Source organism: Crassostrea angulata, chromosome 9, assembly GCF_025612915.1.
Source record: "Crassostrea angulata isolate pt1a10 chromosome 9, ASM2561291v2, whole genome shotgun sequence".
NCBI lineage: Eukaryota > Metazoa > Mollusca > Bivalvia > Ostreida > Ostreidae > Magallana > Magallana angulata.
In genome coordinates this window covers 8,924,263-9,050,180 of record NC_069119.1, presented here as the reverse complement: position 1 = coordinate 9,050,180, position 125,918 = coordinate 8,924,263, and the positions used below count along the sequence as shown (strand labels likewise).

Here is a 125,918-nt window from a genome sequence, read left to right as displayed (position 1 = left end):
AAAACGATACATATCAATGCAAAAAAACTATTTACAAGTACCCAAGATTGGTGCCAGGTCTTTTCGTTGGTCTTTCTTGAAATGTGACCTCTTTCTTTCTTTCTTTCTTTCTTTCTCTCTCTCTCTCTCTCTCTCTCTCTCTCCAATTATAGCTAGTGAGTACCCAAGTCTATATATGGATATAATTTTCTCATTTACATCTATTTCCCCTTTTATTCATGTATCTAAAGCTTTTTATAAGGAAATATATAAAATTAAATACAATTCACAAAAAATAAGTGCAATTATCAATCCTAAAAATTCATAAACACTACTAATATCTATTCTGCGAAAGCTCTTATTAGCGGTAATCGGTAATAGGTGTAAACAAACAATCTACAAATACATCTACATAAATCGATCGTGCCTCCATATAGATCTAAATAATACAAGATACCAGCGATGCCGTCCTCATGAACAATTTACAATTTCGTATCACACTCAAAATTCACTCAATATTGATTGATATTTAAGTAATACGCTCCTTGGCCATACATATGCCTTCATCAGCAAAGCCCTCCTTGGAAAAAGACAACTATACTGTCAAAAATAAGAAAATATTTTACCTTGCCTCTCTCATTGAAACTTCTCCTTACCATAGCTCTGAAATTACTGACGTCATCAATAGGGCTTCAAAGAAAGGAAAATGATATATTTAGATTTAAGTGCTCAGTTATTTAAAGTGGCTTTATATAATTTTAAAAAATCATACATAATGTAAATTGTTATGTCATTTTAAATATGTGTTATAACAAATTCCAACATGAAAGAATGAATCATCTAAACGCTATGATTTTGCCCCATTTAAACACATAAATTTACCCTTTCAAACAAAAATATTGAATATTTTTGCTTAACGCTCCGATAACTGTCTGTATGAAAACATTTAGAAACAGTTTTGTCATTTTAAACATAGTATCAATTAAATAAAATTATATACTTTAGTGCGAAATCCCGACTTCGCTGTCACGGCTCTATATGGGTCATTATATCGGAGTATAGTAAGATCAAAGACGGGTTAAGGTATTCGATCCATAATAGCCCCAGATTCAATGAATCTGGGATCATAACAAATATGAATGGACTTAATACTTAGTATACTTGGACATAATGTTCATATTTAAGTATCAATATGTAAGAGTGGAATGTGTCCTAATTAATGACATTTCCCTTCTCTTTAAGACTTGCCCCCCTTTGCTTTTTTTCTACAAAAATTAATTCTAGAAAAATCTATACGGTATAAAAATCATTTTCTTTAGTTTTTGTTTTTCTAATGATAAAATACATCTTTCCACCAAAGTATTTATTGATATTCCTAGTATTAATATTTTTATTTTAAAAAACGTGTTTTGTCCCCATAGACCATAATGCAATCCTAATTAATTAATTACTGCTTAGTTAATAATATTTTTGAAAATTTCTCTCGGTAAATCTTTTTATACTCTAAAATGCTTTTAATTAATATCAAAGTATTAAATACATGATTGATATTCAAGGTTGGAAAAATTAGGTCCTATTATGGATCGGATACCTTAATATTCGTAAACATGGTACAGTGTACATTGTACCTCTACCATAGAGAGAAGTACTTTTTTTAACAAAAAATAACAAATGAGGGCAGTGCTTTTCAATTTCTTTCATGGGTGTGAATGATAAATATGACTGTTTTAATTGAATACATTTGAGCAACTTGACTCGATTATAAATGATTGCAATATTGACTTACTTGTCATCAAAATAGTTGTAGACGCACAACTTGTTGCTGTATGATCCGACAAGGAGTACGTCAGTGGCAAGGTCAAAACTAATGCTGCATGGTTCTATATCTTGTGTACTCATCAGTATTTGTGATATGAAATACCCATCATTGTCTATTATGTGTACTGATTGTGCATAAGGATCACACACGAGTATATTGGACTGCGAGTCGGTACAAACCCCACGCGGTGAGAACTCTGAACCTATTGGTCCTGTGTATGAGAACTGATGGCTTCCTCTACAATCTGTTACAACTACAACACTCAAGTCGTTAGAAACCACGATATCCCCATTATTGTTTTCTGTTATAAAGTAAGGTTGATTAAATAAATCCTGTCCTGTCGTGTTTCCTTGTATTGTTTGTGTCGGTTCTCCATTAAAGTTGTATCGGGTTACCTTACCCATATTTGACTCATTGTTTGTCATGCCGACCAGTAGATCTGCAGATTTTTTGGAGCAATACACACATCGTGGTCTCCACAATGAATTTTCTCTTCTCACAAATATTTTTTCTGATTTTCGGTAAGAGGGTGTATAACAATTTATGTTACAAGTTTTGATGTTACAATGCGTATCTATGTAAAATAAGTCATTTTGTTCATTTATCGAGTGTAATCCATAAGCCGTGTGAACTGAATCCATACTTAGATCGTTCAAACGATGTATAATGTCACCCTTTGTGTTTGACAAGATAAGATTGCAATCATCATTGATCCATACCATGAATGGGTTAAAGGATATGTGATAACAACGTTTTATACCTGCCACTGTGAACGAATGTTGAAATTTGAGTGAAGATCTGTTTCGCATATGCGGCTCTTCTTGCTTTGGATTAATGTCATACCACAATAACTTCCGTTCATCAACCATTCTGTAAAACTTGGGCAAGGTATATTGGCTGTGATGATGTCCATGTATTACTTAAAGTGAAATACGAACCAAAATATAATGTTACTGTATAATATTTCTATGAACATGTTTAATAAAATGTATATTAAATTTTAATCACCTAATTTTAATATGCATGGAATATTTATCAGACTTACCCATCGGAAAGTTATTTCTGTCAATGTGTCTGTACACGCATACTGAGTTGTTGTCCTCTGACCCAACCAAAAGAGAGTGAGTTTTGTTATCATAACTTAGGCTGTATGGTTCTTTTATTCCTTGTGGGTTTACAAGTATCTTTGATAGGAACTGACCATCTTTGTCTATCATCTGTACAGAGTTGGTGTTATAATCACACACAAGGATGTGTGAGAGTACATCGGTGCATATTCCACGTGGCATTATTGCTCGTTCAGATGGTGGTCCCGTGTAGGAAAAACGATGCCTTCCTCCATTATCTGTCACAAATACAACATCAAGACGATAGTCCGATATTACGATATCCCCATTATTGTTCTCGGTGATATAGAGAGGTTCTTGAAGTAAATTCTGTTTGCTATTGTCAGGTTGTATAGTTTGTGTTAAATGTCTATCGTGGTTGTATCGGGATACTTTTCCTATCCACGTAGATGTGCTTGTATCGAATCTACACATCCCGACAAGAAGATCTCCAGTCAACGGAGAGCAGTACACACATCGTGGTTTCCATATAGAATCGGTGAAATTTAGAAACGCGGATGCTGTATTTGTGTCATTTGACAACATAGTGATGTCATTATCTTTTGCCAAGAAGATCAGTTCATTTTCACTGTTGACGGTGTGTGATCCACTACTATATAGATCACAATCAATAAAATTATTCACAACAAATTGTGAATTACCTTCTGTGTTAGTCAAAACGAGATTATTTTCATCGTCACTGACCCAAATTCGGTCTAACGCTACACAGGACATGTGATAGCAATGTTTAACACCTTCAACTTTGAAAGATTTCTTTAACACTGGTTTAGACAACATTTTAAAAAATTGTTCACTTTCTATATGACGTTTTTCTTTCTTTGTGATTTTGACTTTACAAAGTACATCCATCACATCATCCATGTCGAATGATTTGTATAATAAAAGCTGGCAGTGTTTTGTTAAACAGGGACTGTCCTGTGTTTTGGGTAGGGGTGTATTCTTCAAATATACGATATATTTCATAGGCGCATCTGATAAATGTTCGTATCTATATTCATAAATTTTCATTTTGGCAAGATATTCTTTCATTTTATTTGTCTTTTCACAGAATTTGTTATGTAACATACTCTTGTATTTGTAGCCAATATAACATAACATAGTGTCAATGACATTTTTTAGTTTTATAGACTTTTTAAATATTTCTGATTGATGGTTGGATATTTCTGTGCCAATTGTTTTGAGATCTGTTTTAATTCTTGCCAGACGAACCTGTCTGTAAAATAGACCCTCGGTTCTTATTATGTGAATAATCTTTTTATGTTGTACTCGCTTCGTTACATTTAAAACTGTTTTATCTGATATTCCATACACTCTCTGGTTTTGAAATTCAACACTTGCAGGAGGGTCATGGCATTTCCCATTAACAATGTCAAGCTGCCTTTCACTGATCTTATTTTCTCGGATGCCAGGATATTTCTCACTGTAAATCATTATCTCATGGTCTATTGTATCAAGATCATATACGTGTTTGTCTGTACACCTGAGACACAATGTGCATGGACATGATGCACAATAGAATTCCGCGTTCCCCAAACATAAACATTGAAGAACTTTGCACTGAGAGCTTGATGTGGCCATGAAGTATGTTGTTTTCAAGTAAACCCGACCTATTCAAACGGAAAGGTAATTGACCATTAATAAAAAATAACATGAAAACTATTTAAAAGACAAAGTACAAATCAAATAAGATATATACATTTATCTGATAAGTTTAAATATAACGACATTTCAGTGTTCAAACAAATTATTTTATTTGAAATGCTTTTAACTTTTTTTTATTTGGCTAATTGTTGTATATTACCATATCTAAAGTCCATAGAATAATAATCAGTGTACAGTTATTTAAGAGGGATATGCGGCCATCTTTTACATTTCAGGATAAGAATGTAAACATTTCTTGAACTGGCTTGTTTCTGTCCAAAAATGTTGCCAAAAGATATAAAAGCACTGAATATGAGATTCTATGGGGTTTTTTGTATGCAAATTATGCATACAAGAACAGGACAATGTCTTTTTAATCACTTAAAATAGCTGTTAATCTGCACAGCTACAGACTTGTTTATAAGATTTAAAAATCTGAATAATATGAAGGGAGTTCATTGGTGTCCTCTCTACAACCTTTAGTTGAGAAAAAGGTTGAATTTTGCACATAAATATTGAAACTTTGCCTCAAAAAAGGCCACCCCATTTTTATCAGTCGGTATGGTATCTATTTTTTGAACAAGAAAATTCCATGCTATACTTATAACTTCCGTGTCTATAGAGGCACATTGACGTTATGTTTTCATCGATAAGAATAAATGCCAATTCAAAACAATCTGGACTGAATGTGAGATACATCTCTATACCAGTTCCAATTGTTTTGTTTTAGTTCTATGAGTATAAATTTAGTTAAACTCTTTTTAGAAGTAGGATTGGGTAAAAAAAATTAATTGCCTTAAAGAAAAAAATACATACATATTTTTCAATGCAAATATAACTCTAATGTACCACTATATACGCAGACAAAAATATATCGTGCAAATTTATGGTTTTTGAGACTCATTTTAAGAGTACCCTCATTTGAGACAAAGTTACGACTTAAATAAGCAAGCTTCGATCTTTTCCTCAACTAATGGTTGTAGAGTGGACACTAATTACTTCCTTTCATATTTTTTAATCTTAAATTTTAATCTGTAGCTGTGCAGTTAAGAGTGATTTGAAAATATAACGTCCTGCACTTATATGCGTAATTTGCATACAAAACAACATGTTAAACGTTATGTTTATTGCTTTTGTATCTTTTGACGACAGTTTAAGCAAGTTTTGGACAAAAAAACAAACCAGTTTAAGAAATGTTTACATTTTTCTTCTCAAATGTAAAAGATGGCCGCACATCCCCCTTAATTAAGAGCTACATATATGTATTAGCAAACGACAACGGACAAAAACAGATAACAGTAGGTCACATGAGTGACTTGGGTGACCTAAAAATGAAAATAGTTGGTTGATTTATTCATCATAATTAAGTCTTTCTTTGCAAAAGGTGGCGGAATCAATTAGTAACATGCACAATTATTATGTTACAGTATGTATGTAGTTAAAACCTCACAGTTGATAAACTAATATAAAATATAGCAAGCGGAATTACCCAAGATAAACGATTTAATAAAGAACAAGATAGGATATTGTATAAGATCTGCCCCCTAAACCTTGAAAAATCAAAAAAAATAAACTAAGAGTTGATACATCTAATAATGCATGTACAATACCTAAAGTTTTCCATCATAGTGAAAATTTGAAAGTTCTTGTCTCATTTGATTCAATTTGGATTGCTACTCTATTTTCTTGAATGAGATTTTGTCTGAAAAACCTGTTCTATGTCACAAAATACTGAAAATTCGATATGAGCAGAAGCAAGAACCGCGATCATACTTTGAGTATAAGAAATGTCAAATATCATGGACTGATGATAAAAATATGAACGTGGTTCTCTGCTCCGCCCATGTATTTATTTTGAAAATAATGACCAAAAAAAAACGATCGGGGAAATATTGAACGAGATTATTCCAGAATGTGTCAGAAATCCTTTTGTAGCGAATTCCTGAGTGTGTTGTTTATTCCTTAAACATAAAATCAATAAAACGAGTAAGAAATCAGTCCGCTAATAAAATAGAAAAAGTTTAACTGTAAATCAATTGTATAATTAAAGCAGTAAGCATTTTGATAGGTTTTTCTTTTACGCTGCCTAGCTTACTTCCGGTGTTAATTTGGCGATCGAAACAAGTTGCGGCTGCTACATACATTACATTTTGTGACGATGAAGCTTTGCGCTATCACTGCAATATGTCGGTAAGTAATTAATTCAGTTATCATTTTTCCTAATTATGAAAATGATGATCAAATATCTGATACTAAAAGCGTTAAACGGAAATATTGTTTACACATTCACTACTAACGTGTTACATTCCTATCAGATGATCATAATACATCTTCATTACGATGTATATCGGTTTGTTTTTTTCAAAATTAATGCTGCAGGCGAATTCCTTTAAGCATATATGCATGTACAAGTACCGGTGAGATGATATTACGGACACTGAAAGTAAATGAAAATAATAACCTGGAATGTATGATATAAAATGCACTACATGCAACAATAGACATATGCTGTCCCATGTTCAGAAATGAGTCACATACATCATTTTTTCACTAGGAATAAACTGTAGATACTACAATATAAACAAAATCACTTCTTACACAATTGCATGAACTTGTCATTACATAATATAGGTTGGGGAGACAGTTACACATATGTAAAAAAGTCTATCTATTTAACTCTATTCATTTTCTTGTCACAATATATATAAACCCGTAAGCATGAAAGTAAACAAGTATGCACTGAACTTCATGTAAATTAACTGACATTTAATCTAGTAAAGGCTCCAATACATATCGTAGATATGAAAAACATGTTTGTTTACTGCACGAAATACACATAGCCCATTCAAATAGTAAAATATACCTTAATGGAATTTTATACAAGTCAAAGTGCATAAGAAAGAAATATACTGCTCATAACTCTATATGTTATATAAAAAATACAAAAATACATAACACTGTGGGGTCTTTATGTCACCAAAAAACTGAAGGAACGTGGTTCCGAGAATTTGTGCATGGCGTTCGTGGAGCGGAGGTACTACTATAAACTCTGAACCGGTTATGTATATATAAATCCGGATTATAACTGAACAAAATAAACAATTCCGGAATGATTCCAGAACACTCCCCACCTAATATTGTCACAATATTACCCTTTATATCAAACATTGTAACAATTTAAGACAAGACAAAATAATACAATTTACATAGAAAGTACATGTGATCAATTTTCAGCCAAAATCAAATGGTGCAGTGACCAGGATAACATCACCATAAAATGTGAAAATGAATGATTGTCATAACATTGATCATCATTTTATGCCTAATTCAATTGTTCTTTACAATGTCACATTAACACTGAATGTGAGAGCAGAGTAAATGTTCAACAATAAACATCTATTCAATGAGGCGAATTAGTTCACTGATAGATCTCATATAAGTACATGGTCTCCCATTCACAATAAGGCGTACGCGGACTTTTCGCACAAGTTCATCAGCACTTGGGATAACTTCCTCCACAAGTCCCACAGGCCACTGACATCGCGCTATATCTTTATCTCTAACGATCACAACATCCCCAGCCTTAAGGTTTGGTGTTTCAGTGGTCCACTTACGGCGAGACTGTAAGGTATGAAGATATTGATCATTCCACTGCTTCCAGAAGAAATCGGAAAGTACTTGTACTTGTTGCCACTGTTCCTTATACAGGTCACGAATGTTAACATTCATACAGGTAGAGAAATGTCCCGATATTTTCTGATTCAATAGTATTGCAGGGCTCAACACAAAAGGCATATCTGGATCGCTTGATATCGTAGTAATCGGTCTAGAGTTCATGATTGCTGTCACTTCGGCCATCAATGTACTAAGAACCTCATGAGAGAGATTCTTTCCCTTTGGTCCTAATAGTAGAGCATGTAAGATACGTCGCGTTACCCTTATCATCTTTCCAACACTCCTCCCATGTGGGAAGAGTGAGGGGCGTTAAAAATCCACTTTATCTTTGACTGGTCTAAGAAGAGCTTTACTGGATCTTGCATCGCGTCTATGTTAAGATCTTCGGTAGCTCCAATGAAATTTGTCCCACGGTCAGATCGCAGTTCACTAACGTTTCCACGGAGGGCAATAAATCTTCGTAATGCATTGATGAATGATGAGCCTACATCCAAATGCAATACCATACATCTCATGCTAAATCAAAGCGAAATTCACTTCCCTGGAAGTCAGTGTTTTTGATGCATAACATTTTGCCATCTTGCAACAATATAGCTCCTCGGTCATTCTTGGAAACATCTACATGTATTTGCAACACTATGTTTTCACTGGGGTCAAAAAAGGATATGTCATGGACTCCATTATTGTGCGAATGGACTTAACCTTGTTTAATGCTTCCTTTTTGGGTGCGTCCCTAGCAAATTTCGTTTTGGCCTCAGGATAATGAAGTAATTTCAGACTTAAGATGGTTGTTTATCATTTTATAACGATTGAATTTGTTATTGACAATTTTATATCGAGATTCTTTTAATTGCATATCTATTTTTTAGTGATTTCAATCAAAAGATATTAAGACACTTTACAAATTTTGACTAAAGTCCAAGTTTGCTTTATGATCCGTGAGCCGGGATGATAAAACCATAATCATGGGAGCAGTTTCCTCTGAGAAACTTTGGTAAATAGATAATCATACATTACACAGTTTTTAGCTCACTGCGATTCGTAGAGGGGGTGTATCGCGCTTATGGTTTTGATTTTTGGGCGGTCAGGCTTAAGAATTTTAACTAAAATTTTGTCACGGCAATAATATACTTCTGTCTGACAAACGGCAAGTTTTTTTTTTGATTCAGGTTTCTGTCTTTCTTTCGGCAACGTTGTAGAATTACACGTAAGTTTTATAGTGTTCTTCTTTAGTCTTTCCATATACAAGAACATCATCAGCTATAGCGATTTAACTTGGTAGGTCATCAAAGCATTCAACACTTTTGCATTGAATCTGTCTTGAGATGAGTTAAGATTAAAAGAAAGTCTAAAAAATATACCGTCCGTAGAAAGTATTGAAAGTGGTCAACATGCTTAACTCTTCTGAGGGTTTAAATGTCCAATTGTCACTCAGAGCTTCTAGCTACGTAACGTTCATTGTTTCAGAGACCTGTGGAAGAACATCATTAAGAGTTCTAATGGGAAAGTGTGAGCAACGAAAAGCTTTGTTTAGGTCTCGTGTGTCTTAACCAAGTAGAAGGGATCTGTTTGGTTTTTTAGCAATAACCAGGGAATTGACCCATTAGATTAGTTCTTTGACCTTTGTAATTACCTTGATCATTTCCATACTATCTACCGCTACCCAAAGTCATTTGCTTATAACTTGCAGAACCCTACTAGATGAGTGATTAACTGGTTGACCAGTTGGGTCAACTTTGATCTTTACTTAACCTGGGAATGTACCTTTGGCCATGAAAATTTCTTGATATTCAGCGGACACTGTATTTTTATTGAAGGATTTGGTAGGTGGGGTCAGGTTTATTGAGTCAACTAGTTTGAAAGGTCCTAGGTTTAAACATGACCAGTAACCCTAGGATAAGCGTTAAGTTGGGGGTTTTTTTGCCTCGTAGATTTGTGAAATTCTGTGTGGACATGTACCCCTTTTGACCATTGCAATCAATATCTAGACTGCAAACACCTGCTGGAACTTAAATGGGGAACCCCCATACCGTAAGAGGTTTGGGGATGGACGAAGATGACATTCCACTTTCACTTGTGAACCTGTGTCCAATTTACAATTCACAGTACTGTTTGACCATGCCATACATTCAATTAAGCAAACGCTCTACTATTCTTGATACTTGTACATTATTTTGCGATACAGTTATTAAAAAATCATCATAGTAATCATCTATATTATCATCTATATCAACATTTTCGAATGATTGAGACATATCACAATATCCATATACACCACCGTATTCATCAACTTCACTAAAACTTTTGCAAAATTCTGAGAAATGATTCCATCTTCAGTATGCGGTACACAAATTATATTTTGCGGACAGTGGACATCTTTGTGACTGGTCAAGACCAAAGTTCTGACATTTATCTGATGTCCGTATACGTTGTCTTATCCCCAATGAGCATCTCTTCCTCTGTGGTAGCAAGGGACATATTTTTGTAAAATATAGAGTTGCTCTACTCAGAAGCTTATGAGTGTTGCTAAAAATCGTGAAATGATATTTAATGACTTTCATTAGGTAAAGAGGTGTCTCTTGTTGAAATTGATATGCAACCTTAGGTTCCTAAGGTTTAGTGCACGAGGATGCGGCTCTGGTTGTTTTGTTGACGTTAAACAGTGAAATTATAAGTTACAGACGGGAAGTAGAATAACACGAAAAGTAGATGGATTGGACATCACCATATACACTATACACCGGTACGTTTCTGACATGTGACGGTGCAACATGCACACGACACGGAAGGTCAACCCTTTGCAGGGAATTAGCTGGAGAGGTATAGGTATAAAACCCCGAAACATTAGCGAAATATAAAAGGGTTGAAATCCCTATAAACCACTGTGCAGACAAATTACACATTCTGACTAGTAATTTCCCTCAGAAATCGGTGATTGGCCTTATAAGGAGGGAATTGAATGTATTTGTGCTGAATAAGAACCGAGGAAATTCTAGTTACACAGTTCTGAAGACACTCATCCCCTGCCTACATTAAATTGTTTAACAAGCATTCTGAGAGTATTGCATAAGCAATACACGCCCCTTACCAGTTGTAGAGATTTGTGAAAACAATGCACTGTTATGCAGAATATCATTTCTTACCGTCTTCTGTACCTCAAATCAACAGACCAACCTGATAACGAACCCGATTGTAATAATACAAAAAACCATGTTGATTAAATTTACAACACAATGCTTGACACTATTTTACAGAACTTATTTGTTTGTTAGAAACAATACAAGAAATGGTCCAAGTAATACACGATATTATTACTGACTACATACTTTCCTCGTTTATTCAATACACACCGAACCCGATAACAAACCCGAACATTTAAAAATTGGATTATAAAAAAAAAAAATTCTCGAAAATATGTCAACCAGTGCCTACAAAAGTGTAATCTTGATCTGTGGTTTGACATTTTGAAGCTGTTCAGCAAATTTCATATTATTCCTCAGACACATAACGAAAAAAGTGTGGAAATCTGAATACGGACAGACATACAGACAGATGGACAGACGGACTGACGGATGCAGAGGAAAGCTATAGTCCCCTCCGGTGGAAACCGGTAGGGGACTAATAAAAATGTCCCCTGCCACCTGTTAGGAATTTCTATTCTTCGGGACGGTATGTTAGTTCTATGGTTGAGAATGTGTTTGCAGCGATGTAGCCAAGAATGATGTCTGCCAGGAGTCACTGCATTAACCTTCTTTGGAATGGTGGAATTATCAGTTCTAGACGTCTTAAACTGCTGCTGTAAGCATTGGAAAACTTTACCAATTTGGATTGCATCTCTATCGTGAGTTGTGCCTCTATTTGACCACCCTCTCTCTTACCTAAGTTGACTTTGTGCCGCATACAAGATAGTCTTTAATCATTTTATCTTCTGCTCTCCAAAATACATGGTCTTTGGGTTCTAGAGGCAAGCAAGTTATGCATTACTCGAAGTGTACTTTGTGTTTCGTTATGAAAAATATACCTCAAAAAGACTTGATTGTGCTTGGGCTCTGCATTCTTGAAATATCCTGAAATGTGCTTCCAGTTATTTACATTTGTCTTCATCGAAGTACAAGTATTGTAAACACTTCGGCCATTTTCTCCTGTCCATGACAAAAATATCAACTGTTTTGTTCCTCCTGTTCTACACGTGCTGTCTGGATTTTTTTTCTAGGCATCGAGTAGGTTTGCATCTGCGGTTGAGAAATACCTGCCAGACCCATTCTTTGATAATTGCCCTGATAAGACTTCTATTCTGACACCATGCTACGGGATGTATGGCCCATAATGTTAATTGTCAAAGATGACTTAATCTATCATAATAATTAATAATTGATTAATTAATTATCAATATCTTTAACCCTAATACATCAAAAAACCACTGTTTATTTTTATATGTATTAGTCATATTATTACGCATGTTTTATTGCAAAACAAAGCGCAAATTTTCATACACTACAGTATTTGTAATAATAATTATAGGTATGTGTTTTCTTCAAATAAGAGTAAAAGCGTCATTCACGATTAAAAATAGCCTACAAAAAGTATCAATCGGATCAATGTACGTCGTATATGGTGTTTTAAAAGTAATAAAAATGTGGAATTTTCAAAATAAAAAAAATAATTACCACGAAAACTAATATCTTCAGCAGTTTTCGCTGACTTTTTTATAATTCAAGGAATCATAATTTGCTGACAGGTTTAAATTACAAATTATAATGTATATGATTATTATATTCATATCAATTACGCAGCTAGTTTCTGATACGTGTAGAGGCTAAGGAATTTTCAAAGGTTATGTCTATGTTTTTACATTTACCATTGAGTTCCATTTATTGGCTATTCTTGGGTTTGTTTATCAAGATGTTCTTTTACATTAAATGGCTTTCCCGTTGTATATAACTATGATATGCTGTCATTACCAACGTATTTTTTAACATTTTAACGTTAACGCTTTTTAAGACAACCTTTTGACTTTCAAAATACAGTATAAAAAAGAGACCCAGGGACTGCAAAGCTCACATACACAGCATATACCAACACCCTAATCAACGCAGCGTAATCATATCAAAGCAACGTAATAAGGTAAAAAAAACAATGTTTAAGTTTGTACTTTTTCAGTGGTTGTTGCGCTATAAGCATTAATGCATAATAATATATAAAACTTTAACTTTGCAGTTCTAAATAGCTTTATAGATTTCTTACTTACACATTACCATACTGATTGTTTGGGGCCATGATATATATCAATAATAAATTATATTTTTTATCATACTTGGAAGATTTCCCACAGTCAGATCCAAAAGGGCTTGCATAGTTACTAGTATTTATCATGTTTTATAGGCCTAACATATAAATTTAATTATGAAGTTTGTTAGGAACACACAGTGTAATATATCTGTCATAAATGTATTAATATATCTTAATGTATTGTAGTTTTACTGCTTAATGAAGGCATTTAGTTTCCAAATTATCTCACTCAACTACCCTCCACTTTATCATTATTACATTTACATGATAAAAAGTTATGTTAGAAATGAGAAAGTGATAATGTCATGTTATAGATATACTATGTACAGTACAATATTTGTGAAAAGAATAATAATAAACTTTACTTAATATTGGCTAAGTGTTTCTGTATGGTCTTACAATACTCTTACAATGAGGCTATTTGACCTTTGCACTATCGCTTTTTGGACAAAGATGCGAGAGTGCGAGGTTGCAAAGGCTACAGTGCGATTGCGCCGATACGCCGATCCGAAGGTGAAAGTGCGAAGTTTTGAAGGCAGAAGAGCGATACTTCTATCGCGCCGTCGCCTTCGCATCTTTGCACTCTCGCCTTCACAACTTCGCATTTCGCCCCTGCCTTTTAATATTTGTGGAACTCTCTATTATTTAAAGATGATTTTAGCAAAAAGACGAACTTTTAAGAATTTAGAATAATTGTATTTGCCGTGGGATATGGTTCCAAGGCATATTCCGTATTATGTGAAATAAATAATATTAAATTTTTAGAATGTTCCCCCTTTTCTCCGTGAACTTAATTATAATATGGATTTGTTTAAGATGCGGGGATGGATTATTTTGATCTAGATCTGTGCCTGAACAAGAAATGTCACATTATGAATTCAAATGTTACAGTGTTTATTGTGTTAATTTAAGGTAAACAAGCAGTTAGTTAGTGACAGAAGTCTGGAAGTTCATGTGTACATTTTATGGTGAAGATGTTGTGTGTAGTATGCTATAGTTAGGCAGAGTCAGCACTAATGTGTAACAAATATGTCACATAACACGGTCAATTATTAATAAATATTTATTGTAAGCATACCAATAATATCTCAATTAAAAGAAAGCGGTCTTTGCATCAAATTATATGATTTTAATCGAGTCTTGCTGAATGCAATAAAAAAAATCGAGTGTGAAAGTGCGAATGCGAGAGTTTGAAGTTGCAAATGCGAAGGAGCGATTAGATGGTAGTACCGCTCCTTTGGTTTCCCTGCTTTGCACTTTCACCTTCGAATTGTAGTTTCTTCACACACTTTTGCTCCTTTTCAATCGAACTTTCACCTTTGTAATTTAGCACTCTCGTCCTCACATCTTCGCATCTTCGCACTTTTGCTTATTTGCCTTCGCAACGAAGAAGATGCGAGAGTACGATGATATTATAGCAAAGTTGCGAAGGAGAATAATTGATAGTAGTGTCACTCCTTCGCCTTTGCACCTTCCCACTTTCGCCATAGCACCTTCGCACTTAGTATCTCCACGCTTCACTTCGCATCTTTGCACTCTCGGTTTTTCGCCTTCGCTCTTTCACCTTCGCATCGGAGTATCTTTGCACTTTCGCTCCTTTGCCATCGCACTTTTTTACCTTTGCAACTTTGCACTTTCGCCTTTGCACCTTTGCGCTTTCGCCTACGCATCTCCGCGCTTCACCGTCGCACATTTGAACTTTTGCTCCTTCGCATTCGCACAATTCCCACTCTCACATCTTCGACCTGAAGGCAAAGGTCGAACCGGCCCTATCGGAACAGCATAGTTATGGAGAATAAGGTGAAAATGTATAAAGTTTATGACAACCGTATTAACAATGACAAAGACAAGTTGCTGTAGTTTAAAAAAGGACTGCAATACGTGGACCATTTGCATGTGTTTCCAACGAAAACGTGAAAGCCTTAAAATTATCACAGATTCCACCGACTCTAGCCCCCTGCTTTTAACCACTAAAATTGTACTTTGTATTAAGTATATGTATAGTTGACTTTTAATCTCAGAATTTAAAGGGTTCATCCTAACTAAATAATTATGCTCTATATTTATGAAGATTTCATGTATAGTATCAGGCATTCGGCGAATTCTACTATTTGTGCACACATTACGCTTCGCACTACTTTGTTAACTTTGCTGTAACAGCTTTGTGTAAATCATTTTCATATTTTGATGCATTTTTCTTGAGATTTAAACTTTTATACAGTAACATAATTATTCAATCATCTATTATATACGGTCAAATAATTATTCAATCATACTTAAATGCTTAAATAATTTTAATCGGGAAGTTCTCGCCTTCTATAAAAGTACACAGGGGCTTAGTTATTGGATAGTGAAGTTCTTAATTATTTGTTCCCGAAGAAAAAATTGATTAAGATTGGTAATCTGAGATGTATTTCTGTGTATTGCATTTAATAAATACACTGAAACCCCCGTTTCAGTCATGTTAAAAAGTGTATTCAATGTACATTAAAAAAAGTAAAGGGACGACACTCGCCATCTTGGATTTATAGGGGGTCCTCGTTTCAAGCTATGTTTTAAACAAGGTTTCAGTGAATTTATTTACTGCAATACACAGAAACACACATAAGATTACCAATTTTAATCAATTTTTTCTTCGGGAACAAATAATTAGGAAATTCACTATCCAACAACCAAGCCCCTGTGCATTTGTATTCGGAAAACAACAAAACATTGCAAATTATGCTACTTGATGCATGTTGTAGTTTCGGCATAACATTACGTTATTTCATAATACTGACAGTTTATATCAAATGCCGATCATTTCTTTAAAAGGAATACTTTGTTTCTGTAATGTTTACCGACAACTGTACAATTACAGCGCCTTTGAACTTATATGTGGACACAGACCACAATTATTTTTCCCTCTTATTCCTTTATAGAAAAATAAATCATATAAAAAATTCCACCGGCTCAAATGAGTTCAAATACAGCATACCTATAGAATGACACTAGTCCAACAACATATCCAAACTACAGGAAAATCAATCGAGAGGGAACTGAGATATGGCCCCTAAAATAACCCCTACCATGAAATATTCACTTTCACTTTGGAATTTGTGTAAACATTAGCCTCTTTACACCCTTTCTATTGCGCCTGTAAAGATAATTTTTCTAAATTTTTTCCTGCCTGTATTTTTTTTCAAACCTTCTTCTTTCCATCCATGCCATAAAAGGAACCAAATTCGGCCATTTAGTACCCCTAGGAATTTTTAAAATAATACATACATTTTTAGAATGGAACAACTTGCGTGGTCAATGAGCACGGGGTAAAAATAGTGGTATGTGACCTAATAATTACACAATTCTTCTTTGATTTTGATGAAACTTGGTAGGTAGATACTTATACCCATAATACACCTCCCTCTGAAATTTGGCGGGAATTGTGTATTCTGAATCAGAGTTATAGGCCTTTGAAATCTGGTCCAGGAAGGCTGAAATAACATGCAAAATCTAGCACATTACACACAATATTCAAATTTCAAGAGCTACATTTAACATTAATTACTTGTCAAAAGTTTCATTAATCTATTACATTCATTAACCTAACATGTCTACATGATGATGCTAATGATGTTTTAATTCTTTTACACCTGGAACTATTTTTTGGAAATTTTTGAAAAAAATATCCCAAATATGGCTAAATTTTTCAGAAAATGCCAAAAAGGAAACATTTAATCACATGCTATGAGCTTGAAAAAATATTTTAAAAATTCTGCATTAAGTTTGCTATAGAAATCAGGTATTTTGATAAATATACAGTGGCTAATCCGTTTACATTAAGCAGATAATCACATAGAACCATTCACACATTTTCAGGAAATGGCACTTGCTGACCAAAGTAGATTAACTCAGAGTACACAGGGCTGATATGGATAGGCATAAAATGCCTTTTGAAACAAAACTAACAATTTAGAAGAATTTAGAATGAATTCTATTTGTCCATTCATTACATATACACTGAATAAATTACTTAAATGTACCCTAATTTATAAGGAGCCTTGGTTCATGAAAACTGTACTTTTAAAACAAAGGGAGAAAAATCTACACATTAAAATCCAAAGTAAGGATTTTTTTACAAACATTAACGAGAAACTTTTTTAGAAATTACAAGTCCATCACCTTCTTTCAGCATTATCTGGTGTGATTAATCTTAAGGAGATCATACCTTTTGTAGCGAGGATTCACCATTCAAAGTCATGGGTTTCTACATACATTGTGCATTTAGAGGTGAAAATGTCTGGTATGTTACCATGAACAATGATGACCAAGACTCAAATTAATGATGAGAGTGCCAAAAAGAGCACGGGTAAAAAATAGTGGTATGTGACCTAATATGCATACGGCATGGAATCCCGATCCCGAAACAGATAAAGCTGTGCTAGCCTGGTTCCCTGAGCTACCCATTACGCACAGGAACCAGGCTAGCTCATGCGCAGGCTGAATGTTCCCCATAGCATCCGGTTTAACCTCGCTTATATATTTTCTGCGTGGACCTCAGGGTCCACGCAAATACAACATACTACGGACTGATCATAATGGGGATTTTGATCGTTAAAAGGAACCATAATACGGACTGATCATAATGGGGATTTTGATCGTTAAAAGGAACCTAACCCTAACCCTAACCCAGAACAATTAGAGAGCGGTGAATGATCAAACTATAAACAAACGTCAACTGGTTTATGCAGTAGAACACTCAAAAATATCATACATATAATACTTTACCAGTAAAACATACACAGAAAGCAATAGAAATTGTCTGCTACGATAACAATGAACAAATGATAACTTACCAGAAGAACATTCTGTGTAAGGTGATTCTTGATCAATAAAAGGTATTTGAGAATCACTCTGTGAATCACTTTGGTTTGAAACATTGTTACTTAAAAGGTGTGTACCCTCATCATGATCTGCAAAACAAAATTATATCCTACCCTTTAGTAGCTTACTACATTAAGACGTATCTTTTAAAACATGACGTCAAAAGATGGCAATTTTAATTAAAGTCCCACTTGTACAATGATAATTATCACAGAAATGAGATACTGATATCGAAATGGGCTCATCTAACGTTGTTGGTACAGGAACAGGTGTAGTGATATGATAACAAATTTAAATTTTACAACTCAATAAACATTAAAGACATAAAGGTCCTTCAAATAGTTTAAATATTATGAATAAGATTTATAAATTTTAATCCATAGAGATGAAGCAAAAGAAATATTTCGACCAAAAGGAATAATTAAACATTTGAAACTCCAAGCATGTCAGACTCTCATACGAAAAAAAACGATGAACGAGTTGGATGGGTTTTCATCAATTGGAACACAATGTTAAAAGTTGTTTTGGTGCAAACAGAGCTGAATTCAATTTTCCTTATAGTATTCTATAATAAATTTGTTGTCCAGTACACCTTTTGGGAGAAAAGGTATGAACAATAATTAAAACATCGATTTTAACTGACATTGATTTATGTATACTGAACAATTTATCTACATTCAAATCAGTTTTTCTCAAATTCAACAAAAGAGGTTAGTATAAATGTAAAGACTTGCACCTTAAGTTATATAAAGTTTTATGGTTTCAAAGAAGAAGTGATAACTATTATTTAAAAGGGGGCAGTTATTCTACTAATATCTCTAGTTCCCACTAATTCTCTTAACAATACTTCCAAAGATGAGACTCAGAGACACTTATTTTGAAGTAGACTGAAGTTCATAACAATATAATGAAGATCTCACAGAATTAAAGCGTTTAATCTTATACCGTAATTGATAAACTTAATATATGGTTATATCACGGGAGTAAAGCCCAACTGAATTCTGGGTTCACTTTCGGATTTATTTTGAATTTACTTTGGGTCGGATTTTTGAAAATGTGTGTCCACTCGGGGTTACCTTTGGTTTAATCAGGGTTTACTTTGGGTTAACTCGGGGTTAGCTTTTTGGGTCCACCAAATGAACTGAAGTGTAAAGCAAACCCGTCTTTTATAAAAACATTTTACTGCCTGTAATTCCTGCCTGCCACTTGAATATTCCAAAAACACATGTACCATCTGCTTTCAAGTGTGTAACACCGAATGGTGTTTACTTTCTGTGTCCATTCTGGGTTTATTTTGGGTTTACTCTTGGTCCGCTCTAGTAAACCCAGAGTAAACCCAGCAAATAAACCCAGTGTTTAGTTTGGGATCACTTTCTGTTAGGTTAGTCTTATCGGTACTGTATATATACAAGCACAACGACTACCGACAGATGGTCTACATGTTGCATTATTATTATTTTGATTTGAATAGCTTCTTAATCTAGAAATGATTCGTTTTGAAAAAAAGTGTTTTTAAACATGTTAGAATTATGATCGTTTCCTGTAGCCCGATTGATGCATTCAAATCAAAAACTGTGCTTTACAATCAGGGACCTTATTCACAAAGCCTCCGTAACGTTACCGCACCCGTAAACGTTGCGGAAACGTTCCGGAATGTTAAATCTGGTATTCACGAAACTACCGTAAATTCCGCACCCGTTAACGTTGCGGAAAAACTCCGTAAAACTTGCGTCTATTTTACGGAAGGTCATGACTATCCGTAAACCTTCCGGAAGTGGGGCACTTGTTTTGATAGTATTTTATTTATTAATTTATTTTTATTTTGTCAATCGCATTTTTGATGTGATATAAAAAAAACATACTGTAATGTTTAATATATTGGGACGTATTTTAAAAACAGCCAGCTGCCTCATCTTTAAACAATCCTTACCGTTTAAATGACATATTAATGAACAATATAGAAAACATTGAGTTTTCAAATTTCACAAGTCTAGAGTTTCCTTCCCGATAATATGGGATTTGTATGTCTTCATTTTCCAAAATTCGCTAATATAACGTCATTTATTACTGTTACGTTATTTGTGACGTCATTTTCAATGCAATGGCGTTTCAGATAATGTTCCAGCCTTCAAATAACAGAGTATCCATTAGAAAAGATAGGGTATTTCGAGATCGGTCACATCCGTTAGATATCTACGATGACGCTGAATTGATTCGACGGTACCGAATGCCAAGACACTGCATACTCGATTTAATAGATACCCTATCAACTGACTTAGAGCCTCCAACGATGAGATCTCACAGCATCCCTGCATCACTACAGATATTTGCAGCGCTCCGCTACTATGCGACAGGCTCGTTTCAGCAGGTATATATAATTATATATATGAACAATACTTATCATAATGTTAGATTAAGTTAAGTTAAGAACATCCAAATATCAACTTAGGACATCTTAAGAGAGAGAGAGAGAGAGAGAGAGAGAGAGAGAGAGAGATGGCCTAATTTTGTCCTCTCTCTAAAATTCTTATTTGCGACAGGGATAAAAATTCAAGTAAAATTCGGCTCATAGAACACAATTCAGATGTACGTCCCACTAAATATCTCCTCACTTGTTTGAAAAAAAAGTTTGCTGTTAATTTCCAGTCAGCTGCAAAAAAAAGGAATTAAGGCCACCTACGTATATATATATATATATATATATATATATATATATATATATATATATATATATATATATATATATATATATATATATATATATATAATCCAATTCAGTTTAGATTTTCATCCCTGAAAAAGAATATGTAAAGAGGGCAGTTAGGAGCAATTTTGGAGACAGTACATTTCGTGCAGTCCGTGATTTTGTTTAAGTTCTGCAGTTTCTCTAGAGCTATGAATTAACTAAAGTTTCCGTAAGAAATGGACTAAAAACAATCAGTAAATCTTCATAATCTGCTGGGAAAAGGACTTCCAATGTTATGATAATACTGAATACTATTCAGCTTTCCCAACTACTTCAGATTAATTTGTTTGTCCTGTAACATAACACGAAATTAAAACTTTGATTGTGCTTTAACAGGTTATCGGAGATATCTCTGGATTGAGTCAACCATCCGTTTCAAGAATTATTCAGAAAACTTCAAAAATTTTATCTCAACGAGCCAATGATTGCATAAAGTTTCCCACCACCCCCGCAGTCCAATTAGCGGTTAAACAAGGCTTCTCCTCAGAGTTTAACATGCCCAACACTTTAGGATGCGTGGATGGGACTTTCATTGCAATAAAGCCGCCAACAGAGAGAGAAGATGCATACGTGTGCAGAAAGGGATACCATGCCATCAACGTCCAGGGTGTGTGCGACAACCGGAAAATACTTACCAACATTATTGTTCAATGGCCAGGCAGCACACACGATGCCTACATTTGGGGTAATAGAAGGTTGAGAGAATGGTTGGAAGGCCAACCTTACATTGGGCATCTCCTGGGGGATCAGGCGTACCCTTTAAAGCAATACCTGATGACACCGCTAAGGAATCCCACACGCAGGCTGACCGTGCCTTCAATGCTGCCCATAAAAAGGCCCGACAGAGGATTGAGGACACATTTGGGCGGTGGAAGAGCAGATGGATGTGCATACACAAATATGGTAAATTTTTCAAACATTAAGTTGCAATGATGCAAATGTACATGAAATTTTATTATATAACTTTATTTCTATTACCAGGTCGATCTTAATGTAACCCCCCCCCCTTTCTCTCCTAATACACATCCTTAACAACTTTGTAGGCGGTCCATTGACTGTAGCACTTCCCACAGCTGTGGACGTGATTACCTCAACTGCAGTACTCCACAACATATGTGAGGAGCAGGGAGTCCCGGTTGAAGTTCTACAGGAGGGCGATGATATTGATGACAGGGTGGACAACGTCGTGCAGGATCGAAGTGGGCAGCAAATCAGAGCCATGATCATCAGAGATAGGTTTTAGGTAAAACAATTCTAAGAAATATCTCTCATGTTGGCATGTATAACTGTATTCGTACTAGTTATTCACTGCCCCCCCCCCCCCCACTCTCTCTCTCTCGATTTGATATTTTTGTTATACTTTTTTCATTATTTAAAAATCCTTTACCCTTTCTTTTGTAGATTTTTAAGAAGATTAAAATCGAATGCAATGGAAACAGTTTTAGTTTAAATAACAACAATTACACAGTGATAATTGCCTGAAGATCTTTCGAAGTGTATTTCATTTACCATGTACGTCTTTTATGTTTTTTTGTTCTAATAAATAATAACATTCAATTTCAAAAATATGTGATCTTTTTCCATTAGACTCAAGAATGAAACTTAATATATTCAATACAGGTAACAAAAGTGAAGCGTTAAAACAATTTGAAGAAGATATAACTTAATATTCTATGGAAAATATCCCTTAAATTTGCATAAATGCTCCGTGGAAGAGCTCATGGTCCATTTGTAGGGTACGACGTTCCTCTGGTTGTTTGTATGCGGTACAGACACCCCTCGTCCGCTCCTCCATCTCCAACCGCCGGCGCTCGATGTATAACCTCTCCCGCTCTATACCAAGTCTCTCTTTCTCGACATCCAACCACTCTCTTTGAATTTTAAATAGTTCTCTTTGCAGCAACAGGCTATAGGAAAAAACTTTATTAGACGTATTTGGTGGAATTATAATGTTATATAAAGCGAATCATTTAAATTCATCCTAAACTCATATTTAAAGAATCAGAAAAAGTTTTTAAAACATAAGCCTAGTGTCCGTTATTTTCTAGATAATAGAATATATCGCGGTTCAAATTCACCTCTCATGTTCCTCATTTTGAAATGGGCGTTGTCTTTTTATTTTCTTTGTAACCGTTAGGGGATCTGACGATGTGCACTCAGTGAAACTCCCTCCTTTGGGTGTGTTTTATGTTACCCCTTGACTACCCTGTCCATCTTGTGAGGGACTCTCTCCAGAGATGGCTTTGCTGGGTGTGTGAAATGCTACAGGAACGCCTTGTCCATCCTGTGAGGAAATCTCTCCAGAGAAGGCTTTGCTGGGTGTCTGAATAGAATTTTTTATTGAAAAAAGTAATGTTCGCACACTGCCAACAATGTTTCAGGGTCACAAAGTTGGCAAAAATTAAACGTGACTTTTTCCCTATACAGGTGAATCTGGGCGCCTGTAAAGTGCGAAACGAAATCGAAACGAAACGAAATGAAACGAAATCGAACGAAACGAAACGAAACCAATCGAAACGAAACGAAACAAAACGAAACGAAACCAAAAATCGAAACGAAACGAAACGGAATTTATACAAAACTAATATCAATATATTTTTGAACCATAAAAGATAAGTACATGTATGTTTCAGATTACCGCTGTAAATTTTTAAGCCGATTATCCGAAATTCCATAACTGATTTACATTCCTATACCTTTTAATGTTTCTAATTTGTTTTATTAAATGAAATTCAGACGGAGAGAGAGAGTGAGAGAGAGAATGAGAGAGAGAGAGCAATTATCTTTCTATCGATTTGAAATATTGTAAAAATGAAACGATCGAATACAATGTGATTTAGAGCATACTGGTTTGGTTACCAGTTTCTAACATGTAATAAGAATTGTTTTAATATGTATAGCATGAATTTGGACGTCGTAATTTCAATAAACAATATTAATTTGCAATTATAAAGATGTTTTTTACCTGTGTATTACCTTAAATCAAACATAATCCCCTCTTACTCTCCCTTTCAAACGCACGCACATTGTGTTTGATTCATTTTTACAATATTTCATATCAATATTTAAAAAAATTCGTGTGGTTGGAATGCCTCCATATATACTGTAAACGTACTATACTATAGGGTGCACGCTATTTGGCGGAATATAATTTTTCAACAAGTTAGCATGGATTTGATTTAGCGCATTTCTGAATTTACCTTTTTATCTACTTATATATTTATCATTTGGCAATGTACTTGATTTTGCGGACGCCGTTTGCCGCCAAAAACGCAAAATATAATACACAGCCAAAGGACTAATGACAGTTTTTTAATACGTTTACAGTATAATAATCTTTATATTGCAAGTTAATTTTGTCAAATTACGACGTTCAAATTCATGCTATACATATTAAAACAATTCTTATTCTTATGTTAGAAACTAGCAACCAACCAGTATGCTCTAAATCACATTGTATTCGATCGTTTCATTTTTACAATATTTCAAATCGATAGAGAGAAAATCGTTGTTAGAATGTCCCCTTCAGTATCATCATCATCATATCTCTATCTCTCTTTCTTTCTTTCTCTCTCTCTCTCTCTCTCCCAAACTTGCATATATACTTTGCTATGTGATGTCGCTGATAAGTTTTTAGTTCCTCTCTCTCTCTCTCTCTCTCTCTCTCTCTCTCTCTCTCTCTCTCTAAACGTCTGAATATCATTCAATGAAACAAATTAGAAACATTCAAAGGTATAGGAATGTACATCAGTTATTTACATAATTATATAAATTTTGCAAATTTCGGATATTCGGCTTAAAAATATACAGCGGCAATCTGAAACATACTTGTAGTTATATCTTATGGTTCAAAAATTTATTTCAATGAATATATTTTCACTTTTATGTAGTCAAGATTGATATTAGTTTTGTTTAAATTCCGTTTCGTTTGGTTTCGATTTTTTGTTTCGTTTGGTTTCGTTTCGTTTCGTTTCGATTGGTTTCGTTTCGTTTCGTTCGATTTCGTTTCGTTTAGTTTCATTTCGAATGTCCTCTTCCATACTGCTAAGCGGCAAAATATCTAGCTTCCCGCTCCCCGTCTTACACCGCTCTTTGTGTACGGCAGATGCCCTTTTCTTGGTCCCCCTCTTCACATCGTCCCATTTCTTTTTCAATTCGTCAACGGTTCTTGTCGAGAAAGATACCGCGTTGACGGCCTCCATCACTTCGAACCACGCTTGCTTCTTCTTCGAGTTATTGATTACATCACTGAATTTTGAATTTATGATGTCCGATCTTTCCTTAACACCTTGAACAAGCAGTTCAATTTCTTTCTCGCTGAATCGCGGCTTCTTCTTTCTATCCTCCATGATCTCGCAGCGTTGTCGTTATAGTGACGTCATTTTCACGTCATGACGTCACAATTTGAACCCTCACGCAAAATACCGAGGTTTTATTTAAAAAAGCATTACTTTATATTTTATGATATTTACACTTTTGTTAAACTTTGAATCATAGTATGTTAAACTCGAGTTTAAAAAAAATAGGAGTTTGAATCAGTTGATTATAATATAACAACAACAAAGTATTCAATATGACATAAAATTATGACAATATGTTTTCATATCCTTTAATAAATCGCCCCCCCCCCCCCCGCCCCGTTTATTATCTAGTAAAACAAATCGTGTAATCATTTATAAAACTTTGACAAAATATTACATAAATTTGTCATATAATTTATGTGAAAAGGCACTAACCATTTAATATTTCTAGTATCGATACATTCACTACTTTATTTCTCATGGGTCACATATAAACGTGAATGTTTTCATGAATAACCCAACATACTCAGCAATTCAGATAAAAAAAAATACTAGAAGGCTTTTCACAATTGTTCAATGCAGGTGCCCGTCGAGTGCGCAAAACTTCCGCAAAATTTCCGTAAATTTCGTTTTGTTTGCGGGACCATAAGATATTGCAAGTCGCAGATTTCCAATGCAAACATAAATTCAAATATACACTGAATGTTGATAATGACTTTTGGTTGCAACAGAGGTATTTAAACTTTTTAAAATGTAGTTACTTAATTAAAGGTAATTAAAAAGAAAATCCTACAAATTATTTTACTATGATTGAGATTTTCTAAATTGTAAAAATATTAGTTATATTTAGTACGTTCAAAATGATATACATTTTTGGTCTTAAATGGCAATGTCGCTAAATGAAAACAAAACATTAGGAATTTAGTGACAATTTTTATTATATTCACGGCCAAATGTCCTTTCTATTCATTTTTGATTCATTTTTAAAATGATAATCCTGAATGAGGATAACATTAAAACATATATGTAGGATTTTCTTTTTAATTACCTTTAATTAAGTAACTCAAAAAGAAGGTCATTGAACTACATTTTAAAAAGTTTAAATACCTCTGTTGCAACCAAAAGTCATTATCAACATTCAGTGTATATTTGAATTTATGTTTGCATTGGAAATCTGCGACTTGCAATATCTTATGGAAATACGGCCTATTCACGGAGTATGAGCACAGGCTCTCTTGACTTTTAAATACGTTTATTATTGCAATATTATATGAAAGGTTCAAATTAAAATAAACAATTTGATATTCAATGTTTACTTATGAAAAAAATCGATAAGTATAACTATTTCTTCATAAAGAAGATTGTTCTGTAAAGTAGCTAGCACAATAGTTATAGTCACGAAGGCGAACTATATAACATATTGATATGGCTGTTCCATGTAAATTATATATAACTGATTAAAAGCGTATACAATTGCTTTAAAGCAACGATACTCAAATTCTTCATACAAATGAACACAAACATAAATGAAAATATAAACATGGAATGCTTACTTTTGGACGTAGTCGGTCTTAATGCACATCAAATCTTTGCAGACAAATCATCGTACCGCTATTACACGCGGTATTCAATTTGTCTGCATAGTCTGGTGTGTTATACGACCGACGATATCCACAAAAAATAAGAATTCAATGCCTAAATGACGCACAGAAAATGGTTTCTCATTATTTTCGGTTGATTTTTTTAACATCGAACAAACGTCATCCTTAATTACATCTGTAAACTGAAATTCAATTGAAGCTATTACATTTTCTTGATTTAAATAGCGGTGCTTTATTTAAAAGGTTTCGTATTTTTGATTTTGTTGGTAATTGAAAAGTTTAATTTTAAAACTCCGATAAACGCCATTGGTATCTTCTAAAACTCGTAAATTCTTTGCTATTTTTTCATACAATTTCAACTACATTCAGGTATGAAACCGGTGTTATCTAAATCATTGTAAACTTACCGACGAAAAACATGTTGAGAAAGCCAATGTCATTACTAAGCAGAAACTTCGTTCATTATGGAGTTTCATCTATAAAAACAAAGTTTGACAACCTTTAAATATTGTATAGGACCATACATGTAGTATACGGTTAGACTGTAAGCACGTTTGACAGATACAATCACTATTGAGTGAAATGTGTGACAACCAATTCTGTAGAAAGACACAATTCCACAGGGTCCATCATTTTCATTAAATTTATGTGATGTTAGAAAAACTTAAGGACTGCAAAACGATATGATGTCATAAAATACTATCAGTGAAGACACGTATACAGTGCACACACAGTACAAGAGTTTGTCAGCATAACAGTTTATAAACTAGTGTAAAACAGACAACAGAATAGATCCAGATATACTTCGCATATTGTCCCTTTTAATTACTTCTGAGAATAAGTGCGAAATAAATATCATTAATAATAAGTAAACAATGTTACCTAGCTAAACTACAAAAAAACATAACAAAGTTATGGAAATATTTTCTTGAAATGTGTTTAGATTTTATACGTTTACATTTAAAATTATTTAAAATTATAAATAAAAGACATCACTTTGTTTAAATACACGTGGCCATTATTACTTGTTTTAAATACTGTGGTTTCATTAATTTTCGTGGTTATCAATTTTCGTGGATTTTCTGAAAACCACAGTTTCAAGGATGCATAATTTCGTGGCCAATGATCCTATCAATACAAAATGTTTTTTTTTTAATTTAATTTCATGGATCAACTTAACAACGATATCCACGAAAATTGGTATTCAACGAATATTGATGAAACCACAGTAAATTAAATATAAGTACATTTTATGAATCTTTCAAATTTGATACACAAACTATTAACGTATTTAAGAAACTATTCACTTCATGATATGACCTATCGATGTGCATTTAGTCTAAACAATGGAGATGAATCTGTCCAAACTTCATTTAATATTTACTTTTAACGAATCACAAATCACGCATTTTTAAACGATAAACAGCTTCTTAAATTTATGTAAATTGCAAAAATATATAAAAAGCATCACACAAATGTAGGTTTCCAAATGATAGATATATGTCAAAACCATTCATTGGAAGAGACAGTTACATTTGATATAAGACGAATTTCGTTTCTGAAACGACTCTTTCAGTCGGTGAGCAATTTTTGAACGCGGTTTATAAGGATAGAAATAAGTAGATGCACGTATGCCATGTAAAATTGTGTACACAATTTGTTGTAAATGACACTAAATGTTTGTCTGCTGCTTTCACATTGAACGCAAAATGATTGTAAGTCATTAAAGTGCATGTGTAGTCCATGTAATTTGAAATAAGATACCTTGTGTTATTACATTAAATATAGGGTAAACGTTACGACATAAACATGTGCCTGTACATGTATATATTATTTCGAGCTTCTTTATAAAAAAAGAAATCTTAAAAAGACGATGTGAAGGGGAAACCCTAAAAATAATGTGGGAACAAAACAGGCCACAAAAAGTGAGATTTTCAGTTTTAGACAGAAGCCTTAAAGAAAGGTATTCAATAGCTCTCAAATAAAAAAAAATGCAATTAAACTTTCAAACTATGAATAAAAGTAAGGTCTTCTTAATGAAATAATACACAGATTTCAATGTACCAGGGGTATATAGTATGATTCGGGGTTTGACTTCAAATAGAAAAATGTTAAAATTGTAATCTACAAAATGTAATATTTTATAATCTAATCAAGTATTTAAAAGACAAGACTAATTTAACAAAAAGTGGTACAAATCATAATACATTTACCAAAAACCTCGAGAGAGTAAGTTTCATGAATACTTAATGTCTTTATGTTTTTATTCTGTGCTGAAACGGCACTCCCTTACCCTGTTGAAATTAACTAAAAAAAGATTTTTTAAAAACGCTTTAAAAAATTATTTACATATTAACATATTATGAACTGCTCCAAAAACCCTAATAATCTCTCCGGCATCTGAAACATATGACTCAACCTTAGCATCCAAGCCTGGGAAGTGCATCACAAAATGATTTATTTATTCAAAATTGGTATAGATTGACCCAATAATTACTGAGATTTATCTTTCAAAAATTACCTGTTCTAAACACTTTAGCAACTCCAAAAACCTTAATATCATCCAGCATCGGAAATCTATGGCTCAGACTCCGCATTCCATTACTATCAAAAGATGCACCAGCCATGCCAGTTTGGTGAATTTTGAACCAGTAACACATTATTAGATATAGTCATCAATTGGACTCCTCCAAAACCTTATACTTCTCGTGCATCTGAAACCTATTGTGCAAATTCAGCATTTAAGCCTGTCAAATGCAGAAGTACCTTAAGATTCACCCCCATGGACGTTTGGTGAAGTTAGAAACAGTAGTGACTGAGATAGGGTCATGAGAGGGCATTAGCTCCAAAAACTTGAACCTCTTCCAGCATCTGAAATTCACGGCCCAGATTCAGAATCCAAGTCTTTCAACTCCATAAGTAGATCCAGTAATAACTTAGTTAAGACAATCCAAGTGCATCTGCTCTATAAATTCTAACCTGTTCCAAAAACCTTCTAGTATCTTCAATTAATTGCCCAGATTCAGCATTTAAGTTTTAAAAGCACAAAAGTAGGTCTAAATGCTACAACCTATAAAGTGTGGTGGGGATATGACATGTACATGTAATAACTAAGATACAGGAGGATCGTCTTCAAAAATAATATTAACGAGATCCAGATATATATATATATATATATATATATATATATATATATATATATATATATATATATATATATATATATATATATATTCTTTCGGTGTTACGGTTTATCTAAAATCCTTTAAAGTGCAACTTACAGATAAAACACTTTTTCTTTTATTATTTTTTATCGAAATGCACATGGCAACGAATAGAAACTTATTCTATGTTTAATAAATAAAACTATAATAACTATTAAAAAGTTTCCAATACCATCTAAAGTAATAATATTCTGACCTTAGCGCACAAATTAAACGCTATTTTTAACACTAACGATTCTACATGATACAAAATTATTCAAAGCTGCATGGTCCGCCTAAGGGCTATTACAGTATCAAATAACTTTCCATACAAACCAATTATCTTCGAAAGTATACCTTTCGCTTATTTACACAAGAAGAATCAGTCTCCTTTAAAGGTTAAAAATATTTAAAGTAAATAAAAATTATTTCTTTAGGGGCATGAAACCCCAAACCGAACTGCATCGTGGAAACGTTTAGGAAATAGAACCGTGTCGTCCCCTGAATGATTTGATTTATTCAACCCGCATGTTAAGCATCCATTGTAAACAAAACAAACTTCAAAAATAGTATTGAAAAATGTAATTATTGTTTGTTTTTTGTTTTTATTTTTTGATTGGCAACATCTCTTAATATATTTAGACTCTATAAAAACAACGTCAAAATCGTAAAACAATGATACCCGCCTCGATGTCAGGGGCGAATGCTTATACGTGTCGAATTAACGCGATACCCTTTTAATGTATATGAATTAGGTAACAAATAAAAAGTATGATTTAATGATGTAAAATTTTAGGTATGACAAAAAACAAGCTATTTTCAGGCAAAAATCGGTGTTATTTTAATCTCAACATAACTAATATAGCTTAGTATACAAATATATTTGTTATGTTTTTATGGTATTAATAGCATAACGTAATGGTTATTCCAATTACGTGTGTTTCATTTATAGCCCTCATTATGCGTAAATACAATGCTTAATGTTTCGCAATGGTGAAATTTTTTTTTTCAAAAACAAAAATAATTATCAATTAAATTGAATTGTAAAATACTCTTTAACCACTCTAACCTTATTTCAATTTTTACATAGAATTGCCGAATTGTGTAATATTGACACCTTACCCTTCAAATGTGTCCTTTAAAATAAAACCAAACAAAGCATTTTTTAAATGGCTGGCTTAGTGTATTCGTTTATTAATATGGAGCAGTTTTTAAATTGCTGTTAAGCGTTGTGTTAAAACGAAACGGATTGGAGATATATATATATATATATATATATATATATATATATATATATATATATATATATATATATATATATATATATATAATCAAAAAAGAAAATGAACAGTTTCAATGTTTCTAATCAGTAGCGATTTTTGGATTTTAACATCCTTCTTCAGATGAACGTACATAAGTTAAGCTTTTAGGTAAGTGTCTGTTTGACTCCATTTGACACGTACGTGTGAAATTTTCTGGTCTTGTTGCATAAGTGCCCTAATACGACCTGACTGTCATAGTAGAATTTCATATCATGAATCTGTGTATCATGTTGTTGCTCGACAAATGAAGCAATTGCCAGAAAAGCAGCGCATAGTTTTAACCATGGAACTCTATATCCGTGGTGAGGGGCTAGTTTGAATTTTCCGGTTAGTTTTCTCCCATGTTTGTTACTTTGACATAGGTGACAGCAGATATAGCCTTTTCAGCTCAATCCTTTCAGCATTCTTTAGAAATACTGCAACACATCGCCTAGGTATCTTCACATCGCACAGGTGATGAAGAGAACTTCGACACGACCGCCAGTGCAGGAATATGTCCATAGGAAGAGGATCGTCCCATACCAGCTGTAATTGTGTAATATCACGAAAAATAAATTTCCCAGCCAAATTGACAGGTGACAGGAATCCTATAGGATCGTACAGGCTATGTAAACAAGATAGCACACGCTTTGTTTCTGGTACGTCTTTGAGATCTGTTGAGAAGATAAGTACATTGAAAATCTAGTGATAAATTCCAGGTTAGGCCTAAACTGTACTGTGCAGGAGTTGCATGTAGATCTAAACGCATATCGCTTTAATCCTTTGCTATATCTTATGGTGGTGAAGCACCCTTACAATTTGGCTATTAGCTCAATTTGAACTCTATTTTTCAGAATTGTCTGTGTCCGTAACAAAATATCTAAAGCTTCATTGACTGTTGGGATTAGGGTCAATTACTTTAAAATGTAATTAAATACTTTCAAATACATTGGTAATTTTATCAGCTACTTGCAATTACACTTTCATTGCTCTTTTTCAATTCCATGAATTGCTTTCAATTTCTTTGTCAAGTGTAATTAATTGCAATTCAATTACTTTAGTTTTATTTTTTTGAAATCTTGAGAACACAGTTATGTAAAACAGCATAAAGATACACAAGACTTTATTTTCGGTAATGTTTTGAAAGGTTGGAGTTCAGTTTAATGAACATTTATATATTTTGCTTTTAAAATTTTTAAAATATATTTACATTGAGATTACATTCCTCCAGAATTATAGAGTTCATGGATATTTCTTCACAAGAGTTTACTATAGTAAATTTTTATTCATATAATATGTTTATTCAGAAAGTACAACTTTGGGCAGTACAGCCCATCAGTCTATAAAATAATAATGACTATAATTCACGATAATACAATAGTTTGATTCCCTTGAGTCTAAAAAGGAGAGTTCTTGGGTACGAGACGGGTTTACACCTGAGCAAAAGTAGACCTTTACCTATTGTCAGGGGCAGTGTTTCATGCTATATAAACGTATTATGAGACATTAAATTATTGTATAAACAAAAACCCATACCAAACAGGTATACAAACTAAATATTATTATAGAAAATAATAACGTTTATAAAAAAGTTTTAAGAGACACATCATACAATGTGAATACTTTGGAGCATGCATGTACCATGCATGCATTTTATTTTCCGTTTATTTTCTCGTTCTGAGAGTCCTTTATTTGCTTGAAAATGACGGAAAAGCCTTAAATATTGTTATCTTTTTGCCATATAAAATGTAAACATGTAAACTGTATTTTATTTTACAGACAAGCTCGAAATAATGAAGTGATTTTATTGAAAACAATATTATTTATGTGAAGCATACAGTAATTTATACCATCTCCATAATAAAATGTTATTTTTGTCAATCTCCGGATTAGTCATGAGTACCGTTTTAGATTCTAATATTACAGACTCCATTAATTTGATCATGTGATCTTTGTTTACCCCAATTTAAGAAGGGGGAGGATTATGATTAAGTTTTTTGGATTTTAAAGTGTATTGCTATTTTCAATTGAACACGTTGTTAATATAATATTTCAAATTGGCAAAAACAGAGCAAAGTAGACTCTGGTTGAAAAAAATTTATATAGGTCATATGAGAGAAGCATGGACGATGGTATAAGGGGACATTATAAATCTTATGTCAAATGACTTATCACCAGTTGAAACTGCACTTCTCTTAAGGTAACTCCATACTCATAAAATTCTCTGATAAAAGTTGAAAAACAGAACTGATTTCCACTTAATAGACTTAAATTTCATCAATTATTAGAAAAAATATACATGTATCACACTTTGAGAAATCAGATAAACATGAACTAAAGCATATTTTAGCATCAGAAAACTGTACTTTTTTGTTACAAGTAAAATCTTTGTAGGCAGAAACTTTTTATCTTTTTTTAATTTTATGGTCAAATGTGTTAAAACTACAAACATATTTTAAAATTGGTTGTTGGGATTAGAAAAATTATCATTGAGACATGCAACTGAGAGAAAAGTCCAAAAAAGAGTTATTTCCCCTTAGCATATATAAAATGTATTAAAAAAAATTGAAAATTTAGGATAAAATTAAGCTGCAAAAATATCTTGAACTTAACAGTATTTATAATTACATCCATGTGATTATATTCACATAAAATAAATAAAACTATCCTGCACAAATTTTAAAGAATTCAAAGTTTTACAATAAAGTATGACGTCACATACCACTGGATCTACTTTAAATAAATTTATTAACGGCGGCAAATTCTAAAATATATTCTTTAAGATATTTAGCTACAGGTCTATAGTCCCCCATCTAGAAAAATTCGGATGGTAGTAAATGTAAAAGAAATTTCGGTTCGAGAGCTACAAATAATTAATACATGCATCCAATGAAAAAATTTTGCTTCGTTGTTTAAGCTTTTAGAAAATCTATAAATACTTGCTTTAAAATTTATTTCTATACATTGTGTCACATTACTATTTGTAGGACAAGCAGAACCAATATTAGTCCAGTGTAAAGCAGAATAATGACCCCCGTAAAATAATGACCGGGGTAAAATGACTCCTGTAGAAAAATGATCCTTTTAAAAAAATCATGTTTTCATTTGCCCCTGAGGGGCCACAGGTGGGGCCAAATACACAAAAAAAAACCTAAATTTTCAAAAATATTCTTATCTACTCCAACTCATGTGAAAAAACACTGAATGCATGGTTATGATTATGAAGCCCTTTACCAAAATTGTGAAATTCATGGCCCCTGGGTCAGGGGTTCAGACTCAAGGGTGGGGTCACTTTGACCATATAGTGAAAATGTATTAAATATTCTTCTTCTCTACTGCCATATATATATTTAAATAAATCTGATTGCATGAGTATGATCTCTTCTAACTCCTGTACCTAAATTGTGAAATTCATGACCTCTGGGACAAGGGTTTAGGCCCTAGGGCGGGGGCAATTTAGCCAATTTAGCCATAACGTGAAATGTATTAAATCTTAAGAAATCCTCTTCTTTACTCCTACACATGTGCGGGAAAACTGATTGCATGGTTATGATGTCCACTTACTTCTCTACCTAAATTGTGAAATTTATGCCCCCTGGGTCAGGGGTTCAGGTCGTAGGGGTGGGGAATATGGCCATATAGTGTTGATGCATATAATGTTTAAATATTTTCTTCTGACAGCTTTTAAAGAAAGAAAATAAAGCTATAGCTTGAGAGGGGCGAAAACACTCAAATAGTGTATAGGGTAGGGGTTCTTAATGCAGGGTGTGGTCAAAATTGTGCTTTAGTGTTTATGTATATGAAATGTTTAAAAAACGTCTACTGAATAAAAACTACCTGCATGTTAAGACCTCTATGAAAGATTCCAGGAAGAAAGGTGGTTGTCATTTTAATATTAATACATTAATTATTAAATTAAATATTAATTATATATAATTATTATATTAATAATTTTTCTACTTGAAAATGAAACTCAATAATGTGCGTATTTGAGACTCCTCGACAATTTTGTTTATTGGCTTTGGTACTCAGGTGACTGTTAAGGCCTATTGGCCTTTTTTTCGACAACTTTTCCTCAGTGAGGCATTAGAAATTAGAAAAAAAGTTAGAGAAAAGTTTTTTGAAGCCCCTTTCTCTGATAATAGGGACCAGCCTTTTCCTTCATACCGAATAAAAGATCTCGGTAACACCCACAACTTTTGATATACATATTGTGAAAAGTTATTATGAGGTGGAAAACTAGAAAGAAAAATACGTGAAATCTTCTTCCAAACCAGCCAAACTTTGAGACTCTGCCACCAGCCAGTTAAAGCTAAACCCATCTGACTAAAAGGGCCGTTAATATTTACTAAAAGGGGATAAATTTAAATTTGGATGTGAATTGTATCAAAATGACACAACAACATCGCACTGCATGTTGTCAGACCTAAAAAAAATTTCAAAAGAATCATTGAACAAACGAGCGAGATATTAAGGATCATACATGTAATTGTCCACTAGAAAAAAAAAGAATAATAAAAAATCTGAAAAATTTTCATAATAATTTTAAGGTTTTCCGTTCGAAACGGAAGGGAAATAAATACAATTATCGAAAAGACACAATCAGTAATATTCATATAAAATACTTAGCTGCATAAGCAAGTAGTAGAGCCAAATCAACAACGTACTAGCTGAGACTACGCATTACACTTGTTATCTCAATAATGTGCTGGATTCAGATGATTTCCATCTTGTCTGTACATACAAATCTGAGAATGATAGTTTTCTAAGCTCTGTTCCAATGCTAAAAATCACATCTCTTAGTTTAAGTTCCCAAAGGATTAACAAAGAGCAACTGTATAAACAGTTTGAATCTCTGCCAGCAGGAACAATCACAAAATCACAGAACTTGGTGACTTAATCGGGCATTCTGGAGGTACGTGCCCTCCTTAGACAGGTCTCTTCCAGCTCAATCAAAAATTTCGTCAAGTACAAATACGCGGTATTATTGTCTGTATAGACCTATGAGTGTGATTTGCGGATTTTAAAGACAACTTGTATGTTATTGAAGTTAAAAGGTACACTGTTATATGCAAAAAAAAAACACAATATAATTACAGATGGTTAATTTTGTATGATTATTGTCGACATAAATATATTTACATCTACAGAGTATGATTCCCTTTATTTCTTACGGAAGCTTATAGTTAATTCATAGCTACATAAAAACAGCCAGACTGAAATCGTCACGCCCTGTTTATCGATTGGTCGAAATCTACAGCAGCTGAAACTGACAAGAAAGTGACATGACTGAAATTGACACGCCCTGTTTATCGATTGGCCGATACCTACAACTACCCAAGAAAAATAATGGACTGCACGAAAAAATCATGATGATGTCAAACTCAAAGTCTCACAGGAGACGATTTGACTGTTTCTTTTAGCTAACGTACTTATGAATATTAGCAGTAATTTAGTGAATTTTACGCTTTTTACGCTCAATTTATTAATTAGTTAAAAGAAAGATGTTATAAAGCGGGTTGTGTATTTTTTCTGCAATGTCGCTACCTTCATATTCCGAATGAGTCACAAAAGAAAGCATTCTTTTTTTGTTTAAATAATTACATTGTCACGTGTTTTTCGTCTATAAACTTCTTTGAACGATCTGTTGTTCTTAGGGTATACACGCAAGGAGGAGCCAAATTGGAAACTCTGAAACAACTGGAATAAATTAATGTTTTTTTTAGCAACATTAACTTATCGATTCTTGATTTACAAAACTTTTATTTATTATTTACTTTTCACAATACAGTTAGTTATTATTCATAAATTATCATATGGAACTATTTATGAGCCAATCTCGAAGCAAAACGTCACTTAAATGTAATCGTTTTATGTATATGTCAAAGAAGCAAACACTTAAATTCTACCTCATATCTGACGAATTGCTATAAATGTGTGAATGAAAGTAAAGACAAGTTTAATGTCTTAATGTATAAACTGTTTGGAACTGATACTAGATTATAAACGGTTGTGTATCTTTCTATACTGTGTCTTCAGATGATATAATCACGACATAATTATTTACTTACATGTAATCAATGACTGACATATGAACATGCTGTGATATTTATGATTTACAGAATAAATTAGTTTATATGATATATTTGTCACTCAAAATATTTAACACTGACTGATTATAAAGACTAATTTAACGGCTTTATTTTATTTTTCACCTCTTATTGTACGAAAACGATACTTCAGTGCTCAGTTTCGTGAGTCATACATGTTTATGGTGTATTTCAAGCAGGTTTTTTAAAAGTAAAAAAATCATCAATGAATTGGAAATTGGGGATCTCTAAGATAAAATTTATAAACATGAATGTATCTCTCTTTGTAGACAAAAGTATATAATTAGTGAATAATCTTTTTTTTATATTCTCAAGATAAGCTATGCAACAAAGGGCAATATAATTTGCCAGGTATTCTGATAAAGTGGGCATTTTACATTGTTTAAATTCATACCAGCATACAAGGACATAAAGAGGGATTCAAAGTTTAACAGATCTTTTGAGGCAAAAACTAACCAGCAGAATTTAGATAATATGACGAGATATTATACGCAGTGTGTTAACGGGTGGGAACTTGGGTTGCATCCGAATAAGGCTTTTATAATATAATACGTGGACGGATACGTGAGAGATGTGAATATCAAAGATGAAAATGTCAAAGATGTGAACTCTTCTACTTCCGACGAACCATTTAGGCAGTTACGACCATGGTTTATTGCATCGATAAAATAAAATACTGTTTCATCACCGGAGATATCTTTGCGGTTTATCCTATGTTTGCTATTGTGTACATATGAATAAACTTAATATCAAAATTGTAAGTTTTCTTTGATGACTTGGAATGATTCTACAACTTTATAATCTAATGAAGCATATACAGAGTCCCGGGATGATTTATCAAACGTCCCGCTTTGGCCAATTGCGACCTATTGTCGTTATCATATCAGCAAATCAAATTCATCAAGGCCATCATTTACGTCACATTATCTACACACACCCAGCATGACAGGTACTGCCACGCCTGATAATTAAAAGTAAGAGTTAGAAGCATTAAATAGTTTAGAATACAAATAAGATTTCGTAATTGTGTAAGCAACATTCGAGATTTTTGCTTAATATTTTACAGTGCTGCTATTGTGAAAGTTGACAAAACTATCCTATCCTATCCTATATCCTGTATCATGCATCATATCCTGCAAATAAGCTCTATCCTATCCTATCCCATACCTTCAAAATATAGGAATGCAAGTTAAATTAAACGAAATTTAAGAATTAAATGATTTTATCAATTAATGTAGTACTCAAAATGAATAATTAAATCTTAAAACCGAATACACTGGACAAAATTGCTAACGCATCATTTGAAATAAAATAACATTTACATCCTAAAGGTTTTTGAAGATGTATTTAATGTTTAAATAGGTCACCTTAATTATAAATAAGACATTTAAATGCCCAAACGGATAAATGGATGCAATGTTAACCGAAGCGTGACTGTTCTGTAGAAATGCTCAAATCGTGCTCACACTTCTTTTGGAAAGATAAATCTTTACTTTCTTTTTTTGTGATCTTATTATTGATGCATGCATTACTAAAACATCACAAAAACCCGACGGGGTATGGCGCGTTTGACCACAGAACAGTGTTGCAGGCCAATTGGTATGGTCTCTGCAGGATGCTCCTTTAGTGAAGTTAGAAAAAATGTTAATAATTTAACAATTACCGGTGATGTTGGCTAAAACATGACTCAGCATGCTTATCAAATAAAAACAATGACGTTTTAGGTAGCCACAATGTTAAAAAGGCACCACACGTCAATTGCAAGGTTGTAACGAAAATTTGTACAAACCGGAAGTGTGAGTGACCGAGCAAGAATTCCAAAGCGCCGCGTAAATATTAGGCGACAAGACAGACACATCCAATTTATCCGAGCAAATGGAGCCCACACCTAATACTGATATGTGAATCACATATTGTGGGGGGGGGGGGGTACCAATGTTTCATAAACAGTACTCAAAACAACTGGTCAATAAGTTTGCAACAAATGATGTTTCATTTTCTGTATTATCATAAACTGTTAAAATAATATACTAATCAATCTTTGTTGCGTTCAGATCTAAAACTATCAAAGAAATAGTAAGTGGTGCGTTAGCAATTTTACCTAGTGTATTCTTCGAGCAGGATATTTTACATACCTGTGCTACGGTAAAATTAAATCGTACACGGGATGGACACAATAACGTAAACAAACAAGTAAGCGATTCGATCTTTGATTTTATTATATTTATGCATAAAAAACAGATAGATAACTTCGATGCACTTATTGAGGAACTGTTATGTCACATATTTTTATCAAATTATTTCCTTATCACATATAACTGAGCGTTATTATCATTATTCGAGCGATTCAATCGGCTATAAATGTAAACACGATCTGGAAATAAATAATTCCTTTAGGAAGTTTATACCGTTTATAGTTAGACCACTCGTAGTTATTTTTAAAGTATAAATTTCTTGTATACATGTTTATCTTTTAAAATGCCGAATTGGTCGTTTATAAATTCAAGCTTTTACTACTTTGCAGACTTTAAATGAAGTAAACACAAAAATCTATTTCTGACGTTGTCAAATGTTGCATCGAATTCTTGCAGTAACTCCGTACTTGCGTACGAATTGACAAAGATGTAGCGCCGACATTTTAGCGCGCATCAATGTTATGCACCGCGTTCTTGATATAATAATTATTCTTAAATGGTTTAACTTGTAAAACGTATTAAATTGACATTGAAAATACATTGTTGCGCCAATTTTCGTTTCGCAAAATAACTCTGAAATTTATACTCGAATCTGATTGGCTACGGGATGCAGGATAGGATAGGATAGGATAGAACTTAACTTTTATATTTCTATCATGTATCGTATTGTATCATGTATCCTGCATCCTATCCTATTCTATCCTATCCTTGTCAACTTACAGGATAGCAGCACTGTACCACGACCCATACAGATTTGACAAGTGCTGTACAAAGAGCATACTGATACATGTGAAATAGTACGATATCTGCGAGTGATTAGACATACGAGTATGCACGAATATCAAAAATACTTATGCTTCATTATTCACATCAGATACATGTATCAATAACTTTGACAGAATTCTAATGATCTTTTAATTAAATTGGTTTAAAGTGATGATCAAATTGGTTAAGAGTTTTAAAATCATTGCACCAACAATTTCACATGGGTAGGAACCTGTTCAAAGAATTTAAAATAGGCAAGACAAAATTTTCAGTATGACTATATCAAGAGACTTACCTTATTTTTGGCGTTCCTTGGTTTTATTTTTTTGCGGCTTCCATAGCTATGCATGTTAAGAAATTTAAAGGTGGTTAAAATAATAACTAATTGTTGACACTACGGAATCTTCTTCTTTTTTTATAATAATAACCGTTCATATTTCAATGCTTTGTCATAAGAATTCCAAACTGAAATATGATACCTCATTGAGAGCGTTATACAAGTCATATGTACACATCAATGGCTCAACAAAATACTAGTACATTGTACACCGTAGAATATTATTTTCACATTTTTTTCCGATATCGTTTATATTTAAATGGAGTAATCTTTGAAATAGGTTTGTTTATATGAGTGGAGAGCTTAAAACGTTTTCATAATATTTTCAGCCTGTTTTTGTCAGACTGTATGCCATTTGCATTTCAATAAACTTCAACATTGTTTCAATTGATGTTAGTCATTTTCTTTATGTGGTCTAAATTGAAACGACAACGTCATCTATGGACATGCATTGAATTAAAAGCTTGCATAAAGTTTTTAGAGGAAATTTATAAGGCCTGTCGTATCCAATCACAAGGTATGTTAAAATCAAAATTGACAAAATCCCTTGAATTTTACTAAATACAGCTTCTTTTCAGGTTTTTATTCCAATATATATTCTATCATGGACCCGAAGAGAAGTGCACAGGATGTCCTACGATGTAACTTGTGTGAGACTCCTAATCCTCAATATAACTGTGACATCTGTCACATCAACCTTTGTAATACGTGTGCAGGAGAACATCTGTTGGATGAATCTAAAGAACATAAAGTTGTACCAATCAGGCAAAGAGGTTATGGTCCTGACTACCCTACTTGTTTAAAACATACGAACAAACGATGTGAGCTCCACTGTGAACAATGCGACATTCCAATTTGCACTCAGTGTGTTTCCTCTAATGAACATCTAGGGCATAAGGCAATCGATATCATGAAAATCTTTGACACCAAGAAAGAAATATTAAAAAATGATTTACAGGAACTCAATATCTCTCTTATTCCGAAGTACCATGAGATTGCAGCAACTATCTCAATACAGGAAGCTGAACTTGAAAAACATTCAAAGAGTTTAACAATTGCAATCTGCAAAAGGGGTGAAGCGTTGCACAGAGAAATTGACGAGATAATAAGCAAGAGAAAAACTGAAATTAACCAAATGCAAATTAAATGCCTAGCCGCTTTAGACAAAGAGAAAACAGAAATCACGCAAAGTATTTCTTTTATCACACAGAGAATTGTTAGCCTGAAGAAATTGCTAGACTCGAATGATGTTTACCTTGTCTCTGCATACAAATCTAAAAATGATATCGATAGATTTCGAAAATTGCCTCCTTTCCTCCGTGCTAAGTTTCCTTGCTTTTCTTCAAAGAAAATAAACACAGAACTCCTCAATCAAGAGTTTGGTATGATGTCAGCATTCTCTATTGAAAGTCATGAACACGACAACAAAATGGAGATTCCAAGAACGGTATCACTTTCCTCAGTTGTTGGTCACAGTCGTTTAATTGATCAACCAAAGGTAATTACAACCATAGATACAGACTTTAAACACCTGTTAAGTGTAGCATGTTTAACTAATGAGCAAATATGGACTCGTGGTAAAAGCAATATAATAAAACTTTACAATCTTCAAGGAGAACTACTGGAATCAATCAGAACAAAATCAGAACAAATGCCACGAGATATAACCGTGTCAAAGAATGGGAATCTAGTTTATACTGATTTTTTTGACAGAACTGTTAATATCTTAAAGAATAAACAGATATCGGAAGTGATGAGATTTCAAAGATGGAGACCACTCCGTGTAAATTGTACAGTTTCTGGCGATCTCTTGGTTACTATGGTCGGGGATAAGAAAAAACGGACAAAGGTTGTGCGTTGCGCATATTCAACAGAGAATCGAACCTTTCTATTTGATAGCAAAGCCCAACCTTTATATTTTTCTCCCCCACATAGGTCCATTTATTACGTAATTGAAAACAAGAATCGAGATGTTTGTGTGGTTGATGGGACAGCCTGTGTAGTGGATGTAGTCAATGAGGCCGGTAAACAACGGTTCAAGTACACTGGTCCTACCTCTGCTTCCAAAAAACCCTTTTGTCCAGTTGGAATCTGTACAGACAGCCAGAGTCGAATCCTGGTAGCAGACAATGCCAATGACAGTATCCACATACTAGACCAGAACGGACAATTTCTCAAATACATAGACAATTGTGATTTACATGAGCCATACGGTCTATGTGTGGACACCAGGGGCAACCTTTTCGTAACCGAATGTTCCATAGGTAAAGTGAAAATAATTCAATATTCAAAGTAATGGAACTTGCTGAATATATTCTTTACAACCAATGTCTGTGCGTCCAGCAAAACTAAAAAATGATATATTATACAAAGTGTCATTTCCTATAATACATAATAACTGAGGATGTCAAACACAGCTGTTTTCATACATAAACAGTTAAACTTCGGTATCTGAAACTTGAGGAAAAACTTCGAGATATTCGGAGTTCGAGATAACAAAGTTAATGAAAGTTGGTCTTTAATGTTTCTAGACATGCGTGTGCATATTAAGTTACTATACATGCTTATACACACATATAGTAATTTCTGTTCTAGTAAATCATAGTGTATAATAAAACACTAAACGATTTCAATTTTTTTTAATTTTATATCTAAAATAAATAATTAAAACATCAAATGTTCTTAAATTATCTTGTAAATCAATACATTTTAAAAGAAGAAAGGGTTTCAACAGCTTGAGGCTATTAAGGCGTGAAAATCACAGGTGACCTCAGTAACAGCACGTGCAAACTAACGGATTTGTTAAACAGACCGGAAAATCGGCGTAACAGAGCGACTATGCACCGGAGGTGTGTAATTATGGAGGCGATTAATTGACTTGACTTCGAGATAACGCATGCTTTTCGCATGGCTTTTAGTGACTGGGGCTTAAAATATACTTCAAGATAAGCGGAATACCGGTATTCGATATTTCTGTGTTCGACATACCGTTTTTTTGAATTACTTATATAATAAAAATGGCCGCGACCACAAACGTACCTCGAGATATCCGTGGTATTCGAGATATCGGTGTTCAAGATACCGAAGTTTAATTGTACTTTCAATTGAATGTTTTTCATTCATTCAATCATAGATATGCGGTATTTGAACAAAATATGTCAATTTACTCAAGAATCAAAGCATGCATTAATTAAATAATTTTGATTGTGTTTTGTTAGATTGATTGGTTTCTGTTTTAATATCATGCAAATACATCTTTCCTGTAGTTGCATGTAATATATTTTTCTTTATCACATGTTTATCTCAATATACGGTGGATATTACTCATGGGGAGAATATTTGATATTCCACTGTGAGTTCTTACGCCACGTGACGTCATAGTTAAACATTACGTAGGTTAAGGCGGTTGATTGACAAAGAATGAAAAATTTAAAAAAAATGAATTCAGTTGGTGTGGAGTTGTACTGCTAAATGTAAAGCATTTGATGCTGTTTTAATTTTTTTTTCATGAATTGATAAAAATATGTTTGAAAATGAAATGTTCGCTTGTTAATCTTGAAAGAACTTTTTTCAATGCGTAAAGTTGTTGACGTCTTGTAGTAAATGTGTTCTGCGGCTCAGAATTATAATTTTTACAGAAAAGATTGAGGTTTAATAAAAGACATGGTAAAACATGTGATAAAAAGAATCTCTAATTGTTGGCGATGGTATAGGATTTTTATGCAACGAGTTGTGTGTTTTCTATCCCCGAGCCAGAGCTCGGGGATAGAAATCACACAACTCGTTGCATAAAAATCATATCATATACCATCGCAAATCATGAGAGATTCTATATTTCTCTCTACTTCTTTTTTAACAAACCAGATTTTTTATTTAAATAAACAGGTTAAGCTCAAATCTTGCGGCATTTGAATTTTTATCGAAGGAAGAGTGAAAATAAATTATACATATATAAGTAGCAAAGCACGGAGAAATTGATATGAATTTAAACATACAGAACCTGCTTATCAAAAGATCAACTTTATAAACTCTTTGACAACAACATTAATTTGCAATAAAATTTATTACGTATCTCCGAGCTTTCTAGTGTTTCTTCGAAGAAAATAAACAAAGACACGTACATCAACAGTTTGGAATATTGTCAAGATTTTTTAATTGACAATCAAGAAAAGGCCTACAAAATAGAGATTCCCAAATATGCCTCACTTTCGTCAGGTACTAATCACAGTCCGTTTCTTGATCAACCACTTGTCATCGTAACCATTGATACAGATTTAGAAAATTTGTTCAGTGTAACACGTTTAACTGATGAACGTATATCGACTGGCAGTCATAGCAATATTATAAAATTTCACAGTCTTCAGGGAAACATTTTGGACTCATTTGGAACTAAATCAGGTAATAGCCCAAGAGATATAACATGTTCAAAGAATAGGCATCTAGTTTATGTTAATTTCTTTGACAGAACTTTTAACATTGAAAAGAATAAACTGGTATTAGTAAGAAGATAGAAACCACTCTGTGAAAATAGTAGTCTCTGGCGATCTCTTGATCACTATGGTTGGGGATGCGAAAAAAAATGAACAAAGGCTGCGCAAATTCAATACATAAGCAAACATTTCTATAAATAGTCAAGGTCGGCCTTAATATTTTGCTCTTAGAGTTCCATTAAGTATGTAATTGAAAACAAGAATCAAGATGTCTGTATAGATGATGGTACAGCATGTGCAGTGGTAGAAGTCTGTCATGCCGGTAAACTTCGGTGTACCTTATCCCTCTTGTACCAGGGAACCATTCTATCCAGAAGTTATCTGTACAGAGAGCAAGCGTCAGATTCTAATGCTTTGTTTTGCGTTTTGCTTTATTTTATCTTTAATACATCTTTTTTGAAAGGATTCATATTTCCTGCTGTAAATAGACAAAAGTCCAAAACTTTTAAAGATTATTTGTCTGTATGAATTGTTTTAATACTGTAATTACCAATTATCCTAAAAAGCAGCTGTAAAACTTTGCATTTCGTCACTTATAAATATGTTGATATAGGGGATAATTTTGGACGCATGAAACGTGTAATGCCTAGTGATAATAATTTCTCAGATACTGCACGTGATATTCGCAAAATAAAAAATGTTTATATGATATTCATGTATATTTCGAGTGACCATAATAAGATTATCAAAACCAAGTGAGCTAAATCATTTCCTATCGATGAACATTGTGCTATTTTTAAACATATATTTGTGCATATATTTATCTCTTAGTTTAAATGTTAAATGTGTATGAGGTCTGAATGGATAGACTTCAATTATTAGACGATGTGACGCATACCGTTTTAAAGGCTTGTCAAAGAGACTACGTTAATCTTAAAATCGGACATTTTGTAACAACGTTGTTTGTTAGTAAAATTGCTAAGCACTATACAAGGTAAATATATGACTTAAGTATTTTTGTCTTCACTAAGTATTTTTATCTTCCGAAATCGACAATACAAACACTGAATTTAACAATACACATGCACCCGAATTACGTATAAATGAAAATGCGTTATACCTGAAACGTTCTTTCAGTAAGCAAAGCTTCCCGCCCAAAACAAGCTCAAAATTACACAGTTGCCTCATACATTCATTATCTTTTCGAAAAACAGGACGTAATATGATCTAGACAAAAAAAATAAATTACACATTGCAAATTTTAATGCTTGCGCTTCATTCAATCAGATTCATTTTTTTTGAATAGTTGATACATGTACTAATGGCAATCTTGAAAAAAATAATTTTAAAAAGAACCAAAGTCTTAGACAAAGTTGTTTAAGAAAAATAAAAAAAAATTCATTTTAGCGAGTAGTAGCAGAGAGTAGAGAGTGACAAAATTATGTGACAAAAACATTGAACACAGGACGCATGTATAACATCGAAAAACCTAGGATTGTAGTACTAAAATGGTCAGAGTTAGCAATTTCAATAAGAATATTTTGTGCCCCGATCGTTATTTTTTTCTAATTTGTTAATGCACATTTAAACTTGGGTCATTATATTGACGTACCTTTAATTTAACAATGAAGGGGATCTGATTCGATACCACTATTGATAGGACGAAGTGCACAAACCAGAATATTGAAGTACTTCAATATCGATTAGATTTTGACAACGCATTCATGTAACACCGAGATGTTAAAGAATCCCATATCATTTACGGTTTTTAAGATAAAAACCCTCAGTAGTATGGATCGTAGAGGTGTTATGTTTGTGCATTCCGGATTTGCTATAGTTCAATGGTTAAGGCCTAGACCTGATGATTACTTAAAGAGGTTATTTTCATTTAATATTTGTAATTAAGACATATTACTTTATAAAATGGATGTTTACAGTATACGTTATACTCACAAGGTAAAAAGGAGTTTTCTACGGTCAACATTTGTATGCCTACTAAATGATTGCTTAAGTAAGAATTATGCTATTTCAGATTCTACACTGTTGGTTTGTAAATTGCTGAAAGACAATGGATCCTATTTATAGTCTACAAGATCTTGTAAGATGTGACCTATGTGAATCAGCTGTCCCCCCACTATATTGTGACATCTGTCACATTCATCTTTGTAAGTCATGCACTGCAGATCATATCTTAGAAGAATCTAAAGATCATAGAGTAGTGCCAGTTAAACGCCGTAATGACTATTCTGATTTTCCTTTGTGTCTGAAGCACTCCGTCAAACAATGTGAACTCTACTGTGAACAATGTGAAATTCCAATTTGCACAGACTGTGTTCCTACTGGTTTTCATCAAGGACATAAAACAATTGATATTATGAAAACATATCACAGCCAAAAAGAAACAATTATAAAAGATTTAAAAGAACTGGAGATATTCTTACCAAGATACCAAGAGATCGCATATGATATCCCTGTTCAGAAAGCTGACGTTTATAGAAACTCTCAGGAACTGACAACGGCAATAAGTAAACGGGGCGATGACTGGCATAAACAAATCGACGCAATAATCAGAAGGAAAAAGTTAGAAATCAACGAAATCGAAATTAAATGCCTGGCTGTCCTACATAAACAGGAATACGAAATCACAAATATGATTTCCAAAATTACACATTGCATTCTTGATCTTAACATAATACTTGATTCAAATGACTTCTGTCTTGCCTTAGCCTACAAATCTAAGAATGAAAAATTCCGAAATTCTCTTCCCAAATTTAAAGTCATATATCCTAGTTTTTCTTCTCAAAAGATCTACGAAGAGCAACTTTGTGAACAGTTTGGATCTCTGTCAGTAGGTGCTATTACAACTGAAAGTGGAGACTTGGTAGAGTACCTTCGGGTTATGCCCCCACCTTTGGACGGACCTAGTGCTGACCAAAGACATATTATAACAAGTATAAACACCGGCTATTGCTGTTTGTATAAAGGGGTTTGTCTTAATGATAAGAGGATATGGACTTTTGGTAATAATAATATCATAAAAATGTACAACTCTCAGGGTGAACTACTAAAATCAGTGCAAACCAAGTCATGGAATATACCTTCAGACATAACACTGTCTGTGAGCGAAGATCTAGTTTATACTGATTACTATGACAAAAGTGTTAATGTAGTCAAAGAAAACCTGATAGAAGAAGTGATTAAGCTATGACCTCTTAATATCTGTACAACCTTTTCTGGGGACCTTTTGGTAACCTTGATTTGCGATGATAATAAACAATCACAAATCGTTCGTTACTCTGGATCCACCGAGAAACAAATCATTCAATTTGATGAAGAAGGCCAACCTCTCTTTTCAACAGCCCAGCTTGGTGCCATATGTGAAAATCGGAATTTGGACATCTGTGTCATAGATATCGAAGCCTCTGCAGTAGTGGTGGTTAATCATGCTGGAAAATTCAGATTTAAATACATTGGTCCTAAATCGGACTCTACTTCTGAGAACGCATTTGATCCGGTCGGCATCACTACAGACAGTCAGAGCCACATTCTCATATCAGACTATGACAACCATCGTATCCATATTGTTGATCAAGACGGGCAGTTTCTATGCTACATTGACCAAATCGATATAAGGCATCCATATGGTTTATATATGGATCTAAATGACATCTTGTATGTTACCGAGTTTGACAGAGGTAACGTGAAGAAAATTAATCATCTTCGATAAATTAACATTAAAAGAAAGAATGTTGTCGTGTAATCTGGTACGTTTGTTTTGCGTATAGAAATTTGATATATTCATTATAATTTACTTTTTTTTTTGTATTTACATTATAGCATCATACACAAAATGTGACATAAAACAATTTATCGATATGACATATCATATTTGCAGACAATCCTGTATTCTGTTTATCCATTTTTCTCACGTGTAGCAAATTGTACAGTGTAATTTTTGCATTTTAAAAAAAAATTCGTATAGATTGGAAATGTTTCAAAACATGCATTTTTGGGGAGCTTTTGGTTACAGTGATTCGCGATGATAAGAAACAATCACAAATTTTGCGTTACTCTGGCTCCGGCGATAAACAAAACAGTCAATTTGAAGACGAAGGCCACCCTCTTTTTTCAACAGCTCAGTTTGGTACCATATGTGAAAATCGGAATTTGGACATCAGTGTCGTAGGAATCGAAGCCTTTAAAATATTGGTTGTAAATCAGGCCGGTAAACTCAGAGTTAAAAACACTGATTCTGTTTCTGAATCCACTTCTGAGAAATCATTTGATCTAGTCGGCATCCCTACAGGCACAACTGAAGCCAGATTCTCATCACAGACTATGACAGCCAGCGATCAATATTGTTGATCAGGACAGACAGTTACTCTATAACATCGACAAATACGATAAATAAAATAAATAATAATAAGTAAATAAAATGTCAATGAAATCATATGTAAAATTATAAAATGTATGAAATATAATCAATGTTTTTGCATATTTGCATACCTATTTGATTATCTGGTATCCTATGTATATTTATGCCTTTATACCTGCGGCAGAATATTTTGTAATCAACATGAAAATATTTACATTTGCAAATGATTTCTCCTTTATACAACTCTTTTAGCGATTTGGTGTTTTATTGCATACATACAAGCTCGGATCAAAAGGATGACACTGTAACCACGTGCATACATTAATTTTCTCCCTTAACAAATTTTTTTTCTTGCTATATACAAAACTCCGTTCATATTTGTCAAATATCAATGGACAAATCACGTTTTACCGTAATGTGTGTTTATAATGCGTTTAGAGCTATCTAGTATTCTCCTGATTCATCTGATTTTCTGTCATTTTTCCCCTGTGATCGTATTAAACAACTAGTTTTTTTCTAAATTGACATAAACAATATTTATCTTGTAACTAGTTTTTTCCTCTGCACATTCCTGATAAAATGGTAAACGGCACATGGAATAAATGAAAACTCAATACAATTTTTGAAAAAATGTATTTAAAAGCGTATTGCTGAAATTGAAGGCAGAAAGAATTTTGTGACTATGAATGAAAATGTGGAATCAAGCGAACCACGTGAATGACGTTTCGTGTCTTATTGTTTAAAATGTTTAGACCACATACATGTACTATATTATGAACGGTTGTGTATCTTGCTATACTTGGTCTTCAGATGATATGATCACAACATTAATATTTATTCAATCAATGACTAACATATGTTTATGCTGTGATATTTATGATTCACAGAATTAATTTGTATTTTATTACTCAACAATTCAACACTAACTGAGTTATAAAAACCAACCTTTTTGTTTTTCAACCTATGTCATTTGATTTGTTATTTGCTGACAATATTAAGTAAGATATAAACTTTGTTAACTACGTCAAAACAGTTTTTAGATTTTATAAAAATTGATAATCATCAAACAAAGAAACTTTCTTCTTAGCTTACATTGTACAACATCAAAATACACAGTATAGACAGTATCTAGTGTAAACTATATTTAGTAAACACAAAAGTAAGAATTTAGGTTTTTTTCTATAATATCTCGGTAAAATGTTACAACAAATAATTTTTGTTTTAGGTAAACGTGAAAGGGGAAAATATTTGAACGTCAAAAATATGAGCTCTTCTAATTCCGACGAACCATTTAGCCAGTTATGGTGGTGCATGTATATCGCATCGATAGACAATACAAATTACTGTTTCATCACCGGACATTATTTTGCGTTTTTATACTATGTTTGCTATCGTATACATAAGAATAAACTTAATATTAGTCGTTATTTTATGACCCGGGATGATTATTATAGTATACATCTCTGTAAAGTATAATCAAGAGTATTAACACATGTATATCGAGTTTCTATTGATTTATCAAATGCCTCGCTTTGGCCCAGCTGTGACCTGTTGTAGTTATCATGTGAGCAAATCAAATTTCAAGGACAACATTTTCGTCACACCATCTACATACACCCGACAAGACAGGGACTGCCACGTCTGATATTTCAAGGTAAGAATAAGAAGCATTTAACCTTTTAAAAATAAAAAAGTGTATTATAATCTGAATAAAATCTTCTTTTAAGTTTGATTAAATTTAACGGGAATTATGTAAGCAGCATTCGAAATTTTTGCTCAATAATTCTAACACGTCCCAAACACATTTGACACGTACTGTACAAAGGGCATACTGATATATGTGAAATAGAACGATATCTGCAAGTTATTAGACATACGAATATGCACGCTTATAAAAAATACTTAGATTGCATTTTTCACATCAGATACATGTAGGCCTACCAATATTTACATTTCACATAGTTTTTGCTTGTAAAGTGTGTTGAAAGCTAATGACGTCACAAACGTTGAACGCTGTAAACTGCAACGTCACAAGCGAAAATCAAAGTTCAAGCTGGCAGCTGTTACTGTGGCTCTTCCATTAATATGAACTTACCCTTTGGATAAGATAGGAATTTTAATATATAAATCACATTTTCAGACAAAGCATGAAGTTAAAGTAATGTAAATATAAGAATTGAATAATAATTTTTTGAAGTATACAGTCTCATAACTGCAGCGGTGTGTGCATACAAATTTTCATAACGCGCTAACGCGCGTTACTCAATTTGTATGCACACACCGCTGTAGTTGTGTATGAAACTGTATACTTCAAAAAATCATGATTCATTGCTATAATAACTTTGACAGATTCTCATGATCATATTCGTTTAAAATTTTACAACATTGCACCAACAATTTCACATGGGTGGGATATGGGCGGTGGAATGGGTAAAAAAGACGTTGATGCAAAACGAACAAAAAATGCTAAAATACAAAACAGCATCTTTTGCAAAATCAACAGACACCTATGCAAAAAAAAAGGCCATCGGTCTTGCACTGAATAAACGCTAGATGGCGTGCAAAGAGGTATCAGGAGAAATCGGACCCCGGAGAAAACGCACTTTTGACTGAATTAAAGGGAACGTTTTCATTCGCGGATCCAGAAATCTTTTTTTTTCAGGAGGCGGGGGGGGGGGTCTGAAGGATATTTAGGTTTGCCCGGGTTGGAATAGTGGTGGTGTGGGGAGGGAGGTCCGATGCATATGTGAGCTAGATGTTCTTTGTAGATTTAAGGGGGCGGATTTTACCTTATAACATAACAAAGCCCTGTATTTCGTTTCAACTTTACTTTTTATTTTCAAAGTTAAGTAAAATTTTAAAAAAAAAGCATCACGTTACCATTCTATAGACATAAAAATTGGAAAAAGTAATATATTTTGGTGGCGGGGGGGGGGGGGGGGGGGTAAAATCGTTTCAAATTCAAATTCACTTTAAGAATTGATTTTCTAAGAAATTATTTTCCAATTTGCTCTATATGGTGATATATAATACACTGTGTATTTTTGGTAAATACCCGTAAAACGTCTAATCGATAATTAATACATGTTTTATCACTGACTGCTGCAGATAAAAAAATGTACATATAATAATGATACATTTGAATCCCATCAAAGTATTATAGACCCGGGCACGCAAACATATATGGATATATATAGACATCATAGGTATACAAATACACATAACATACATGGATAAATAAATAAATATATACATCAATCAAATACACACAAAACTATCACATCATTTTAAGCATTTTATTAATCTTTTAATTCTCCAATTATAATGCAATCAAAACTACTATTTTTTAACGATTTTACCTCTATTGTATCAATGGTTTAATTGCAGACTTTTTAACTGCTCAGGCGACGCTTATTCGTGTGTGAGCACAATTATTGCAGACACTTATAGGGTGGAGTGGGGGGAGCAGGGCGGAGGATATAAATTGTTATTGAATAAGTTATTCATTGCATTAGAGCAGTTTCTATCACTTTTTCAGTTCTTGTTACGATTTCTCCAAGGTACGTTTTCTCTCGGAGAAATCGCACAGTAATTTGTGGAAGCGTTTTTCTGGTTTACTGTTTCTCCTCGGTATGATTTCTCTTGATGTCTCTCTGCACGCATTCTAGCGTTTATTCATTGCGTGACTCTTTGTTTTGCATCGGTGTCTGTTGATTTTGCAAAAGAAGTTGTTTAAAGCTGGTCTTTTTCGTTTTTTAGTATGTTTTTTAAAAATTAATCGTTCGTTTTGCATAAACGTCTTTTTTATCCTTTTTGCCGCCCATAGTAGGAACCTGCAAAGATAATTTTAAAAAGGCAAGTCAACATGTACAATAAGACTTACCCTAATTTTGGCGTTCCTTGGTTTTGTCCTGGTGGCTTCCGTGGCTACACATGTTAGGAAAAGGTGGTTAAAGTAATTATTAATTATTAACACTACAAAATCCTCGTTTTTCATTATTGGTAAGAACCTGTAAAGAGAATTTTAAAAAGGCAATTCAAAATTTACAATATGACATTGTCTCTAGATTTACCTTATTACCTTGGTTTTTTTTCATCGTTCCTATCAATCAATTGGTTATTTAATTTATGTGGTCTGAATTAAATTGAAATCATATCGCCATTCATATATTATTAGCATGCGTAATTTTTAAGGACACTTGTAAGGCATGTTGTATCTGATTGTAAGGTATTAAAACCAAAAGTGACAACATTCCTTCAATTTTACTCAGTATAGCTTCTTTTTAGGCTTTATTCCATTATATTCTATCATGGACCCTAAGAGAAGTGCACAGGATGTCCTACGATGTTACTTGTGTGAGACTCCTAATCCTCAATATAACTGTGACATCTGTCACATCAACCTTTGTAAGACGTGTGCAGGAGAACATCTGTTGGATGAATCTAAAGAACATAAAGTTGTACCAATCAGGCAAAGAGGTTATGGTCCTGACTACCCTACTTGTTTAAAACATACGAAAAAACAATGTGAGCTCCACTGTGAACAATGCGACCTTCCAATTTGCACTCAATGTGTTTCCTCTGATGTACATCTAGGACATAAAGCAATCGACATCATGAAAATTTTTGACACCAAGAAAGAAATCTTAAAAAATGATTTAGAGGAACTTAAAATCTCTCTTATTCCGAAATATCATGAGATTGCAGCAACTATCCCAGTACAGAAAGCTGAACTTGAAAAACATTCTAAAAGATTGACGACTGCTCTCTGTAAAAGGGGTGAAGAATGGCACAGAGAAATTGACGAGATAATAAACAATAGAAAAACTGAAATTAACCAAATGCAAATCATGTACCTGGCTGCTTTAAACAAACAGAAAACTGAAATCACGCAAAGCATTTCTTTAATCGCACAGAGAATTGTTGATCTGAAGAAGTTGCTAGATTCTTATGATGTTTACGCCGTCTCGGCATACAAGTCTAAAATTGATAGCTTTCGAAAACTGCCTCCTTATCTCCGTGCTATATTTCCTTGTTTTTCTTCTAATATAATAAACACAGAATACCTTCAACAACAGTTTGGTAAATTGTCAGCATTCTCTATTGAAAGTCAAGAATATGACTTCAAAATGGAGAGTAGCGAAGCTGCATCACCTTCTTCAGATATTTGTCGAAGTCCTCTTCTTAATCAACCAAAGATCATCACAACTATCGATACAAACTTTGAACACATGTTCAGTGTAACTTGTTCAACTGATGAACAAATATGGACTCGTGGTGATAGCAGTATTATAAAACTTTACAATCTTCAAGGAGAACTATTGGAATCAATCCGAACAAAATCAGGAAATGACCCACGAGATATAACAGTATCAAAGAGTGGGCATCTAGTCTATTCTGATTTTGATGAAAGAACTGTGAACATAATGAAGAATAAACAGATATCAGAAGTGATAAGGTTACGAACATGGAGACCACTCCGTGTAAATAGTACAGTTTCTGGAGATCTCCTGGTTACTATGGTCGGGGATAGGAAAAAACGGACAAAGGTCGTGCGTTGCGCATATTCAACAGAGAATCAAACCTTTCTATTTGATAGCAAAGCTCAACCTTTATATTTTTCTCCCCCACAATGTTCCATTAATTACGTAACTGAAAACAAGAATCTAGATGTCTGTGTGGTCGATGGGACAGCCTGTGCGGTGGTAGTAGTAAATGAGGCCGGTAAACTACGCTTCAAATACACTGGTCCTCCCTCGCCTACAAAAGAACCGGTTCATCCCATAGGTGTCTGTACAGACAGCCAGAGTCAAATCCTGATAGCTGACAATGCTAATGACTGTATCCACATTCTAGACCAGAACGGGCAATTTCTCCAATACATAGACTATTGTGATTTACATGAGCCATACGGTCTATGTGTGGACACTAGAGACAACCTCTTTGTAACCGAATGTTCCACTGGTAAAGTGAAAAAAATTCAATATAAAAAATAATGAATATATTCATTAAACTAGTTTCTATGTGTCCAATAACACTCAAAATTAAATAATCATACAAAGTGTCATGTCCTGTTTTTCTAAGTGAAAAAAGGCTGATTTGCATAAATATACCATCGAGTAATATAAATTCATGTCATGGATTTGAGCTATTTGTTCAATTATACCAATTAGAATCAAGCATGCATTAAATAAATGAGTTTTAATTTGCTTTGTGTTTGGATGGGTTGATTGTTTTCTTTAAATAATGCTCAACTATCTATTCCCCGACTTTGTACGTGGCGTACTTCTCTCTCTCTCTCTCTCTCTCTCTCTCTCTCTCTCTCTCTTTTAATTCCCTTTCAACATGCCACATGTGAAGTTTTACCACGGTACGTTAATCACTATTAACAGAAAGGTGCATATATATATTAAGGTATAAACAGCATAACCAACAGAAATTAAACAAACCTGAAACAGTATTGCTCATCAGAAATTTTAAAGGCAACTCCAAAAATCTTTGAAAACAAATAATCTGTATCTTAAATTTAGCTGTACTCTGTTAAACTTATCGAATATGTCTATGCTAAAGATGACGGCGAGTGAAAAATTGTAAAAACTGTATGTCCCGGGATGTCCCATTTATTGTCGATCTAATAACCGTCTACTCATTTTTTTAATGCATACCTGAATATGTGGGGTGCTAAAATTTCAGTCGGTGTCATAAATACTAAGCGTTCAGGATTAAACAATCAAAACAATGTTATCAAAGATTTATTTTATCTAAATCTCATAACTCGAGAGTTCAAAGCTGCACTCTATATTTCTATTATATTTATTTATATTATACTATATTTATATTTTTTTCTAAAAAGATGCCAATTTATTAAAATAGTTATTTCTGACGTCAATACTGCCAATGAGTGCGAAGAAATATATCTTATGGTTATCTTCTAAAAAAAAAACACATCAATTCCTTGTGCCTGAAACACTTTTTAAAATGTTGAATCATGGAGGAATTATATAAAATCAAATATGACTCACAATTTCATATATAGTTCTTTGATGAAATTTTTATTTTTAATTTTGCTAGGTTTTAGCATATTACGAGGGTTGATCCAAAAGTAATGTCACAGATGCAATAAAATCGTGAAAAATCCGCGTAAAGTGACAAAAAACTTGTGCTTTGAGATATTTACCTAATTCAGTTCAGATCTAAAAAAAATTAATGCATAATGATAATTTTCAGAAGAAAATGTATTTTTAGAGCGTGACGTAAAGAAAGTCGCCGCACGCTAGCGACGTCATTTCTAGATCTTTGCCGTTCTTGTAGAATTTCTGAATTTGGTATTCTATAAAAATTGGCCACGATGCTCTATTTAAAAAATTTATCCATTTTTATTCATAAAGTAACTAATTACTATTTTTGTAACCGATGGGGTAATATAATGGATATTATTTAATGTGCGATCAGTTTGTCGAGGTCTCTTCAAGAAGTCATGAACGTAGCTTTATGATACAGTTCATGACGTAAGATTCTAGTTTCAACTTTCCCTCAGAGCGAATACCTTCTGTCTATTTAATTTACTTACATGTATAAACGCGACATATGCTTTTTTTTTAAATACTGGAACCACTTTAAGGGAACCCTTTCATTCGCTCTCAGTACATTTTCTAATGATTTCTATCCATCGAAGCAAAAAATGCCTGTATCAATATTGGCATGTCCAGTATTTTTATCCCTTGATCTAGAGAAAAAGGGCATTGCGTATATGTCCGAAATGGACGGTAACTGTCCGTAATTTCTTAAAACAGTTAGAAAAAGTGTATGATATATCTGTTTCAATATATTGTGTTGTTTTGGTCTTTTTCAAATTTTGGAAGCACGTAGTTTATGCATAAATACAAACCTTTAAAATGACGTGAATTCATGACGCGGCGATGTCACGTATATATCATCCTACAAACATCAATATCTTGTTAAGTGTTCAACGAAATTTAATCAAAATTTTACTTTAAATCAGAATTTTAATAAGGAAAGTTTTGATGTTTCATTTTATACAATACAGCACCAGCGTGAAACGTGGTGCATAGTGTGACTTTACTTTTGGATCATCCCTTGTATTTACATAAAGTTAAAAATCAGTTAAATTTTACTCCAATATCAGTAAATAATAAATGTCTACTGATGAAATCTGCGTAATGGCTGGGAAAATTTTATTTAGGACTCATGATCTGTGATAGTAAAGTAGGTAGTTTATATGAACACTCAAACTTCACTTTAAAATTTGCCGACAGTACTAAGCAGACAGGATTATTCATCTCTAACCCCACATAACTTGTGAACTCACCAGTCAATTGTCAAGTAAGGCAGCTAGCTCTGTACTGATGTTTTCCGACTCTGTATAATAACATTTTATTACAAGTATTTTCCTAGCTTCTTATAGAATTCCATCGGTGTTTGCAACAAAATATGCAATTAATAAATTCCAACAACAAAGAACAATCTTGAATATGAGACCAGTATACATGGCATATATTGATTTCCAATGTGAGTTAAAACGAGTATTCCTTTTAAAGGTATGATCGGCAATAATGATATATTGATAGCTAGAAGCAATCAACATGATCAGTTTGATGTAAAATAATTTAAAAAGTACTGTATTTTTACAAAATCTAGAATATTTTGAATCTGTACACCATAATTTCATCATTATAAACCGTCAACAAATTTAATTTTAAAATAAATTTGGGGAAAGCCGTTCGTAAACTCCTTGTCTAGTTTTATATTTTTAACGTAATTATTAAATGTTAATGTATCTTCTTCTTCTACAGAATACTGAGTAGGGCTCTTCAGAGAGCATTAACACGTAAACAAAGAAAGAGTTGTATTAAAATAATTTAATGTGACTGAAAAACATTGAATGCTATCATTAATGCTATCATAACTTGATACTGAGGTCGCATTATAACGTAACCTTGTTTATAAATCAAGCCGTCTTCCTATCTACTATTATGCAACATCAATAGATCGAGGTCAGTTCATGGAGCATCTTCTTATGATTGAAGTCAGTTCATCGAGATCATTAATGAATCGATCTTTCGATCGAAATTCTTACGCGTGAGACAAAATGTGCATTCTTGAATTAACAGGTCGAAGTGTATTTTATGTATGTTTGCATCTTTTATGGTAATAGAATTGAAATAAAACTGAGTAAAATGTTACATAAATAGTAAACCAAACTTCAAGTTTTTATAAGAACTACTTATGCAAGCGGAATGTGTGCGCTTAATACTTTTTAACTGTTTTTGGTTTGTTCTTTTGTTTTTTTTTACTTTTTCATTCTTTTGTTAATCAATCGCCCAAACCTATGTAATGTTAATTATATCATCAAGTGGCGTAAGAACACACAGTGGAATATCAAAAATTTATCCCATGAGTGATATCCACCGTATATTAAGATAAACAATAAAAACTAGTTACTGATTATATATAGTGAGTCTTTCGTGATAACATTGCTCAGTATATATGGATTCTATATGAATAGAAATAAAACACATTTAAAATAGCATTTTATCATCAGATGATACGTATCGTTCATAACGTAGATGGAAGACGGCAATTTTTGTAATTGTTTCGCAGTGTGAATTACACAAGAACATCCTCTTCTACCATTTTCGATGAATATAATGCACTTTTCATATATTAAACAAAGTAGATTTGTTCTTTGCAATAATGTCTAAACATTGTTGGAAAAGAAAGTGACTTATGCCATTTGGCTATCCCTAAAAAACTTTGATAATTATCTAATTGGGTGATAATAAGGACAAATTAAGTAGTAAGACAAGATGGTTAGAAGTGTCTCATATGAACGTTATCTATAATATACCCAGTTTAATCTCGCTAGCTGATGTCTACATATTTTGACACCATGACTTAAGTATCAAATGTATAACGTATACACGATATCAAGCAGTTTTTCTTCCTTGTAAAATAGCCAATAGAATTGCGACCTTGTTAAACTATTACGATTTGTTTTGATTAACCTAGATCTTGCCATCTCAAAGTCTAATTTATCTAATTTAACTACTACACACATCTCATGTATCATTGATTCAGTAGATGTCATTAAGGGAACTGGAAGGATCTGGGGGTTTTTTCACATTTTTAAGCTTTAGGTTTGTAAATTGGCAACTAATATTTTCTCTGAAATTCCGTATCACAAGTATGTATATCTTTTGGTACGTGTTGCTAACTTTTATATATGTCATACAAACATAAGTTAAATGCCTATGTATGTATTTTCACATGTCAAATATGTTACAGTGTTAAATGTTCTTCATCCATAACTTTTCCAGATTGTAATCTGCAAGTACATTGTAACTATAAGACCATGGACCCTCGGAAATGTGCACAGGAAGTCTTACGATGTAAGTTGTGTGGAACTTCCGGTCCTGCATTTTACTGCGAAGTCTGTCGCTTCTACATTTGTGCGAGATGTGTTGGGAACCATCTCTTAGATGAATCCAAAGACCATAAAGTTGTGCCATTTGAACGGCGTAAGTTTATTCCAATTTTTCCTACATGTTCCAAACACACACCCAAACAATGCGATCTCCATTGTGAACAATGCAACATTCCAATTTGTACTCGATGCGTTTCCTCGTATGATCATTTAGGACATAAAGCAGATGACATAATGATAACTTTCCAGAGAAAAAAAGAAATCTTACAACAAGATCTAGAAGAATTGGAGAACTCCTTTTTACCAAAATGCCACGAGGTTGTGTCAAAAATCAAACATCAAATAACTACTATTAATGAAGGCTTTCGGGAATTGTCCAATGAAATAGAACAGCGAGGAAAAGACTTACATAGAGAAATAGAGACGATTATCGAAAGGAACAAATCAGAAATAAGTAATTTGCATAAAAAATATTTGACTGCCATGGAAAAGCAGGAGAGCCAAATCAACAACGTAATAGCAGAGATCACGCACAACATCAGTGATCTCAATAATGTGCTGGATTCAGATGATTTCTATCTTGTATCTGCATACAATTCTAAGAAAGATAGTATTCAAAGTTCCGTTCCAAAGCTTAAAATGACATTTCCTAGTTTCTGTATCCAATATATCAACAAAGAGCAACTGTGTGAGCAGTTTGGATCGCTGTCATCAGGGAGTATCACAACAGAACATGGTGACTTAATCGAATATCCGGGAGTTACGTCCCCTCCTTTAGACAAGCCTCTTCTAGCTCAACCTAAAATTTTATCATGTACAAATACGGGATATTTTTGTCTGTATAGAGTTATGTGTGTTAGTGATAAAAGAATGTGGACTATTGGTAATAGCAGTTTCGTAAAACTTTACAACATCCAGGGAGAACTGCTGGATTCTATCAAAACCAAGTCATGGAATGTACCCTCAGACATAGCATTGTCAGTGAGTGAAGATCTGGTTTATACTGATTACTATGACAGAAGTGTGAATGTAATAAAAGGAAACCGGATAGAAAAAGTGGTCAAACTATTGACATGGAGACCTCTAAATGTGTGCAGTGCCTTATCTGGGGACCTTTTGGTTACCTTGATTCGCGATGATAAAAAACAATCGCAAATTGTCCGTTACTCTGGCTCCACCGAGAAACAAATCATTCAATTTGATGACGAAGGCAAGCCTCTCTTTTCAACAGTCCAGCTTGGTGCCATCTGTGAAAATCGGAATTTGAACATCTGTGTCATAGATATCGAAGCCTGTGCAGTAGTGGTTGTTAATCAGGCCGGTAAGCTCCGATTTAAATACACTGGTCTTGATTCCGAATCCACTTCTGAGAAATCATTTGATCCAGTCGGAATCAGTACAGACAGCCAGAGCCAGATACTAGTAGCAGACTATGACAACAACCGTATCCATATTGTTGATCAGAATGGACATTTTCTCTGCTTTATTGACAAATGTGACATGCGGCATCCATACGGTCTATATGTCGACGTGGGAGATAACCTCTATGTTACCGAATTTGACAGAGGTCATGTGAAAAAAATTCAATATCATATGTGAGCTATCATGAAAAATGTACATTTTATTGATTTCACTTAATAAAGAGTTGGAAAACATTTGCTGTTATTTTGCTAAATAAAATGATAAATGAGTTTAAATACAAATAAATATTCGATGAATAGAATAAATAATAAAAAGAAAACATAAACCTTCCGGTATCCCACTTTGTATCAGTTAGTTAAATCCTTCTCCGTGCCATTAGGTGCATAGGGTCGGTGCATATCCCCGGTTTACATGGTTCTGAGCAGATGAAAGTTGACTCCTCATGGAATTGACACTATAGTCAATTGCAGGTTAAACCCTAACTTCAGCTGGGTTGATTGAGACAATGTAGATAAATTGCCTTGTCCAAGTGCACAACACACAAATTCGAGTGACAACAGCGGGATTTGAACCAGCGACCTCTCGCTTACAGGCCTAACGCACATAACCATGCACAGACTGAGTCACAAAGGGATGGTCATAAATTACAGAGACGCTCCAGTTTTACAGATATCAGAATTGATATAATCTTAAATTAGTATAAAGCTGAACTAAATATCTAAGAGTAATTTAAATAAATTCTTTATATGTACTTTGAAGTTTCTTGTTATCTCCGTCTTGTGTTCTTGCAGTGTTTGCTTTCAATATTTTTCTGTTCATTAAAACATTGTGGATTACTTCTGATATATATACAATGTACGTCATAAAACATCTCGAGTAGAAAAAAAGTCTCAAAAGAATAAGGCATATTGGCTCGTTAATTATAATGCGAGGATTTTATAAGCTTTGATTCAACATGAGGCCATATAAGAGGATCGGACCAACCTTAGTCTTAATGAGAGCAAGCGACCCGTAAATTTGAAATTAAAAACCTCACAATAAAGGAGGCTGGATCGTCAATATAGTACCCTTTAGATCCATTTTAAAATTCTAGATTTTATTTTTATCTATCGACTATTATTAATTAAAATTCCAATTACTTTAAGATTTGAGTGTTTTCCTATTCATGTATATTTTTACCTACAGAGCTCTTCTTTTTAAAGAGATCAATAAAGTCTAAAAATTGTCACGACCATCCAGCCGTCTTAAATATTTATAACAAATGGTTCTGACACTTTTTCAAAACAAATCTGTAATTATCTAATCATTATCGAAAAATCTCACCAATTTAGAAGTTCCGTTTTTACGGTACCTTTATTAGGAAATCTCCATTTCACCGCACTAATTTTTTTTTTTTACCTTTTCCACCTGTATTTCACAGTCAAGGCGAGATGGGATGTATCAACATATCAATGTACATTTCACTACAATTTGTATACAACATCCCTATGCATTCTATTCAAGGTGCCGTGCGTACATTATTTTTAGTGCATTACCTTTTTTGCGCTTGACGAGTAAAAATAATGATCGAATAACGATATGATCAACTTGCCTAAAATCGGTGACGCCATTTCTATTTTCGGTTCGTGATCGAAATACAAACAAACGATGAAAACCAATTGAAACTGGAAGAACGTTCAATTTTGAAATAACTTCTTCAAGGTAATGATTAAAATAGTTTTTAATGAAATTGTCTACTACATTTTTTGTAGGAAGTTAGATAAAATAAACATTTGAAATATAAAACCACAGAGGGCTTCTTGTAATACAAGTTTTATGAAGTTGTGTTTTGTCTGTGTTGTTTTTTATTTCAAAGATGATTTGAGTTTGATTAAATCATGTGTCGTCAAATTTGCTTGGCAAAGAAACTATTACATGTAGGTAAAGAGGAGAAAGGCTTTATTGTGTTAATTATTGTCTTTCTTATCACGTAAATACATGCATGTGTAACGGGATGGGAAAAATAATGGCGGACCAGACCGGGATTCGAACCCCGGCCCCCTGAATTTCTAGTCAGGTGCTCTACCAACTGAGCTATCTGGCGCCGGTATTCGAACCAGTCTGCCCATCACGTTCCTCCCCCTTAAATGATCCTTACCCTCGAAAATCAACCCAGGCTCTTCCCCAGGCAGGCGTTAACCTGTCAGTTCCAGGGGTTAGTCACGGCACCAGATGTAATGAGATGGGAGAAATAATGATGGTCAGACCAGTGTGAATATGGGCGCCAGATAGGTTAATTGATAGAGCACCTGACTAAAGATTCAGGAGGCACGGGTTCGAATCGCGGTCTGGTCTGTCATTATTTCTCCCATTCTGTTGCACATGTATCAATACTATCTACCAATACAATTTCAGGTACCTGGTCTACTCACTTGACATAAAATATGGGACTTCTTTAGCCATTCCACGGACAACTCAGGGATGGATGATGATACCAGTGGATTGGTGGATCCAGCTATTCTGGAGACGGATGGCAAACAGTTTGCTTACCAGGCCGTGGAATATGACAAGACGGGCAACTATCCTATGGCTGTGTTCTATTACAATGTAAGGATCATTTAGCATTTAACGTACCAGTATTCTGTTTTACCGACATCAAACGTTGATGCAATTAACCATGTTTGAATAAGTCCTAGCTGTTCATCGTATAATGTTCCATTATAAATACAATGTTATAAATGATCTCATATTATTTAGGATGTTAAATATAGTCATGCTGACCTGTTGAAGATGCTGTATTATCCTGACTAACTATAATAAGGGCATGTAAATCTAGTCTAAGATTTATTTAGGCCTAGTAATTAGTCTTGATTAACTGTTTAACTAAATAAAAATTTCCTGAGACTTAGGACCTACAATGTATAACAAATTGATTTAAAAGGATTTTAAAATCATCTCTATTAAACATGTTTGATAATCAAGGATGTTAAAAGCATCCTTGTAAAACATGTTTTATGATCAAGGATTTTAAAACTGTCCCTGTTAAACATGTTTTATAATCAAGGATGTTAAAATCATCCCTGTTAAACATGTTTTATGATCAAGGATGTTAAAATCATCCCTGTTAAACATGTTATTTTTATGATGATCAAGGATGTTAAAATCAAGGATGTTTAAATCATCCCTGTTAAACATGTCTTATGATCAAGGATATTATCTGTGTTCCAGGAAGCTGCCCAGGCCTTACTCTCAGCAGCTCTGGCTGGTTCCAAGCTCCCCAACATCATCAACAAAGCCAACGAATATATACTGAGAGCCGAGGAGCTCAAGAAAGCTAGTAAGTAAAATTTGGAAGCTGGCAATATTTTGTTTTATTACAATTTCTGATTACCATATTAGGCCCCTGAGAGAAGCATCATTTGCATTGCAAACTACCATGAGATGACCAGTTGTTTTAAATTTGCTCAGTGCATTGCCTTAAACAAGCATTGAATATTTCTTTGATATAAATTCTGATTGGTCATATCAAAATATGGTCACTATATTTGTTAATTATTTCATAACATTTATTCAGCTTATTATACAGTTAATCAAATTAATGTGTTTATTATTTCTTTAGAACCCAATTATCATCATTTTTTACAATTATCTACATAACTTTTTGTTATTGTTTAATCATTTAATTTGGTAACAGTTAACATGTTGATTACTTGCTAACAGTTAAAGGCCGAACATTTTACGAACGCCCCCTTTATTACCTCTACAAACTTCAAAAAGATGCCGCTTGTCAATCAAGTTTGAAACAATAGCACCCAGTTTGATTGACGTGATCGTCTGAGCGTAATCTTGCCAGGTCCGCGGATTTCTGTTTACTAGCAATTAACAACGTTATCTTTGATATCTTCCGTCATGTATTAAAAGGGGGATTAAAAATTGAATTTTTAACTACCTTCCTAAACAATGTCAAGGGCTAAACACAATGTACCGACTTACATTTTTAATGCAGAATTAATTTACTGAATTTTTTTCAATTGTACTTTACACACGTGTGCTAAGAGAAAATTCGGACGACGCAAAACATTTCTGTATAAAATCGCTTCGTACGGTCATTAGAACAATACCATATTCAAACTAAGACCAATTCTGACTAATTATTTATTTCCTGTGTGTTAATTTGCTTCCTGTGTATAGTGATTAGCAGCGTTTACGACCGCAGGTAGACTGCAAGCCCCGGAGGCTTTCACACCTCTAGAAATTAAGCCCCGCCCTCACCTGAGATTTACCACACGGTAAAAATGTTCGGCCTTTAATCAGTTATCAGTTCAATATTTGTAAACAGTAAACATGGTTAATATGTTTATTATTTGTTAACAGTATTGATTATTCTATTAATAATATATTTATTATTATTGTGCATTCATAGTAAACTCAGGAGGTGTAGTAACTCAAACCAGTGAGATTTAAAATCTGCGAGAATTGCTTCTCGAAATTTCATGTGGAAATTAATTCCTCTCATTTAATTAGGAATCTAAAGTATTTGATTATGCATTCACAGAAAACTCAGGAGCTGTCGTAACTCAAACCAGTGGGATTTAAAATTCCGCGAGGATTGGTTCTCGCAATTTTATGTGGAAATTAATTTCTCTCACTTAATTAGGAATCTGCAGTATTTGATTATGCATTCACAGTAAACTCAGGAGCTGTGGTAACTCAAACCAGTGAGCACAAGTCAAAAGAGAAGCTGGACATGGAGAGAGGGAACTTCCTCCTTCATCAGGCGTTTGATGAGGATGAGGCGGGTAACCTCAACGAAGCGAAGGAGCTTTACACAGAGGCTGTCGAAGTCTTCCTCAAAATTGTATGTCCTGGCAGAATCTATGATAATCACCAATTACCGATCATATTTAGGTCATAGTAAAATTTAGATTACAGAAAATAACATGGACTATAATAATGTGCTTAATCTGGTTTACATAGCTTTAAAAGTACATGTTAAAAGCATCTATAGATCATATTTGCCATCAATTTTTTACATTTATTGAGATGATGTTACTTTTATAGAGAGACAGTACCTCAGATAAAGGACTACAAGAGAAGATGACAAAAGTAGCATCTCAGGCCTTGGACAGGTAGGTATAGGTATATCCCTGGGTGGAGGAGGGGGGGGGGACATCTCCCCAAGTCAAGGACAGTTGTGATCTCCTAGGGGGGAGTACATCCTCCCAAGTCAAGGATGTCTTGATTATCTCCTCAAAAACCTTAAGGGGAGTACAAGGGTAGGAACTGTAAATTTTTGCTTTGTGGGCCTTGATTTATTATAAAACATACATGAATATCTTCATAATTCTAATAGGGCTGAGGATATAAAGAAGAAACTGTCTGCTTCCTCAGGGGTGAAGCCTCTCCCACCCCTAAACAAAGCGGGGGAGTATAATAAGCCCCCTCCCCTGGGGTATGGGGCTTTCTTGGACGATGATGATAAGGCATCCTTACCTGCAGGGAAACCCTCCACAGCAAACAACGCCCCTAAACGAAGTGGCCATCTTATTAACCTGGGGCCCACTGTGTATTCTAGAGAAGAAATCGAAGTTCTCAGGTAAATGAGTTTTTAAAAAAAGATGGGTTGTAATTTTAAAGTTATTTGTATTAGGACCTGTTTGAATTTAACATAAGGACCACCATTTAGAGATGAATTTTCAATTTTCTCTCAAATTTATTATGCCATGTTCTGTAATTACATTTTGAAGTTACAAAGCTGATAAATTTAAGTCTTATGAAAAATTCAAAATACATGTAACTTGTTTTAAAATTTTTATGTCATGCTTAGTAAGGAAAAAACAGTGTTTGTAATTGGAAATCAGATCTGTGCAATGTTCAATTTGAATAGTATAAAGTATCTAAATGTACTGAATTTGCAAAAAAGAGGTAAGTTAGATTATTATTAAATGAAAGTAGAAATTCTACAAGTTGTAAAAGTTCAAGGCATATTGAAAATGCTGGCTTTTTGTGTTTTTTGTGACTAAAAGAGCAAGGTCAATTAGAAAAGTATTTTAATATCTTCATTTGATAGTAAAAAAATCTTTTTCAAATCAATTTTAAAAAAATTTTGAAAATTATTTTGTGTTTTACAGGAAAACTTCTTTCATCAATGGAAGAGAATACGTTCCTTTTATGAGTGTGGACATGAAGGAAAAATTTGCATATCCTGTTCCTTACAGGTATATATTGTAGACTGAACAAGTACAGTAATGAAAAATTGGTTGATATGGAATATCAAACATGTCAAATATATATTTTTAACTTTATAACATTTTTTTCAATGGTTTGGTCTATTTCATGTTGATATTGTAGAGGGGGAGTAAAGAGTTCATGTAAATATTTGTTAAAGCTTACTAATTACCTGACCTTTAACCTTTACCTGACCTTTCAGTGACAAGTGCGGTAAGCTTGCCCTGTCCCCCAAGCAGCGAGCTGACCTCCAGGGTTGGGTGAGGCCAGAGCAGTTCTGTGATAACCCACAAATTATCTACACAGTCTCCTGCTACAGCATCAAACAGGTCAGAGGTCATTTTTTGAAAACATTTATTCATTAAAAAACTGTTTAAAAAGGGGCTGATCATGTTATGTTGTTGAATTATGAAGACTTCGTTGTGGCTTACTTTTGTTAAAATTTGAGAGTATACTTTACTAATGAATTAAAATCCTCCATAAATTTGGAAACAATTGTTCAAGGAATCTTTAAAAAGTGTCTGTAGTCCACAGTAATTGGCGATCATAAATTCAAAACATTCTGTAATATAATATCTTGAATATTTTGATCTTAGGAAGTCTGTAGTCCAAAAACCTATGGTTCTGCAGCTGCTTTTATTAATTGCAGGCTTATATACTTGTAGATAATTCTTATGTTATTATATAATTTTTAATCAGTTTTTGTTTCCAGACCATTGTATCTGACTGTAGTTTTGTTTCATCCCTTGCCATTAGTGCTCAGTATGAAAGACGGTTCAAGAAAAAACTTATCACAAGGTCAGTGAGTCTGAACCAGTGCTACAGCATGACGTACATGTACTATAGATTCCTTATTTTACGCAAGTACATTGTACTTAATTCCACGATTCAACTGTTTTGCATCGAATCACGAGAATAAAAAATCACAAAAGTCGAATTTTTATCATAGTTTCATTTACTTTACATCTGTCTGAAAAAATAAAAGCAAAAATTTTAAATCTGCGAGATGTGTTTCTCGCAACTTTATGCGGATAATAATTATTCACCTATTAAGGAAATCTACAGTATTTGTATTGTTAATTGTGAATTGTAGCAAGTACCTGAATGTCTCTAGTTATACTGATAGATGCTGTTAATGCCATAAGATACTAGTACATGTATAAGTGTACGTGTCAAGTTGTTCTACATTATGTGAAGTTAAATTATTACTTTACCTTTTGTTCTTTTGTCTTTTGATTGTAAAAATGAGGGTGTTTTTATGTTTATTGTAGCATCATCTATCCCCAGAACAGGAATGGAGACCCTGTGTATAATCCCTGTGGGAAATACATGGTGAAACTCAACATTAATGGTGTACCAAGAAAGGTAGGAGAGAGAGAGAGACAGAGAGAGAGAGAGAATCATTGAACTTGTTTGTGCCATTACGATAATTGATATTTAATTTTTTTTTTCAAGAAAAAAAAATTAGCTACATATCAGACAGAGACATTTTATCACATGATTATAATTATCCAGTTTAGATAATTTTGAATGAGAGAGAGAGAGAGAAAGAGAGAGAGAGTATTGTTGAACTTGTTTTTGTATTCTGATTATGGTATGTTATTTGTTATTGATATTTACAATTTAATATATAGAAATTAATTTTGTTATTCAAATGATCTATTGCTTGTACTGATATAAGGGTATGTTTTACCATTCTAGGTGATCATTGATGACTTTTTCCCAATGGGGAGAGGTGGGGAGCTCCTCTGTTCTTTCTCTAACAACAAGAATGAGTTATGGATCTCCCTCCTAGAGAAAGCCTACATGAAAGTAATGGGTGGTTACGATTTCCCGGGATCCAATTCAGTGAGTACATCTACTGTACTTTGTGTGGTTTCATTAATATTCATGACCATCATTTAAAGTAAATTTTGTGAAATGCAGCTTTGAAGATAAAGAAATTTATCAACAATGATTCTATCAATGTAAATTGCTGTCATGTTTCACCTTCAATGAACATTTTTATTTTTGTTGATCCGCTTACATTGTAACATAAAATATGTGAAAATTGGTATTAAATGAAAAATGTTGAAATAACTTTTTTCTATACATGCTCCCTACCTGTTACATGTAGGTATAATAAGATGGAGAAAAAATACATAATTGTATTACCCTATAGTAAAAGTATAATGTTTAACATTCTCATTATACCATTGAAAATTTGCATATACAAGCTAGTTTATAAAAATCTGAGAGTGAGTGGAAATAGAAAAGCTTCATAATGGCATAATGACCCATATTATTTCAGAACATAGACCTCCATGCTCTAACAGGATGGATCCCAGAAAGAGTAGCCATCAAAAGAAATTCTGAGGATTTTGACAGAGACAAGGAATTCAAACGAATCCATGACAGGTTTCATAAAGGACATTGTTTGATCACCATAGCAACTGGAGAAATGCATGATAGTGAGGCTGACAGAGCTGGCTTAGTGCCAACTCATGCTTATGCCATGTTGGACATTCGAGATGTGAAAGGGAAAAAACTCTTTATGTTAAAAAATCCCTGGAGTCATTTACGTTGGAAGGGGAATTTCTCAGAGAAAGACCTAATGAATTGGACTCCAGATTTACAGAAGCTGTTGAATTATGATCCCAAAAGTGCCCAACAGTATGATAACGGTATGAACATGTATACATGTGTAGATTTATTTATAGTATTTTATAGTTACAGTACCAATTAGACCAAACCTAACACCAGAGTAAACCCGAACTGCTTTGGGCTATTCGGGGTTTACTTTGGGTTTACTCGATAATTTCTTTGAAGTGTGAAGCAGACCTGCATTTTATCTTACCATCTTACTGCATGTAATTCCTGCCCCTTGTATATTCCGAATACACATGTAGCGTCTGCTTTCAGGGGTATACTTCTGACTGGGTTTACTCTCTTTGTCCACTCTGGGTTTACTTTGGGTTTACTCTGTGTTTACTCTGGGTCCACTCTAGTAAACCCGAAGTAAACCCAGAGAGTAAACCAAGGATTTAGTTTAGGTTTACTTTTTGTTTGGTTGGGTCTGTTCGGTACTGTACATGTACAGTTAAGGGTTTTAAAATTTTGGTTTTTTAAAAGTCTTGTAATAGTTCATTTGCTTCTATAACAGAATATTTAGAAATATTATTGGTTTCTTTTGTTTTATTGGTTATTCAAGATTTTCAAGGTGTCATTTCCTGTGTGTTTTTTAAAACAGGTCATTACATATTTCAAATATGATGTAATTTTTTACAGGGGTGTTTTGGATTGACTACGATTCTTTGTGTCGGTTTTTTGATGTTATTTACATAAACTGGAACCCAGAGCTGTTTAAATACACAACATGTACTCACAGGTAAGATTCTAGTCTGTCTCATAGCCTTCCTCTACCCCACTGTCAAATATGGAGATTGGATATATTCAGTGGTTAGATTGACCTGGGTAGGTGAGAAGAGGGGAGTGAAATGTGGATAGGTATATAGACAAAAATAATTAACAACCCGTTAAACAAGTCAGGATCTCTTGATCTTGGGAAATGTTCCTGGTGACACCCTGGATGACCCAAGTTTGATCCATAGTTGGTTACAATACAGTGATCATTGTAGCAATTTGGATTAATTCAGGCTTCTGACTTTTACACAATGTTTTTATATTGGCTCACACTTACACATGTTCTATGGTTTACCAGAAAGGTGTATGTGTATGCATTAAGTATTAAGCCACTTTTTTTTAAAAAAAAGTCTTTTCTCTATCAAGCCAGCCAAAATGTTTTGTTATGTTATATATAGTACATGGGCAGCAAAGGAAGGGCCTAAGAGAGATTCCTATAACATCAGTGATAATCCACAATTCCGTCTAGAAATCCGAGCCAATCAGCCGGCGGCTGTCTGGATTTTGCTGACTCGACACATCACAGACAAGGTACAAACCAGTATCTCTCTCTGTCTTTTTGTAATTGTTAACGGCACATAGATAGATTATATGCGTTCCTGATTTTTCTTTTATTTGCTAGGGAAAAAAAATTGCCTGAACCAAAAAAACAGAACAATTGAATCTGTCTCTCTATTCATAATTGAAAGCCAGGATCTTTACTTTGGCATTGCTAAATAAAACTTGTTGTTCACTTTGATGAAAAAGTATACAAGTATTACCCAAAGAATATTAGGATTAAGGATGGGGGCATGATTTTATTGATTTATTTATCTGATGTTATTGTTTTAAGGTGTAATATCCCTCTGCTATTAATTTTGCCATAAATTTTAAAAAAATTTTCATATTGATTTTCATCAAAGTCAATATCAATCGATTCATATGAAACAAATATTAAGTGATGAAGCGCTGCTAGATTTTTCAAAAAATGATAAAATGTCTAATCATGATATGAAGAAAACTAGACATAGTGATTAGAAAAAACAAAATTTTACCATCGCAGAATAAAATTAAAAATCCAAAATGTATATGAAAATAATATATAGTAATATACATTTTCAATTCATATTACAAAACACATTGAAGCGCTGCATTTTAGTTCAGAATAACACTTTGTTGTATAGGTTTGCAACAAAAATTGCTTCAATCAACAAGAGTTATCTTTCTTTATCATAGACTATTGAAGGTTTTACTTACATGTTTTACATACAGTGCAAGAAAAATTGCCACAGTTTCTTAAATTTCAGAAAAGGTTTTCTTTTTTAAATTTGGATAAGATAATAGTAAATGGATATATATATTTAAGAAATCCTAAAAATGTAAACCAGAGCATTTTGTTAGATGTAACACAAAAAGGGGATCAAGTGAATAATCTTCCAGTAATTGGTATGATACATGTACATGTAGCAATACAGGGATATACTGTCTTGAATCAAATGAGCTGAGATATTAGGGGTTTTTTTTTCAATTTGTTTTCCCATATCTGCTTCCTCAGAATAGAAAAGCTTTATTCAATTTTAAACATTTGAAATGTTATAAGTTATAATTAAACGATTTCAACAAAGTCTAGAATTCGTAATGTCTAGGTCACATTTTTCCCAATTATAATTCATTCAGCTCTGTGAACGAGCTATAGATAGAGAAATAAAAATATTCAATCCAAATATTCTCTGGCCTAAAACATCAAACATGTACCGTACATGTACTGAACAAGTATATAAAATTTAGTTATATTTAAAAAAAAGAATAAATCCATCGGGAGGGGAGAGGGGGAGGAATAGTCATGTAGATATTGCCTCATATATACTTTATCATTATGATACATTTCTTGTAATATTTTGTAAAAGTTTTCTTTACTTTTTTGCCCCCCTGCTTCAAAAGAGCCATGGGGTTCAGTTCTAATTTTCTTTTTCTATCTTTGAATTCAAATAAGTGTATCGCCTTCCAACATAAATTGGGACCATGCACCACCTCCCTTGTTGTTACATGCATTAATAATTGTGAGTTAACAGAAACAAAGTGATATTATTTTCTACAGAAGTTATCTCTCTTATCAGAGGGACATTCCACCTTAAGATGTATGACAGATGGATGGATCAATAATATATTGACTAATTTTGTAGCATAAAATGGAAAACAGAAAAAATATGTTCAAATGAATGCATGCATCATCACATGATGAATACAAAGTGAAAAATTAAGATTTTCTTGTAAAACATTATTGATTTATATTTTATTTCTAAAGTACATGTAATTGAAGACCAAAATTATTTGAATTCCTGGTAGGATGACTTTGCTGATAACAAAGAATTCATCACCCTGCTGGTTTACAAGTCGGAGGGAAAGAAGGTCTTCTATCCCTACAGTCCCCCTCCTTATAAAGACGGAGTCCGAATCAACACGCCTCACTACCTCTGTAAAATGGTGGAAGAGAAGGGAACCAGGCAATTCACGCTGGTCATATCGCAGTACGAAAAGAACAACACCATTCACTACACACTGAGGGTGTTCTCTTCCTGCGAGTTCAGCCTGAACAAGATCGTGGACCCGTATAAAAAGCAATATGAAAAGAGGGTAGGTTGTGTGTTGTTAGAAATCTTAATAGCTAAAATTGAGAGGGATTCTTTTTGCTAGAATAGTATAATTTTATAATTTTTTTGATATGATTTATGGATAAAATCGGCATAGATCTGTGATATAAAACAAAGCAAAGATTTTAGGTACTTTCAAATGAGTATGATGTTGAGAAAAGTCTTATCTGAAAATATTTTTTATGAATGATATTTCAGAAGATTTATTAGAGTTCTTCTCTAAAAAGGCATATTTTCAGTATCACATTGTATAAATTAAGTAGGTTAATTTTGTCCTGATATATTCTTTCCCACTCAACTTCACTCTTATTTGCCAAATTTAAGCTTGGCAAATATGATTAGCCCACTAAATAGGCAAATAATAATATTTACAAGAAAGCCTATTTAAAAGCCTATTTAATTTACAAGGACAGTATAGAATTTGAGGAAATTCATTTTTAGTGCCTGCTGGCAAAAAATCATATGGTAAATTATTAACCTTATAACTATGGGGCAAACCATTTTCAGTTCAAGAGGGCAAAAAAAAATATTTTTTGTGAATAACATTTATTAACCAAGTATACAGTAGTGAATCAGGTGTGTTTGTGTGTTTGACCAGGTGAATGGCCAGTGGAAGGGTCGTACGGCGGGGGGCTGTGGTAATTACCGGGACTCCCACTCCAACAACCCCATCTACCAGTTCCGCCTGGACAACAGCCACACGGACAACTACATCCTGCTGGAGCTACTAGGACCCAAGTAAGTGTCTCCCTCAGTAAGTAAATAAAATGCAAATAAATGGTCAGTTAAAAATACTGTTAACTACTCACTGGTTTGTGATACCTCAAGATCTTAATGTCAATGAAAGCACATCATATTTAAAATGTTATCCTTCAATGTTTTCAGATTTTCAAATGTACCACATTTGACCATAAAATGCATTTTAAAAATTCTTAGGAAGGTAAAAAATATAAAAACTCTTGACTTGTAGCCGGTGCTTTATGCTGTTAAAGATGTTGAAAGTTGAAACGCCAGTTATTGATATAGAATTGTACATGTAAAAATATTTCTATTAGAAGGTTTGTATGAAGGTTATTGAGCCCATGGAGATATTTATCTCAAAGGAAGATTTTTTCTCTTAAATAAGATAAATCAAATCTTATCTGCAGTGTGTTTTTGTATGTGACTTGAGCTGTTTGATTTCAGACAATACAGCGTGGGGTTTGAGGTGACATGTGTGTCAGAAAATGTCCCGGGAGCTCCCGGCCAGTTCAAAAAGACAAGTTCCGGTGATTACAGGTAAATGTGTGTTTATGCAGGTAAAAGTTGTGGTTATACATTTGATAAATTCTAAAAGCTACAGGTACCAGTAAATGTGTGTTTATACATACACATATAAATGTGTGTTTATTTATTTCATAAACTCTGGAAAATGCAGGCATATAAGTCTTATACATTTTACAAGTTCTGGAAACAATAAAGCATGACTGTATAATTTTTTCCTGTAATATATATTAGACTTCAAATTTGCATTTTTCATTACATCATTGACTTGTGCAGTTATCAAATGGGCAGTTGAATTAATTCTTTAAATACACTTTTATGCATTTTGAGGTATGATAAGTTGATTTATATGATTTTTGATAGTCTCAATATAGAGATTTTCAAAATATTTATGAAAAAAATGTTAATGGTTATGATGTACCAATTATGATGTACCAATAATGATGTACCACATGATGATAAAATTTTTCATTTTACAGGAATGGTTACTGTGTGCTACAGATGGACAGGATCTCAGGGGGCGTGTACAACGTGATGCCCAGCACCTTCCTCCCCGGACAGGAGGGGCCGTTCTTCCTGGACATCAGTAGCGCGGGGCCGGTCACTGTGGCTCAGATACAGTAGTGCTAGAGGTTGTTGGGGGTGGGGTTACAGGAGGAGCAGTGAAACAAAAGACAAGAGGGACTGTTTTTCTTGGATAAATAAAGTGCAGATGAGATTCGACCACCATATTTCTGATACAGTAGTTGCATACATGTTGGGCAGGGGGAGGGGTTCATAAAGCCAAGACAATAAGCCTTTTAGGATAGTCATTCCTGGGTATATGTGGTGCATCGTGACCCAGATGATAAAGTAGTGGTATTGGATATGAGAGAAGGTTGTTTGGGGTGGAAGGAGCAATGAAGCAAGAGGGACAACAGAGCTGTTTTTCCAGTTACCATGGATACAGTGGTGGTAAATGATACAGGGGGAGGAGGAACAGTGATGATTTTTATTCCTAGATAAATATTGTGCAGATCCTGTCAACATGGCCCAGATAGTAGGTTGGAGCAACAGTGAAACAATATACTTTTAATTCCTTGATATCCAGTACTGTTAGTCCAGTGTTATAGAGATAAATCGCTATAGGTTTGGGGGTGGGAAGGAGCGGTGAACAAGAGACATAAGGGACAGCGTTTTCTTTGATATCAGTGGTGATTGTCCTGTCACATTGGTCTTTATACAATGAGAGAGAGGGGAGAAAGATGTACAGTCATGTAGCATTCAGACACCAAACAATATCAAACCTGTCTGATATATCTCTAATATTCTTTATTGTTGTCAGAACAACTTGAAGAGTGCATGGGGTTGAGAATTGTGGATTTTTTAGCGTTAAGGATTTTTCTTTAAAAGTTTTAAATGGGTCCGGGGTGTGTCGGAAAATATGTTTGATATTTTGATATATTATATTCAAGTCCTGATGAATACAGCATCAAAAGTTGACTTGAAATTGTAATATGCACAACTTTTTGAATGGATTGGGGTTTTTTTTATATGTTTATTATAATCATTTCATGTCAAGTAGTATGAACTTTTGAAAAGTATGAACTTGTGCATTGCATAAAAGTTGTTTGAACTACTCAAGTGAATATTAATAATCTGTGTCTTCTTGTGATATTTTTTTTTTCATTTGTTAAAATTATATATTATTGTTCATTTTATACATTAAAGCAAATGGAAAAAAACGTTGATGTCTTGTTTTGTTGTGTTATAAGAGTATTTATTTTTTTTTGGTATTGTTTATTCACCAAATATAAAACCATTTATTGTATAAATATGATATCTTTGTATTTATTCTGTGCATCATTGCATGGATCTAGAATTGGGTCCAGGAGGGCCCAATTCTATTGGAAAATTCAAACTTATTCAATGCACAAGTTAAATTACCGAAAATGAATAGGCCTCGGACGCCTTCTTCCAGGCAAACAAACTGATGTCCCAGACATCCCCTGTCCCTGCTGGGTAAAAAAATTCTGGATCCGCAAATTTATGTTTCCTATTGATGACCAAGGCTTAAGATAGAAGGATTTTACAAACTTGAATCACACTCGCATCTGACGTTATTTATTTATCTCAAAATGAAAAAATTATACTTTGCTTCATGTAGATGTATACATTTAAATAATAAAATGCGTTCTCTGGTGATTCATGCGGGTATGACGGTACTGACATTGCACAACAAATACAAAACCTACTGTGTAACGCTTATAAGAAAATTGGTTTGTTAAAAAAACTAAAGTTTAAAGCTAATCGTAAAACTCTTTCACTTACGTATACCTCGTTTATTTTACCACAGTTGGAATATGGGGAGGGTGTCACGCTTTTGATTCTGAAAAACTAGAGAAAGTACAACTGCACGCAGCCCGAATTGTTACTGGTCTAACTATTTTTGCTTCTAGAGAATCTTTGTATTTTGAAACGGGCTGGGAACCACTTATTGCAAGACGCAAAATTCAAAGGTTAAATATAATGTATAAATTGCACGATAACTTAGTACCTGAATATCTGTCAGATATTGTAACGGATATGCGATGTAATGCAGCTGCATATTATACGAGAAACTCACAAAGCTACAATATACCAGTGTGTAGACTGCAAATTTATAAATCATCATTTGTTACAACTGTGGTCAACGAATGGAATTCCTTACCTTTGGATATCAGAGATTCGAGTTTGTTATCCTTATTTTAAAACAAAATTTCCAAATCTCTAGCAGTAGCTCCTCCTTGTTTCAGTTATGGGAAAAGACGTATTAATATTTTAAACACAAGACTCCGTCAAAATTGTGCGCAAATCATAGATCTATATAGATGCAATATTATATCAAGCCCTCATTGTTCATGTGGGAAGATTAAAGACGCACATCACTTGTTTTTCTCTTGTCCTAAGTATGCTACTGTAAGGGAAGAATTTTTTAATAAATTTCTTAGATTTGGCAAAATTCGTATTCTTGACTCTCGTTCCTTACTTTGGGGAGACGACTCACTCAGTGTGGATGAAAATAAATACCCTTTTTCAATTGTTCAAATTTATATTCAAGGTACTGGCAGATTTGAATAATCACAAATCTGGGTATTTTTGTTGATAACATTTAGCTTATTTTTATTTATTTATCTCGTTCATCCTTGCATACATGTTATACTAATATTAGATAACATTAACTTTCTTACTACATTTATCAAATATCTACGAACTGGTGTAATTTATTATTGTATAAGTGAAAACTGAGACGTATTCGCAATAATATTGTAATTGTTGTTCAACATGTAGGGAGAGGGCGAATTAAGTTTTTATAACTTGTGCCCAATCCCATTGTAATATATAATGCAATAAACTATGTTCAAATCAAATCAAATCAAACAAAACCTGCATTTTTTCCTAAAATGATCGCTTCCTTTATAACCCGCATGAATCATCAAAGAATTAAAGCTCTTTATTGTTAATAATTACACCTTTCGTTTAAATAATTACTGATAGAATTGGATATAAAGTAAATGAATTGTCATGTTGTAAATTTTGTATTTACTGCCACCCGGTAAATTCAAAATTTACAACATAACAGAATTATTGTTCATGTACATGAACATTAAAAAAGATAGCCAGGTCGTCTTATTTATATGCATTGAAAATTTTTCGTGCAACCCTATCAGTTTCTGTAGAGCTAAAAATCGCAATTGGTTTTCTTAGATTTTTAATTTCTTGAATGTTACATGGTCTACAAAATGCATATGCGTTAACTTACAGTTATAAAGACTTGCTCTATCAAGAACCGTTGATCGAGGTGATAACCTACAATATACATGGAGAGATACTATATGAATAAATGAATAAAATATATCAATAAATAATGGGAAAAAAATATCTTAATAGATAAAAAAAAAAAAAAAAAAAAAAAAAGGAGAACGTGTCTTGTAAATATTGATTTTATTCAGAAAACATTTTGAGGATGTTTCAAAAATAAAATGCATGCACTTTTCTTAATTAAAAGAAGAAAAAAAAATCTGTTAGCATGTACATGTACATGTATGTTTAACACATGCGTCTGACGTTTAATTAAGATTTTAAGCTGACCTGAGCTGAAAGCTCAAGTGAGCTTTTCTGATCAAAATTTGTCCGTTGTCTTTCGTCGTTGGCGTTGGCGGCGTTGTCGGCGTTGTCGTTGAAAACTTTTCATATTTTCGTCTTCTTCTCAAGAACCACTGGGCAGATTAATATTCAACCAAACTTGGCACAAAGCATCACTAGGTAAAGTGGATTCAACCTTTTTCAAGGGGAGATAATTGAGAATTCTTGGAATTAAGTTTGTTGGTATTTTTCAAAAATCTTCTCGAAAACTATTAGGCCAGAAAAGCTTAAACTTGTATGGAAGCATCCTCAGGTAGTGTATATTCAATTTTGTTCAAATCATGGTCCCTGGGGGTAGGGTGGGGCCAGAATGGGGAGATGGATTTTTGCATATGAATATATAGTGAAATCTTTAAAAATCTTCTTCTCAAAAATTGTTAGGCTAGAAAAGCTCAATTTTGAATGAAAACATCCTCAGATAGTGAAGATACAAGTTTTATAAATCATGATCTTCAGGGGTAGGGTGGGCCACAATGGGGGGGGGTGAATTTTAGGAATACACATGTATATAGAGGAATTCTTTAAAAATCTTCTTCTCAACAACTATTAGGCCAGAAAAGCTTAAACTTGTATGGAAGCATCCTCAAATAGTGTAGATTCAAGTTTGTTTAAATCATCGTCCCTGGGGGTAAGGTGGGATCACAATGGGGGGAAGAATTTTTACATAGGAATACAGTAAAACACGCTTATAACGAAGTGTCAAGGACGGGCGAACTTGCTTCGCTTTAAACATTATATCTTTCAAATTTACATCATGTAATAAAGTCACGGGGAATGAAAATCACTTAGCTGTAAGCGTCAATTTACAATTCATAATAAGAGTGTTTGTTATAACCGTGTATTACTGTATATAGAGAAAATCTTTAAAAATATTGTGGGAAAGTTTTTAGTCCAAAAAGCAGTAACTTGTGTGAAAGAACGTGTTGTGCAGATTAAACTTTGTTCAAACCATGATTCCCTAGAGAAAAGTGGGGTCACAAAATAGGGGGGGGGGCTATATAGGAATAAAAAAATCTTCTTTATAACAGGTACAACAACAAAAGGGGCTTGGTATTTATCGTAAAAGTATGTGGATAAAAATCAGCAGATTAAAAAAAAAGATTTGAGCAAGGTCTACTTTACTTAGTTGTTAAGAGATTTTGATACGGCAATGCTAATTCGATCAGAGTTAAGGCTATTGTTGCCCAGGTGAGCGATGTGGCCCCTGGGCCTCTTGTTTAATAGTAAAATATTATCTCATGTACCATAATATTATTATCAAAGTACAGGGGGAAATTTCACTACATGCATTAACAGAAATCTTTCGAAACGTCGACGTCAGGCGTCTATATCAAATGGTTCACCAACTACATAGACAGAACAATACTATCGCATTGCCGGTGCACAGCTGACTAACATATCAACTTGAAATTTTCATAGATTTTGTTAATACATGTACATGCATATACGTACATGTTCACTGGCGGATTTAAGGGGGGGGGTGGGGTGGAGGGCGCACGCCCCCCCCCCCCCCTAAAATTTTCAAGGTATGCATGACTGTAGATGTTTTGATAAATTTTACATAGAAAAGTTAGCAATTTGTGTTTTACTTTATTTATAATTATGCCTGACTCAATGTTACACCTCATTGATACACCAGCTGTATACTGACTGTAATTCTGCTGCTCTATAAACATCTGATCCTAATGCATGTTGACAGGTTCTGATAACAAACCAATTAAACTGTGCATGTTTAAAACGAGCAGTGTTGGTCATTTCATTATGGTGGTTGCATCAAATTCCCCAGGGCCTTCGACCAACAATCAACTGGAAATCCCAGCAGTTTTGTTTCAAGTGTAGACTGCAAGCAAATATTTCTGAATATTTAAAAGCTGGTCGAAGGTAAATATATGATTGCATTTAAAACCAGTTGACATATTTGTTTCCAGAAATCCAAGACGGATGTTGCTTGAAAATCCAACTGGTGATTAAAAGAAATGAAACTTTATCTTGTTTGTTTATTTTTATTGCTTATTTCATCTTTTAAAAGTGTACATATCTAAAAAAAAAAAAAAATACCACTATTTTGAGCCTGGTTTTACCTTCAAAATACACGAAAAGTCAAGAGCTTTGCCCTGGACCCACAGGGGGCCTCAAGGCGGCCCCCAGACCCCCTGCCTCAATTATTTTATCCACGCCCCCCCCCCAACTACAAATCCTGTATCCGCCCCTGATGTTAACAGTGTCTTTTTATTATCCTCGTGCACAAATGGCCCCATGGGAGACGCCTTGTCCCCCTTTTTCCTTTACTTTTATTTGTGTAAGGAAATAATTTGAGCTGAACGGTAAATGTATAACACAAAACATGATTTCCAGTGTATAGTATTAAATAGACCTGCCTCGTCTTTCTCATAGTATAATCAAAATACTTTCATTATTTAGAATTTCAAAATGTTTCAATATTTAAAAAAAACCCACAACTTGTATTCTTTTTTTGGAGGGGGGGGGGGGGTGAAGAGTAGGCCAAGCTAGAATTTTTTGCACATTTTTTGATTTCAAGAAAATGCCTAAAAAACAACAATATTAAGTTTATGATAAGACGGTTTATATCCAATTTTGGGTGCATAGGACATTCAAGATTACAACCATTAGAAAGAAATCAGAGAAACTCATTTTCTGAAAAACGGCGCCTCGCAGTTCTAAGTGCACGTGACCTTGATGTTTGTTTCAGGATGCTGAGTAAATCAAACATTGCGCGAAAGAATATAGGTCAAGTAGAATATTGGATCTTTCTTTATCAAAGGAGTTTTATATAAATATTCATCAACAATTAGTTAGTATTCAGCATTTTGTTGATTTTATATATGAAATCATACTTTGTAGAAACAAACTTTTGGATAATTTTTACGGCGGATGTCTTGGAGTATGAACACAAAACTGAAGAAGATGAAAGTTGTCGAAGTTTGCGGAGAATGGTGAACGCTCGAGGAAGTGAACTTTTGATTGCAATCTTGATTTGTTTTCATCCTTTAATCACCAATTGTGATGTGAGCGTGTCAGGTAAGTAAACGTGTAGGATCTTATTGACAAGTTCATTTATATATAAAGTGCACCTGGCCAGGTAAACACCCCCACCCCACGAGAGAGAGAGAGAGAGAGAGAGAGAGCAAAATGTCAATCTTTTTGACCACTGGTTACCGGTAGTAATATCTATTCATGCATCCCAAATATAGACCAAACCCAGGTAACGTTACACAGCAGTGAAATCAAATCATTCATACAACATTTATAACAAGTAGACATATGCATTATGTTGCTGATCCTTAACTGAGCTCTGTGTAATATTAAGCTTCTGTGAACTGACATTTTCATCCACTGTTGCGTTTGCCAAATCAGTGGGTTCAATTGTATTCAACTATTATCACAATGCCAGTAAAGCACAGCTTGGGGTTAAATATTGATGAAACCTTTGATTATCCAATCACAGTTTACATAAGAAATGTAGTCAATGACTATTGGTTAAGTGCAGTCACAAAATAGTGGGCAGAATCAATTTAATCTTAGAAACAATATTTTATTTTTAAAAAACATAAATGGATTAGAGTTTAGACAGCAGGCAGTGTTGTCTGCCTTTATAAGTCCACTCTATGAAGGTGCATAGAATTCAAAAAGTTTAAAACTGAGTGACTGCATGATGTCACATATCACATACGATTATTCATTTAAACAAACACATTTAGGAGCAAAAGTTATGCGGGATCTGGACCATGGTTTGACATGATGAGAAATATTTCAATATTCTTTTACTTTCTCTTTACAGAGCAGTACTGGCACCAGGGTTGTTACGCACAGAATATCGACGAGAGACCAGACATTGGAAACACAAGGCAGCATATTTCTGACAGTTCCCAGTGTGCGAGTTTCAGAGCAGTGGAATGTGCTCGAGCCTGTCTCAAAGAACGGTGAGTTTTCTCATTCAGTCAAATTTAGGGACCTTTCTCATTCAGTCAAATTTTGTGTGTCTTTCACATTCAGTCAATTTTTGTGAGTCAATTAACCTCAATATCTTGAAACGGGACTTGAAAAATATTATTCAAATTTATACAAATGTTTTTCGGGAATCTATGAACAAATTTTATGAATTTTGTTTTAAAACGGAATTTGAATTTGTAATAGTATGTATCATCACAAATACACAAAAAGTAAGAAATATACATACATGTATGTTATGAATATATGTTACAAAGCATGATCAATTTATTATTAAGAATTGAGTTATCCTTCTTTGAGAAGTAGTCTAGATTCATTCATATACATAAAACAGCCTGATATGGATAAAACTACTGATGAATTTCCAATAAGAAAGTATACTTTTCAAATTTGTATATTAAAAAAATCCCAAACCCCACCTTCTTTTTAAATTAAGATGATATGAAATGCATGCATTATTTTCTTTCATGTTTATAAAAAAAATCTAGGGTTGGTTTAAAAATGAAGACAATATTCCTCTACAAAAAAACTTAAGCCTCAATGTCATGCGGTGTAAATTAATTAGCCAGGTATGCTCGCTGTACCGGGTACACATGACTGTATATTGGACAACATGGACCAACCTTGAAGTTGTAACAGTTACGAATATCTCGGATATCGCAACATTTTTGTCTCATTGATTCAGATATCCGCGGAGGAGACCTGGATTATGTGTGGAATGTGCAGGGCTGTTGAACGGTTCCAGACAAAATGTCAGCAGAACAAACCGTGCATTAAGGGTCGCATTCTTCTGTCAGAAGGGATAATTGCATGTCGCCCAATACTTGGGCTATATATATATTTACGTGGAATTGAAATTAATTTCGCTGGGACCCGAGATCAAAGAGATTTTCTGTCTACTTTGATCTGAGACTTGATGGATTATTCTTAGAGTTAAAAGGTCATCAACTGTTGGAAGTTCTGTTGCAATTGACTTATAGAAAAATAATCTAGGGGGAATGGTTTGAGGAAGAGGCAATAATGATAAGGATTGGGGTAAATCAGTAACATAATGGTAAGGCAATAAAGAAAACAAGGAAAATTGATCACATATTCACTAAATAATTTGATTTTGAAGTAGGATTCTGGAAGTCATGATAAAAGATATTAAAAGTCATGTAGAAATATAATAAGATAAAATGTCAATACATTGTCAAGTTTAGTAATTAATTATAATTAAAGTGAGTAATGTGATTCAATGATTTAGAAAAGTTTAAAAAATGTTTCAGTGTTAATAGGAATTATAAACAGATTGACTGAGGAATGTTTTTATCCCTTTGCGATATTGCCCACCATAGTGTAAAATATGTAATATATTATATATAAAGAATGATATTTATATTTAACAATTGCATACTTCAAGTTACTAGATTTATTGATGAAACTTCACTGAGTCACAAAGATTCATATTGAGATGTCACCTGATAGTGTCTAAAAGTGTCAAAAAAATTCAACCGCTGTTAACCCAACAATGTGTTCCGTTGTCATTCAGATATTCCCACCCAAATACCTGATATGTATTTTTTTACTTCAGGGTGAATCACTAACTTAGCGACAGAATAAATTAACTTGAAAAAAGCGTTAAATAATTAGCATAATCACATTGTCAAGTACACCGCATAAGGGCTAAGGATGAAGTTAATTTTAGAACTGAATTATGTGGACTGTCAAATATCAATGTTAGTAGTTAGTACCGTGCTAGACATGCACTTTAATGTACTTAGGATATAGTGACCTTTTGGAGTATATTACATGAACTAAGTACTGTAATACACTTGTCGCTAGTACATATGTACTGTACTGTGCAAATTTTATTAACTCTATACTCTTAAGTTAGAACCACCCTAGCTAAAACACAGTACTAATTCACTGTTAAAGTACTAAAGTTTAGTACACGTTATAATATGCAGCTACCACTTCAATCAGAATGGACAATTCCACGCTCAACGTGTTCTGTGTCTTTTTTCCCTTTGTCAGATTTAATGGGCTGTATGGAGATGACACGTTTTGTAACGATTTAGCCCAGATCAAATTTCCAATTTTAAATGGAAAACACAGCATGCTGAGGCCGGGTAGTTATAGAGCCCCTTTTTTAAGAGGGTTGACTCAGTTTTCAAATTAACCTTTGACTTTATTTTGTTTATATTATGGATTGCTTTGTACCAGGTAACAAGTATGTAGAGCCCAAGTGTCTGAATTCTACAGAGTAACTGCTGTTCTATCGGATTCGAAAGTTATGTGCATGTGGAAGAAACAAATTGCATGGTCTCAAATGAATCAATGGAAAATTGATGGCTTTGTGAATTAGGGTCAAATATTTAAGTTATTTGAAAAGATGGAGAATTTTGGAAGATTCTGGAAATTTCAAGGTTACGGTACGTCTCTCTTTAATAATAATTATTATAGAATTATAAATTGTCGTAGATTTTGTACATTGCAAAAGGAAAGATCATAGAGTCATACGTCATTAGAAAACACCATATATAATTGGACAGTATATATATCTAGTAAAGTTAAAAAAAAGCTCACTAGTTAGACTTATTATATTCCATAAACAATTTAGTTTATAGTGGTAATCACAGGATTCATCATTGCAGTCTGTCCATATGACCTCTGTTTCAAGTTGATTAAAAAAAATAACCTCTGGAAAAAGGAGCACCAACTTTAACATTTGATATAAAGATTGCTCATGACCTAAGTATGAATCTGTAATTAGATATGAGGTCAAGGTCATATCAACACATATCTTTGTTTTTGGTCCATAACTTTGTTAAGTGGAGATAAATGATCATACATGATAGAAAGTTTCTCTCATGATCTGAGGATGTGTCATGACCTTGTTTTGAGGTCATTTGACAGATGTCAAGGTCACATCATCTAACATATAACCACAAAGGGGTCCCCTGAGGGATATCAATCTTTCTTTCATAGCTCTAATTTTTACCTCAACAAATAATCTCCTGGTCCATCTTATTCTATGGAGTTTGTATTGACCTTTAAAGGGGCATGGTCACGATCTTGGTCAAAAATTATTTTTCCGATTTTAATGTTTACAGTGCTTCATTAAGACATTTTTAATAGGCACTCAAAATGTGAGTATCATTTATTGAGTTTTAAGTGAGTTACAGAGCTTACAATTCTTTGCTATGTAAACAAAGCTTTTGTTAAGGTTTTGAATGTTGAATTGAAAATTCCAGTTTTAGACCTAAAATGAATGTGTTTAACGTTAGAAACTGTTTATTTATGCTTAAAATGAATAAGAGGATAGACAAATCAGCCTTGAAAAAGATATTTTATTGGTGTATTGAACCTATGTAAACAAAAACAGGGCACGAGCCTTGTTTACATGACAAAGACTTGTGAGCCTTGTATCTTGCTCATAACTCTACGACTGACTCTCAAATTTCACTTGATCATTAAAAATACATTCATAAAGCATTGTAAATAAAAAAAATACCACAATGGAATTTGACCAAAATCGTGACCATGCCCCTTTAAGGTCAGACGACACGTTCCTCTATTTCAGATAACTTTTTCCAGGAATTTGTTAATGGTTTACTACTACTTTGACAAGCTTTCTAGCAAAAAATAAGGGTACCTTACCAGGCATTTCTGCAAAATACTAGAGTATGCAATTTCCTATATAATCTTCTTGAAAATACACTTGAATTACTAATATTAAAATAAATACATCTACGGTACAGCGAAATTCACTATATTAGAACTATATATCTCCGCCAGGGCGGGGCTTTGAACTCACTACCTCTAGAACCTATACGCGCTTCTAGCATTGAGCGGCCACGGTTCTAACCACTTGACCATCTAGACTTAGACCCATATCTTAGTAAATTTTGATCTTTTTTAAAGTAATTATAAAATTAATATTTTTTATTGGAACTCTTAATTACGAGGAGATACAAAAAAGATTCTCGAGGAACATGTCGTCTGACCTTAACATGGAGGATTTCAAGTGTTTGCTTTTTTTTTTTTTTACAATGTTTGCTTCTTATACGAAAGCAATTAGGCTTAACACAAATTTGTTAGGTTGTTACTTTGCATTCAGTTGTTAATACAAGATTAAGGGAAATGGATACAATTTAAAGTGCCAAAATACTGCATGGTATGAATTTTGATTATTTTTAAAACTAACAGAAAGGAAACTTAATTTGCTGATTGGTAAAATATTTCATTTTTAAATTCAATTTATAATGAAACATATTTTATGAATTTGATTTTAACTTAAGAACTGGTAGACTTTTTACAAACATTGACTTCAAGACGACACACTGTCCCCTCTCATCTTGGATAAAAAATGAATCTCAATCAAAACATTTGTTCTATGCACATTCGAATCTTGCAAAACACTTGAAGAAGGATCAAAAAAGCTAATTCTTCACTTGAAATATTTGCGCATATTAGTCTCCAAGAGATGTCATCTGAATTGGGTTTTAGAAAAATTGCTAAGCAAACAAGTCTGCAAGGGTGAAAAATGAGTCTGCAAGATCAAGGGCCTTTGATGATCAAGCAGGGGCCCTGTAATTAGTCTGGGTATTTGAAGATCACAGCATGGCAACATTATAGGGAACTGGTGGAGAGACTGCTCTTAGACTAAAACTTGTCCACGATTGCAGACAGGGTAGTCAGGTATTGCCGCAAAAATGGAGAAAGTTTGGGTTTTTTTTTGGGGAGAAAACTTGAATTGTTTATGATTTTATGTGATGCTTAGTAACCTTGATGCCATGCACCCATAATGTGTGGTGGAATCACATACAATGTAACATTGTATAATTATTTAACTCTGTGGAGTCGCAGGTTAAGGTGTTTATCATCAAATTTAAGGCTCTTGGCACATACTAAAAAAATTACCTTTTTATGAAGGGTCTTAGCAGATTTACAGTCCTTTTGCACTGAATACTTCTAATATCAAGGCCAAGCAAATACGAAAAAACTTATCAATAAAGAGTACCTAAGTTTAAAAAAAAATTATGAATCTTTTATTATGGTATAATTATCAAATTAAAGTGCCAGTGCATTGAATACTTTACCAAGGACTTGGATACAAGGCCATGCAAGTGCAAAAATAACATAACATTATAAAGTACCTATATGTTTGAAAAATAAAACTGGTTGGAAATTCTGCTTGACCTAAATTATCTGTTCACTGTCCCCAACTGTGATAAGTTGAATCAGATTACAAACCCTTTGGTGTTGAATGACAATAAATTACCCGAAAGGAAAACAAAATTGTTGATATGAAGACAACCACTTTAGACTTTTAGTTGATGATTTATGGTTGATGGTGTTTGTTGCTATTTGATTTATATGTCATAAAATGGTTAAAACATAAATAGTATTGAATTAAAATTCTGCATTTTGAACAGAAAAGGTCTTCAACATATGTCCAAAAAGTCTTTTGATACACTGTGTACTTTGTGACCTTATTGAGATCATGATAAAAGTTAAAGTTAAGTTCAAGGTCATCTGCTATGGTTCAAGGTCAATTTGATTTTAATAGCTAGATTATCTACTGTTGGCCACTACCGGTATTTATTTTCTGATCATCCAGTGCAGTCTTTAGAACTGTTTTGTTATTAAATTCATATCATATCTGTTGAATTTTGTTGTAAAAATGTAATACCAATTAAGGGAATGATGAACTTAAATAATGTAATTAATGATTTTCAGAGAAACAGCTGACATTACCGGTATGTTAATTTTTTTTTAATTCCTGGTATTAAGTTCTGTTTGTATATATTACAGGTATAAGTTGGCATCAGTGGGATCTGAATGTCTATGTCTGAACAACACAGGACAGCTGAGGACCCAAAATCAAGATGTTGTTAAATGTTCAAGGTAAAAACCTTCATTTGATGTTTATGAAAAAGGACAGGAAAAGGAAGGAAAAAGGAATATTTTTGTCCCTGGTTTTATATTTATGTTTGCCCTCTCATTAATGCTACATGGGTGAATTTAAAACAGGACTAATTAAACACAGGACATAAAACCCTGTGTTCAGTGTATTTGTAAACATCTTGTTATCACTTTTCTCACATGGATAAGTTGGATGGGGGAGATATGCAGATTTTAATTCAATTGATATTTCTTGCTGTTGTAGCTCGGAACAGCAGAGTTGCCCATTATTTCCATGTTGCCCAGCAAAGTCTGCAAGTGTGTTTCTTGTGGAGGGACCGTACATCTCCGAGGTCAAGGCCAATGTTAATGTGGACCTTGTCATCAGAAACAGGGCTGTTGTCATAGAAACAGTCATAAAGATTTCAAAGCTATTAAACATTTCCAAAGGTAAAGAAATCAGACTTAAGTGAAAAAAAGAATTTTTTAGTATTTTTCAGAATAAATTTAGTATTTTGAATGTTTGTTGGATTAAAATGTGGAAGAAGATGATGCATATCACAATCTGCCTCCTTTTAAATTTTGGCTGTACATCTATATATAGACAATAAAATGGGAAAGTAATGCCATTGGAAAATTATGTTCACTTGGATTCAAGTTTTTTCATAAAGATTTGTTATTTGTTTTTAATGATTAAAAAAATAAACTTGAACACTTTATATAAGTAGAAATAGATAAAGCTGGTCTGACTCATGGCTACTGAAAATCAGTCAAATCAAAGGTCGAAGGTCAAATGAAGGTTCAGTCTTTAAATTGAAAAAAAATGCAATTCTGAAACTTATTATGATCATTAAAAGCTTTGTAGCGTTTGATTTTATAATAGATATCAATGATTTACCTGTAGATCAGAGGAAAATTATGTTTAAAGGTAATGTTGAGTAAGCCTGGGGTCACAGGGGGCAGTGTTATCTCAGAGGAAACATAAATTTGTCGCTCTTTCTATTAAAGGGGCGAGAGAAACTAGACCCTCAGTAAATAAGGGAACTGCATGAATGCCAATTTAAAAATTCAAGAATGAAATGAGGTATTTTATCTCAGAATGGCATCAATTACTTTTACATAAACACCCAATACAATGGTGATACACTTTGGGCAATGAATTAATGATGAACATATTGTATGTGTGTGTTTTAGATCAAAGTTTTTATAGAAATGCATGACCAAAATACAAAAAAAACAAAAACGGAATAGGGGAAAGATAAACGGGAGATGAAAGTCTGCACCATGTATGTACAAGATAATAATCAGCACTGTGAATTCTTTGGTGGATCATTAGAATATCTACTGAGCTCTGCTTTATGTCATAGAATGTGTACGCTCAAGGTTACATGTACACAGACTGTATAATTCATGTGGGAATGGGTGCAGCTCCAGATCTATAGGTTATGCAGGCAGTGGAAAGAGATTCTTAATCAGGGAGTTGACTTTCATTGGTGGGTTTTTTCCTGAAGGATGCATGAAGAATAAGATTCATTTGCATTGAATTTGCTTTGTTTTTGAGGTTAATGAAAGGTTTGGAGAACTCTTTTGTAATAGAGGTAAGAATTGTCAAAAACATTTTTTTAAATCTACTTTTCAGAAATTTTATATGTGTTTCCTTACATGGGCATATTTTTATTATATCGAATAAATATCTGGGTTTTGAAGTCTGTAGAATTAAATTAAGACAGCACTAAACAGCTTGAATTTGATGTGAAATAGTTATTTAAAAAAAAGAAGATTTTAACTTCTAATAGCGTCTCTATTTAAATCCCACCTCCTCAAAACGAGATAAAGAAACACAAGTAAAACCATTATAGTGCAAATGAGAGCTTATGTATTGATCATAACCACATTACAAGACTGATAGGACTAGGAACTGCTGGCTCTAGCCATCTTATTGAATTTCATTGGTTCCTGGTTTAGGCCATCCAATGTCTGTGCAAGCACCATAAAGTTTGGCTCGTTCAGCCTTATCCGCTGATATTGACAGTTTTCAAATGGAAGCTTTGGAAAAAAGATTTAATCCTATTACAGCATTGCTAAATGTGCAAGTCAAAGTGGTGCACATAAATTCCTGCACATTGAATGCCTGCGACCTTGGGGGTTGATTGAAAAACAAAACTCTGTGCATTGAAAGCAAGTAATGTAACTTAATCCTTAATGAGATTGTACTTCTGAAGGTTGACAGATGAGGGGAAAACAGAGGTCATGCAGTGTCTAGCAGATTAAGGGTGCTTTTGTTATGTGTCATGTGGAAGGTTGTTCTTTAAAATTACCTTCATTACAGAAGAATGCTCAAGTTTGAGATATCAGTTTTCAGGATTCAGATTTGAAGAAGTTTGAGATTTTCCAGACTGATACTTAGAACAGAATATTGTGTGATTGAATTATCAATTTTACCCCTATAATATCTTCCTTGAGTTATAACCACCTTATCTGTCAGTGTAAAAAATTAATTTCTGCCCATATTTGGGAAGATGGAAGTTTGCAATCCATAATCCATTGTGAAACACTCTTACCATATTCTTACTGGCCTTGGCCATTAACTTACTTTTTTCACATTTTTGTTGTTGAAATTTATATATGCAGGTAAATGGAACCAGTATATAATGGTTGGTAATATTTTCTATGTAAGGCATGTCTTTAGGGAATGCATAAAACCTTAATGTATTTTTTTTGGTTTCAAAGCTCTTAGAAACAGTTATAAATAAGGCCTATATATATATTTCAAAGTAGCTTATTGTAAAATTTCATGTACTTTTAAGCAAACCTGATGTCATCAATTTTTATTTTGTAGAATTGGAAAATGACACTGAATTTTTACAGTTGAATATTGAATGGACCAGTTTGGATTTTAGAGAAAATGTTTCAGCAGTTGCAGAAAAGAATGAGATCTATTACAGAATACCAATTACCTTTACCGTGTCAGGCCCTCAAGTTGTGGGTAAGTCATTTTGTTTACAGAAACAGAATAGTGTGAAAGATATCCCTGCTCAGCAGAAATACATACTGTATACAAGGAAATATTCGCCCTCGTCATTAACGAGAGAATTTAAGAATGGAAATATTCCAATGTCACAAATTATCTCCCTTCAAACACAACTGTGTCTGAGCAAATTCAAGATGGGGCAAAAATGGTTGCAAGGTTAATTGGGGGGAAAATTACACTGTACAAAAATAGCCCTGTATACAGTGAGTATCAAGATAAGAACATAACGACTTCTTACTTTTAAAAGTCACTAAAAGTTAATAGTGATAGAGTTTCCCAGGTGACCCTTGGCACCCATAGGCCTTGATCTTTTTTTTTTTTCAAATAAATAAGTCTTGGGTTTATGACAATTAAAAGATTAATTTTGAGGTCCTACTTAAAATACCAGTAGTTTGATCATGTAGATTGAAGAATTCAGATGTTACTGTTATAGTTGCCAAGACAGACAGATGTACGAGAGTTATCTAACTTTGGAAAGACTTGCCTGAGGAATATAAATTTTATGATATCCCTTTAGTAGGATTAAATAGCCATGTGCTCAAGATTGCATTATTTGATTGCATTAATTACACCTTTGAATGAATTTGCATTTCTTCAAATATTGCAACAATGATGATAAATTCAAGCCTGTTGTAATGATTTGGAGGTACGTTTTTATGCATTACTGGATGTCTATTTAGATTTAAGAAGAGAATATGCAGTATTTTTATTGTATGTTATTAATGGAATGAGAATTGATACCAAGAAAAAAGTTAGAGAGAGAGAGAGATAGAGAGAGAGAGAGAGAGAGTCGTGCATACAGTTTTGATGAAAAAACGATATACCAATATACATGTAGTATAATCGGAGAGAGAAAGACAGAGATAAGGGTCAATAGAACATTAATGGAAAAAACACTGATATGAAACGAGAGAGAGAGAGAGAGAGAGAGAGAGAGAGAGAGAGAGAGAGAGAGAGAATGAGAGAGAGAGGAGAGAGAGAAATGTGGTGGGAATGGCAATGTTGACGGCCTTGTTAGTGAGAGTTGCCCTGTGTTGCTTGGGCCGTGGGATTGAATTGGACTGTCAGGCTCTTTTAAGACTTGACATTTACAGGGAAATTTAATTCCATTAAAGACAAACTAATCACAGGAACACAGACTCTGGGGGGGATAAACAGAATGATACGATGGCATTTAGACATGGGGTGAAAGAAAAATAGGCAGTGCAGCAGAAAATGACACTTGATAATTAAGATGTGGGGCTTGTGTTGATAAATTTTATGTACAATTTGGGGATGGGGGCAGACTACAAGAGTTAAGGGGGGGGGGGGGCAGGCTTTTAGAATGAAGTTGAGTCTTGTTTAATAATTAGTGCTTTCTTCAATATCTTCAAAACTTTTAAAACAGGTAGAGAGCATGAATTTAATTTTCTGAAACACAATTTGCAAGAAATATATAAACATTATAACAAAGAGCCTTGAGCAAGTCTAAAATGGACTTTTCAAATTTCGTAGAGACAAGCCAGATCATAGTTTCAATGTTGAAGTTATGTAAATAATTATTTTAAGATTTTCATCTACGTCTGGGTACTGACTTTATACAATTGAAACCAAATTTCATATAAGATGGTTTGTATAAATTATTTAGAATTCAGGGTAGGGGTCCAGATTACCTCTGGATTGGTGTATCGGTACAATGACAATGACAATTTCTTTATTCTCTGAACTGCATAAATTACAGTGTTGAGAAAAATCACAAAAAAAATTGAACAATGATACATATAATACATACATTGCATGCATTGGAGTGACAATACAAAAGTGAAAAAAAAAGGAAAAATTAGCAATTAACCTAGAGAGCTAACTCTCTCAATTATAACTTTAATAAATCTACACAGATTAATCAACAATTTTTTATTAGTAGTATTAAAGAGTTGTTGAAATTTGTAAACATTTGGTTATGTGTAGAAGTATGAAGGTATGTATAAAACTCTCTTATCTTTAATTGTTATATCTGTACAATGAAATAAATAATGAAATTCATCTCCTATCTCAATACAGTTATATGGTACATATACGGTTACATATACTGTTACACAGTAGATTCTTAATTAAACGCAATGAATTATATCCATGTAAAATCGGGAGAAGCACATCTTGGGGATTTTAAAATCTTGCTGTTTTTAATCAGACAGATGTAAACTTAATAAATTAATGAAATTAGATTAAAATTTCAGCATTTGCATTTTATATACTCGTAATTTAATGCAAAACGTTTGAATATTTCGGAAATAGTTACTCGCATAAAATAAGCAGTCTACAATACTTCATAAAGGGAGGAAAAGGTAAAGTTACGCTTGTTAATATTTTTTCTTGTAGAAGAATGTTTCACTTGTTAATATTTTTTCTTGTAGATTTAATGTGTAATTTATGTGAAGTAAGAGTTCAGGGTCATTCATTGTGTTCAAGGTCAATGAGGTCAATTAGATCATATCCCATTCTTCAGGGTTAATATTCAATATGGCTGTGAAACTTTCATTGGCATGGAGTATTTTACAGACATTCTTAGCTCTTAATCTGTAAGTTGACAACATAAGTCGGCTACACAATGGGCAGACTCATTACCGGGGTAAAAAAGATCTAGCGTCAAGACATTTCCCTCTGTACTTTATTTATTGGAAGGAATGTATTTACATACATAGATGATTGGTCTGACTTGAGGCTTCCAGACAATACCAGATCAAAATTATCTCCAACAATAGAAGATCTCGCTCTGTGCGGGCTTTGAATTACTTTTCTGATTTTTCAATAAAGAGGATACTGACATGCCCCTTAGATCTAACTTACTCAGCAACAGGATGGCAAGAGAGATGTCTTAAGTACACATAAACATCAGTCTATTGTTTGAGACTGACTCGTGATCTATATCCAGAAGTCAAGCCAAGCCTCTATTAGGTAAAGTGCACATTTACTGAAAGAACTAATTCATCTCTCAGTGCATATCATTTGGTTGTAGAAAGAATGGTTTAGCACATATGGGGTCATTGAAACTAATAATTGCTGTTTGGATGATCTAGAATAAAAATTAGACATGAAAATTTAAAATGAGAGAAAGAGATAAGAGAGGAGAGAGAGAGAAAAATCTGTTATTAGCTAAAAAAGATGATACTCTGAAACATGCACATTCATGCCCCGTTCAAATAAAAAAATAAAGCAGGAAAAAGCAAAAGAAACCCCCAAATGTCACTAAAGAGAGAGAGAGAGAGAGAGAGGAGAGAGAGAGAGCTCACAAAAAGTAGAAGAAAGGAACCATGGAGGTCTGGCTATTGTAATGAGATTTGACCCTTGACCTTTGATATCAGGGAGACTTTCTCCATGGCTTTGTTTAGGGTTGATCATCGACCTGAAGTGATTACCTTGTAAATGTCACAGTTCCTTATCTGTTGATGGGCCATCCAGTCTGTTTAATGTCAGAAAAAAGATGCAAAAACCAGGGATGTGTGAAATTAATACCCCATATCATGTTACCTGTCGGGCTGCTATGACTAATATGTATTTGTAATCTTTTCCAAGTTTAGAAGGGATAGATTTTTAGACTTTATGAAGAGCTCTTTGTAAAGATATATAGCACAAATTATTCAAATTTTCATTCTAAAATATTTGGATTTTTTCTTTTTACTAAATGATAGATTATGATTGAACATATCGTATCTGAAAATTTTGGGAATATCTGATGGTTAATTTGTTGACGTCCCAACCTCCTTAAAACACTAATACTAAAATTACCAGGTGTGAATTAGAAATTTGAAATTTAGAATTTTTATCTTAAGAATAGTTTACAAACACGTGTTTTTTTCCCCTGCATTACTTATTATTTTTAATGTAAAATTTGGATCTGCAACGGAAGTAAAATCATATACATATAGGTGAAGTATTTATATCATGTGTAACAAATAAATTGAAAACATTTTATACTTGCAGATGTGTATGTCACCAATAAGATATCACTGCTTTCAACAACCTTAAGGATTAATGTCCTTGACCCTTCACCTCTCGATCTTGAAATTGTGAACCTCGTTGACCTCTCTGATCAGCCATCTTGTTTGCCAGAAGAGTTTGTAGTCCCGGAAAAAGCCCAGTTCTTCTCAGTTTTCCAGGGAGCCAATTTTTCATTGGAGGTTTCTGTTGCTGTTGGGGAAAATGTAACCTTCACCTTTGAAGAGAGGTCACTGGGGATAAGAGAGGTCAAGGTCACTGAAGTCTGCATTGATGGCTGTTCAACAATTCAGGTGAGTTTGTGAAAGACCAATGACATTACCTACAGAGGGGAATTGTGTATATGAATGATGCTCAGCTTCTATATGCATATATAATATACTTGAAGAAAAGTTATGTTTTGACAGTCTATGTGTATCAATTGATGTCCATTGCAACACTTACACAATGAATCAATAGAAATATAATATCTTTTTTTATACTCTGGAGAGAGAGAGAGAGAGAGAGAGAGAGAGAGAGAGAGAGAGAGAGAGAGAGAGAGAGAGAGAGAGTAAAGGAGATGTCTTTCTCCAGTTGTCATTTATCAAAGTGTTCTAAGCACATTGCTGGCTGACTTTGTATTGGATAGGATTTAGTAATTGTCTGGCAATCTTCTTCTGGTCATGCTACATTTCCACAATGTTTTAAGATAATCACCTCCTGTTTAACCCCGTCAATGGATGGCAGATTAATCATGGCTGGTGTAGGGACTGTCATTCTTAATGGAGTCTAAACAATGTCTGCAGGGTCAATAGGTCAGATTTGACAACAACAAAAAGTTTGGTTGTTCACTGCCAGATTTTTAATTGGATTATTGTTCTTGTGTTTGTTTAACTGTCTGTCTGGGAAGTTTAGGATGTTTGAACTTTGTTGAATTTATAGTTATTTAGAAAATTGATAATGCACATGTTCGAAATGAGCAAAGAGTTTCAAACAAACTTATTGTTTGCATAGTGAATATTTTTTTTTCATAGCTGGAGAGAGAGAGAGAGAGAGAGAGAGAGAGAGAGAGAAAGAGAGAGAGAGAGAGAGAGAGAGAGAGAGAGTTTCATCATATAATTTTGTTTAAAACCTGTGTTCCAGGCATCTTAATTCATTCATCCCATGTCTTTCTTCATCACTAATTGAATCAGAATTGGAAAAAAAATGTAAAGTGAAGCAGGCCTTACAAAGATTATGCACATGGAAACTGTTCATTTCCTGTTGTTCCTCTGATTACTTTTCCAATAACTGACAAAATTAAATTTAGCTTATAGCTTTAGAGGCATCTTGAAAGTTTCTCTCTCTCTCTCTCTCTCTCTCTCTCTCTCTCTCTCTCTCTCTCTCTCTCTCTCTCTCTCTCAGTGCACTAAGATTTTTCTGCTGAATAATAAATTGAGTTACTTCCCTTTGTAAGCCTTAATTAAGTGTTAGGATGATCAAGTTTAGTAGAATAATTACAATTCAACTCAGTCATCTCAATAATTGATATCCCAAAAATCATGGATATTTCAAATTGAGTTCAAAGTACTAACCACTGTTTATGCATTTTATTCTTTATATCTTGAATTCCTTTATATCTTAATTTTTCTGTGTTCTTCAAGTTTGAAATAACAAGGATTGACTGTATGTGCATAATTTAAACAATGTAGCTTTATTTGAGTTAGTTTCATCATGCTTCTGATATTTTCTCCCATGAATCAAAATGGAACATGCTATATTAAATTAAATTTAGAATTAAGCAGTGTGTGTAATAGCTAAACCATGAAATAGCCAAAGTTCTGGATACATGTATAATTGATAATTTGTTTTCTGATGAGTTGTAAAGCTCAAGGATAATAAAATTGAAATTGAATTGATAGACACAAATTATCATTCTCAATAAATTTAATAGGGTTGACTACAATTTTAATTATCTTTTCTGAGCATCCATGAAAGTAATTGAGAGTGAAAATGGATGGTACAATCATTTATTTTTTCACAGAGAGAGGGAGAGAGAAGCAGAGAGAAAGAGTTAGAAAAAGACCAGAGTGTTATTTGATTTAAGGAAAAAGGATGCTGCATTTTGTTAAAGATAAACTGATTCAGATCTGTTTTATGATGGAGGGTGCTAGAACTTTATGACAGTAATCAGATGGGTTTCATTGCATTGGCTTGTTAGTTAGGAGGGGAAAAAAATAAGGCGATGTGTCCATTCCACCTCTGGGAATGCTATTTAGTGAGTGAGAAACAAGGCTTGATTGATAAGTTTAGTTCCTGAGTGATTGGCTCATTTATTGATATGATGGACAATGAAAAGGAGGCTTGGACTCCAGGGGCCACTCATAGAGGTACTTCAAGCTTCAGGGATTAAAAACTGAGGCCATGTGAGGGATGCTTCCAGTTATTGGATGATGACCAAATATAAGTTTGGTTGTAGTGAGATGGACAATTAAGAGAAGAAACCCAATAATTTCTTTTCTTTTTGATAGTAAGAAGTAACAAATATGGTTTTTTTAAGAAAAAGATTTTTTATATTTTTGATTAACTTTTAAGCTTCCAGTGATTTTTCACACTTGATAACATTTTTCAACTTTTCATTCACAATGATTTTTGAACTGAACAAATTTCAAATTCCAATGATTTCTTTCATTCCATTCTCATTCCTTATCAATAAAATTAAAATCTTCGTAAATACGTCAATGAATTTACTCCTAACTTAAAACAATCGTTCATCAGATGATAAAAGAATTCAGTCAATTTCTTCTGAGATTTAGTATGCTTGTTGTTTTGTGTCACTTCAAGGATATTTTCTGTTTTAAATATTAATGTTTGTGATGGTTATCAAATGAAACCTAAGGGATTGTAGTTGGAGAAAGCTTCCTAAATTGGATTCGTTTTTAACTCATTGGATGTCCAATGATCTGTTGACATCAAAATCATGAAATAAAGAATGCAAGGTAAAGGCTGTAATTTTGATCCTCAGTGTTATGTCATATATCATACCAATAACTGAGAAGAGAGAACATTGTTTTGTGTTTCAGGAAGATGAATTCTTAACAACAGTATATTAATTTGCTTGAAATTCTGGTATCATCCATATTGATGAAGGATTGTGCTTGTTTAAGAGGCACAGGGAGTTTAACTGTAACAATGGTGTTAAACTCTGTGTTTTCGTAATGGGTGGAACGCAAATCCTGATTAATGACCAGAATAGGCCTGTCTGACATTTATTCCTCAATTTGCATCAGGCATGCCGTGTGTGAATCAATATGCATTATTATATCTTTATTATTGAGGAATCCTTACTCTGTTGTTTTAGGAAAATGTCTGAACTTTAAAGATTCCATTGCTTAAAGGTCTGGTCTCCCCTGGTGTTGGTGATATGTCGAGACAGCATGTAACAACATGTAGAAGTAATGTCTTGTAACCAATGTTGGAGAATTTGAATGAAATGTGATTGGAGTTTGTGTCGTCATTAAAATTTCTTTTAAAAGAAGATACCAGGTTTATTTGGGGAGGGTTAAGTGCATAGACTGTCAGTCTGTGACCCCTGAGGGTATTGGTATTATTCATCTATTGATGGATCAGTTGAAAATTGACATAACAAAATCATGTTTTATCAGGGTGACTGTGGTAGATTTCAAGTCCTCGGAGCTCGAGAACATTAGTCTAAAAATCATGATAAAATATAAGTTGGTATCTTTATTTTCCTTTTTTTTTTGTCAGTTAAAATTGTGATTTTAGTTCAATGGTAATAAAAAAGACAAGTGAAAGACAAAAGTCTATTAAGTTTATTACTTTGTAAGACAGTAATGTTTTTCAGAAAAGTACTGGCAATTACAGAATAAATTGCCCCTCTCTCTCTGTTTTTGCAGAGATATGTTTGGGGCAGTGCAATACTTATTTTTCATTATCAGCAATTACAGATAGCGGTTTATTGGGGCTTGGTGAGATATTGGATTATAATGCAGTAAATCTCCCTGCATCATGCGGGGTGCTTGTGTTTTAATCAGACCAATCAGAAAGAATCTCTCGTCCAACATCAGTCCTCCCTGCTCTCAGAACAATCATTCCTCGTCCGTCTAATAATCTGATGTAGTTTACGGATTTATATTAAGGATTTGCGGCAGGAGTTTGGGAGATCGGTTCAGATGTAATTGTTATTGATCGGCTGTTACAAGAGTTTTTTTGGTGCATTGATCTTTTGAACCACTTCCTGGCTGTCCTGACTGCACGGTGAGTTTTATTTGTTTGTTTCGTTTAATGCTTCAGTTAGAATTTTTATCCCTACCAGTTTTCTGAAGGTAGGGTTTATTCCCATGTTTGTGGTAATTTTGTGCAGAATGTTTTGTATACTGAGTGTAGGCTATTCAGAGCATCAGACTTCGTTACATTAAGACTCGTACTTTGATTAAATTAAATGATTAATATTGATAATCTTTCCTGTACTTTGAACTTTCCATGATGATAGTTGTCAAATTGAAATCATAGTTTGAAGATAAATTGATTGATTGATTGATTGAGGTATGTTACTGTAGCATGGTTATGTAGAGTGAATTGTGTTGCTGTAGTTGATTTGCTAATATTAAAAAAAAATTTTTGTCATGATTAGAGAAAAAATTATGTTACCATTTTTATTGGGTGAATTAAATTACAGAGTCAAATGGCATTCTCATCTGATAACTATGCAAATTCTTTTATCTCTCTGAATTTGAATTACAAATTCTCTAAAGCTGTAGGATACTAACTAAGATATGGAAAGTGTATAGGATTTAGATGTAAAATAGAATTACAAATACACATTTAATTACATGGAAATGACACATTTTAATTCTTCTAACAAACAGTATTGGTTAAGAAAATGGAGAAAAATGCAGTTCACAACAAATCGCAATTTTGTCTTTAAACTTAATTGGAAATGGTGTAAGCTTCAAAAAATTCATTAAAAGACTAAATCACTTGTTTGATTAGTAACCAGTTGTTTCTTGTAGAATGTTAAAACACTGGGTCAGTTTGTTTAGATACCGTAAATGTTGTGTATTAACAGAACTTTAAAACATTTGTTTTCAACTGATTGGTGCACTGATGATTGTTGATCAATCCCTTGCTTTGCCAACACCTTTTCAGTGAAATCATTTACATGGGATAGTTTTTACAGAAAATATTGTCCATTGCAAGAATCTATACTCAATGTTGTAATTTTTTGTGGAAGATTTTTGTTTACAATTTTTAAATGCATAACAAAAAATAATTTATATATGCAGTTATACATTTTGTCTGTTTTTGTGGCTATTTATAAACTGATCATTGGTAAAAGGCTTTCACAAATTTCAATTCCACACATAATCTGATGATATTTTAAGAGACCCTACCAAAAAGACCCTTTTATTATTCTCAGAATTTATATTTAATAGAAGTTCCTTTCAATGTGTCACAGTTGGATTTGAACTCACATTGATAAGATCAACTTTTTGTAGTTTGACCTTTTCCTTCCATTGCACTACAGCATTGTTTAAACATTTAAGACATTCTGGCAAAACACCCACCTTTTCCTATTAAAGATCTAAAATTTGATGTTTGATCAGCGAAACCTGTAAAACTGATGTAGGATGGAGGCCTCAAAAGTCTCTTTTTCCTCCCCAGATAATTAGGTGTTATGCAATAAATTAAAGTTAAAAGATATCTCCTTCCATCATCAATAAAATAATTCTATAAAAAGACGGAACTGTAGTAAACCCACACAGCTGAGGGAAGAGTTTGATTCTGATAGGAGCCACATGGCGGTGGTTTGAATTCTGAGGAAACTGCTCCCTTTTGTTTGTTCAAGATGATGACTTCAAACAGTAGAGCACAGGGGCTTCTTCTTTTATTTGTAATAACTAAAGAGATTCAGTGTCTACAGAAGTTATACAAAATTACCGTAATATTAAATCATTCGATAAGTTCCCTAATTCAAGACAGAAGTTCAGATATCTTTGTAGTTTATAAGTGAAATAATAATGCTGCAGAACAACTTAACCTGCGTTTGCTTTATTAGGAAAACATGTGCAATCCCATCATTTTACTGTTTTAATATGAAGAAATGTACAGAAAAAAACCCATTTTATTGCAAATCTTTCTGACAATTTATAAATGATTTACAAACATGCTTTTAAAAACCTATATAGCTCAACTTACAATATATTGTTCTAATGTGACACCTGTTGAAAATAAAAACACTGCATGAACAGTTTTCAAATTCATTTAATAAATATGTCTATAAGTAAGATGAAAATTGTACATTGAAGGCGGTGTAATTAGACAACTCTATAATAAAACACACCTCACACCAAGGGTCAATATTGCTCTTATATTTAGTAGAATTGCGGAATAAGACATATTAATCTTAAGCAGACACCTGTTCATCTTGATGGACAGTACAGTAGAACTTGCATAATGATAAAAAAATAAACTGATAGACTGTGTAATTCATAGTATGATACACTGCACAGTGAAACAAATGTGTTATCTGAAAGCATTTACAGCAACCACCTGTTAGTATGTATGTAGAGACAAGGGACACTTGGGTTTCTGTTTGGACAAACATGTGTATGTCTAAATAGAACAATGACACTTGTGTAATTCTACACATGTACAGTTAAACCTGTGCTATTGGATTTTCAATACAGTTTTCTTATGCTATGAACAATAAAAACATTTAAGTTGTCTGATAAGATGTAAAGCAGACATCTGTGTATTTTCATAAGACATTACAGTTACAGTAAAACCTGCATTGCATACAACTTGTATAACCTTACATTCTGTTAAGTGAATTTTTTAGGTTTTTACTCTTCTTACACGGCAGATAACTGTGCTATTTTAGGGACTGCATGTTACACTGAACAAGTAGTCAGATGCATTGGCACATGTGCATGTTGTCAGTGTATATAAATGTTCAGAATATTGTGTATAAAAAATTACTTTAACTGGACAGTGTCATGTGGTATGACCTACTCCTATGTAATTTGACTCATGGCAGTAATACCCATCTCGTGTTTAATCTCACACAATGTGCATTGGAGAATTTCTGGTGCCAGTCTCAATTGTGAAAGTTATCCCTTGCTAAATTTGCTGAAAGAACAGTACACTTGGGGAGGTGTCATTGAATTCAGGCATCTCTGTAGATAGGTTTACATACTTTTTATTGCAAATCGTTTTTACTTTCACATTTCAAACTTGCAGTGTTTATCAAATGATTTGTAGTATGTGAATTTTAAGTGCACATGTCAAAATGGGGAGTGGGTTGCCTTAATTAGACAGCTCCTCAGCCTCCTTGGGTGTTGCACAAAGTTAAAATATATATTTTTAAAGCGCTAAGCATAGCTCAGCGCTTTATTGTCGTTAGACTTCTATTTCCGGTGCAAGGAATAACTGCCCTCTATGAGCAGAAATATACATCATTTAAACTGGTAAGAGGTATAGGGAACCAGTTATCTAGGTGACGGAAATGGCCGAGTAGATACGATTGGTTTGCGGGGCTTACGTACATCAGCATGGGATGCTACGCAGTGATGAAAAAATATAGTGCGTATTCAGAAGCTAAAATTTAGAAAAATAAAATCGATTCTTTGCAAGAAAATGTCAAAAACTGTGATAAATTACTATTCAAAAGGTATAATTTGTGATTTTAACATATCTTTTTTCAGGCAAATATCCATACACAAGTCGTGTTCAGCTTTAATTCACATCATCTTCAGAAAGTAACATATATTTAAAGAAATCTGGCCTTCGATACTTTAAATTGATACTCATTAAACATAAACCAAAATTTCAATAAGGCTCATTTCCGCCTACGCTTGCACACAGTAAATTTTCTTAGAACCAAGCTAGGTTAGCGCTTTTCAGTACTTTCAGTACTTTGATTACATATATTGTTATTGATGGCTGTGAATATGTTCATTTCAACTTGCAAAATATTACCGATGTGGTACAGTTTATTGATTAAGATTGCAAAATAGCTTATTATTGCTCAACATGAGAAATTTTAAAGGACTGCACAACCTTCCAATATTGATTAATAAACCTGATGCTAAAATATCTTAAGAAATAGCTATTTCAGAAGAGAGTCCCACCCTATTTCTTTTGTGATACATATTACAACATTGTTTAAATGCAGCATATAGAAAAACATTTTTTGACATAAAACACATATATATTATGCAAATTGATGTTGATGTGTATAGTTTTATGCTTGTCTAAGAATAACTGGTATCATCAATTACCTTTGTTGAACCCCATCCATCCCCACTCCCCTTTTCTTAACTTCAGTATCACAATCTGAACATGCACATTAATGGTGGGCTTGTATAAACACTAAATGTGACCCCAAGGACCCCGAAGCTAGGGCCTGACCCACACTAGCTTCAGGGGTCAGGATGACAGAGAACAGCCGCTTTGTGTGCAGGAATGCAGCAGGCGTTCGTGAGATCTCACTGGTGCCGTTTAAAGAGTTAGTTCGTTTTGGCCTGGAGAGACTGTGCTTAACTCATCATAATAGCAGGTGCCCCTTGGTTATGCCTCGTCTTCTTTGTTGTATAAATTACGAGTGTTAAGAGATTCTGCAATTTTTTTTCTCTCTCTGTGTCTTTTTTTTTTACCTCTAATTTATGTCTGTGGAAGTTATTTTACCAAAGGGAATTTACAGGTAAGACGTAGATTTTTTCTTTGTTTCCTGTGGCTGTCGTTTATTTTTTTTTTCTGTGTTTAAAACAGCTTGGAAACAACACCCATAAACATATTTCTGTTGATGATCATGTGTTTAAAGTTTATCAGAGTTATATTTGGCAATGATATCAGTCGGCTAAATTTTAATCAGTGATTTAATTGGCTTTGTTATGCAATGTTAGATGTAATCTTGCAAAATCTGTAAGGCAAGAATTCAATGTTACGAGACTTTAAGTTTTATTACAGTCATTTTTGAAGAATTTAATCTGAGAGGGAAAAAAGGAATTTCCTTGCATACCATATACTTATATCAAGTACTGGATATAATTATTACATGTATGATTAATATTTTTTTAATGAATTATAAATGAATATTATGGAAACATTAGAAAATTTAGGAATTTTCAATGAAAAAGGTACTATCTAAATTATTTAAACTAATTGGTCTTGATTTGCAGATGTTTACATTGTTAAGTATAAAGAGTGTTGTAAGGATGTATTTAAGTTCTTTAAATTGCACTTTTTTGGGGGGGGGGGCTGTTCTTTTTTTTTATTTAAAATATTTTGAAAACCCAATTTTTATAGAAATGAACTGAGAATAAACTACATTTTAGAAGATAATATATTAAAGGAAAAAAAAAATAAAGCTCAAGCTATAGGATTTCAAAGGAAGGAAGGTGGGTGGGGGTGGGGGATGGTGGTGGTGGTGGTGGCATATTACTTAATGAGGCATTATATGAGCAAACATTAGTTTAAATCTACATGTATTAAAAGTGATGACCCCTATTATGGGCCTGGTTTAATGATGTGTAATTTTGAAATTATATAATAATCTAATGATGAAATTATAATTTTGAACATGCAACGTCATTTAACGAAGTCCTTTGAGGTTCTGTGTGCCGACTTATAGAGTTGATTTATAATTTCACAGAAAAATTATCTTTGTGTCAAGATAGGATGCTTCAAACTTTTCCTCCCAGGAGTTGAGAATTTTAAATTGATTATAACCAGTGTGTTAGGATGTTTAACTCAAGGGGTGTTGTGGCTTTTCTAAACCCCATGGAAACTTGTTAATGGCTTGCCGAGTTTTATCTCTGCCGGCTTTCTCCAGCAAATGAAGTTGGGTGCTAATCTTTCCGGTGACTGCTACGATTGATATTAATTGTGCATTATAGCCCTGAGGACAAGATAAGATTAGCGGGGTGCTGTAACGAGTCAGCCATTGCCCTGGTAATTAGATTCCTCCTTCTCCATTTGGAACACTAATGGATGCAAGGGACACTAGGAGATAATTCAAGAGAAAAGGGGTTTAGATCAGACTTGAGAAAGAAATGTTAGTGTAAAAATATGGGATACTCATTACTTTGTGATCATTAGAATTATTGTTGGCTCAATTTTTAGCTCACCTGAGCTGAAAGCTCAAGTGAGCTATTCTGATCACATTTTGTCCGTCGTCCGTCTGTCCGTCTGTCCGTCTGTCTGTCTGTCCGTCTGTAAACTTTTTACATTTTGAACTTCTTCTCTAAAACCGCTTATCCAATTTCAACCAAATTTGGCACAAAGCATCCTTATGTGAGGGCGAATATAAATTGCAAAAATAAAAGTCCGATCTGTATTCAAAGCGGAGAAAACCTTGAAACTGTAGAAAAAGGGGGGTGCATTTTTAAAAATCTTCTTCTCAAGAACTACTGATTCCAATTCAACGTAGTTTAGCATAAATTATCCTTATGGGAAGGAAAATATAAATTGCAAAAATTAAGTGCTAATTCTGTGTCAAATTTGAGTTATTACGAAAATAATAATAAAGGAAATGGGTGTTTCAATCAGTTTAATAGCTTCGGGCTCGGCATCCGGTAATCCGGCATCCGGTAAAATGGGTAGGCAAGACTTGGTCTGGGCAAAACAAAGATTGGCAGATATTAATCTGCCAATCTCATTAAAATATCAGGATATTTGATGGACTAGTATATTTGTATTCGCTGTAAATATTGCTGCAAAATAATGCGTATTTGGAATTGACGATTGTCGATCTGCCTTGGCTTTTATTTTGCCACGGCCCGGGTTTGCATACCCATTTTACCTAGACTCGTATTCCATACATCTAAAACGAGGTTCTTTGTTTAAAGCAGCCATGACATTATAAGAAAAAGGGTCGATCTGACTATGATGAATTTGCTTGTTGTGCAACAGTTCGCGTATGAAGGGAAATTTTTGAAACATGCAAAATATATCGTTGCCGATTTTGTGAAGTAAATTGAGGCTAAATATTTCAATGCGTTGACAGTTTTCACACATGACGTTGGTGTTAGCTTGTTCCGATTTTCGTTTCGTTTTCATTATTTCTGCTTGTAACCTGGGAACAATCGTCTGTATTATTTCGTGATTTTTACGTATCAAATCAAACAGAGACTTTGGTAAATCAAAACAGTTAACTGTTTACCTGCGCAAATTAAGCAAAATCTGATGTATTAAAAAATAATGAAATACAATTCATTCTACCGGTAATTCGATCGGCATTATCTTTTGCGTAATGGTAGATTAATGCAATAGGTTTTGTTGCGATGCTCGGCATTTTCTCGAGTTTATTCAATTTAAATAAAGTTTGACATTGCTGACGGAAATATGTAGGTATATACATGTATCTATATGATTCATTTCGAAAAAATAAATTGTGTTCTTTATTTGTTATAGTGAATGTTTCTTGTGTTTAATTGTTTTCAATTTCTAATAACTAACCATATTTGAGTGTTAAGCTTCAAATTATAAGCAAGATACAGAGATTTGCTCACAATTCTATGTTTGTACACAGATCTTAAAAACTAAAGATTAAAAAAGTAAAAAATTTGTCAATATTTATTGAGAAAATTTTCAAAGTCTGTTCGTTCAGAAACCAACTTTAACATCTTATTGTATTGTAAACTTAACATTTTTTCGTCATTATTACTCCTACTGTACATGTGATCCTTCACTGTGTTTGTGTACATTTGTATAAACTGATTTTGAACCTCAAATACCAGTGAACTGGTATTGAGTGAATAAAAGAATATAAAATCTTAGGCCATTCTTTTTTTCCATTTTAAATGCTGAATAGGAAATACCAAGTTAAAAATCATAAGCTGAATGTAATAAACTCATGTGAACAAAATATGAATCAAACCTAGGCGAACTGTGAGCTCTGTATCTTGCTTATAATTCTACAATTGACGCTGAAATTTTGGTTGAACATTAGAAAATCTCTATGAATTAGAGTATGTTAAATACTTGTACAAACAAAATAAAATAATGATACTGTGAAATCATTAGATTTCGTGGTGGCTCATTTTTCGTGGAATTCTTGGGGTACCTCTCATCCACGAAATAACATCCTTCACGAATTGATGAATTAGGGTAATAAAGTCATATTCCCTTTTGTAGATATATATGAAAACACGAAATTACGTCCCCACGAATCTGTAAAATTTAAGTCATCCACGAAAATTGGCCCCCACGAAATTTAATGATTCCACAGTATTCTGTATATATCTACTCTCCCTCTCTTTATACAATAAATAATGTGAAATCTACATCAATTTTGAAAGTTTTTCAGACACGAGTAAATAAAAACGACATCTTTAAAACAGTTTCCATATTTCTGACACATTTCTGTTGCGGGGATAAAGTAATTATCGCTATTCCTAAGAATATCACAGCGGAAAATTATCCTGGTTTGTACGCGAAGTAAATAACAGTCATTTAATTGTAATGGAGAAGACAAATAAAATTTTTGAATGTTTTTAATTTGAGAAATTGAGCACATTGAGGTACAATTTTCTTCTTCACATCTATACATGTAGGGTTTTTAAAATAAAAAACAATAGCTATTATTTTTTTTTTAAAACAATTACTAGTAAGTACTGAGTAGTTGATGAAAAAAATGTAACTATATGCACTCATATATTTTGATCGCTTTACAAAGTGGGGGGGGGGGGGGGGCAGAACGAAAATATAGGGATTTGGAAGTTAACAACTTAACAGTATACCTCTACCAAATGTTTAGTTTTATATCTTGCGTAGAATTTTCTTATTCTGGTAAAAAATAGTATTTCATGAAGGTACAATGTCAAAGATTACATGTATACAAAAAAAGTGTAAAATTCGAATACTTTACAATATTTATTTTTTGTTTTTCTACCGAGGGACCATATGGCACAATATCTTTTGAACGCCCATTGTTGCTCAGGTGAGCGATGTGGCCCCATGGGCCTCTTGTTGTGGTATTCTTGGGTAGCCCTTCCCCACCAATTTACATCCTCACTGAAAAAAATTTAGAAAGAGTTATCTTTGTTACCGAAACTGAAAACTGTCGCATCCACAAAATTACATCCCCAGGAATAAGCAAAGTACTCATAATTTAATCCACGACAATTGGCCCCCACAAATTTAAATGATTCCACAGTATTATCAGCAGTGAAATTCAAAAGGTTGGAGGGGGAGGGAGTCTCAAGAGTTAGATGGGTTGGAGGAATGTCAGCACTTATGGATGGAGACTGTTTGCATTAGGTTATAGGAACTGGGAAAATGATAAGCATATACATAAGATTCAAACTAGGATGAATACATTCAATGAAAGAAAGGTATAAACTACTGTAGATTTCTTATTTTATGCAAATACTTAATTCTGCATTTCAACGGTTGTCCAACAAGTCACGGGAACATAAAATTGCGAATGCCGAAATTTTATCATAGTTTCATGTTGTTCACAGATGGCCGAAAATAAAAAGCAATATTTTAAGATTCCCAAGATGGGCTTCTCGCCATTTTACGCAGATATTAATTCCTCGCATTTAATTAGGAATTTACGGTATTATAGAAATGGATTTATAAGAATGTTGAGTGGAAAGATCCTATTAATGGTTTCATTATTAATTGGTAGGCATCAATTTTTGTAGTGAAATTCACAATTTCAAGGATACAAATTTGATATTGACGGTCAGAACAATGATCCTATCAAAGCAGTATAATGTTAGAAATTGCACTTTATCAAGCATTAAATATGGTGAATGATGACAACTCAAAAATGAAATGAATATTTCTTACATACAACTAAAGGCCGTTTACAGCAATTTATAATGTAGAACTGAAAGTTGCTGATGAATTTTGTTCAGAAAATCTTTTTTATTTGTCCTATAATATAACTTATCTTAACCATTTGCCTAAGAAATAAGAATGTTTGGTATGAAGGTGCAGTTGATGTAACTTGGACAAATTTAGAAATGCTGAATTGTTCAAAGACTGCCACTATGATGTAATGTCCCTCTGAAGCTGAAAGGATGGTTCCTATCAACCAATTGTTTATAAACTTTCTGCCGATGTCTTTTGTCTGTTTATACTTCTTCTATATGTAAGATGTTCTATTTCTGGGAGTTTGGGGGGTTTTTTCTGGTGGGGAATCCAGCTTGGCTGTTTAGACAAGTGCGAATTAGTATACAGAAAATCTAAGAGATAATCGCTTTTCCAAGAACAAGAATGCATAGTAATTGGAGGGGAAAATTGATGAGGTTTAAATGAGGAATTTAAGAAACCTTGAATGAAAAGATTGGTTATAGCTTTCCATTGGTAAATTGACTAAAATTGCTGTTAAATGTTTAACAGCCAGAAATTAAGTAAGGGCCAGTGGTTACATGAATTCAAATGCCAACAATTAAAGATATGAAAATTTCTTAAATGATGGAGATTCAAGTGACATTTTAAATGTTGGTGAAACAGTACATGCAGTAAGTTTTTGATATTTTGAAAATTTACATATTAGCTTTCACTGACTTTTCATAATGACATTTTATGAAGCCCCCATTTTAGATTTCTTCATTGTCAATGAGGGATAGTGGTGTGAAAATCAAATGGGCAAATATAAGAATAAGTTTATTGGAAGTGAATTTTTTTCATTCTTTTGATTAAACAATTGATTATCCAGTAGCTTTATAAGTAAAACACGGATATAGGGACCATGCTTATAATGAATTTATGCTTATATAGTGAAGTGGTTTTAATTCGTAGTGACTTTATTACATGTTGTAAACTTGACAGATATAACGAATAACGCTTACAACAAAGCAAAATGGCCCATCCCTGGGACTTCGTTATAAGCGTGTTTTACTGTAGTTACCATTCTGTTCCTTGTGTTGTTTCAGTGGTTCCAGCTCCAGACATTAGGAGTCTACCAAGTATGGGTTACTGCAGAAAACACGTTTGGGAAACTCTCAAAGTCCATTTATGTGGTAAGACTTTTATTTTTCAATAATAAGTGATTGATTACTGTAGAAGCAGATATATTCGTTGAGGAATTGATTTTGTTATTTTCTTTGGCAGAAATAATCAACAAAATTAAATCTGTGACGAATTTTTAACCTAATTATTTATAAATACAGAGTTGATACATGGTTCATTTTAGGGATTACGAAATGAAGAAATTAAATCCCAACAAAATTTTATTTGGTTGAAAAACAACAATTTCTAACCCAAAGAAATACATGTGCATCTACAGTATCTAAGTACATTGTATAGAAACTACAATGCTTGTAGATTAGACTATGTATAGACCACGGAAGTAGCTCAGTGGTATAGTACCAGTGCTATAGGTCTCAAGTTTAATTCATTGTTCAGTCAATAACATCTCTAGAAATGATTTTTAGTGCCAAATTAAGTCATGCTGTTCAATCTGACTCATGTTGAACTATATCATGTTATGAGTTGAAGTAAGTTATGATAATCAAACACAACCTTAAGTCTAGACTGTATATCATACAATGCATCTTCTAAAGTATGAAATTGACATCTCATGTACTGGGTATTTGAAATTATGCTCCAAATTTCCATGCTCTGCAAACTCTTAGAGAAACTGCGGCTCAAGAATTCCCATATTTATAGAGGGAAATTAAACCCTGCAATTTGGAAAAGTTTGGCTGATGTAATAATTAATGACTCACACAGTGTAATCATTGTTCGCAGTGTCTGCCTGGTATTTAGCTTCACCCAGTGGTTACAGGTACCTGTCTGGTATTTAGCCCCGCCCTGAGTGAATTGGATACCCCTACAGAGCGTTGTGTACCTGCTTATAATTGCAGATGGTGGGGATCTTTGTGATGTAATACAGCTAGCTGAAGGATTCTGTTACACAAGGAAATTACAGATGCCCCTGTCTCTGAAACATGTCTAGCGCTTTCATTAAAACCGTTTTTATCTTCTTATGTTCTATATTTGTTGTTTAATAGCATCCATGCCACAATTCTGATTAATGACCATTAGTTACTTACTTATCACTGGTGCATTGATTACTGTAAACATATTATATTTAGCGTATACGATATTTGGTGGAATACGATTTTACAACAAGTTAATGTTTGATTGAGCGCTTGTCCAAATGTACTAATTTATCTACTTATATATCTTACATTAAGTGATATACTTGATTTAGCAGACGCCGTTTTTTGCCCAAAAACGCTAGATAGAATACACAGCCAAATTTTATACGTTTAGTAAATAATGTGAACATTTTAGGGGAAGTTTCTGTGGTTTAACAAGTTTGTTTATTTATTTGATTGCTTGATTGATTATTGAAATTATATTTATCACTTAATATATGAAAAGGAGTTGTAAAAAAAAAAGATGAGAGTCACAAAGACATGAACAGTCAATAGATTTGCTAAATTAGGAGTATTTCATCTATATAAAAAAAATATGATGTAAATACAGTTGGCTTTGACGTGATCATATTTTCCTTGTGAGCAATACCATGAAAAGCAATAACCTCTGCAGTTTACTTATAATGCTACTGTACAATATACCATGTTTGGTTTTTTCTGCTATAGGTGGTGATGGAAAGAAGACTATCCAATCTCAGATTTTCCAGAGGAAGCCTGGAATCAGGAGTGGTACCTTCTGGGACAGCGGTAGAGTTCTTGATCCAGGTTGAAATTCATTCCAGGTTCAACTCCACGCTGACCATTGATGTGCTGGACGGTCACACTCATGTGGCCTCCCTGGAAGACACCAGTGAGAAGACGCTGGCCCTAAACTGTAGCTCACAGGGAGAAATGTACATAACCTCTAGTTACGGGATGGGCTGTGTTCTGCATGTCAAGTTTCAACATGCTTTTGTAGAGGAGAGGAATTATCGACCAAGAGCCAGGGTTAAGAGTGGGGACCTGTCTGTGGAAGGAGAACTAGACTCAGAGTTAATTGTCATGCACCGCCTCAGTCTGACTCGGATTGTCTCCCCTGGCGCATGCTCGGTCAACCAAGCCTGCGAGTTTGACCTTCAACTTGAGCCGTCTTCTCGTTCTGCTGAGATCATGTGGACGATCCTGCAAAATAACAATTCTGTTGATACCATTCAAGGGTCCAAGAAATTAAGTTATGTTTTTCAGGAGGCTGGATGTTTCCATGTGGAAGCAGTAGCGGAGAACAGTTTGAGTCGTGTGGAGGAGTCCACCAATCTTCATGTGATGATTCCCGTATCCGACTTGGTCATCCATTGTGACGGTGGACATGTCTTTTCAGGGACAGACAAAGTTGTGTGTCAAGCTGATGTGATGGAAGGTAGCAATATACAGTTTGCTTGGAATGTGAAGCCAGCAGCTCAAACAATCAGAACTGTCAACACGGTTCCATCATCTTCAATACAGCCAATCAAAGTCCTCAATGCAAATCTGTCGTCCGAGGCAAGCTTTGTTTTCCAGGACTCTGGGCTGTACAACATCAGTGTTAGTGTGTTTAATGGTATCAGCAAGCTCACCAAGTCTGTCCCTGAGGCCATTCAAATACAGGAGGAAATCCAGTGTGTGGTCATGAAGAGAGGGCGTGCCAGGTACCCTAGAGGGGTAGTGGTGCTACGAGACAGGGTCCTCTTCCTAGTCAAAACCTGTGGGGGAAGCCAGGTGCAATTAGAATTTGACATTGGAGAGGGCAGAAAGAGATTCCCATACATCTACATAGAGGAAGAGGATTTGTATGAGGTGTATTTTACCTTTACTATTGAGGGGAGCTTTGCAGTTGTAGTTTATGCTTTCAATCATGTCTCCGAAGTCCATTACCAGACAAGAGTTCTGGTCCAGCGACCTGTGGTTGGAGTGACCTTGACATTGAACCAGAAACGACCCCATGTTGGTTCACCTTTGGTCATCAAAGTCTTGGAAGAAGGTATCATTTTATTGAATTTCTAATGCTGCTAAATCTGATCCTCTGTTTGCCTTATGCTTTTTTTGGTGGTCGATCAAAACACATTTTGAAGAAATTTTAACCTCTTAAAGGCTAAATTCTTTTTATGGACATAATGGAAATTTATCAGCAAAAGATTTTTTTTTTGGTTACAAAGATAAGTAATAGAATCTATTTTTAAATAAGTACTGAATATTGTACGTGGAAAAATAAAATAGCTGACACGTAAAAAATATGATGCTTAGCAACAAAACCTTGGTAACATGGAGGTGAAAAACAGCGACCACATTGTTATTTACTAATGCATCATGTCGTAAAAGATAAAAATGGAATATTAGATACGCAGTAGAAAATTCATCATCTGTGTTAGATTGTCGCTTATCATTACTGTATTGTGGAGAGTCCCTGGATTTGATTGGCAGTTCTGAAAATTGCTGGTTGAAATGGGAAGTGGAGCGAACTCAAGCATTTTGTTCAGCTAATAACAGCAAGATTTTCTTTTTAAACAAAAATCACTAAACAACCCTACATTTTGTGCACTTGATGATTTTTTATTTTTTTGCTGTTGGTTTTGGTGCTAAGAAAAATGTGATGCTTAATATTTGTCAGTTTACTGATAAGATCCTTTCTCCTCCCCCCTTCTGTATCGAAGAAATATGAATTTTGACAAAGAAATAAGTTATAAATAGAATTTGAAATGTGTGTGTGTTTGGATCATTAAAAGTTTGACACAAAGATCTATAGTGATAGATATCTGCTGCAATATCTATTGTTGTAGACCATTAATTGTTTCTCAACTGCTCTCAACTGACCATACACAAATAAAAAGAGATAGATATAATACTCGTTTTGCATAAGTGATTAATCTATTCTGTTGAGTATATCCTACAATCTCAGAGGTAGATACACAAGAAGTGTATGCCATTTTGTCCAATGTGATCTTATGAATTCTCTGACATGTATTGGACACAAAATTAAGTTACTTAGTGGTTTAGTGTCATATTAAAGCCAATGTTAAGATGACATTCAAGTAAAGTAAATATAAGTGAACAAATAAACTTCAGCCTGTACATATATAGAAGGAATTGTCGTTTACAGGGCGTCTCTGTAGACGGAATGACCTGGTGTATGTGTTCAGATTCTCTGATGGCAAGGAAATAACAACGGCAAGTCCAGCAGTGACCAGAGAATTCAGCCAATCAGGAAGCTGGCATGTCAATGTCACAGCAACCAATCTAGGTAAGCCAATCAGAATGTTGTTTCTCATTGTCATGACATTTTTTAGACCAATAAGATTCTCAAGTTTTTATAGTGGCATTAACCATTCATTAGTCACTTCCTGCAAACAGTACATTTGGTAAATGATAAAATGTAGAAATTATCTCTCTGAAGGAATTCCAAGAAAAAAGAAATAATATTCAAAGAGTGTCAGGAAATAGAAACATTGAAATGTCAATATGTACTGTAGTGTAATAATGATCCAAGGAGGGAGATTTTCAGTGGGGTATAGGGTTACATGGCAATATATTGCTAGTGTTTGTTGATTAAGAAAGGTTGATGGCTTCGAGCTCTTGCCTTATACAGTAATAAAACCAGACAGAGAACAAGTCAGAAGTCAGTAGGTTCCTTCAAACCAATATCATATTCTTCTGTATTGGTGATCGACAGAGAGAGTAAAAAGAAAAAAGTACAGACAGTGATCTAGACATTAATGCTTATTGAAACTGATATCAGCAGTTCCCTTTATACAACTGAAGTAGTACAACAGGCAAACACTGACAGCATGATTAAATTAAAAAAAAAATTAGATTGATATAGAATTTCTATTAAATAATTTGAATTTGTATTAAATAAAGTCTTTAAAGGGTGAGAGGTGAAAGAACAGATTTGATGAATTTTAGAATGAAAAAAAAATATAATTGCTTAATTCTTAATTTAAGAGTTATCAGTATAAAGAATTTGTAAATATTTTGTTGGACATGGGTTTGATTTGAAACTACATGATAGTTAATTTATATATTTCAGTTGACAAGGTGAATATGTACTCGCAATTCTCAGTAAAAGATGATGGAATACTTGATGTTGCTCCAGTCAACTCCCTCTTCAATGCCGTCAACCGACCAATCGAATTCCAGATTCAGGTCAGTAACTGGTCAAAAGTGTCAAATTCCATCACTTCCAAGACTTAGAACTCTATATATATAAGTTTGATTAGACATATCCAATGAATTTCATAAAACATGAACATAACAAAATACAACTAACTAATGATCCATTGAAATACTGTGTGACTTTTGGTCAAGTACCAGTAAGAATCCAGCTTTTATAAATGAGGTACTAATTTTCCTTTTGGCAGGGTATTGAGGCTGAGGCATACAACATTGAGGTGCGGTTTGGGGATGACAAACCTCCTTCTGTTCTATCCAGCACTCAGTGAGTCTCTGATCTTGTGTTCAACAAATTTATGTTGCAGTTAACTAATTAAAAGTTAGTTAGTTAGTTGTGACTAACTTACAAAAATCCATCATTATACACAAGGTTAAGGATAAAGGCTAATAAGCAATGAAAAATCATTTATGATAATTTGGTTTTCAAGATGCAAAATTTTCTTGCACATGAATAAAAGTTGGTTTCTAATATATTTATTTATAAATATGCTGTTGGAAACAAAATAAACTTAAAAATCAATTGTGATGCTTTTTCCTGAAGTCACCTTGGATAATAAACGTCTAGATTTGTAAATACATAATGGTCTAAGGATTTTTGAATATTTTTGTCCTAGATGGGACCATGTTTACACACAGCCTGGGATGTATGAGGTCTCTGTTGTCCTTCACACGGTTAACCTTGGGGATCTAGAGGTCACCGGCCTTGTCATCATTCAGGAAGAGCTTCAGGATGTGGTTATCGATGCACCAAGTTTCATCAGCATCGACAGGTAAATATATATTATAAAAGGTTATTAAAATGAACAGAAATATTTTGTCTATTGATTTTGCCGACATTCTTTTACTAAAATCAAAGTATTGAGAGTGCAAAAAATCACACTGTAGATGGTTGGTTTGCAAACAGCTAGGTGGAAAGTATCAGGACATGGCTTTATTTTTTTTACATGATTAGAAAGAAATTTAACATGGATGGGGTTATTTTGGAAGTCTCATGATTGAAGAACATTTGGGAAAAGTTTTGGTCAGTTTATCTCATTTTATGCCTGCAACTCTAGAAGAAGTCAAAATTGGTCGAATTCATGACTTTATTTTATCATGCAGGGGTCTATATTGTTTCAATAATTTGAATAAAATTTCTCTACCAAAATATGATAGAGCTATTGTAATAGTTAAAAAAAAAAGACAGTGAATCAACTATTACTCAGTAATTCTATGCCAGCATGGCCCTAGTTTTCTGACATTGTATATTGATTGATGCTGCACAACTGCATTTTGATGGAAGCACAAATGCAGTTTGATGGATGCCGTAATCATTGTTTAGTTAATCTCTTGATTCATCTATAAAATCATGAATCACCTCACCATCCTTTAATTGAAAAATTCCTGCATTGTTGAAAACTTTTATAAACCTGAATGAAAAAATTAAAAAAATGGAACCAGGAGACTTCCTTTCGGAGCACTCCGCAGACGAAGACTCAAGCACTGATTGCTTCAGTGTATTAGACAATTACCTCAATTTAATCATCAACTAGCTTTTGGAGAGGTTTCCTCCTGATGCGAAGGCAGACATTCCAAACACAAGACAGGTTGATCATCCCAATTATAAGAACAGGAAGTGGGTGTCGGCAGTCAGCAGCTATAAACAACGAGCGCCAAAAAAACTTCCCCTGTGAAGCTTGATCAGTTTGCACTCAAGTTTCCCCCCTTTCAGCTGAGGGCTCACATTTGTCTAAGAATTAGGGGTGAATTTGGAGGGTGAGAAGGGAGGGGGTTGTTATTGAAACATGTTTGTGCCACAGAGAACCTGATAGCACAGCATTTTCAGCTTCTCTTGTGTTCTGGTTTGAAATAATAAAAAAAAAATGTGAATGAGATTATGTAATCTTCAAAGAGCGTAATGAATGTTTAGACTCTGCAGTTAAAACCCTCATCAATCATACAGAGTTACAAAATGCTCAGAAAGAGAGAGACATGGAATTACTGAACCCCAGAGGCAGATGTTGCCAACAGTCCTAAAAGATATTTTTGATCTTACTAAAAAGTCAGAGAGATTTAGATTATTTTGTTTGTTGTATAAAGTAAAGCAATGACAATTGACATATTTTGGCCAGAAGCTTAATTTGACTGCACTTTGGAAATTGTATTTTAAAGTAAATGCAATTCTTCTGTTATTTTAAATGTAAACAGATTCTCAGTCAACAAAAAAAGTTTAAGTTTGCTAATCTTTGAGCAGTTGATTTCAAGGTCATGTCAACATTTGCAAGGTCATTGTCAACATATATTTGACAAAGTTTGCTATTGAAACATATTTTGTGATGTAAAAGCGAAGTTAAGTTATTTCAATACATGCCCTTCAATTCAGAAGTTGTTTTAAACTCATGAAAATACACATTTTGAATCTTTATCAAGTGTGTGTGAAAAGTAGTATTTTATTAACATTGATTCTGTTTTCAAAAGGGAATAATTACTTCAACCACATGAACAATATTATATACTTCTATAAGGATCATGAAGATGTTGTCAAAAATGATAAAAATTGGCACTTTATCTCATAGTTTTTACAAACAGGAAAATGTGCCTGCAGCCGTCTCCAACAACAAAATTAATACATCCTAATATGTGATATTAAAGGATAAACCTATAATGTGAATATCATAATGGAAGATGGATGCAGACAAAGTTTTCTATTAAAATTACTGAAAAATTGGTGTCTTCTGTTAAGTTTGAAAAAAAATAAGGGAAAATGAACTTTATATGATGTCACAATATCTACAATTATGGTAGTTATTTATGTGGTAATTATTTATAGACTGTCGAATTTTGGTTAATCTTGTGTAGAGAAATGCTACATTCTCATTTGCAATATGATGTTTTTTAAAAATCACTCCTAAATGGGGCAGAATATGAATAAAACTTCTTTGAAGAATGTGGTTAAAAAAAAATAAAAAAATAAGAAACCACAGTAGAACTGACTGATCATAGAGACATAGATGTGGCACTCACAGACTGATCGATGAACAGAAACAGCCTTTCTACAAAAAGATATGTAAAAGTGAAATTGATGCACCAGAATTTGATTTTGACCCTTTCACTGTCACACAAATTAAATTTCAGATTTTGATGCGAACATTAAAAGTTCAGTGTTAAAATCTCAAATTAAACAAAAATTGTTAAATAGTACCATTATTTAGGGCACTGAAATGAAAAAAGAAAAGCATTAATGGCTGGTAATCATAATTCAGAGGTGGGTGTATAATAACCTTGCCCTAAAGCTTCAAAAATCAAAAAGGAGATGGAGGCAAAAAACACTGACGAAACACTTGCCAGGAAGAGAGGGAGGGGCGATGTAACAGGAAAACACAATATAAGAACCCAACAGAAGTGTGTTTACAATGAATGGTCCCCTTGAGCTAACACGGGGTCTGAGAGGAAGGGGGTCTGGTGTTTTCTGGTTTTTCCTGCTCCCAAAAAACTAGCTTCTTAATTATCCAATCACGATAAGAAACTTTCTCTCGCGTGCCAGCTTCCATTTATAAACTGTTGCAAGTTGCCTTTTTTTTTTTTTACTTTTTTTTTTGCACTTTTCTCTAAACATCTGGAAATATCAGGAATGTGAAAGAATAAACAAAATATCAAGTGTGGAAATCATCTAAAGAAACTGTTTTCTTTTTTTTTGCTCATAGAAATTTTATTTTTTTTCTCCTGTTTGAGTTTTTGTTGTCTGTTTTATTAGATAATGGTATTTTATATGTGTGTCTTTATCATATGATTTTTTTGTCAATTCCAATATTCCATCATCAACTTTAGTGATTCCCTTATGATTTCACATGATTCTCTTGTGATTTCCCATGATTCCCTTCTGATTTCCTTGTGATTTCCCATGATTCACTTGTGGTTTCCCATGACTCCCTTGTGATTCCCCATGGTTCCCTTCTGATTTTCCTTTGATTGACATTTCCTTGTGATTTCCCATGATTCCCTTGTAAATTATGACAGTAAATTGACATATGAACCATTTACATATTTATTGAGGTAATTGTACTTGACATTAAAGATGCTTGCAAGTACAGGTACTCTTTTATAACACAAATATATTTGGAATATTTCTCCATTTAAAGATAAAAAATTGTGCCCTTAGTTGTTAAAATAGTGGCTTATAACTATCTTTTACATACTTTCTCTTATCTTGTGGGATAAAAGGTCCTAACTGGTTATTATTCAATTTGTTGAACTGAATCAACCAATTATATTCATGTAAAAGTTAGGTAAATGTCACATACCGTATTTTTCGGGGCATAGGCCGGTATTTTTTTCTCTCCGATGAGTGAGCCCCGGCCTATCCCCCGGGATCTGCTAATCTTAGACTCAAAGTTGAAAAAAAATTAACAGTAAAATATAAAATCCACTGCTTTTATCCGTTGTACTGTTGTAGCAGTTTATTATGAGGGTTGGTTTTTTTTCATCCGTTTGAACTATTGTTCGATAGTTGTCCCGTTGATAATTTCTGTAATGACATCGTGAGTAATAAAATGTACAGTACTGTACGAGGTATTTCTTTAAAATCCCAATCAAAAGATTTTTTTTCCCACGTTTGTGTATGAACCCTGGAAACTATTATTGCGTAGTAAAAAAGAAAACGAAACCGGGTAGAATGTAATATGACGGAATTTTTGTGAATTCTTCATGTCTGCGTTCGTGGGAATCACTGGTCTTGGGTGTAGAATAAATCAAATGCTATGTGTTTTTACAATTATTTTTCTGTTGGATGAAATAACGATATTCTGATGTCGTGTGTATATCCAAAGGTGTGAAACCCGTGACTAAAACACAGCCTGGGGGCATGTAGCCTAGTGTCCACCGTTACACTTCATTGCATTAACTGTGTTTTTAACATTACAACTTCTCTGCATAACGGCAAGTCACTTTTTAATTAATTAATGGAAAGAACACAAATTAAATATTTTATGTTTGGTATTTCGTTTTCTCATTCATAGCGATTATGGGGGATAACTCTATTTGAATATGAAACCACGTGTTGAGCTAATGGACGCCATACTCCGTATTTACAAGTAGCTTTCAAAGTATAACTTGATTAAATGAGATTTAGCAATAAGATATTAATAAAATATAAAAAGTTTGGTAAAATATTATACTTAGTTCTGTCAGACAAAACCACGGAGGTTGGTGTTGCAATTCAATTTACACTATGTAAAATTACGATACATAACGATACACCGACGAATACGGAATAGACCAAACAGCCACAAAACACAGATTAATTTTTAAAAATTGCTTAAAATATATATGTTAAGCAAATTTAATAACTTTAATTACTCCTTTGACTTTCTACATCGATATTCTGAAAGTATATACTTCATTCGATGACTTCCTTAATCAGCGGTCATACTTTCACTATAGTAATCATCGATTGAAAATCAGCTTATCCCCCAATTCGGCTAGTCTAAGGATTTTTCTTGAATTTTGTCTAAAAATTAGCAATTCGGCCTATGCCCCACATCGACATATGCCCCGAAAAATACGGTATTTGATTTTTATTGTTACAATAGATTCACTGGTATTTCTATTCTATTCTAGAGAGGATGAATAAGTACATCTATTTATTTTCAGGATTACTAGAGAGCACCGCTTTGAAGCAATGATTACAGACAGTGGAACTAGGTTAACGGAAGGTGGATTAAAGATTAAGGGTGATCGTTACAAGGGCATTAACAGTAAATCCCAGAGTACAAATGGTGGATCCCAGATTTTGTATACTTGGTCATTGAATGGACGACAGTCGAAAATCCGCACTGTTAACTGGGTACATATTTAAAAATAACTTTCTCTCAATATTGTGAAATAATTCTTGAACATACAAACTTTTTCATTTGAAGATATCATTAAAAACTTGAATATTCTTATTCAATGTCTTATTTTAGATTATTGAAGAATTTGATCAGCCTGGTAAAAGCGTATTGGTTGTTGAAGCAAGCAATGACCTTGGAGATAAGTTGTTTGCTCTCCAAGAGGTCAGAGTTCAGTACCCTGTTATGAAGGTGACCTTGTCACCCTTCCCGACCATTGAGACAGAGGTGTGCGACATCTTGGTCAGCGTGACAGGAAGTCGGGAAGTTTCCGTTGATGTGGATTTTGGTGATGATGTGACAGAGACTTTTTCTTCTAGCAGTCTACAAAGAAATATGAAGGCATCCTCTAGCCTGTATTTACCTAAATATAGTTTAATAGTCCAACACAGGTATGACCTTAAAGGTCACTATGAGGTCAAGGTCAATGTTTCTAACCACATTTCCTGGGCAGCTGACAGTGTCGTGGTTGAGGTTGGGGAGGGAATAGGGAACGTAACCCTGGAGGTTCTGTCTCGTTTCTCAGAGCAGAACTCGACCTATGTTGTGTCCATCAGTGACCCCTTGGTTGTCAGGGCAACTGTAACCAAGGGAGACAACCTGACCTTCACCTGGGATTTTTCTGAGTATCCAGCCGGAGGACTGAGAGATCAATACGGGTAACAGAAAAATTTCAGCTTTAAGTCAAAGAATTAATTAATTCTGGGTGAAAATACTTAATAGAATATTGCAGTTTTTGATTTAATTAGTGTGTATTATATTTGTTGAGAACAATCCAATCCATTTCCAAAATGAGTATTATTAGACAGAACACTCATAAATAGGGTAGTAAAATTTTCACTCTATTGTATACTAGCTGATTCAGTGATGTAATCATGGCCAAATATTAGCATATTTTCTCCATTATTCAATCCTTTTTGTTTCTTTTTATGAAGCAGATAAGAGTTGCATCCAATCATTTTAATGTTTCTTTAATGAGAGTTGCTTCAACTCATTCAATTGTTCTGTAAGGGATGAGATTTTGATTGTTTTTGAAGGAATGAGAGTTCCAGTACAGCAACTTATGCCTTCAGCATGATAGGTCTTTTCCGTGTATCCGTGAGGATTAGCAGCCCTTTCTATCGAGAACCGCAGGAATTTCCGTTTAGATACAAATTCAAAATCGTCGAGGAAATTCAAGGATTCTACGTAGAGGTGATTGGGTCTGAGAAAACAGGAGCTGCCTTGAAGAGAATAAATGGTGTTCTACAGACAGGGGAGGTCACCCTGAAAGCCACGTAAGAGAGAGAGAGAGAGAGAGAGAGAGAGAGAGAGAGATGGAAACAAAATGTACGAATGAGGAAGAGGAGAGAGAGAGAGAGAGAGAGAGAGAGAGAGAGAGAGAGAGAGAGAGAGATGGAAACAAAATGTACTAATGAGGTCTCTAAATGATCCAGGAAAAGCTAACACAGCTAACACCCAGTCTTAACGAGTAAACTTTCCATCTCTACTCTGATGTAAATATGTTATGTCTATTTATTTTTGACATATTGGTTTTCAGTCAGATGTTTAAAAATATTTTCTTTACTACTACGAAAAAGAAGACTCTTTTATATGCGCTGATGCAGTTTATTTTAGAATTATTACACATGCTACATGACGCTACATTTTCATTGCTCCTAGCTTTGTTGCACGAGGAAAAGATGAAAGATGTGACAGAGCATTTTAATTTTCTCATTAATTAAGAAGGAAAGATGAAACAAGGTAGATTAAAAGAGAGTTAACTTCTAAAGGAGAGCTGTAAACCAAAAAAAAAGTAATTAAAAGGAAGGACAAACAGCTGTCGTGGGACGTGTTTACTGGGGGGAGGGAGTTTTTTTTGTGGCACAGATAATTAATTAATTTGACTGCAGGGATCAAGTCATGGTAAACAAGCCAGCAGTGCAAGGACAGTGGATATATGTGAATAAAAACTATAAAACTCAGTGGCCATAAAAAATTCTACATCTGTGTTTTCCTAGAGGTGGTGGTTTAATAATATATTACCACCCCTCGCAGCCAAATTTTTTTTTTTTGTATTTTCTCTCTCTGTTTTTCTCTCGTGAGAAGCCATGAGCGTTGGATTCTGGGATATTTATGTGTGAGGGGTTTTACTTAAAAACAGAAAAATATATATATTCTGTAAAAAAGCTCGCAGTTTGTTGTTCTCTCTGTGTGAAGGAAGGTTGCGTATTCGGTAGATCTGTTTTTGTTGTCCTTATTCAAGTTGTTTCCACATAAAATACATTGCCTATCTGGGTCCTCTCTGTGTTTATATCGAATTTGTGTTTTCCACTTGCAACTTGGAAAATGAACGAGACAATAACGCATTGCATTTCACGGAATCTCCGGGAATTTATTTTAAGAAAGGGATTGATCCATTGGTTAGATAATTAGAACAGTCGGGAGATAATGAAAAGGACAGCCATTATTGAATTTGTATTAGGAAGTGAAAGAGATACAGCAATGATGAATTCATGCTCTGATCACAGTAAGTTGTAATTAGGAATTTTAAAAAAAAACTATTGTAACTGAATTAGTGTCAAACAAGTTATGATATGACTGTATTATTTACTTTAAAAACTGTATGATGGAGAAAATTTGTAAAATTCCTTGATTTTTTTTGTGTGTGTTGTTGATAAGTATATAAAACTGAATAAAAAAACTAGCTTTGTGATTATATATAGGTTTAAACAACACCTGTTAAATTATGCAAAAGTTTGGGGTACGTTGTTTATTTTAGGGGAGAATTTAACATAGTCAGTAAGAGTTTTTCCCCTTTGAATGCATTACTGATAAAGACTTTTTACATAATTTACACAGATTGTTTTAACACATTTTTTTTTAATGATTTTACTCGTAAATAGATAAGTTGTATTAACACTTATTATTGGAAACAATTACTGTTTGTCCATATGATACAATTAATTGGTAAACAGGAAATTGGGGAAAAAAAGGCAGTTGCATGAATATGCATACAATTCATATCATATATACATATATTATATGTATGATAAGAATTGAAGTGACGTACAATTCCAAACCATAAACAGCTCCTAAAATAAGTGAATGAGAAGTTATTTTATAATGATGCACTCAAATTTTAAGTGCATTGAGATTTGTCACAAGAATGTCGAGATAAGTATCTCAATCCTATATATTTGAATGGCCAATGGGGTTTTGATGAGAAATTTTAAAAATATTAAAAGCTCACATTTTCGTTTTGTTTGCACTGAGAAGGTTTTTTTTTTAAATGATTCCCAGGAATTGTTTCATCAGATGAAATGATTGATATTATCCTGTGGGAAAAATCTACTCATTTTCCGAGTATTACCATAACTACGTGATATTCCAGAGGCAGTTGTATCTGTATAATTGTAAAAAAAAAAAAAAAAAAAAAGGGAGGAAGCCATGCAGTTTTAATACTGCGAATCGGTAATGCAGGCAGTGATGAGAATTGCCATTTCCTGGTTCACAAGTAGTTCTAGTTAACTGGTATACTCTTTGTTGTAAACGTTTGTCGTCATATTCCTCTTCTCTTTTACAGCTGTGAGAAGGGCTCTCACATCACGTTCCAGTTTGATTTTGGGGATGGAACCACCATGATGGTGCCTGGGGTGGAACATTTTCTACAGTACATAGAGGGGACTGCTTCTCACCGTTACACACGAGGTATGACATGGGCTTACTCTTAATATACAGGAGAAGAAAAGTGGATTTTTAGCAATGGGGGGGGGGGGGGGGGGTTATATAAGAATAAATGGGTGGAGGCCATTATTCTCCAATACATCAAGGGGACTGCCTCACACAGCTTCACACA

At 33.7% G+C, this 125,918-nt stretch overlaps 5 protein-coding genes and 3 pseudogenes across 8 annotated transcripts in view; 7 read left to right on the top strand and 1 right to left on the bottom strand.

Moving 5' to 3' along the window:
- Nucleotides 1-21,913: 21,913 nt before the first annotated feature.
- On the top strand, nt 21,914-22,604 carry LOC128163459 (uncharacterized; annotated as a pseudogene).
- A 33-nt stretch (nt 22,605-22,637) lies between these two features.
- Nucleotides 22,638-25,521, bottom strand: LOC128163327 (uncharacterized; annotated as a pseudogene).
- A 16,035-nt stretch (nt 25,522-41,556) lies between these two features.
- LOC128163455 (uncharacterized) lies at nt 41,557-43,414 on the top strand. Its single transcript, XM_052827060.1, has one exon. The coding sequence runs from the start codon at nt 41,557-41,559 to the stop codon at nt 43,246-43,248; it is 1,692 nt and encodes a 563-aa protein (XP_052683020.1). The 3' UTR covers nt 43,249-43,414.
- Nucleotides 43,415-46,998: 3,584 nt separating this feature from the next.
- LOC128164009 (uncharacterized) lies at nt 46,999-49,931 on the top strand (annotated as a pseudogene).
- A 1,404-nt stretch (nt 49,932-51,335) lies between these two features.
- On the top strand, nt 51,336-55,909 carry LOC128163512 (uncharacterized). The gene is made up of 2 exons (XM_052827128.1): nt 51,336-51,411; nt 54,045-55,909. Exon 2 carries the CDS (start codon nt 54,068-54,070, stop codon nt 55,751-55,753), a length of 1,686 nt encoding a protein of 561 aa, XP_052683088.1. The 5' UTR covers nt 51,336-51,411; nt 54,045-54,067; the 3' UTR covers nt 55,754-55,909.
- Nucleotides 55,910-59,828: 3,919 nt separating this feature from the next.
- Nucleotides 59,829-61,850, top strand: LOC128163511 (E3 ubiquitin-protein ligase TRIM71-like). Its single transcript, XM_052827127.1, has 2 exons — nt 59,829-59,914; nt 60,095-61,850. The coding sequence occupies exon 2, from the start codon at nt 60,130-60,132 to the stop codon at nt 61,798-61,800; it is 1,671 nt and encodes a 556-aa protein (XP_052683087.1). The 5' UTR covers nt 59,829-59,914; nt 60,095-60,129; the 3' UTR covers nt 61,801-61,850.
- Nucleotides 61,851-63,229: 1,379 nt separating this feature from the next.
- On the top strand, nt 63,230-76,849 carry LOC128163510 (calpain-7-like). Its single transcript, XM_052827125.1, has 18 exons — nt 63,230-63,324; nt 64,018-64,209; nt 64,831-64,939; nt 66,291-66,460; nt 66,664-66,731; nt 66,956-67,198; nt 67,734-67,820; nt 68,033-68,159; nt 68,543-68,628; nt 69,102-69,195; nt 69,532-69,678; nt 70,121-70,493; nt 71,098-71,197; nt 71,631-71,763; nt 73,558-73,845; nt 74,461-74,600; nt 75,048-75,140; nt 75,605-76,849. The coding sequence occupies exons 2-18, from the start codon at nt 64,084-64,086 to the stop codon at nt 75,747-75,749; spliced, it is 2,529 nt and encodes an 842-aa protein (XP_052683085.1). The 5' UTR covers nt 63,230-63,324; nt 64,018-64,083; the 3' UTR covers nt 75,750-76,849.
- A 5,345-nt stretch (nt 76,850-82,194) lies between these two features.
- The window catches only part of LOC128162953 (polycystic kidney disease protein 1-like 1), a 104,227-nt gene continuing 60,503 nt past the window's right edge, over nt 82,195-125,918 (top strand). Inside the window, exons 1-16 of one of the 4 annotated variants that reach the window (XM_052826394.1) lie at nt 82,195-82,328; nt 83,089-83,230; nt 89,058-89,150; nt 89,413-89,597; nt 91,987-92,133; nt 96,139-96,446; nt 111,024-111,110; nt 112,701-114,030; nt 115,147-115,287; nt 116,074-116,189; nt 116,405-116,481; nt 116,831-116,986; nt 121,845-122,037; nt 122,156-122,739; nt 123,118-123,357; nt 125,646-125,770. In XM_052826394.1, coding sequence (XP_052682354.1) covers nt 82,241-82,328; nt 83,089-83,230; nt 89,058-89,150; nt 89,413-89,597; nt 91,987-92,133; nt 96,139-96,446; nt 111,024-111,110; nt 112,701-114,030; nt 115,147-115,287; nt 116,074-116,189; nt 116,405-116,481; nt 116,831-116,986; nt 121,845-122,037; nt 122,156-122,739; nt 123,118-123,357; nt 125,646-125,770 — 4,012 coding nt within the window. In that variant the 5' untranslated portion in view covers nt 82,195-82,240. Of the gene's footprint in view, nt 82,329-83,088; nt 83,231-85,636; nt 85,673-89,057; nt 89,151-89,412; nt 89,598-91,986; nt 92,134-96,138; nt 96,447-99,949; nt 100,390-104,089; nt 104,837-111,023; nt 111,111-112,700; nt 114,031-115,146; nt 115,288-116,073; nt 116,190-116,404; nt 116,482-116,830; nt 116,987-121,844; nt 122,038-122,155; nt 122,740-123,117; nt 123,358-125,645; nt 125,771-125,918 lie in introns of those variants that run through there. The other 3 variants (XM_052826395.1, XM_052826396.1, XM_052826397.1) reach the window with 3 other exon arrangements.

Coding starts and splice junctions, on each gene's coding strand:
- LOC128163455 (XM_052827060.1), top strand. CDS start 41,557: ATGGACCCGAAGAGAAGTGCACAGGATGTCCTACGATGTAACTTGTGT.
- LOC128163512 (XM_052827128.1), top strand. CDS start 54,068: ATGGACCCTAAGAGAAGTGCACAGGATGTCCTACGATGTTACTTGTGT.
- LOC128163511 (XM_052827127.1), top strand. CDS start 60,130: ATGGACCCTCGGAAATGTGCACAGGAAGTCTTACGATGTAAGTTGTGT.
- LOC128163510 (XM_052827125.1), top strand. CDS start 64,084: ATGGATGATGATACCAGTGGATTGGTGGATCCAGCTATTCTGGAGACG. Junction 71,198..71,630: donor TACACAACATGTACTCACAG/GTAAGATTCTAG, acceptor TGTTATATATAG/TACATGGGCAGCAAAGGAAG. Junction 74,601..75,047: donor CTGGAGCTACTAGGACCCAA/GTAAGTGTCTCC, acceptor GTTTGATTTCAG/ACAATACAGCGTGGGGTTTG.